The sequence below is a fragment of the Phodopus roborovskii genome, unplaced genomic scaffold, assembly GCF_943737965.1.
Source record: "Phodopus roborovskii unplaced genomic scaffold, PHOROB, whole genome shotgun sequence".
Taxonomy (NCBI): Eukaryota; Metazoa; Chordata; class Mammalia; order Rodentia; family Cricetidae; genus Phodopus; species Phodopus roborovskii.
Window position 1 is genome coordinate 2,913,989 of NW_026126638.1, and position 143,321 is coordinate 3,057,309.

General features: G+C 47.2%; 3 protein-coding genes across 3 annotated transcripts; 1 reads left to right on the forward strand and 2 right to left on the reverse strand.

The window, feature by feature from the left end:
- The first annotated feature begins 14,883 nt into the window (after positions 1-14,883).
- Fgf23 (fibroblast growth factor 23) lies at positions 14,884-22,687 on the forward strand. Its single transcript, XM_051173160.1, has 3 exons — positions 14,884-15,199; positions 20,353-20,456; positions 22,207-22,687. The coding sequence occupies exons 1-3, from the start codon at positions 14,989-14,991 to the stop codon at positions 22,645-22,647; spliced, it is 756 nt and encodes a 251-aa protein (XP_051029117.1). The 5' UTR covers positions 14,884-14,988; the 3' UTR covers positions 22,648-22,687.
- A 3,305-nt stretch (positions 22,688-25,992) lies between these two features.
- Tigar (TP53 induced glycolysis regulatory phosphatase) lies at positions 25,993-43,020 on the reverse strand. Its single transcript, XM_051173164.1, has 6 exons — positions 42,845-43,020; positions 36,622-36,659; positions 32,620-32,741; positions 31,036-31,113; positions 29,575-29,685; positions 25,993-29,090 (listed from the first exon to the last, which is right to left on the reverse strand). Exons 1-6 carry the CDS (start codon positions 42,874-42,876, stop codon positions 28,671-28,673), a joined length of 801 nt encoding a protein of 266 aa, XP_051029121.1. The 5' UTR covers positions 42,877-43,020; the 3' UTR covers positions 25,993-28,670.
- Positions 43,021-55,687: 12,667 nt separating this feature from the next.
- Positions 55,688-79,762, reverse strand: Ccnd2 (cyclin D2). Its single transcript, XM_051173250.1, has 5 exons — positions 79,429-79,762; positions 77,495-77,710; positions 74,766-74,925; positions 67,481-67,629; positions 55,688-60,844 (listed from the first exon to the last, which is right to left on the reverse strand). Exons 1-5 carry the CDS (start codon positions 79,618-79,620, stop codon positions 60,695-60,697), a joined length of 867 nt encoding a protein of 288 aa, XP_051029207.1. The 5' UTR covers positions 79,621-79,762; the 3' UTR covers positions 55,688-60,694.
- Between the last annotated feature and the right edge of the window lie 63,559 nt (positions 79,763-143,321).

Sequence of the window (143,321 nt, forward strand, 5' to 3'; positions counted from 1 at the left end):
TCCAGCTGGTCTTTGCAGTGCCCTGGAGTTGTGGCCACCTTTTTTAGAGTTCTGTAAGATCAAAGTGGTTTGCAGACAATTATTGCCTTTTCCTCTCCCAGGGGAGTTTTACAGAAACTGTGTGATGGGTGGACTATGGGCATGATGGGCAGCCACCTAACCCACTGAGTGTGAAGGCAGATGTGTGAGCCCAGGTGTCTTTTAGTTAAGTCAAACAATAAAGAGAGTGAAAAGCAATATCCATTTCCTTTATCACAAAGCTTGTTTATTTATTTTTTGCTTTTGTAAAAGTGTGTTCATAGGCTTGTAAATACTTAAATTAATAGTTTTAAGATTTTTCTCCAATTTAGAGACAAATACAGAAAAGATAATTGAATCCATATGTACACAAGTTCGTTGGTTCTAGGGATCTCCAGCAGTGTGAAGGGGTCCTGAGATTGCAAGGACCATTGCTCACATTAATAGTGTCCACCCACTGGGCTGGGGGCTACATCTCCTGCAGTGCTAAGGCTTCAAAGAATGTTTGATGAGGGTTCTGCTAGATCACAGAGGGAACAGAACATGGTGCTCGTCTTTCATTCCAGCACTCAAGAGGCAGAGGCAGGTAGATACTCTATGAATTTAAAGCCATCGTGGTCTACCCAGCAAGTTCCATGCCAGTCGGGCTGGAGACATAATGAGACCCTGTCTCCAATTAAAGAGGCAGGGGAATAATTGAGAATGTGAGGTCATCAATACCTGCCGCAGTGTGTAATGGTTTTTCTTTAACTTAACTGAGAAATGAGGTGATTCAGCAAGTTCCCACATAAATTTTTGTAGAGTCAGAGCTTAAAATCTAGCCCTCTAGTCCTCATCAACTGAATCAGGCTTCCAGTACTTTCTGCAAAGTTACATCACTTTCTTGTAAAAGAGCTGAGAGGAATTGAGAAATCCTGGGGAAGGTGGAGAAAGCCACAGAAGCTCATCAATGCTGGCCAAAGGACAGCTGCGACAATCCTTCCAGAAAGAACTTTGGCAGTATGAATCAGGAGCTTTGAAAATGCCATACCCTTTAGCACAGAAGTTCCATTTCTAGGAATCTACATGAAGGATGTACTCACACAAGTGAGGAGAGTCTGCGGAGGAGGATGTTCATCAAAACATTATTCTTAATAATGAAAAGAAAAGACTGGAAACAATCTAGGCATCCAATGACAGCAGCCTAGTTAAATAGTCTCAGACACAGTTCTGCCTCTTGACTGTGGCTTTCCTTTGAAAGGGGGATGTAGGGAATACTCATGTACCAAGCATGTGTATCTTACCACAAGAATGTATACCTCTGCTAATCAGAAAAATAAACAAGATAAACAATAATTATGACTGAAAATGATGATCCGTGTTCACTGTCAAGCTGAGTGAATTTCAAGTCACTTAGAAGAAGGTGAGGAGGAAAGACCCACCCTGAATGTGGATGCCATCATCTCATGGGCTGGGGCCCCAAATGGAATGGTGGGGAAGAAAGGCTGTGAGAAGACAGCCCACATTCTCTTCCTCTGCCCCCACCCAGGATGCAAATGGCTTCCCCATGCCTTCCCCACTATGATAGACCAGGTATGACTGCGTGCTCCTATAACTCCAGCACTGTGGGAGTAGGCAGGACCTGAGACAGGGCTGGGGAGTCACCAGTAGGTCACGGTACAGCCAGTCCAGCCCCAGTTTCAGTGAGAGACCTGAGGAGGTCAGAGCTGGAGAGATGGCTCAGTGGTTTTGAGCATTTGTAGAGGATCATGGTCCAATTCCCAGCACCCACATGGTGGCTCACAGCCATCCATAATTCCAGTTCCAGGGGATCCAATGCCTTCTCCTTCTCCTTCTCTTTCTCCTTCTCCTCCTCCTCCTTCTTCTCTTCTTCCTCCCTCTCCTCTTTTTCCTCCTCCTTCTTCCCCCCTTCTCAGGCCCCAAGCATACATGTGGCACACAGACATGCATTCTGGAAAAACACTCATGTATAAAATAATAAAATAAAATATAAATATATAAATAATAAGATGGAGAACAAAGGAGGGAGACACCAAATGTCAACCTCTAGCTACAAGCCTTACATGCACACACCATGGGTACAGTGCTCACCCATGAATACATCCACACACACAAAACCCTAAATACCAATACAGAATTAATGAGGCAACCCTCAATGAAATGGTCCTGGCAGCTTCCCCAGAGTCAAGTTTGTGGACCCTGCCCCTTAGCCTCGAGGCCAGGTCCTATTCCACATCTCACTTGAGACTGTCACATGGGAGCCTCAAAAGCTGGGACAATTCTATAGCCTTCCTCCCAGCTCCTGGATGGTCTCTGTGAAAGTGATGTCATCCTATGTTCCAACCACCATCTCCACAGCCATGTCCAAGGACGACTGATAGGAACATATTCTCTAGACTTCTTTCCATATTATGTAAAATATGGCTGAAACATTTTCCTTTTCTTTTCTTTTTTCTTTTTCCTTGCCATAGCCAAAGCAGTACTCTTGGCCCCAACCTCTAGATTCTGCAATTACAGGAACGAGCACCAGGATGGGCTTAGAGTTTTCTTAACAGATGACCTTAAAATATTAGACTTGTAGGATAAGTCCTTTCCTATGACCTTAACTTGTGACTAGCATGCCAGGGTAGAAACAGAAGTACACAAGGACACTCAAAACAGCTGTTGAAACAGCTCAGCAATTAGGAGCACTTATTGCTCTTGCGGAGGACCCAGGTTCAGTTGCCAATCATTGGCAGCCCCCGGCAGAGGTTACTACCTCCGCAATAAGGGATTAAAGGCACCTGGATAAGAGCGTGTCCACCAGCCTGGAGGATGACAAAGGTGCATTGAGGAGAGCAGTGGACCAAGCTCTTTGGGAAAGAAATTCATGGGGTAGTGCCCAAGAGAGCACAGTCCTCAAATCCTAGTCCTGGAGAAGAAAGGAAGCCAGCTCTGCACACAATGGAAGACTGTGCCTGCTGGCTGCTCAGTCATACCCTTCTTTCTACAGAGAGGATACGGCTGAGAAATTGACCATCCCTGTTTGGGTAGAAGGCTGGCAAACTAAGCTCCTGAAGACTCACTGTTACAGGGTCTAAATGGCCATTCTGAATCCCTAGGATACCACAGTGGGGCCATGAAATTCTCTCACAAAACCTGGACACCTCTGCCAATTCTCACCACAATGCTACTTTGTGTGTGTGTGTGTGTGTGTGTGTGTGTGTGTGTATCTGTCTGTCTGTCTCTCTCTCTCTCTCTCTCTGTGTGTGTGTGTATCTGTCTGTCTTTCTCTCTCTCTCTCTCTCTCTCTCTCTCTCTCTCTCTCTCTCTCTCTCTGTGTGTGTGTGTGTATCTGTCTGTCTGTCTCTCTCTCTCTCTCTCTCTCTCTCTCTGTGTGTGTGTGTGTGTGTGTGTTTGGGGGGTGTTAAGGGAAGCTTGTCTTGTTTCAGGGCTTAATTATATTTGTTGTTGTTTTGGGTTTTTTGTTTGTTTGTTTGTTTTATTTTTCGAGACAGGGTTTCTTTGTATTGCTTTGGAGCCTATGCTGGAACTTACTCTGTAGACCAGGCTGGCCTCAAACTCACAGAGATCTGCCTGCTTCTGCCTCCCAAGTGCTGGGATTAAATTATATTTGAATGCATTCTTTTCCATACCAGAAAGTGAACTCATACTGACAGTCTCATCAAATTGTTGTTCCATGTCTTTGGTTCTGTCCTCCATCCACACTGTGGAGGAAGGCCAGGAACTTCTCCTAGCTTGCTAAGCCAAGTACCCCCTCCAGATGCCTTTATTGGGAAAGCATGGGCAGGAAAAATTACAGCGGGTCTGGGTTCTCACGGAGCACTCTCAGGAAAGTGCCAGAAGATGGGGCTGTTAGAGGTCTTAATTAATTTGTCTCAACACCCATAGCCAGATGTCCTAGGTTCCATGGTCAGGACCATCACTGGTTTAGTTATTGCTATAAAAGACACTGAATACAGAATCAAACATACCTAAGCTTGAGTCCTTGCTCAGTACTTGCTGTATTTGGCCTTGGCTCATCTTCTGGCTAAGCACCAGCCAACATCACTATTAGCAAACATAGAACATGAGAGAGAGAGAGCTGCTGCTTGCCTTTCTTTCCCTAGCATTTACCCAGCCACAAATAACCTTGTGTCTGTTAAATGGCTGTGCAACAAAATAACCTCATAATGTGTTATGAGTAAGATTTTCCCCTGCCAGCCTGGGCCCACTACTGCACCAGCCCCAAATAACACACAGAGACACTGTATTAGATATGATTTTGTTGGCCAGTTATTAGTTTCTTATTGGCTAGCTCTGTCTTAAATATTAGCCCATTTCTATTAATCTAAGTACTTCCGTGTGGTCTTATCTTACTGGAGATTAAAGGCAGGTGCCACCATACCCCAGACAAATGAATCTTTTATTTTAAAAATTTCAGAAAATATATTTTGATCATATTCTTTCCTCTCCCCCAATCAAAATTCCATTCCCTCTTCCTATCATCTGGGTCCTCTCACCACCCCCCACTCTCCCTCCCCTGAGCTCTCACTCCCTCCCCTGAAACTCTTTATTCCCCCTCCTAAACAATGGTCCCTTTCTAGTTTCCTAGATCCTACAGGTACTCCAAGCCAAACACGCAATGTAAAGACTCAATATGTTGAGTCCATATGTTGGATTTGTGATGGCTAGTGCTGTTTGAGTAGGGGACCTCAACCGGATTGTCTCTATCATATCAGTCTGTGTGTGAGTGTATCTGCGGAGCATTTTCTTGATTGCTAGTTGATATAGAAGGGCCCAGCCCAGTGTGGGAGTCACCATCCCTAGGCAGGTGAACCTGCAGAACACCAGCCTGGGTGCAAGCAAGACCAGCATTCTTTCCATGGTCCCTGACCCTGCTACGGCTTGAGTTCGTGCCCTGATTTCCTTCACTGCTGAAATGTGGTCTGGAAGTGTAAGCCAAGTACTACCATCCTGCCTTTGAGAAGAGTGGTTTATCACACGACAGAAAGCAGATGGTTTTTAGGAAATATAAAGGACGGATAAAAAGAATGGATTGTTGGAGATACCTGACACGGGTGGCAGAGATGGTATTCTTATTTTATAGACACGTTGCCTCGTCTGAAATGACAAAGAAATTTGTCCTGACCAGGGAGAAGGCAAGTTGAGTTTGAAACCCTCAGAGGAATCAGATATGGAGCCAGAAACCCATAGCACATGATCTCATAGGAGAAACCAACTTACCCTTCTTCTCCTTCAGGGTTCCACTGCTGCAATGCACAAAACACTGGAGAGTTGGACACAGCTCATGAGGTCTTGATTCATCCAATAGCTTGTTTGAAGTCTCTGTGTCCTCATGAATTAAAAAATAGCAAAACAAGAGAGTGGGAACATGGCTCTTACACAGAGATGTTAGGAAGTCAGGTGCCATCAGGTGACTTTTATCTGAGCAATATCAAGACATGAAAGGCGGCCACACAGTTGCAGAGAAGTTATGGAGTACAGCTGCACTGTTTGGAAGTGGGGCATGGCGTTGGAGAAGAACCACTCACTACCTTGGCTGGGGGATGTGGGGAGAAGTTGACTAGGAGGCTAGGTCATGCCATTAGGAGAAGTCTCATTTCATTTGCTAAACTGGCTCAGTTTGGGGAAAACAGAGCCCTGTGGTTTTGGGGTAGAAAATGGGAGAAATAAGCCATGGCATGGCTAAGCCTCAACTCAGTGCTTGCTAAGAGCAAGGTGATGGGGAGAAATGGGAACCCCTGAAATAAAAAGACACTGGAGAGAAAGACAAAACAGCCTTCAAGTGTGCAGCTGCTCAGGTTCCAAGAAGTGTCCCTTCATCGTCATGAACCTGTGAAGAAGCTGGGCAGGGGACCCACCCTTACTTAACTGAACAGACACTGCCGTGCTATGATTGGAATGGGAAATGTTCCAGAAGCTCATTCGACTGAACACTTGATCCCCAGGTGATGGCACTCTTTACAAGAGGCTGTTTAAACTTTAGGAGGTGGGTTATAAGGAGGAACTTCTGGGGATGGGGATGGGTGCTGGAGTCTAGTCCCAGACCTCCCTCTGCTTCCTGATCCACTCAAATGTGAGCAGACTCCACACACCACACCCTTGGGCAGCTTCTGCAACGGTGAGTTGCTTCTCTTGGGTGTTTTACTGTGGCAACAAGAGATGCAGCTAGTCCACTGCAAGACATGAGACAAGCCCATTTGGTCACAACACAGCAGAGGCCAAGCAGCACAGCTGGGATGGGAGCCCAGGCTTGTTTATTGGTTTTCACTTAAATTCGGTGTTCTTTCTTCAGTCTCAAACCTTTTTACTTAGTGGATGCTTTTTTATCTTAAAGATTTTTATCTTTAGTTTTAATTGTGTGTATATATGTGTTTATGCACCTGAGTGCAGGGGAGGGCCTAAAAGAATCCCTGAACTGGAGTTACAGACAGTTGTGATCAGTCCAAAGGTGGATGCTAAGGACCCAAACGCTGCTTCATTTGGAAGAGCAGTTCCCAGTAAACTAGTACTGAAAGTAAGTTAAGATAACCACTGATCACTCATATCACTCTCCAGCCCTAAGTGGATACTTCAGTAACCTCAGTTGTCTAGTGTAGGAAGAATTTCATTTCAGACCAAGTCTGCCTGACCCCAGAGTCTGCCTTCAGCCACAAGGTAGTGTTAACTTTCTGCTCTGCTAAGGACAAATGATTCTTACCAGGGAAGGGACTGTCCCAGCAGTGAGGATTTTGGACTTTCCCATGCAATCCAACTTCTTCCAACCACATAGCAGGAGCGTCCTGTCCCCCACCCCCACATCTCAGTAGTCCTGACCTCTAGCAGGCTGAAGGGATGCCTGCCTCCGGAAGCCCCAACATCCTGCATTCTGCTGAACCCCGAAGCCATTCAGCTGCCTGTCCCAGCTGAAACACGGACAGCCTGAGCTGACAGCCTGGGGAGGAATTACCGGCCCCTGGGCTAGAAATAGCCCTCCGAGAAGTGTGCAGTGACTACGTGTCCACAGGGTGGAGAGGAGACTCTAGGACCCCAAGATAACATGAGTCCGGATATGGAGTGTCCTGAACGTGGGTAGGCTAGCTCAGGTCACTAGTTCCAAAGAGGTGAGTGGGAACCAGGATGTCTGCTCCCTACGTGGGATTCGTGACAAGCCCAGGCATCCTGAGGGGTGGGCTGGGTCCCACGGGTGGCCTCTGAGCATTAATCTGATGAGATAGCGCGCACGCGCACGCGCACACACACACACACACACACACACACACACACACACACACACACACACGGTTCCTCTGTGGTCCCAAGCTTCTTTTGCTGCCTCCCTGGTCTTGGAAATATGTATGTCTTCCCTGGTTTTTGGACAAAGGAAGAGAGGGGCAGCGGGAGGGGAATGCAACCTGGCCATGTCCTGAAGGACTGGCCGCCCAGCGCTTCAGCTCTGCCCCTTCCTACATCTGGAAAAGAGGCATCCAAAGTTCACCCAAAAAGACTTTGTCCCCAGTGCACTGAATCTCCCTGCCTCTCCTGTCATTGTCATCTGCCTGCCGTGAAGTGGCCCTGGTGGCTTCAGTACTGCAGATACATGAATAAACCCTTTGCTCTCCAAGTTGCCTTGGGTCGTGGTGTTTATTACAGTAGCGGAGAAGAAAGCTAGGAAGCAGATACTGCAAATAGATGAATGGGGGCAACAGAAGGGATAGAAGACCAGATAAATTCCCAGAGCACTGGAGTGGGTGTGGTCTTGGAAAGGGTCCCATCCATCATCCCCCTCCCATGCTGACCAATGGGGAAGCAGGTGGAGGACCAGAAGCAGGTAGAGGATTGCACTACATGTTCAAGGGAAATGAGGCCCAATACTGACATAGAAGCTAACAGGCATGACAGGGGTTGGTGAGTGATTTATTCATATTTTGCTTGAAAGTAATGAGAAGTACACAGTGAATATATGCTGTTGTAACTATTAAAAAGAAGATGCAGTTGGGCTTGGTGGTACATGCCTGGAATCCTAGCACTCAGTAGGCTGAGGCAAGAGGATTGTGCATTTGAAGACAGAGCTAGACATGGTGAGTTCAAAGCCAGGCTCTTACCACCATAGCAAGACTTTGGGGAAAAGAGGAAGAAAGAAAGAAAATGAGAAGGAGGAGGAGAAATTCCTACTGACCTGGAATGACAGTCAAAATACACCTTAGTGTGAACAAAGTGTGCTTGTGTCAAATAAAGTGTATATTTAATGTTGGCTTTTAAATGTATATGGATGTATATATATTTATTTATAATATAACACATAATATATATGTAATTATACATAGATCTATGTCATTGTCCTCTAGGTCCCCATTTTACTTTAATAACATCTTATCTCTAGAAACTATGGGAGAATTTTCACTTTCTTTTTCAGAGATTTTTTTTCCTTTATTTGCTTTTGAATAAATCCTGACTGAAAATAGTGCATTTTTTATTTCCTTTAGATCCCTATAATAGAGAATACATGTATCTGGACTCAGGAAGCACTTAGGAAAGTCCCCACGAACACTCGCCAGCCAAGCTCACAGAGCTGAACTGGGCACAAACAGATGTTTAATAACTAGGCATTATCATTAAGAAACACTGGAAACTGCAAAATATATTCCACCCGGTGAACTGCACACTCCTTGGTGGCCCAGACTGTGCCCTTCGTTGGTAGGCCTCTCTGAAAGTGCTGACTGATTCATTAAGAGTGAATTTGCTTGGATGGAAAGACCCATGTCTTAGGTGGGTTTAGTTGGTGAGTGTTTGTGGAATTGGAGACAAGACTACAGTTCTTGCTAGGCATGTACCCTGCCACCCAGCTGCCCCCTAGCCCCAGAAGCATGTAATTCACCATCAAGTGGACGGGACACGTGAATGGCCTCTTCAGGAAGGTTGTGGCATCTCCCCTGAGAACATCTAGGACCCAAAGAACAAGCATTTGTCCAGAATGGCTTAACTGTCCATCTGCCTGGATTCAGGGACTGTGTGCGCTGATCACCAGAGCAGTGAGACGCCATGATGCTTGTGATGGAAAAAAAGAACCACAAGGAAGTGACAGACAGGGAACTGTCCAGGTCTGTCCTCAGTAGATGGGGCCTCAAGAAGAGAGAAGGTTGGAAGTCACTGTGGGCCACCTCCTCTCTATCTCTCAGGAGTTACTTCATCTTCATTCTTCCAGCATCTTCCATCACAGACTATGGGCACTCAAACCAATGCTGTCCTCTTTGAAAGTGTTGTAAATACAAATTGTTATATATACGTTGAGAAAACATGACCCAGTCTGAGAAAAACAAGTTAACGAGAGTTCCATCACAGGGGATGTCTTAGTCAGGGGTTCTATTGCTTTGATGAAAAAACAAAAACAAAATCTATGACTTGGGGAGAAATGAACTGCTTTCCTCTCACACCGCCACATCACCGTCCATCCATCATCAAATGAGGTCAGGGCTGGGACTTGAGTAAGGAATCTGGAGGCAGGAACTGAAGCTGAAACCATGGAGAAGCCACCCTGCTCCTCGTGTTTTACTCAGCCTATTTCTTAAACAATTCATGACCACCTACCTGCCCAAGGGTGGTGTTCCCCTCCTGTTGGCTGGCCTCCCCCCACCCCATCAATCATTGTTTGAGAAAATGACTTGCCCACAGGCAATCTGATGGAGGCATTTTCCAAGTTGAGGTTCCTCTTCCCAAGTAACTTTCAACATGTGTCAAGTAAGCATCCCACTTACTTTGGGACTGTGACAATGATTTTTGTGTGTGATGGTTTCTGATCTGGCAGGAAAACTGAGATTTCTTCATTTAAATATGTTAAATTGTTTTGATAGGGTTTGATTTCTTCAGAACATACTTGCAACTCACCATTTGGATTGCCTGGGCTCATGTGGAGTTAGTTGGAGTCACACTGTATTAAATTACCATGGCAGCTTGATTGTGGCTGGCAGGTTTTTGCCATGCTTGGGGCTGTGACAGCTTTGGGGATATTTTTCTTACCATTTGTAGCTGAAATCTGTGTCATTAGAGCTGATGTTGCTAGAATACCAGGGGTGAGATGTTGGTTTGCTAATTTTTTTAATCTCATTAAAAATGTCTCACATCAGACTGGAGAGATGGCTGAGCAGTTAAGAATAAGCACTGCTCTTGCAGAGGACCCAGGTTCAGTTCCCAGGGTCCACAGTAGGCAGCTCACAGCTGCTGGTAACTTGAAATCCAGGGGAGATGACGATGTCTTTTGGCCTCCACAGACACTTGCACACACATGGTACACATACATACACCCAGGTGCTTACACCACATATACAATAAGAATAAGCCTTTTTCTTTTTCAAGAGTAATGTTAAGAATACTCCAAATAAGCACGGTTGATGAAAACAAAGAGAGCCTCATTGTCTCTCTCCACACTTGAAGCCTGGATCTGTGAGTATAATGGCAGGGACTGCACCAAAGACTTCTACACAGCTCCCAAGCAAATGCTCCTGAGGCCGGCTCCGGGGCTTCCATGGCAGGATAGAGATGGGACCAGCCCTCGAGCCACATCCAGTCATCCACCAGAAATCAACATGTGGCACATCCTTAAAGAATCCGACCCAGAGGTTCCTGCTCACATCTGGTGTCTGAGTTTCACTTTGGTGCCCTCTAGATGCAATGCCACAAAACCAACATGCCTGAAGGGCTGCTCCCAAGGCTCATCACCCTTTGGAGCCTGAGAGACCACCCTCCAGGCTCTAGGGAAAGGCTGTGTGCCTGCACACTGACACTCTCCAGCCAGATGCATCTGAATTTTCAGTTAAGTGAGGCATTCTAAAAGATAGGGGGACATGGACCAGGACTGTGCTTGAAGCCTTGGTTTCTATGTACTAAATCTAGTGCCCGCCAGCGCTCAGAGCCCACTTGTTGAAAAACACTTGAGTATCCAAATATTCTGAGTTCTTTTGAACAAAGCACATATAGTGGATGTCCCCATCCTGACCCCTTCTGGTTCAGCAGGGATAAAATGAGATCAATCCTAGGATGTTTGGGTTTTAAAGTTCTTCTGGGAATTCCACAGCTGGAAGTGAATCCAGGAGCTGGAAGTGTCGCCTCCACCCTGTCCCAATAGGCAAAACTTCATCTTCCTTCTCAAAATTTCCACACTGCAAAATGCAAAGAACTATCTGGAGAGCCTTGCATCTCATGTTACTCTTGTTAGGTGGGTAACGGAACATGTCTGCCACACCTTGATAAACAAGGCTGGCAACCTCGGATCCCCGTTGCTGGGTGTCTGGAGCCTCTCTTAGAAGGAAAGTCTGTGGACACCACTTCCTTGTAAGACATGTGGACAGATCCAGAGCTCTATTCCCGCTATCTCTCCAGGAACCCAGCCAGCGATGGTGGGTGACAACCTTTCCTGTCATTCCTGCAAAGCATATTCAACTCTCCCCTTCCCTCAAAGCTGGAGGCTGCATCATTCCTTGGATGGCCTTGCTTATGTGAATGCCTTTGGCATTTCTTTCACATAAGGCTAATTTGGCACTCCTACAGAGCCTGGGAGTGAGCAAAGCCTTTCTCAGTGGTATCGGAACCCTTGAGGAATATGTGTTCTGTTCTTTATTCCTAAAACTCCCTCCTCCTTGTCTCTCTTCTCAGAGAAGATTCTCAGTAGCCGTGAACTGAACCACAGGAACTTCCCAGATCTTTACTATTCTTAACCGGAAGAGGAAACATGAGGTTACCAAATCAGCAAATGTTTCTGAGAAATTGGCATTTCAGGTCTGAAAGCGAGTTATTCTTTCAATTAGCCAAGGAGTTCTGTTATACTTATGAACTGTTTTGTGGCTGCTACTATTATTGTTGGTGTTTTCTTTTTAATTTTTCTTTACTTTTGATAATTTGAAACATATATACGATGAGCTGTGATCATATCTATCCTCTCTCAACATGTGCCCTTCCAACGTAATATTGCATCTCTTCCTTTGATAACTCCTCAATTGCAGTTAGTGTTGCCCTTAGGGATATGGATGTAGAACCGGGACCATTAACTGCAGCATGAGAAACCTACCAGTTACCACATCCTCAAAACAAAACACGTCTTTCCCCAGCTACAATTTCCTACCAACAGCTCCTCAGTAAGGGGTGAGGCCTGGAAGTCTTCTGTCCCTTCTATGCTTGGGGTTTGGTTGGTTTGATCTTGGACAGGCAACCACAGTTGCTATGAGTTTTTGAGTAATAGCTGTGTCCGGTCTAGAAGACAGCATTCCGCAGCACCCCTCCCCATCCTCCAGCTCTTGGTCCTCTCCATCTTTTCCTCTGTACCTTCATGGGTGGGTCTAAATACAGATGTCCAGCTTAGGGCTGAGCACTCGGTGTCCCGTTCTCAGCACTGTGACCAGTTGTGAGCCTCTGCACTGGCTGCTGCCCACTGCAGAGTAACGCTTCCTACACAATACTGACAGCAGCCCAAGTCTGATAACACCAGGAGCTGGAGGCATTCATTGGGTTATGAGACAGGATCTCACATAGCCCAGGCTGCCCTCCAACTTCCTATGTAGCTGATAACGACCTTCAACTCCTGCTCCTCCTGCCTCTATTTCCAAAACACCAGGAACACAGATGTGTGCCACCACCCTCTCTTGTGGTCATCATTCAATAAGACTCAGACATAAACAATTAAACATCAGGGAACTTCTACCAACCTTGGAGAGACAAGTGCATATTCCCTAGAGACATAGTCTGGGAGAAAGCTTGATTACTAGGGAATCCTGTTCTTCTTCACATAACTCTGGCTCTGATGGGTCCTGGGAATTTAGGTGTCATTCAAAGGGCTTAGGAGAGCAGAGTCCCGCCTGCTGGCCACTGCTCCTTTTGTGCACTGGTCATCTGTGTTTGGGCAAGTTCCTTAGCCCCTTCTCATTGGTCTCCTTATGTGTGTAAAGTTAGTCACTGTCTCCTTACAGGGTTACTAAATGAGTTCACGCAAGGGAAGAATGAACAGGATGTTAAGTGGGCTAGTGATCTCTCAGTGAGTATTATCCTGGCTCTGATTCTTCCTGGAGCAGCATCCTGGGGCATTGGTAGACCTTGTTCCAGCTCTCCCAGGGATTACTTAGTAAATAGAAATACACATTCCAGCTCTTTGTTTCTTCGTGTATAACATTAAAATACTAAAGCTGGGAAGATAACTCCATTAGCAAATGCTTGACCCATAAGCATGAGGGCCTGCATTTGATGCCCAGGACCCACTGGGGGAGTAGAAGCAGGAGGACCCTGGGACCTTGCTGGCCAACCAGCTTATCCTAATTGGCAAATCCTAGGTCCCAGTCAGGGACCTCGTCTCAAAAGCTCAGGTGTGAAGACCCAAGGAGAAGCCCCAAGGGTAACTGCTGACCTTTACTTGAGTGCACATAAATACACACGTGAACACCCCACACATGGCAACCTACCCACTTACACAATTAAAAAAAAATATTAAGGCCAACTATGGTGAACACATCTTTAATCCCAGCAATCAGCAGACAGAAGCAGGCAGATCTCTGTGAGCTTGAGGCCAGTCAAGGCTACATAGTGAGACCCTGTCTTGGTAAATAATTAAATTAATAATAAATACAATTTAAAAAAATACTAATAGCCTGGTGTGCCCATCTTACAGAGTTGCAGTCAAGTTCAAAGAACTAGCAGATGAGGAAAGTCTCTGTAGACTACACACACCTGGAGCCCACTGGAGCTGGGGCTGGCATCTCCACTCACCTCAACCAGCACTTTACACGTGGCTATCCGTCTTTCCCTGCTTCCTCGGCTGCACTGGTCCCATCTTGCTGTTTCTCACATTAACTGTGATGCCCTGTGGTATACCTATCCATGGTAGGGACTCAGTGAACTGAGTGAGCAGCACTCTCCTTGTGGTCATGTCTTTCTGGTGTCTGTTGCAGCAGCCTGCCCTCCAATGGACTGTATGTGCTAGCTGGAGACCCCACCCTCGCCCCTTCTACCCCTACACCAGAAGCATCGCCATAGAAGGTGGGCAGAGAGCAGTTTCCTCAATGAGGCATCCACTCACACAACAAGGTCCCAGTGGGCAGACACTGGTGGTGGAGATGTCCCGTCCTGCAGCTCCTGGATGCTTCCTGCCCTCTGACCCCTCTGCTCAGCCGGCAGTGTCATTCCAGTCCTCCGAATGAGTCTCCTTCCTATTGGCAAAGCCATAATTGCCAGTTTAGTTCCCTGCATCATCCAAACGAGGGAAACTGAGAAGCCGGACCTTGCCATTTTTGCTGACCTCAAGACCTTGTTTTCTTCCTTCTTTGTCTTGAAGACTTTGTAAATGGGAATGAAGGGGTTTTGAGCACTTGCCCCTATCTAACACACCCTTCCTAGGGTGTGTATGGGGGTCTCATTTGTCTGATGGTATCACCTGCCTAATGCAGCAGCTAGGAGTAGCTCTGGGTACACACTTGGCAGTGGAGGTGAAAGGCCTGAGCAAACCAAAATGAGTACATTGAAGGGAGATGAGCTGCAGAGGAGGCGGGTGACTGATGTGTTGCTATTTTTTTTTTTTTTTTTAAAGACTGTTGGCTGCCTTCACATTTCCTGATGGAAGTGGGACAGGTCAACGGATGACCCACGGTCACAGATAACTTTTGCCCACGCATTATTCACTTTTGGGAGCACTGACTTGCAATTGAGGGGTGTGTGCGTGCGCGTATGTGTGTGCCTGGAACCGACGTGCCTTCCGCAAGCCTAAGAAGTCTGGGCTTCTTCTTCCAATGGATGATTACAACACAGAGGATGTGGCAGCGTTGTTTTTCCTGTTTGATGTCATACCATTACCCTTTAAAAGTCCCAGGGCAAAAAGGAGGGAATCCAGCCCAGGATCCCCACTCCAGTTTCTCAGTTTCTTCCTAGGAAGAGAGGAAGGTCAGCAAGATCCCACTGGCCTGGCTGGAAGTGTCAGATTTCAAACTGAGCCTTAGCCACTCAGAGAGCAGTGCGATGCTGGGGACCTGCCTCAGACTCCTGGTGGGTGCTCTGTGTAGTGTCTGCAGCCTGGGCACTGTTGGAGCCTATCCTGACACCTCCCCACTGCTGGGCTCTAACTGGGGCAGCCTGACCCACCTGTACACAGCTACAGCCAGGAACAGCTATCACCTACAGATCCACAAGGATGGCCATGTAGATGGCACACCCCATCAGACCATTTACAGTGAGTACTGGCTCCAGGTTGCCAAGAGGGGAACCTCCCTGTTGTTGACCTCCAGGGATGCTGGGGAAGCCTTGGGCTAGATAAGAGGGAGAACCTAATATTTTCTATTTTCTAGTTTCTTGTGTGCATGGCTCTCTCTCTCTCTCTCTTCCTCTCTCTCTCTCTCTCTCTCTCTCTCTCTGTGTGTGTGTGTGTGTGTATGTGTGTGTGTGTGTGTGTGTGTGTGTAAGAGAGCGAGAGAGACCTAAGAGGAAGTTTTTTTTCCTTCTCCTTGATTGGACTTACAGGTTTTTCTCAACCTAAATAATCATTGCCACCATAACTCACTCATTTCCAATAATAAGGGACAGTTTTCTTTCCTTCTGTCCGAGAATTGGAGGGGAAATGGATAGAAAGATGGATGACTCAAAGAAGACAATAACCCAGAGAGAACCACAGATGATGAAATGTAACTAGGGGAGAGAATGGGGGAGATTCCAGGATCCCAAAATTTAGAATAGGTGAAATAAGGGGGCTCTTTTCAACTCAAAATTTCTAGTATCCCGACTTTGTAAACATTCTCAAGAGCTGGGCACACACACACCTTTAATACAATACAAGGCTAACCTGGTATACATAGTGAGCTCCAGGCTATTCAAGGCAACATAGTAAGACTCTGTCTCAAAACAAAACCTTCTCAAAAGACATATGTTAAAAACAGACCACCCCGATGTGTGGTCTTGGCAAGTCTGACTAAATGCATATACCCAACAGCTGGGTGTTTCACAGGCTCCTGTATGAGTTGGTTCTCTGAGCTGAGCTGTTAGTCACTAACAGACTGAACTGGGTGTGAACTCCCTGGTGCTATGAAACACCTGGAATACTCTTAAAGATGAGTCTACAGAAAAGTGGATCATAAGCTATAACTGTATATCAACTAGATGTATTAAAATAATAGCTCCTTCCAGCATAAGGGATAATATATAGAAAATAGAGTGATGAGGAAGATGGGTGTTGGAAAACGCAGCTTCTATTTTATCAGGAATGTAAAAAGTATTCTAAGTAGGACTGGAGAGATGGCTCAGCAGCTAAAAGCACTTGCTGCTCTTGCAGAGAACCCAGGTTCAGTCCAGCACCAAGTAGTGGATTGCAGCAATCCATAACTCCCGTTCCAGGAGATCCAATGCCCTCTTCTGACCTCCTATGGCACTACACAAATGTTGTTCATAGACATACATGCAGGCAAGACAGCCCATACATGTGTAATAAAAACCAAAATCATAAAAGTTATTGTAAGAGTGTATGGAAGATGCAACTGGGTTCAGTGCCAGGTAGAGCATTCAGAATAGAAATGACTCGCATTTCACTAAAGAACTTTCTATAGGGATTATGATCTCCTCTTTGCTGTTGTAATAGTTTATGGATGTAGCCTCGAGGCATGCGTGACATTCTCTCTGCTATGGCCAATAGACCTTAAACCTAGCAGGCAGCTATAGGCACATGCCAAGCCAGCAGCTTACACCTGTCCAAAGGCTACACTGGCAGGAGATGTGAGGAGAAGAAATGCTCTCTCCAAATACCAAGCATCCTCCATAACTCAAGGGATAAAGTAGGATCCAGGAGTTCCCTCTTGGAAGTCTGAGCCTGATAGGGAGAATCTAGAATAAATCTGGGTACATTTCACAGGTCCCCAGCACTGCTTGTGCTCTGTGGAACAGTACTTACAAGGTGCCAGACACCACACAGTCCCCTGCCACTGGAAAAGTGATACAGTTCTTCATAGACCTCTTGTCTCCCAGTGCACTATCAAACTTTTGGGAAACACCATTGTATTCCTCCCCTGGTAGACTGCCGTGACTTCTGCTGCAAGACCACGTGCAATTTTCAAATGCTGGGTGGTGGATAAGGGTAAACTGTTTCAGCTTTGAAGACTGGAAACTTGCTTATAATTACAGAATGCGTATAGGATGTCCCTAGAATCATGCAGAGGCCAAGAAGTCAGTCTGAATGGCAGTCGGAATGGTGGGCCTTTTTCCTTGAGAACTGACCTGACTTTGGTTTCTGTGTGTGATTTTATCTTGTGTAATCTTTGTCTTGGGGATGGGAAGTAACACTGGACCTGAAGTACTACTCAGATATGTGCATTTCCATAAGAACATACTTGATTTTGTTCTTATCTTTACACATTAATAGTACAATCTTCCCCCTAATTAATTGTATTTTTACAGCAGAACTTGGTTTTATTATGATCTCACTTGTTTATTTTATTGCATAAGCATGATGGTCTTGTTTGCATGTTTGTCTGTGTACCGCATGTATTCAGTGCCACCGGAGGTTAGGATAGCTCATTACATCTTCAAGAAGATTAAGTGAGGCAAGAGTTTCTGTTTTCCTGTTTTAAAGTGTCGCTTTAGTAAGTTCTTGGTTAAGAGCTGAGTGCCCAACTCCTTTTCTAGTCATTGTTCTTTTACAAGATGGAATGATCTGCCCAAATGATACCCATGCTCCCCTGAACTCAGAAGGCTCTTGGGGCTTCTCCAGGGTTGGTAAGCTTTTTCTAATGGGAACAAGGCCAGCTTCCCACTTCCCATTGTGCTAACTTTTTGGAAATGGCAGAAAAGTGTTGCCTATCACCCTTGCTTAATAGCCCATTCTTTCCTTTTGGTGTGTGGCTTAGCGTGTACATGGCCAAGTGAACCTTCCTGCTGGCTTCTGTTGGTTTCATTCAAAACACCATTCAGAAGTGCTCCCTCTCCTCTGGTAGTCACTCACTTTCTCTAGGACTGGCCCTAGAGTGAGGGCATGTACCCTGTGCTCACTGCCTGCAGCGCCTCCAACCATCAGGTAGGCTGGCAAGGTGTCAGGGTGAGGAAGTGGCCAGCTGTCATTTTTGCAACCGGTATCCCATTTGATTGTGGGTAACCCCACAAAGCAGGGAAGGACTGCGGTGCTCTGGGTGCTATGCTAACTTCACAGACAGCTAAGGAGCTAACTTCACATGGCCGCCACAATGAAACTCCCAAGGCTACAAGGTTCTTAAGGAGCCAGATTGGGACCAGCATCCCTCCTGGGCACAGACCCTCCATGTCCTTGTGGCATTTTAGCACTTTTTCTGTTAGAGGCTACAGCTGCATGGCGGGAAGATGTCACTGACCTGAGTTTGAATTCTGCTTTGGCTCTTAAAGATGCTACAATAACCACTAAAGTGATTATGTTTATTTTTTTAACAATGTAACAGTTGTTTTGAGAATTTAAAGTACATAGAGAGCTTAAGAGGGCATCCACTCAAAAAGAAAGGAAGGAAGGAAAAGAAAAAAACACTAAATGTAGTCCTTCAACCCCCCCCAAACCCTGCCCCTGCCTTGATTGGACCAAAAAGCCCTCAGGACAGAAATTCTTCTGTGTTTCTTATGTCTGAGACATAGACATATATGGGAGAGCATGTGTGGCCCCTTTCCCCATTTGGCTGAAAGTTAACCTGCACTCAAACTTTGAAACATTTGAAACAAATGGATTTTCCTGGTCGGTCCTCTGCTGCTGTCACCTTCCTAGCTCATTCTGCCTTCGTTCCCTCTGTCCACGTCATGCCAGCTTTGGCATGTACCAGGTTCTGTAGTTAGAGGGTATCTGACCTTTGCCTGCTCCATTCCCTTGAAGGTCCTACCACACGCTAGGCCCAGACTCTTTTCTGCAGAGGGATTAGAAGTCGTGTCTGAGCAGCCTCCTTGAGGCCCTGAAGGGAAGCCCCACAGCAGGCAGTTGAAAGTGTCCTCAATGATCTCAGTGAATGACTTAACAGAGAATGTCAAGTCTTGCTGAATCACCATTCATTTTACAACACAATGTAGCTTAACTGTGCCTCTATTGCAGAATGCCCGTCTATAAATAGTGTTGACCATTTAAGGTGAAGATGACACAGGCATGCTTCAGGCCTTAGTCAAAGTCAAGTTTTTCTATCTTATTATCAGGAAGGGCATTTAAGGTAGCCTCTCCACTATTGCTTAGATTCTTAGTTGGGGTCATCCATGTAGGTCTCTGAACATTTCCCTAGTGCCAGAATTCTCTGTAACCTACAATGGCTCCCTCTATTATTATGGTATCTCTTTTCTTGCTCTCCTCTATTCTTCCGCCAACTCAATCTTCCTGCTGCCTCATGTTCTCCTGTCCCCTCCTCTTCTCCCCTCCTCTTTCTCCTAACTCCTCTCCCCTCCCACCTTGCTCCCAATTTACTCAGGAGATCTTGTCCCTTTCCCCTTCTGTGAGGAACTCCTCTTGGAAGGTCTCACCCTCCCTGGGGAGTGGATGATGGATGGTATAGGGGGGTTTATGGGGGGAAATGGGAGGATGGGAGAGAGAGGGAACTGGGATCGATATGTAAAATAAAAAAAAAAAATTAAAGAGAAAAAAGTCAAGTTTTTAAGTGAAGCTATCGAAAGTTGTCCAAGATCAGCATCTACAAAGAGCATCTCCAAGTAAGAAAAGCACGAAGGACTGGTCCAGGAAGTAAATGCTATCCATCCCTGGGGTCTATTACATGTCTGGAGTGGGGGGGAGCTCTGCTTCTCCAGGATTAGTTTTAGGCATGCAAATATGGTAGGGTGAGGTGAGGGGCAGCTGTCACAGCAGGAGTACCATGCTGAAGAGCAGTCACTTCTGATCAGAGAGGTAAGAAGGCACAGAGGTGACTACAGCTGACCTCGAAGTGCAAGCAACTTCAAAAGGCAGGGACAAGAGGTCAACTCTGAACACACAGGTAGGGACATGCAGCGAGGGAACACTGGGCTCTATATAAGCTGGGTTATTGAATGACGTTTCAACATAGAATTTAAAATCACAGACGCAGCCAGCTTAGGATACAGCCTCTGCTGCAACACTTAAGATACTAGCCATCCATACGGAGGGCAGTGTGTGTGTGTGTGTGTGTGTGTGTGTGTGTGTGTGTGTGTGTGTGTGTGTGATGACTGGGAAATCAAGGAGCCCCATGCATGAAGGACAATAAAGCAGGACAATAAAGTAAGTGTTGCTGTTGGAGTTGGGAGTCACAGGAAATGAGAGGAATAGCTAGACATGGAGAGTTGTGTGATGTCACAGAGAGGTGTTGTGGGGGTGTACTTTCAGTAAGTGTTTCAAGGGAGGGTTAGCTGCATGTTTTGACCTGAGAGTCTTTCTTGCAGGTGCCCTGATGATTAGATCGGAGGATGCTGGCTTCGTGATCATAACAGGAGCCGTGACTAGAAGGTTCCTTTGCATGGATCTCAGAGGCAACATTTTTGGATCGGTGAGTTTCTTTTTTGTATTGCTCACCACTTTATAATGACTTTATCTCTTTTTCTAAGATGCCGTTTTTTAAAATCCGATGTCTGTGTGGGGAAGCAGCATGCACAGGCTCTTAAACGCTGAGCCATCTCTCCGGCCCTTACTGTATGTCTCCTCAGGGCTTTGATATATCTGACTTCAGAGATTCCGTTTAGAGTGTCCCTTGGCTACTATGCACATCATGCAGTCTCAGTAAGAAACACTCAGGTTTACACAGCTGGGGTTTGGAACAAGGCTCTGGGCCTCTAGCCTGCACTGCCCCCTGGTACCCATTCTTGCATGGAACAGAGTCCCTGCTATGTTGTAGGTTCTAAAGCCATGTCAGTTCATGCTTGTAATGTATACACTCGATATGGTGATCGGCCCTTGGTGTCTTCGCAGTTCTGTTACCAACTGCGGCCTTGGGTGAGGGCTCTCAATCCTCCCAGTGACGGTCTCCTCCCTTAGAAGTGAAGTGCACCATGTGACCGGAAGCTCTCCCTCCTACTAATGACCCCAATTAATTTCCTGTGCCCCCAGGGAGATGGCTGGTCTTTCAGATTGTAAGTCAAGGCTTTTCAAAACCAAAGGCAAAAGCATAGTCCCAATAATTTCCAGGCAGAAATGAACAATTGATTGCTTCGGGAGTCCCCTAGCAATCAATGTCCACTGCACAGTTCCTGAAGTAGAGTTCTGTTTAGTTACGCCTGTGCACATCCCAGCACTGAAAATGGCATCTGTCCAGAGTGGATAGAGACCTGAGCCCACAGGAAGCCCTCACCTCTAGGATTCTTTGTGCAGTTTGGAAATATGTAAGGGTCCAGGTAGGCACTCAATAAAACTCGGTACAATTGAGAATGAGGTTCAAACGCAGAATATCTGTTAGCACGTTCATGTCCCTGACCTTAATCTACATTATGTCTTGGTGTCAGTACCCTCCCTTATATGTGGCCCTTCAAAGTCCATCCCAGCTCCAGTCTCTAGGCAAAGAGACAAGCCACAACCTCCTTCCAGACAGTAGAGCTTTAAAAGGTATACAACCCAGGCCCAGTGGCACAAGCCATCAATCAAAGCTGCTCGGTCGACCGAGGCAGGAGAATTGAAAGTTCAAGGTCTCCCTGGAGTACTCAGCAGAGTTCAAAGCCAGCTTGGGTAATTCAGTGAGACTCTGCCTCAAAATGAAAAGAAAAAAAGAAAAGAAAAGAAACAAAGAAAGAAAGGAAGGAAGGAAGGAAGGAAGGAAGGAAGGAAGAAAGAAAGAAAGAAAGAAAGAAAGAAAGAAAGAAAGAGAAAGAAAAAGGGCTGGGATTGTAGCTCAGATAAGGCACTTGACTACCCTGTATGAAAGCCCCCGGGGGGGGGGAGGATGGGGCAGAGGAGGAGGGGCTGGAGACCATCCATGAATGTTAGCCTAATCCCCGCTGCAGACAGTAGAAACAGAGACATAAACAGAGAGAATAGATGAATACAAATATGAAAGAGGATATGAAATGTTCTCCTCGCGGACCCTGAACAAGAGGAGTGTCATTGGCTCCATCAGGCTGACCTCCAGACCAAGGTCCTCCAGACAGTGCTCTCCAGTGTCCTTGCAGCGACCACTCCCCTGAAGCTGGAGCCAAGTTCTGCGCTTGGACATCCTTTCTTAAGAGGGAGGTGAGGGGCTGGGCTGAGCAGTACCTCTTAACGGAGCGGAGCGGGGGCCCTCACCTCCTCTTGCTCCCCTGCCCTTACAGCATCACTTCAGCCCTGAGAACTGCAGGTTCCGCCAGCGGACTCTGGAGAACGGCTATGACGTCTACCTGTCGCCCCAGCATCACTACCTGGTGAGCCTGGGCCGCGCCAAGCGCCCCTTTGAGCCTGGCACCAACCCGCCGCCCTTCTCGCAGTTCCTGGCGCGCAGGAACGAGGTGCCGCTGTTGCGCTTTCACACCGCGCGGCCACGGCGCCACACGCGCAGCGCCGAGGACCCTCCCGAGTGGGACCCGCTGAACGTGCTCAAGCCGCGGCCCCGTGCCACGCCCGTGCCTGTATCCTGCTCGCGGGAGCTTCCGAGCGCCGAGGAAGGCGGCCCAGCTGCCAGTGACCCACTAGGCGTCCTGCGCAGAGGCCGCGGGGATGCTCGCGGGGGCGCAGGAGGCATGGACCGGTGCCGCCCCTTTCCTAGGTTCGCTTAGGCCACCAGCCCAGGCGGTCTCAGCTTCCATCCTCCAGTCAGCTCAGCCCATGTGTAAGGTGGAAGGCTGGGTGCCTGCTTCTCTCTCTTCCCTTTGGACCTGCGAGGTCCCAGCCAAGCACCAACAGAGGAAGGCTGGAGAGATGGCTCAGAGGTATAGAGCCTGTGCTGCTCACAGAGGACAGTTCTCAGTACCCACAACTACCTGTAATTCTAGCTCCAGGGGAATCTGATGCGTCTAGCCTGCCTGGGCACCTGCACTCACATGCACATACCCCCATACACATGCACGTAATTTATAATGTTAACCTGTTTTAAAGACCCCATCAGGTAAACTACACCTGGCTTATTTTATTTTTTAACTAACAGGTAAACTAGACACTTGGCTTTATTAGCCTGTCTCTTGCCTAGCATTCTCACCGATCAACTAGCATTAAAAAACAGAGGTTCAGAGTACACACCTTGAACCCAGGGAAGAGGCTATCTCTACAGCTTTTTGTTACTGTTCTGGGACCCATATGGGTTTTTGAGTTTGAGCACCATAATGGCTTCACTGGGCAAGTTGAAGAAAACGCTTATTTCTACCCTGGCCCCTTTCTGGAAGAGCTTTCAAAAAAAGATCGGCAGGAGGCTGACAAGTAGATCCAAAGGCATGGTGAACTGAAACATATTCCACAAAGCTCAGCCTCCCTGCAGACTGAACACCCTTTGCCAGATTCGTAGAACGAATGCCAACCCTGCTCCCTTCGCAGCTTTGTTCCCAGCTCTGTGAGATAGAACGACCTTTTCTGCTGCCCTGGCTCAGGAAAGTCCATCTTGCTAGGGTGTTTTGCAAAGTGCAGATGCACAAACTCTCTCAAGAGGCATTTTAGTGAAAGCCTCCACCAGCTGGTTGAGTTGTGATGTACTCTAGGTGAATTGTGAAGATGTGCCAGGAAAGGAAGAGTCCTGGAACTGTGAGCTGCTCTGGGTGAGGTTTTCTGTGGACTGAAAAAAAAAAAAAAAAAAAAAAAAAACAAGAACCCACCCACCCCCCTACATGAAATGGGACCCAAGGTCTAGCTAGCGGAAGAGGTCTCTAGCAGGGGTTAACCCAGAAATGGGGGCTCTTAGGAACTCTTAGGGCATTAAATGAAGACACTTTTCAGTCATCCCGGAACTCCAGGGCTGTCCTGGGGTGTGAGCATAGCCTCACAGTGAACAGCCAGACGTGTTAGGCAGGCTTTTGAGTTCTCCTGAGTCTTAGCTGGTGATAGACCTCAATCGAAGGGCACCCCTTTCTACCTTTCTTTAAAAGGACACCTGAAGATAGAAATCGTGGAGGCCCATTCAGACAACTTCCTGTTTTCCACTGTCTTTGTGCACAGACTTAGAAACAGATCCACTGGTTTTTTGTTTGTTTGTTTGTTTTTCTTATCAGAGAAACATCAGGCAATGTGCAGGACCAGCTCCCACTCTGAAATACTAAAATCTTGCAGAGCAGTAGATGCCAGGCACTCCAAACCTTTTTCTCACTGGCTTTTAACTGGCTTTCATTTCCCATCATGGGTATCATTCTGTACAGTAGCCACCAGAGGCCCTCCCACTGCAACAACTATGGAAAAACCCAGAAAGGACTTGAGTAGCAAACTGGTTGTAAATGCACTAGCTCAATGCTCAACACCACCATGGGACTTTTTTTTTTTTTTTTTGGCAGAACCAAGGTAATCTTGTAATGTCTTAGGTCCCTTTGCATGTGGCAATATTTATTTATTTATTTGGAAGATTTTGCCTATCACTCTATATTTATAGTTATTTATAAGATGTAACACCACTTCTTTCTGTTTTAAATAAAAATAAAACTTCTCTCAGCTTGTTTCTTATCCCCAGTATGATTGCAATGACTGCATAGGTGTGTGTGTTGAGATGTGAGAATAAAAGGGAGGCACTCGGGAAAATCTGGGGAAAACAGAATGGGAGAAGGAAAAAGAACTTCCAGAGTCAAAATTTCTTCCTGTAAGCATATTCAACAATTTTAATCGATCAAAAATGATGAAATTACGTCAATATTAGATTTCTGATTATCCAAGTGATTCCTTGAAATAATTTTTAGTTGGAATAAGGCACACTAGCATAACCACACTGAAATCTCCATTTCCCCGTCACTACTAACAAAAAGATGGCATGATCAGTTTATGAAGATAAAAGGTTTGAGCCACACATTGGAAGTACTAGTCCACAACCCAGAGGACTGCCGCTTTTATGTCTATGGTAGATAAGTCAGCACATGGTGGGAGCCCATGGCAGAGCAAAAACCACATACTTCCCGGCTGGTAAGGGAAAAGAGGCCGGGGTCTGCACGTCCTAAATGACCTGAGGACATCTCATTATGCCCTGCCCCTTACATTATGCACAACCAACTAGGAACGGGATCTTCAATACATGGGGCAGGGAATGTTCAAGCTATACACCAGGAGCATGTGTCCTTAACACAGCATTACTGTCCTGTGAGGTGTGACAGCAGAACTGCTGGGTGGCACTCTTCCTGGGGACATGAACAAATGTCCACTCACTCCAGCCAGGGAAAGGGACCTGACAGCAGTTCAAAATACAAATACTAGTGAAGTCCAGCTTGGTGAGCCAGTGAGTTTATTGGGATACTTCCAGGAGCAGAAATGACTTAGACAGCTGTGTCGCCAAAGCCAGCGTGGGTGAGGACTCATGAAAGCTGGGAACCTGGAGCTCACTGCACAGCCTGCAGGGAGCTCATGGGTGTGGAGAATGAATGCCTCTTCCAAGCAGCTCAGTTGGATCTGTTTTATGAGCCTGGGGACTTATTTGTTACAATGGCCCACTTGGAGATCCCTCACAAGGACAAAGGACGTGGCATCTCATAAACAGTACTTTATCTAAGTGCCATCCTGACACTGATGGGGTATTTTTGTGCAATACCTGCACGAAACAGAAAAAGTTGTTGGGGTTTGCTATGGTTTTCAGGTGTCAGATTACAACTGAGGGAGACAGCATTGAGCACTGGCATAAGGGTGTAAATCAAGTGCACTGAACAGAGTGGGATGGTCTAGTAGCATGGGCTCCGGGTGCCATTTGGGTCAGACAGGATCTGGAAACACGAGAAACATAGGAATGATAGAGTGAGACCTTCTGGGTGGTGCGGAGGCATGCACCTCTAATTCCAGCATGGGGAGGAGGAGACAGAAGCATCATGTGTTTGAGGCCAACCTGATATACACAGTGAGACTGTCTCACCGCCCAACCCCCCCCCCCCCCCGCACCAAGACTTCCCTGTGACATTGAGCCTACAGAATACTGCACAGACCAAAACACCCGCGATAAACAAAAGGTGCTTTATTTTATTCAATGGAATAGTGGTTACAATTAAATAGATCTGTACATTCCCAAATAAATAGTGTCCCAAACAATATGGGTAAAATGAAGAATACAGACAGTAGGGTATTTATGTACCTTCTAAAGGTGTCAGAACAATACTCTTGCCTCATACACACAGGGAGAAGTGGAAAGAACCGCAGAACTTAATGCGGTGCCCTGTGCCTGGGCTGCACTGAAGAGCTGGCTACGGGGTCCCTACTCACTCACACTGGGTTCTCTTTGCTTTTTAAGGGCAGGGTCCCTCTCCCCTTTGTGCCCCCCCATGCTGAGGATGGAACATAGGGCCCACTAAGTAACATATGACACCTCAGGTTTTTACACTTTCCTCTAGCGCTCAATTTCATGCCAGGTCCCGGTAGAAAAAGGAGGGTCATGCTAAGCACACCCAAGAACGGCACGGATACTGGGATACTGAACTTTGTTTGCAGTGCAGATGTTGAAACACTGGCCTCCTGGGAAGGCAGCCTTCACTGGACACCCCACTTGTGCCGCGAGATCCACACAATCATCAAGATGGCCATTCAAGATGGGCATGCAGAACCCTTCATTTAGATATAGACTTCTTTTAAACACACTACCGTTAAGACTTTAGTGATAAACTGGAGGGAGGGTTGTAGGTGAACTTCCTATTTTTTTGCCCGATTTTTCCATGAACCTGAAACTGCTAAAAAGAATCTTTGTAACAAATCTATATAATTATGTCTGACTGGAGGTGGTGAGGAAGAAGCTCAGCAAATATGCAGATGTGTGCTATCTCTGGAAGCCCATGGAGGTGGGTCGGGGCTAAGAAGGATGACTGGTACCCCGTTTTCTGGCTAATAACTGAGAAGGCAAAGGTTCTCGGTTTCTTCTCACCTGATTTCAGATCAAAACACCTTGATACTGCTTTGTGGTAGTTTATCTATTATGCATTTTTCTCTGTCAAATTTTTATGTCTTTTTTTATTATTATTCCCTTTAGCATGTTCAAGATGTAACACATTAACTTCTAGTTTTAGGGATGGGAAAATACAGCCTGGTAATAAGAGGAGAAATCACTGTTGGGGGAGCATCAGAGACTCAGGTCAGATGTGTGTGAAACTGCAGATGAACCCAGCTCACCACACTTGCTGTCAGAAATGCTCTCTGGACCACATGCCTGACACTGGCGGCTGGAGGCCAAAACAAAAAAGAAAACAAAAACACCTCTCCAGGAATGGGAACAGAAGCAAAACCCACAGCCTTGGGCTTGACTGAAATCTCTTGTGGCAATTCTCGCCCCAAATGCTAACATGAATTCTGAACTGAAATTCTTTGTCACCAAAGGCAACTTTTCGACAGCCTCCTTAATTACTCTTCGAGTTTCTTGGAACAGGGTCACATTGAACTCGTGATGTTAGGTATGTTTTTATTCATGGCACATGTTTGGAGTCCCAAGTAAACCCTTAGTGTTAGGTTACCAGCATCCAAGTTTGAGCATCAGCTCCATAGTGTCCAGACAGGGCAAGGACCAAGCCTTGACTCGTGTGCTTTCCTTTGCAGATGAACTTCATTTTCCAAGTACCTAATTCCTCTCCCCTGATACACTGACTTCAGCCTCCAATTTTCAGCAGTGAAAGATTTTCTCAGATAAGGATTCTTGAGGGGCAATCAAACTCCCTTTCCTATAGCGCCATCTGGGGGAAAGGAGGCCACTCCATCTGTTCCATCTGAACACCATCTTTCAGCATCTCTTCTGATGCCAGTCTAGGTTTACTTCCTGTAGATCATCCCTCAACTGGAAAGTCTGCGCATACAGGGCAGATACAAAGAAGCAAGGGATAATTTATTTTTTGCTGGTTTGCCTGGAAAGCTGCTTTTGCCTTATGCCCAGAGGCTTCCTAATGAGTCTTGATCAAGTGGTGTGTTCTTTTATCGTCTTTACTTGTGTGTGTACTGGTGCCCGCAGAGGCCTGAAGGAGGCATTGGCTCCCTGGTGCTGGAGTTATAGGCAGTTGTGAGCTGCCCGAGATGGGTAGTGAGATCTGAACTGGAGTTCTCTGGGAGAACAGGAAGTACTCTTAACCACTGATCCACCCCTCCAGTCCTTCATCTATATTTTGAGGCCTTTAGAAAGAAAAAAAAAAAAAACCCAAGAGCTGAATTCTATGCCAGACACTTTAGTGTTTTGCCATTTTGCCATTTTACATTACATACAGTGATGACAGTAAGAAGTGCCAGTTAAAAGGACTTTGGACTCTGACACAACCATTGCAAACACAGTGGGTTATACAAACCATTCTTCCTTGCCAGCACTTGATAAACTAGTGAAAAAGCACACAATTATCTTCAACAGCCAGTGCCATCATCTAGACATCAAAATGGTCAATGAAGACTGTGCAGATTAATTCCCCTAAGTGCAACGCTGAATGTCCCCACAAGTTAATAAGAGACATAATGGAACAGAGTGGCAACATTACCGTAGAAAAATGGCGAGTGTTGGGAAAAACCAGGTTGATTTGGGGTGGATTTCCACTATCATCTCATACAGCAGGACCCCAGTGGGGGCTCTGTCATATGAATTCTTAACTGCTTCTACAACGGCAGGAGCAGAGGACACAAGTACAACAGGCCAAGGCACCACTCCCTTCAGAGGTTCCAAAGTGTAAGGGCTTTAAACTTAGTGCTTTTCCCTCACGCCGTTTAGATGCTCCTGGAAGTTCATACAAACACACTGAATTGCTGGTTCACGTCCCTCCTCACAGTCTACGATAAAGACACTAATCCCAGTATTGGGAGTGACTGACGAGAGTTCGAATTTTCCTAGTGTGGCCGGCAATGAGCATTTGAGGTCACTCAGAAGATAACCAAAGAGGCTTCTCATGTAAGCTCCATGGCTCACAACTAAGATGCTGGCTGCTAAACCAGGGATGCCACCATCAGGATGCAACTGCAAACAGTTTCTTACGGGGAATACCTCCGCCAAACAGCTTTCCAGAGAGCTGCCTGGAGCCCCGGGGAAGACGCCTTCTCTCTGGCCTGTCTCACCCACGATGAGTTGACAAATACAATCAAAGAAATCCTTTGCACGTGCTTTCACCTACAAGGAAAGAAGTAAAAGAGGAAATAATGTCCTTAAAATATAAGCCTGAAATACAACTGACCACTAAAACTCTAAGGTTTCTATGGGACCTCAAAAACATCACTAGTTGCTGAAGATGTTAAGAGGGAGAGGGAGGGGACCTGGAGAAACGCATCAGGGGCAAAGCGCTTGCCACACTGCATGGAGACCGGAACTGTGGAGGGGGGGGGGGGTGTCCAGAGACACAGCTTGATTCACTGGCTGCCCACACTGTTGGTGCCAACACTGCCTGTACCGCCACCTCATGGTTAGTTTTTCTTCTATCATCTAAGAGACTGCTTGTATCACCAGGGATGGCTGCTAACTCACAGCGGCTGACACAGACAGGGTAACCGAACAGGGAGGAAAGAAAAGCAGCTGTCCTCAAAACTTGCAAACTTGCAAACAGCTAGGGTACAGAATCAGTCAGAATTCAGTGACAACCTGGATGTGGGCTACATACCTGCTCCAGTGTCTCTCCTCCGGGTGGAGTGAACAACGGACAGTCTTCCCCAGCGGCTCTGGCCATGGCTCGCATCTCGCTTAACGGCTTGCCTTCTACGACCCCATACTTCTGCAATAGTCCAGTTAGATAAAGGTGCTCCTCAGGTATAACAGTAAAGACCTGTGAAAATCTGAAACTGTCCAGGAAGGAGCTCAGCTCCCTACACTTATTGTCCCGTCTCCTCCGAACTGCTAGTGGGAATGCACTCAGCGGAGGCCCACACCCTAGAACACACTTAGAATGCTCAGGTTGGGTGCTCCGTCCAAGTGGCTGTGGGGAGGAACTTCCTGAGGCTACCCCAGGCAGATGGTGGGGCTTTACCAGACAAACGAGGGATCGGCTCAGTTCTGAGGATGGGGAGAAATGCCTGCAGGGCAACAGGAGGCCCTGCCTATCAAGCAGCGTCAGGTCTGACAGAGGAGGAACTTCCTTCTGCCAGAATTTGGGATGTATCTTGAGCCACAGAGAATGCACACAAGCTGAGAGAGGTAGGTGTTTTAGAATGCTCTCTTCATTCTGTTCCGTTCCCAGCCAGGATCAGAAGGGACCTGAGCTGAGAGCAATGTTACTGAGCTTGGGGTCAGTATTGTGGGGGATAAAAATAAAATGTCAATGCTCCATGAGACCTGGGTTCGGATCTCAGACTGGAGATCTCCATGTGTCTTGCTTAGCTTTAAGAACTGGGTGAAAAAAAAAAAAAAAAACCTACCCACATTCACAATGAGGGTAGGAGATGGAGGGAGAAATGTTTTGCCCTTTCTTTAAACTTCCCCACAGTACAAGTTTTTAACCACTGTGATCTTCTATTACTCAGGACACTTACCTCACACAGTTAAATAAGGTGCTCTATGTAACATGTAGCATGACAGTTGAGTAGACTCTCCCTCCCCTCGGTCCCCCACCCTCTCCTTGATCCTCCCACTCTGTGCCGAGAATTAAACCCAGGGCCTTAGTCATTCTAGCTGAGTACTCTACCACTGAGCTATTATCTCTAGATCTTCATTTTTTTTTTGTTTTGTTTTTTTTTTTTTTTTGAGATAGGGTCTCTGTAGCTCAGGCTGGCCTCAAGTTAATAATCCTTCTGTCTCCACTTCCCAATTTAGTTGATTCTAAATTCCCAAGAAAGCGCTAGAGAGGTAGCTCAGAGGTAAAAAGCATTGGTTGCTCTTGCAGAGGACCCGGGTTCAATTCCTGACACCCACATGGCAGCTCACAACTGTCTGTAACTCCAGTCCCAGGAGATCCAACATATCCTTTTCTGGTCTCCTTGAAGACCAGGTATGCCTGTGGTATACAGATATATTTGCAGCTAAAACATCCATACATAAAAATATATTAATTAAAAATGAGTTTCCGGGAAGACCACATTAACCAAAGGATGGCTCAGTGAACTCTGTGGTAGAAAGTCAAACAGGTTACCCTTTCTCGGAGTCTGGGATCATACTTCACCGCCATGTCTTTGCAAAATTTACTTTTCTCCAAAATGCCACATATGGTCTGAAAAAAGCAAAAGACAAATGTTTCTTCTTTTCCTCTTTTTTCTTTTTAATAAGAATGGGTCATTAGCATGAAGCTTCAAAAGCATGTCATTTAGTTTTTATAAATTACTATAGCTTTCCTGTGCAAAAAAAAATTGTTTCTCTGGTTGAGGCTGCAGCTCAGTGACCAAGCACCTGGCCAGCACACATGGCACCTGGGGTTTGTGGCTTCTTTTCATGCCTCACTCTGGTATTTACTGCTATGTATATTTAGTCCACAGGGCCAATCCAGACTATCGCCTGCTTTTACAAATAAAGATTTATTAGAACATAGCCACATGACCACTCACTGATATACTCTACGCAAAACTACATTCATTCCATATCAGTATGAACAGAAAAACATCTGTCACAGCCACTGCAGAGATTGTCAAACATGGAGTACTTATTATCAGGCCCCTAACAGAAAAGACATGGTAGCCTTCATTGTGGCTGTGTGTGTGTGTGTGTGTGTGTGTGTGTGTGTGGTGCATGCATGTATGCACATTTGTGCTGTGTGCTCCTGGAGCACCTGAATGACCTGGAGTGTGCTCCTGGATCACTGTTCACTTTACTTACTGAGGCAGGTCTCTTGCTAACCCCAGCATTCACCAGTTCTGATTTATCTAGTCAGCCAGCTTGCTCTGGTGATGTCTCCATCTTCCAGTTTCTGAGATTGCTAGTAGCTGCTGCATATCCCCATCTTTTGTGTGGCAAGCACTTTTTTCTCAGAACTGTCTTCTCACTCCCTACTCCGGTTCTAACTCTCCATGTAGCTGTCTCTAAATGGCTACTGATTCTTTAAGCCTAAGTCTCCATCCATTGTCAGCTTTCCAGTTTGACTCAATTCCTGTTTGTTTCTGGTTCTCTGCTTAGTCTCTCAGTTCCTCTTTCACCAAGGCATCAGGGAGCATTTGAAGCTCTATGCCTGATGATGGATGTGGAAACCAGGCTGGATACCTGAGTACTTGGGAGGCGGAGGCAGGGGAATAGCAAGTTCAAGGCCAGCCTGGGCTACACAGCAGCAATATACTGTTTCAAAACATAAAAATGATAAAAATCTATATGTGCTAACTCCTGAGGCTGACGGTGCTGGGTTATTTTGCTTATTTTTGTTCACTTTCTTCTTTATGTCTAACTGGTTTTGATGGACATGGGGCACCAGGAATCATTTAAGACCTTCCCTGTCCCCACTCCATATGCCTTGTGGTTTTGGTTTTAGTATTTCATTTGGTCTGTGTGTGTGTGTGTGTGTGTGTGTGAGCATCTGAGCATTGTGGCATGCATGCAGAAGTCAGAGGAAAACTTGAAAGAGTAAATTTGTCCCTTCCATCATGTGGGCTCCAGGGACTGAACTTGAGTCATCAGGCTTGGTAACAGGCACCTTTACCCGCTGAGCTATCTCACTAGGCTTTGGAAGCAGGTTTTTCAAACTCACTGTTGTTAGCTTCTGACCTATCAACCTAGACACTTAGCCTGAACTCACCTGCTTAGTCCTCGTGAGATCACTGGAGAAAGCGTGTGTAAACTTCACGTTGTTCAGAAACCGACCAGCAGCCTCTACTTGCTTAAACCCAGTCTCTGAAAGGGGCTCGTCTACTCCTTGCCCTGTGGTGGGACAGAACCATCCAAAGATGTATCTAGGTGAAGTCACAGGAGAGGGGCAGATTCTACAGTGATTACCATGATGCTATGTCATGTCCTTGGGTACCAGACCACCTGGCTTCTTAGAAAGCTGCTTCTAAACATTATACCACAGAGCCGTAACTTGGCAAAGACTCGCCTACGCAGATGTAGATGAGACCTCGGCTGCTGGTCTCATGGGAATTTCATCACACTGGGCCACCTGGCTCCTTCCTCTTTGATGTCTGTCCATTTCTCCACTGCATTTCACCCACAGGCTGCGCTCCTGAAGGCTGCAGCAGGTGGCGGTGTCACACCCCACTGTCTATTTCATCAGGGGCAGAGGGAGGAGGTGTGCAGAACCAGACACGATGCCTCACACCTGCAACCTCAGCACTTGTAAGGCTGGGGCAGGAGGATTGCAATGAATAAGAGGCCTTCCTGGCCTACATAGTAAATTGTAGGCCGGGCTGCACTACAGCCTGCCTCAAAAAAAAAAAAAAAAAAGCTAAAATAAAATTTGAAGTATTTTTAAATTAAAATACTACAATGCCCAGGGAAAGCAAAGCAGATGGTAAAGGCACATCCTACAAGGAAAGAACTAAACTGCATGTATTGCTCATTGCTGGCCGCCAGGATGTGAAGCAAGCCTCTGAGCTAAACCTCAGAGGAGAAGATAGGGCATTATGTTATCAGCACATGCTGGCGGGCAGGGGAAGGGGCTGCTATGTGGAACAGAGGGCTGGAAAACCAAACGGACCCTGGGAGGAGGCTAAGGAGTCTCAGATCAGGAGGAAAAAAAAAAAAAAATCAAACACAAATCCCCTTCCGAGAAAATCACTCTCAATAAGGGGTGATAACTCTCATTTATAGCAAACAAAAGATTCAACATGCACTCCATGTGTGCATGTGCTTGTACACACACACACACACACACACACACACACACACACACACACACCTCATGAATGAAAGCCAGAAGGAACAACATCCAAGGGATTTAGAACCACTAAGACTTTAGATACTAAATCAGCAGTACAGAGTAGAGATAAAGGCAGATTCAGAACAATTGATGAACAAAACCTGTGAAAAATAATGTGGCAGTCTTCTGAATCTTTTTTTTTTTTTTTTTTTTTTTTTTTTTTTTTTTTAATGGAGGAACTGATTAGGAAAATCTGGCAGGGATGGGTGTGAGAGCCTCAAACAGAGCTGAAGACAAGATTCAAAGGGCAGCAAGGAACCCAAAGTGCATCTCCTAGTTTAAGCTACTGTAACAAAGCGCCTTGGGGAAAGACGGCTCATAAACCGAAGATATCTATCTCTCGTTGCTCTGGAGGCCAAAGTTCTGTGTGAAGATGCCAGCACACTGGGGTTCTTTCTGGCGAGGTCCTCTGCCAGGGTACACAGTGGGGGACAGTCCAAATTGCAGAAAGAACAGGAGAACTCTCCGGGGTGTCACCCTGAAGAGGGGTGACACCTCTCCTTTGTGAGAGATGTCCCATGTGACTTAATCACCTCCCAAAGACATGGGGAGGGGGGCGACAAAATTTCAACATAGGCATTTGGAGGGACACAAGCATTAGCCTACAACATACACCTCACTGGAATTCCAGAGGGGGCAAGCGTGACGAGACAGTGACAGACTGCTTTCTGAAACTGAGGGGAGGCGCAAATCTAGACATGAGGAAAACACCAGGTACATGAAGTAGGATGAATTAAAAAGGGAAACTCTGCTGGAGAGATTACTCAGCGGTTAGCAGTACTGGCTGGTGACCAAGAGCTGCCAGCTGCACAGGCGCTGACTCCTTCTGGGGCATTGAATGTGGTGTGCATACACACATACAGGCAAATCACATACATACAATTACAAACAAAATCTCTGAAAACTCCTTCTACATACACCGAGGGAAGGTGAAGGACACTACAATCAATGTGAAGATCTAAAGAGCAGCTATAGGCTCAGCTTGCCTTGCGTGGGATGTGATGTGCTGGCCACTCCCCTCAATGCTCTGACAAAATACCTGACCAAAGCAACTTAAGGAAGGGACAGTGGGGCCCTGGAGAGATGGCGAAGCAGTTTAGGGCACCAGCTGCTCTTCCAGGCCCAGTTCCAGAGGAACCAAGGCCCTCTCTTCTGATCTCCAAGGGCACTACACACACATGCAGGCAAACCACTCACACACATAAAACAATAAAGGGTGCTCAAAGTTCAAGAAGATAGTCCATAACAATAGGGGAGCCATGCAGAAGGATTGCAGAAGCAGCTGCTTACACTGTGCCCAGTGAGGATGCTCAGGGATGACTACTCCCCTCACTACAGGACATGGAATGGAGCTGCCCACTTTCGGAATGGGTCTTCCCAACCACATATCCCTTCCAAGCAACCTCCGGTTCCCTGATGGCCAGTTGGGACGATTCTATATCCTATCAAGATATAATCCATGATAACATTCACTGATGGAAAACCTCCTTTACCAACTGTGCTGTTGCTCTGGTACTGGGAATGAGGCCAGGGTTACAGCTGCCAACCCATGAGCCTTGCTCCCAGGCTGCAAGTTCAGTTCAGTGAGACAAATGTCAGGCCCCGAGTGTGCACTGCTGGGGATCATCTCTTCCATGGTCCACCTCCACACACTAAAGGACCTCATGGAGAATGTGCCTCACCGTGAAGGGCTCACATGCTAAAGGACCCAGCACCAAAGAAACTAAACACACATGTAACTGGAAACAAATAAATACAATAATGTAAAGCAAAAACAAACAAACAAAAAGAATTAAGGAGGACTAAGTAACCAGTTCACCCTAACTGGGATGTACTTTTGCAAGATGGAGATGTTTATATGCTACTTTAGTAGATGTTGCTAGAATGGATGTTTTTGTCACTTTAAAAGTCGTCTGTTGAAACCCTAACTCCCAAAGTGATGGTGGCAGGATCTTCTAGCCCCAGGTTACAGCCCGTCTCTGCCCAGCGGTGGCACTACCCATAGTGGGCGGGGCTTTGACAAGCACAGCAAATGAGCATCCAGGGTGGTAAGAGTCAGGTAGGTGAGGGACCCAGGCCTGCGGATAACTCAGGTGGGCCCACACTGCACTTAGAAGCAAAGATGTGTTTAGACACACAACCAGTCTGTCCCCAGAGAGGAAAACCAAGTTCTGCACAACCCGGAAGTTCCTGCCCCCAAACTAAAACCAGAAGATTTTAGATCAACCACGGCACAGGAACAGCATCTGCCTAGAAGTTCACCAGGCTGTTCCTAAAAAAGGTCAGACTTGCAGATCCTAGCACAGAATACAAGAGGCCAGCATGCAGTAAGAGGACAAGGACGGCCCCAGGACACAGTGAATTTCACTGTTAGTACAGAAATCAGTTTAGAAAAGTGTTAATGCTAGTCTGTGTCATACTTCCTAATGTGAAATCATTTTTATAACCTAATTCAGTCTTGAACTCCTTGTGTAGTCCACATACTGGCCTCAAGCTCACAGAGTTCGTCCTGTTTCAGGCACCTACCTGCTGGGATTACTGGCATGTGTCACCTGGCTTTAAACATGTTAAATCTCAACTGTGGTGTTTCAAGACCTTAAGAGCCCAACACGACTTTTCAATCAGTGGCTGGACCCCTCTGAGGGTCTGCAGAGACTGGTGGAGAAACCCTGCAGACCATGTCCACTTCAGAGACTTTTGTTCCTCCTGGTGAGCTACTGTTTTGGTCGCAGTCTATGGTTACCATGGTACCCTCATCCCCTAATCCAATCTAACCCTATTGCAGTGCCTCCCACCCAGCCCTCCACTACCAAGTCTGATTAGCCCACACCTCCCATTAACACTGAAACAGAATTATGTAGGTAACAATCTGGTGAGACTGACCTTGAATGATTTTCTCCTTATTAAATCTTGTTTCGCCACTAAAATAAAAAGAAAATACCATTACCAAATTATGTTTGAAAAGAGGAAAAAATAACAACAAATTTTGTAATGACACTCATAACAAATCTTAAACTTCCAAATTGAAGTATTTTCTTTCCAATCATTTATCTCAACTCATGAATTCCAAGTCAAATGTATATGGATCAGAAAAGCAACGGTTAGTGGGCGCTGGAGGAAAACACTATTTAAAAGGCAGATGTGTACACAGTAGTTTTAAGAGGTGGCCTTGTTAAAAATAAGCGTATTGATTGATCAAGACTACTTAAGACAGCAGGACTGCCACCAGGGTGGCAGGCTGGGGGTTGCTGCCCTGAAGGAGTACATGACTGGGTATGACTATGGGAAGAGAAAGAAATTCCAGGACCCTTGGTACCCACCCAGAACTGACAGATTCTCGAGCTGAGGCAGTCACACCATGAGACAGCTGTAGACACCTTATCTATTGACAGTGCCCTGGACTGAGGCATGGCAACACTTTTAGGAATCCCAATCTGAAACCAACCAGAAGACCAACAGGACTGGAACCATTTCCAGGAAACATGGGTGAACTGAGGCTGGTAGAGGGAGGTGAGAGGGAGCCACAAGGGCAGGCCTAGATGGCAAGGCTGGCTTGCAATAAAAGTCACCAAGTGAGGCTGGTAAAGCGAATACCACACACGCTTAAGGACTGAGTTGGGATCCTTGCATTGGAAAAAGCTGGACACAGTGCGCACATCTGGCCAAGTGGAGACAGATGGCTCCGTGGGGCTTGCTGGTCAGGGCAGTGAGAAACCCTGCCTCAAAAATGAAGGTAGAGAGGATAGTGGGCGACATCTACTGTCAATCTCTGGCCTCCATATCACGCAGTGACCTCGAACAAAGCTCATTTCTTAAAAACACAGAATATAGACTTCAAGAGGGACTAGAGATTGCATAGTGGCCAAAAGGAGTTGATGCTCTTGCAGAGGACCAAGGTTCCATCCCCAGTATCCACGTGGTGGCTCTCAACGCAGTCCCAAAGGATCCAATACCTTCTCTTCTGGCTTCAACACATATCAGGCACACATGTGATACATACATATATGCAGGCAAACCACTCATGTGCATAAAAACAAAACTCCACAAAATGTGTGTGGGAAGAGAACAACCTCCACAATAAAGGACTAAAGGGCAAGGTTGAAATAATATTAAAGTGCCAACACCCAGAAATGAGAGCAATGGAAAATACCTGGATTCACATAAAGAAACACTGAAAGGATACATTAAAAAAGCAGTAGGTCCATGTCTGGTGGCCCATGCCTTCAATCCCAGCACTTGGGAGACAGAGGCAAGTACAACTTTGTGAGTTCAAGGCCAGCCTGAACTATATAGTGAGTTCCAGCCAGAGCTACATGGTGAGTAGCTGTCTCAAAAATAAAGTTGTTTTGCTTTTTAAGCAAAAAAAGTAGAGCACTTGCTTACCATGCAAGGCCTCAGGTTCAATACCCTGAACTAACTAACTAAAATATAAATAAGAATCAGTGTGCTCTCCTATGGGTAGAGGAATAAGAATGAGAACTGTCTTGGTTCTTAAACATGTAGATTTAAAAAAAAAAAATGCATGATTGCCTAAAAGAAATTACTGTGTACAGAACTATTCAGGTCTTGGTTTGGCCACTATTGATGGACTACTATTAACTATTAATAGAGGAGTTCCTAGAGTCCAAATTCTTGCAGCATCTTAAGAAGTGGCCACAGAAATGGGCATTAACCTCTGACTTGTTGACATGTCAGCAGCACAAAGGCTGCTGTGGCCTGGGTTCACTTCCTCTCTGACTGCTCCTCGTGAGAGCAAGAAAAACCTCCTCCTAGTGATTCCTGCCTTTAATTCCAGCATTTAGGGGGGGTAGGCCGCTTGAGTTCAAGGCCCAGCCTGGGCTACATATTGAGTTCCAGGCTGTCACAGCTACAAAGCAAGACTGTCAAAGAATCTGGTGACACAAGCCTGTACTTGGAGGGTCAGGAGTTCGAGGTCATCCAAAATTACGCATCACCTCTTAGGCCAGCCTGGGCTACAGAAGACCTGTCCCAAAAAACTAAAGAGACAAAACAGAACTGCTGTTAAATAGAACTACTATCCTCCCGATTACTCCCAGCAAGAGTCAAAGATGCACCCTCACTGTGTGCAATTAAAAATAAGGATGGGGGGGGGCGGGTACGGGAGAAGGCTCAGACGATAAGTAACCAACTCCCATACAAACATGAGCACCTGAGGTTAAAAAAAAAAAAAACAAAAAAAACAAAAAAGCTGGGTGGACCCATGGGGATCTGGGGACTGGAGGGTCCCTGGGGCTCCCTGGCTGGCCAGGCTGGCACAGTCAGAAAGCTCCAGGATCCACAGAAACCCGTCTCAAAAATTTAGGTGGAGGGGCCAGAGATGAGGCTTGGCGGTTAAGAACACTGGCTGCTTTTCCAGAGGACCCACAGTGACTCATAAAGGTCTGTAACTCCAGTTCTAGGGGTACCGAGTTCTCCTGACCTCTGTGAGGACTGCACCCACATCCTGCACAGACATTCAGACAGGCAAACCACCCATACACAGAAAATAAAAATAAGTAAATCTTTGTCCCTTTTTAAAGGTGGAGATTAATACACACAGGAGGGGGAGGGAAAAGAGAGAGAGAGATTTGCTAACTTTGCCAAATTTTACAGGTGGCACCAAAAGTCTGAGACCTTTGTACAGCCAGTGGCAGTGGCCATTCTTTTGAACACTCACTGAAAAGAATTCCAGTGACTCAAGTTTTGCAAAGGCACTGCCTCTTATCTAGTGATTTTTTTTTTTTTTTTTAAGTAAAAGGGGAAAAAAAGATGAGATATAGTGAACCACTTCCTTTAGCTGTGGGCTGATCAAGATCTCTGCTGAGACTGGAGAGAGATGCTTGGTGGGTAAGAGCACTTGCTTTGTAAGCAGGAAGAACTGAGTTTAGACCCTGATACTCACTTAAATGGCACGGTTTGTGCCTGTAACCCAAGTGCTGGAGGTTGGGGCTTGCTGGCTGCTAGCTGAGCTCCAGGTTCAGTTACTGAAGTCTCTTCCAGTAACCCCACCTTCAAGTGTGCATATGCCCCGACACACACAAAAAGAACCAGTCCCTTTTAGCTTCTATCAGGCAGTTTTGCACTCAAGCCACTTAATAAATATTCAAAGACCAGGTATCTCAAAACAGAACTGTTTCCCCAAAACCTGTGTAAATATTTAGGAGTATAGCTTTTAACAGCTTGAAAGGGTTTCTATAAATCCTCCAGGCAGGTGTTTAAAGTTAGGTTAGGGGGTGGCCAAGGTTAGGCAAGCCCTTTGCTAGGGATCCACTTCCCCGAACCAGACTTTGGCTTGTGACAGGGAGAGAAGGCAGAGGCTTCAGAAAGGTCAGGGAGATGTATTTGGAAGGAGTCAAGGATACAACACTCATTTTCAAATTCTGCAGGGTGATCCAATTCCAGAACAGAACACCCAGCCCAACAGGAGTCTAGACACTTATGCCAAGAACTGTAGTCTCATGAGCAGCCATTTATAGGCTCTGTGGGTAGAAGGGGGAGGGTGTAGCACATGATGGGGGACACACAAGACAGCGGGCAGGCCCCACTCAGGCTGAACCACTTGCTCTTGTCAGAAAGGGAGTTCCTTAGCTCAGGTTTACATGCTTAATCCCTTGTTAGATCCTTATAAAGGATTCAGGGTCAACAGACAGCTGCCAGCTGGCCACACAGAGAAGCCAATTATCGTGGGAAACTAGCACAGCTTTGGGGGCTTTTGCAACACATGTACTCCTGCGTTTATGATAGATTACAGCCTTGCCTGATGCCGTCTAATGCTCAGTCATGAATGGATCCTAACTCCCTTTTATCAACTAATTCATTTGCAAATACAGATTTCAAAGACTAGCTTGAGAGGGAAAAAAATACAAAAAGTAGATTAAATTTAGTTTGTAAAAAAAAAAAAGAAGAAGAAAATTAAACATTGTAAGAGCTGGCTAAAAATAGTTTCGTACGTGACTGTAAACACTAACAATGCTGAACAGAATCAAGGAAGGCGTCTGAGGTTTTGTGTAGGAACTCTTGACAGCCTTTGTGTTTGGGCTACAACGCTGTAACTTTCAAGAGAAATTATAAGTCAATACCAAAGAGATTTGAAGTTTGGAACCCAGGCTGTTCCAGCCCCAAAATGACACACCTCTGTGTCAAAATATGAAGAAATAGGAAGCTGGAGAGATGACTCAGGGCCTAAGAGCACTGACTGCTTTTCTAGAGGACCCAGGTTCAATTCTCAGCACCCACATGGCAGGCTAACAGCTGTCTGTGTCTCCAACTCCAGGGAATCTGACGCCATTTTCTGGCCTCTGTGGGCACCAGGTGCACACATGCTACGTACAAGGCAAAACATCTATACACTTAAACAAAAATGTAAAAACAGTGAATTACGATAAACACGGAAGACTTCATGAAGATTTGGTTTGACACGAGGAAATTGCTTTACATTTCTCTTGCTTTATAATAATACAGTCCAATATAGTTATTCATAATACAGTCCAATATTGTTATTTATAATACAGTCCAATATAGTTATGTATAATACAATTAGACAACTGTATTATAATATAGTTAGGCAACTCTTTCATGAGTCACTACATTTAAGTAAGGTGACTACCAGTCAAATTTGACATCATGTCTGTTCTTGAACGTCGAGGCTTCTAGCTGTCTCAAATACACCAGAAAGAGGATGGCTGGGATAGTCATGACAGAAAAGCAGTTAATCACTGCCCTGTCTTTATTTGAACACATCCATCTTCCCCTATCTAAAGGAGAATAATTTTCTAACTCTGCCTCCTGACTGCTGGAATTATAGGCACATACCACCACGACTGTCAAATAAAACTCCTCTTGCAACCCCTTAAAGGATAAAGGGTAGCACAAAGCTGGCGATATTCAAGCGATGGTCAAACACTAGGCTTTAATGTAACTGAGAGGCAGAGAACAGTGAGTTAATTTGCTCTGGTTCAAATCTTGCCTAGCCAACTTGCCATGTGACTTTAATCAAATTACTCGGAGTCAGACTCCCCTTACTCACCTGTGAATCAGATTCACAAAATAAACTCCCTATTCACACAGATACTTCCCAGTAGAGTCTAAGTGGGGGTTGTTTCTCCAGCCCAGGTTCCCTGTAACTTCAAAGGGGTTTCCCAGCTGGGTCCGAATCATTCTCAGGTTGGAAAGCAGGCAATGAGAACTACTTAAGCTCCTCCAGGGCTCCCAATAAAGCTGTTTTACATTAAGAAAGTTAAGAACCCTCCTAGAACATTCCAGAACACACTGAGGGTGAAGCAGAAGAGATGGGTGAAGCAGATTTCTAATTTGGTCATTAAAATCCCTTACTCCTAAAAGCCCAGCTCACATGATGTCCAAGATTAGAAAGACTGCATTCACCAATCTGCTTATGCCGACACAGGTCAAAAAGATTAAATCTGCCCCCTGATGCCTACGCCATATGAGGCTGCTCCTAGCTAGAGCCTCAATTCCATCCAACATCTCTTCACCTTGAAAATTCCCTACTGTTATCCACCCCCGAATGTGCCTCCCATCTTCACGGGGCAAACACGTGTAGAGAAGGAAAACAATAGGTGATCTAAAGTCAGCTTCTGCTCCATGTAATCTGTAAAAAAAAATAAAACAAAATAAAAATGCTCATTCAGGGTCGACTGAGAAGACCTTGGGTCCTCTCTTCTTCTCAGAACGGTAACCTTTGAAGGGAAATAAATTTCAAAAGTATCCCCGCTGTGAGGAGAAACGGGTGGGGTGAGGGAGAAGGCGTCCAGCATCGGAAAGATGAGGCGTGGCGCAGCAATTCTGCAAACTTTGGGATCTGCTAGGAGGAGAAAGGTCATGCTGAGAAGTCGGTACACAGGGTCGTGTCTTCACTCGGCAGCTGGGAACCTTGCTCGTGTACTTCTCCACACTAGCTTCCTGGGGAAAACGCAGGGTTGCTGACATTTAAGACCAGCCTTCCTCACTCAGGGTGGTGCGGATGAAAGGAAGTAGACCGGAGTGGGCGCAAAAGAAAGTACATAGGAAGCCCACCCTACTGGGCTTGGTGCATGCAGGGACCAGAGGAGATCCAGGCCAGGAAGCTTCCGGAGATTGCGATACTCACTGGCGGATGACGGTCAGGGCGAAGCGCGGCATCTCGGCTGGGGCACCAAGGCGCAGGAGCCACGACCAGGATCTGCTGCACCGCTCAGCGCCGGCACTGCGGAGCCACCTTGCCTGTACTACTTCCGCCTGCCCTGCGGACCGGCTCCGTAGCCATTGGTCGAAGTGACCGCTAACGTCTTCACAAGGGTACCAATAGGAGAGGAGATTGGAACCCGAAGCGACCCCGCCCAGGCCTCTGCGCGCTTGCGCTCCTGCGCGCCGGCCTGTGATTGGCTCCTGGCAGGTGCGCGGGCCCCGCCCTAGGATAACGCCCTGCGAGTCCTGCCAGCTCTAGACCGCCGCCTGCGCCAGGGCCAGATAAGGACCGCTTTGATTTTTTTTTTTTTTTTTTTCCTACAACTGATTTGAGGAAGGCGTGTAAGTGTATGGGGTTTATAGCGTGCTAAGGCGATGACTCTCTCACAGTGTACAGAGCCAGGGTTTGCATCCTGTGAAATTTAGCTGTTACCCTTTACCTGGCAAGTAAGGTCAAGCTAGGTATGTAGATCTAGACCAACACAGCAACCCGGTTTTGCTCTCAACTTCTTAACCAAAAACTTTTAGAGAGGGCCCTTTCTTGCTTTCTGCTTTGTCGAGTCTAATCTTATCAAGCCAGTTAGTCTGCTAATGCTGCTACCATTCATAATTAAGTCACTCTTATATCTTGCCCTTCAGAAGTCTCCACTGTTATCTGTTGTAAGAAGCGTTGTCTTCAACCTCTGCTACCATAGTCTCTATTGTGTTGAACGTGGTCTCTGTCGCAATGACCTAGAATAAAGTACTTTCTTTACAAACAATGCAGCTGCATAGGCTCTGTGTAAAAGCCTTCAAGAGTGGCTGGAGATTATGACTCAGCGAGTTAGGGGCACTGGTTGCTAGTCTAGACAATTCAGGTTTGATTCTCAGTACCCACATGGAAACTATCAAGCATCTGCAGCTCCAGTTCTAAGGGATCTGGCGCCCTCTTCTGGTTCCCACTTCTGTTAACCTATACACATTAAAAAAAAAAAAAAAAAAAAAAAAAAAAAAAAAAAAGAGTCTTCAAAACCTTGAGCCTGAACCTATAGTACTCAGCCATGCGACAGGAAAATGGGGATAAAGATGCGACCCGAGTTGAGGGTTACAGTCTGTGCCACAAATAGCCAGGGTTGGCCACCTAGACTCCATACACGAAATGAAAGAGCCTCCCCCCCCAAAAAAAAATAGAAAAAGGAAATATTCAGTGCAGTCCCCTGAAAATGAAAGTTAAAATAAGCACAACCAAGCCATCTAGCTGAGACCAGTTGCCCCCAGAGGATTGTCTCAGCTCTACCTGTCTCTGACAGTAATTTTCCTCCTGGAGAAAGGTCCTCTGCCTTCGGAACTTTCTCCTCCTTTAGCAGGAGATTCCTGGGGAGATTTTAATTTCTTGGGATCTATCCTTTCAACAATTTCATAGCCAAAAAGAAGGGCACAGAATCTCTTTAGAATATATTCATTCTGGCCAAGTGTGGGCATACACCCTTAACCCCAGCACTCAGGAGGCAGAGGCAGGAAAATCTCCTGAGTTCGAGGCCAGCCTGGTCTACACAGGGAATTCCAGGCCAGCTGGGGCTACATAGTGAGCCCTTGCCTCAAAGTAATAATAATCAAAATAACAATAATGGATACTAATATAATGGCTAGTTTATATCAACTTCATAGAAGCTATTGCTATCTGAAAGGAGGGGACATCAATTAAGAAAATGCCTCCATGGGATCCAGTTTTATGGAATTTTCTCAGTTAGTGGTGGATGGGGGAGGGCCAGTCTGTTATGGGGATGGTGTTATCCTTGGGATGAGCATGTCGTGGTGAACAAGCCAGTAAGCAGCACCCCTCCATGGCCTCTGCATCAGCTCCTGCCTTCAGGTTCCTGCTCTGCTTGAGTTCCTGTCGTGGCTTCCTTCAATAATGCACTAAGATGTGGAAGTGTAAGCCGAATCAACCCTTTCCTCCCCAGCTTGCTTTAGTTGGTTGTGATGTTTCATCACAACAATAGAAACCCTAGCTGAGACAAATAATAAATAAAGAACAGTAATAACGATCTGCTTATTCTTGCCAGGCAGACTGTTTAACTATAGGCCCAAGCCTGTCACAGGTCAATGTTAATGTTGGAGTGTGCTGTCTTCTCAAATTCTTAGCTGAATCCTTGCATTTGATGGTCCATGTGTGGTGGCGATTCCCCCAACTATATTTTAGATAGAGACTGGTTCAAAGCCTCACCCCATGTGTCATTGCCTTCGACCTTGTGACAATTGGGAGGAAGACAGGACAGGTTGGCTTCTTGATCTTCAATCCAGAGATGAGACATGTGGCCTCACAAGGAGCTGAGGCAGTTTGTCTAGGCGCAAAAAGCTAGTCTGCACTGAACTAATCCAGACCCTCAAACTGCATTCCCAGTGGATCACCTAGAAGCCTCTTAAATGGCAGGCTGAGCTCCAGGCAAACTAAATCCGGCTGAACTAGTTAGTGCCCCACACACTAGTATGTTTGTAAAGCCTTCCCATTTTGGGTTCCAAGAGCTAGCTGTTTGAAAACCTTCTTTTTTCCCAACAGGTTCTTCTTTTAGTTTCATGCCCCTCCACTTTATTTATTTGCTTATTTTTTAGATTTTGTTTGTTTTGAGACAGGATTTCTCTGTGCAGCTGCCCTGGCTGTCCTAGAACTTGCTCTGTAGCCCAAGCTGGCCTTGAACTTACAGAGGCTCCACCAGCCTCAGGCTCCAGAGTGCTGGGATAAAGTGTATACCACCACTCCTGTCCCTCCACTTTATTTATTGAAACGGGGTTTCTCAGTGAACGTGAAGCTCCCTGGTTCATCTAGACAGGGTGGCTAACAAGCCCCATGCTCCTCCTGTCTCCATCCCCAGTCCAGCCCCAACACTAGGATTTGTTCCCCTCCCGCTGGCTTTCCACATGGGTGTTATGAACCAAACTCATGTCTGCGTGCAAGCACTTCACAGCTTTTAAAGGAAGTCACGTATGAATCTAAACTAGAACTTCAACTGAAGATTCACCGGAATATGTAGAATCTAAAGTAATCATGGATGCAGAGAAATACAAATCTCAGGCTCATTATCAAGATCTGTCATTACACAGTGAATATGGACAGCACTGTTAACCCATAAATATGTTCAGGTTTCTTTATGTTGCTGTTTGGTGGCGGGGATTGGGGGCGTTGTTTTTGTTTTAGAGATAGGGTTTCTCTGTGTAACAGCCCTGGCTGTTCTGGAACTCCATGTGTAGACCAGGCTGGCCTCGAACTCACAGAGATCCGCCTGCCTCTGCCTCCTGAGTGCTGGAATTAAAGGCGTGTGCCACCACGCTTGGCGTCATGTGCAGTTTTTATGTACCAATTATTAATCTGTTAAATTAAAGGACTCATCTGAGTACAAACAGGACTGTAAGTGTAAGACTAAATAAAAAAGACAAAGCTGGGCACGGTGGCAAACACCGATAACCCTGGCGCTTCAGAGTTTGTGGCAGAGAGATCGTAGATCGGAGACCAATGTGGGCCACCCACATGAGTTCAGAGTTCCAGGCCCGGGGTAGCTAGGAAGACACTCTCCAAAACAAACAGCAAAAAGAAGGAACACTTGACGTTCAGAACAGAGTGGGGTTTTCAGGAGCCAGAGAACTGTGGTCCTGCGATAGAGCGAGCAAGCATCTTCGACAAGTTACACTGCTAGATCTTTTCAGGGTTCTGAAGTCGGAGGTTGCCGCAGTTTGTGCCGGCATAGTAAAGAGGTGTGCTTGGCTTTACTGGCAGGAACCTTCTTGCACCATCACTGTCATAACTGATTGCATGCAGGACCCTGAGGGAAGAGTAGGACCCCGAAACCAACAGAAAATCAGGACTACACGGTAAACCATCTGTTTTATCCAACCATTGAGAAATAATAATACAACCAATGATCCAAGCAAGAGGGGCTGCCAGGCCCACTGTGCCCAGCTCTCCATCAGCTCGGTATCCAGGGGTAGAGGAAGATTGGTTTTGGCAGTCTGTCTGCCAACACCTGACATCTGTTAGCAGGAGCTCCCAGGGCTGCTCATAACGGCCAGCCTTTTCACCGACGGACACCCGAAGAGGCCTTCTCAGTCTGACGTGCTTCTGGGGACCTCACCATTATTTGAAGGCATGCAGCCACTAATCCCTTTTCATGCCTTGCCGCTTAGCCTGTCACTTCATGGGGGGGGGGGACTCTTTCCGAGGCCAAGGTCACTGCTGTATGGGAGACTGAGAATGGCAAGGGCATGAACGGATGTTAGAAAAGTCACAGTGCTGAGTGGGATGGCTAACATTATCAGTTGTTTCTGCTAAAGGGCCTCAGAGACCTCTTCTTCATTCCTCACCGGGCTCAGACCTTGTCCTGAAGTCTATGCTGGCCTGACAAGGAATGGAAATGCAGAGGTCCAGAGTTCACTTCTTTTATTCCCACCCACATTGCTGAGTGGTTGTAATACATTTGCCATCACCAGCCCTCAGGTGATGATAAAGAATAAAATTCTTTATTTTATTTTATGTACATGGATGTCTGCCTGTATGTATGTCTGTGTACCATGTTTGTACCTGGTACCTGAGGAGGACAGAAGAGAGTGTCAGACCCCCTGGAACTGGAGTTACAGATGGTTTTGAGCTGTCATATGGGTGCCGGGAATTGAACCTACATCTTCCAGAAGATCAGCCAGTGCTCTTAGCCACTGAGCCGTCTTTCCAGTCTCTTGTTTGTTTTTGAGATAGGGTTTGTCTCTGGCCTGGAGCTCACCGACTAGGCTGGCTGACCAGTGAGCTCTACAGGCCCACCCACCTGCCCCTGCCTCCTCAGCATGTGGGTTACAAGTGTGTACCACCATGCCCAACTTGTTTTTCTTTTTTCACGTGGTATCCAGGGGTCAAACACAGGTCCTTATGGTTGGGTGGCAAACACTTTACTAACTGAGGCATCTCTCCAGCTCAGAGATGTGAGGTTTTTTCTTTCTTTCTTTTTATAATTGATATTTTCTTTTTTGAGACAGACTCTCACATTGTAGCCCTGGCTGGCACGAAGCTCACAGAGATCTACCTGCCTTTGTCTCTGAGTGCTAAGCTTGAAGGTGTTTGCTATCATGCTTATTTTTCACGTGTTTATGTGAGTAGAGGTCAGAAGAGGACATTGGATTCCCTGGAGCTGGAGTTAGAAATGGGTGAGAACTGCCAGATGTGATATGAATGCTGGGAATTGAACTTGGGTCCTCTGAAAGAGCAGAACCACTGACCTATCTCTCTAACCCCAATATGTGGCATTTTAAAGGCAGTAAAATTTGGGTCTTTGGGAGTAAGGCAAAAGCCATGGCCTTTTCCCAGGCAGAGTCCTGGGAGTTGGGAAGATTCTAGAGATGTGTGATGTGCAAGCTTGGGGCTGGGGGCAGCAGCTGGATCCCAAGCCCTTCGGGAATGTTGGGAATGGTGAATGTTTCTTTTGCATTCAAGAGTAGCAACAAAGTCATGGAGAAAGCCATGGTCCCAAGGCCTGCAATTTTCTTCGTGGTATTTTTACATATTCAGCGTCAGTGTGCATATGATATAGACAAATTAGCATGCAGGTTCTTCAAGCAGTGAGTCTTGATCAGCTCTGGTTTTGGTGACAAAATACTATCAGCTATGCAGGTGGCTTCAACAATCCATATTTCTCACGGTTCAGGAGGGTGCATGTCTGAGATCAGGGATTCAGCACCCGTGGGATTCTAGGCAGGCCAGCTTCTGCCTATATTCTCACATGGATGGAAAGGGGTAGGACTGATGTAATAGTACTTTTGGGACTGCCAGACCCCAAATAATGACATGGAGACTTATTAGTTATAAAAGCCTTGGCTTAGCTTGCTCTAGTTCTTATAACTTAAGTTATTGTTTAATCTACATTCTCCCATGCGGCTCATTAGGTCATCTCTGTACTGCCCACCCTTCTTCCTCCTCGTCTGCCTGGCGCCTGGTGACGCTGCCTTTCTTCTTCCCAGAGTTCTCTCTGTCCGGAAGTCCCACTTAGCTTCCCTGCCTCGCTATTGGCCATTCAGCTTTTTATTACACCAACCGCAACAATACATCTTCACACAGTGTACAAATATCCCGTGACAGAAGGACTCCCTGGGGTCCCCCTGATTGAGGGCCCTGATCCCATTCATGACAGTGGCTACACTCTACCCAACTACCATTCAAAGGCCTCACAGTGAATGCAAAGATCTCAACATAAGAATCTTGGGAGAGGAATACAGCATAATCCAACAAGAGCACACAGTCTGGAAAGCCAGGCGTGATTGTAGTGTGTGCCTGCAATCCCACTTGAGAGTCTGAGGCAGGGCAATCATGAACTCAAGGCTAGCCTGGGCTACATAATTCCAGGCTAGCCTGGGCTGCACAGCAGTAGCCGATCTCAGAGCAGAACAACAAAGAAGGAAAGAACAAGAAGATGCACTGTCTCCAATAGTCACCCTATTCTCAACTGGAGGCTACAGTCCATACAGATGATGTCAGTTGTATCTTGGTCAGTAATTAGTGCTTCATTAACTGGTATCTTTGTTCTTTGGTTTTTGTTTTTTGAGACAATTTCTCTCTGTGTAGCCCTGGCTGTCTCAGAACTCACCTTGTGGACCAGGCTTGTAGTGAGATATTTACTCTCTCCATCTCAAGGATGCCTCTGCCCAGCAAGCGAGAGAGCACTCCAGGATCCCCTACCTCATTCTCCCAGTTCACATCAGCACCTGTTCCCACCCCCCAATGGGCGTGGTCAGTGCAGCAGGTGCGAACAGAGTAAATATCTCACTACACAGGCTGGCCTTGAACGCAGGTCTGCCTGCCTTTGTCTATTGAGGATAGTGATTGGTCTCACTGAAGGATGGGTAGCTTGTCTTACTGGGCAACTTTGGGCCAGTTCTCTCTTTTGAGTGACCAGAAGGAAGAAGGCAAGCAGACTGTGGCCCGTGTCAATTGGGCTGCAGGCTGCACCTTAGTCCTGCAGCTCTCTGTCCCAGTACACGGCCACGGGACCAGTGCCTAGATAATTGTTGCTTACTGTGACAGGAAGACAGTCTTACACTAGGGACATCCATCTCAAAGAGGGGAACTGCTTTGCAAGCTGGTCCTGGACAGAGAGCCCACAATGCCCAGGCTACCAAACAGAACATACAGGATATGTGGGCTCTGCAGTGTCTCCACAGGTATGCTGCAAACTTTAGTCTAAGGCTTGCTGTCTACGTGAGTAGATGCCAAAGTTGGAAGGGAGTGGCCAGATCCACACTTGTTAACATCTCTTGTATGCTTGGTTGGGAGCCCAGCCTTTAACAGATGAACTGTCTCTCCGGCCCACATGTTAACATCTCTAGTGGCTATAAGAATTTGCTTATGCCAATAAGGTATGTAAAAGTCTCTGATACCATAGAAATTCTGTAGGCACCAAGTGGAAGCCTAAGGCCTCCATTCTTTCCCACCCAGATTGGCAAAGCGGAGCAAGACTGAACTGTCAAGGGAGGGTAGAACTGAATGACCAGAGAAGCAGACTGAACTGTCAAGGGAGGGTAGAACTGAATGACCAGAGAAGCAGCTCTCCAGCCCAAAAGGTAATGTTTGGGGAAGAAATAGATTAACGCACATCTCATCCAAGTTAATGAATTTGGGAGCATGGTTGTAGGGTTTTTTTTGTTTTTGTTTTTGTTTTTGTTTTTTAACCTCTTTGGTTCTTTACTCTTTGGGGGGCCCACCACCCAGCTCCCAAATAAATCACACACTGAGGCTTATTCTTAGGAGTGTCCAGCCTTAGCTTGGCTGGTTTCTTGCCAGTTTTTCTTAAATTTTCCTGACTACCTTTTGCCTCCGGGCTCTTTCTTTTTCTTACTTCTGTATATCTGACTTTTCACTCTCACTCTGTGGCTGGGGAGGTGGCCGGCCCCTGAGGTCCTCCTCTTCTTGTTCAATCTTTCCTTCCTCCCTTCCCAGATTTCTCTTTCTATATCCTCTCTGCCTGCCAGCCCTGCCTACCCTTTCTCCTGCCTGCCTCGATATTGACCGTTCCGCTTTATTAGCAAAGATTCACAGCTTCGCAGAGTTAAACAAATGTAGCAGAAACAAAAGCAACACATCTTTACATCGTTAAACAAATGCTCCAGAGCATAAGCAAGTGTAACACACTTTAAAATAATATTCTACAATACATGGCAGTCACACATTTGTAAACCATATATCCTTGGAGAAACCTAAATAGAGCCACTGTGACCATTAATTAGGGTACAGGGCACATATATGGGGAAGGTTACCACTTCTTAAGCATCTCCTATGAAGGTGCTTTCAATTGGAATGTTCTTTCTTTGCTCTTAGGCTTCATCTTCATTAAAGGTGACATTCTATCTACTGGTGACTTCAGTGGCGGGGGGGGGGGGTGTATTACCCTATTCAATCCACTGTACCAAAATTCTCATTCTGGTCAATTATCAGGGAGAATCTAAGTCAAGTAGCCTATGTGGTGCAATGTGTGTGATATTTTAAGTCAACCACATTTTGCCGACTTAATTTCTTGCCTGGGTTCATCTCTCCAAGCAGAGACTGTTATAATTACATTTAAAATGGGGCCTGCATGTTCATGTGTCTGAAGACTGGGTCCCCAGCTGGTGATGCTGCTTTGGGAGGTTATGGAACCTTTGGGAAATGTGTCCTACCTAGCAGAAGGAGGCTGCCAGGCATGGGCTTTGAAGGAGTTCCCTGATTCACCAAGCTATATATAAAGCACCCACACTCTGCAGGCTCTTGCTGGCCCTCATAGTGCCCTCACCACAAGCCCTGATAAATACACACACACACACACACACACACACACACACACACACACTTCTGTCAGGCATTTTGTTGGTGTGACGAGGACAGTAACTAATAGAGACTCCATTATACCTAGGTGAGTGAGCAATGTGACTTGTAACGAGTAAGGTTTTCCCGCCCTCCGCTGGTCTTGTCCCGCCGCCGCGCCAGCCCCAAATAACACACTGAGTCTCTGTATTTGATATAATTCTGTTGGCCAGGTACTTGTTTCTTATCGGCTAGCTCTGTCTTAAGTATTAACCCATTTCTGTTAATCTACGTATTTCCTAGTGCTTTCATCTTACCGGGGAATGGGCTGGTGTTGTGCTCTCCCCAGTCTCTCCATCTTGACTCCTCCTTACTACTTCCTCTTTCCTCCTTGTCTCCTAGTCCCGCCTGTCTTGCTTTCCGATTGGCCAACAGTGCTTTATTCATTAACCAGTATGAGAAACATATTTACAGAATGACATCTCCCATCAGTGATTCTTAATTTACTTAGCTCCAAAATGAAGCCACCGTCACCAGAATAGCATGAAGACTGAACAGGGTAACTCCTCCTCCTTTGTGTCCGAGACAGAATTTCTCTGTGTCGCTCTGGCTGGGTCTGGACCTCACTATGTATACCAGACAGCCTCGAATTCACAGAGATCCTCCTGCCTCTGACTTCCAAGTCCTGGGATTAAAGGCACCACCATGCCGTCTCAAAGGCCAAATGGTATTTATTTATTTATAGCCAGGATTTCACTGTTCAGCCAGGGCTAGCCTGCAGCTTCCTATAGAGACCAGGTTGGCCTCTAGCTTACAGGGATCTGCCTGTTTTTGCCTACATAAACCACCACATCCAGAAGATTGACAGTTAAAACAAAACAAAATGAAACAAACAACAAAAACAAAAAGCAAACAAAAAAAAAAAAAAACCTAAAAGTCTTAACACATAAAAGAAAAATGACCCTCAAGGCGCTGGAGAGTTGGCTCAGAGGTTAAGTGCATTTATTGCTCTCACAGAGGACCTGAGTTAAATTCCCAGGACCAACTTGGTGGCTTACAACCATCTGTAACTTCAGTCCCAGGGGATCTGTTGGCCTCTTCTTGCCTCCTTGGCCACCAGGCACACATGTGGTACACACACATACATGTAGACAAAACACACATAAAATTTAAATGACCCTCCACCATCCTCCACCATCTAATAAAAGTGGGCAAAGCTCATGCTCCATGCACATTAGTTCGGCTCATCCTACTCACGACATGAAATCTGCAAAGAACTTTAAAAAAAAAAAAAAAATCTGCTTCCCCTGCCCCTGGGTTATCTGATGACTAGTCCAAGGACAGAAAAGAGACAACAAAAGCTTTATCTAGGTGCCTCTTGTCTTCTGGGGAGGAGAGTTCTTTAAGTGGGGAGGTACTAGAAGTAGATTCTAAGAAGCTTTCAGATCGCTTCATCAGACCTTGGACCTGTACTGCTGCACAGGATAAGGACAGAGACAAGGCTACAGAGAAATTGTTCCTCAGATTGGGGAGGGGGAAATGAGCAGACTCTCCACTGCAGCCCTTGGAGGCCTGTGGGCTCCAAGACCAAGATTTCCAATGAGAAGCTAAGACCTTGGCTTTTGTGCGAGAGATCTCTCATCTTATTTAGTGACTGCGGGAGTCAGTCTCTCTATGTGTGTTCAGGCTGGATTCGATCTGCCAGGTTGCCACCTCTGGGTTAGGCACTGAAGAACACGGCAAATCTGGGTCCCAGCTGATCCAAAAGGAGTGACTATGGCCTGTGAGGGGTCTGTGTGTGGGGCAAGCCTGATCTGGTGTTGGTCTCTGCAGGCTGCGCTCTCTTAGGTGCCAAAAACCTGGTCTCTAGACAGACCCATCTTGGTGGCTTTGTAAATCGGCTCTATCTGTGGCACTGGCACCCCCTTGTGGACAACACGGGAAGGGCCTCATACTTGAACACAGTTGACACCTACAAATCAGAGTCTCAGGAGCTGCAGTAACATGTCATTCCTATTGAAACAGAAGCAATGTCTTCAGCAAGCAAAGCCTTGGCGCGAAAATGAGGTAACAATGTCAAAGTAGAGGGGCAAGGAAAGTGAGCTGGGCTTTGTCATAACTCTTCCCTCTGGCATTCAGTTCTGGTTGCTCAAGCCTATCGCCTGGAGGCATCTGGCCTGTGGCCACCTCCAGAAGGGCTCCCAGAGCCCAAAGTGCATGAGCATGAGTCAGTTGTCTGGAAACTTCCAGCCCTGTGCCTTCAAGTCTCCTGAGAAATCAGGTAGGTGGCTTTTTTCCATCAGTGTTTGTGTTTGTGGCTGAGTTTAATCCCACTTTCCAGGGCCATGCTCATTTATGAGGTTTAAAGGCCACTGTGTCATATGTTCTGGAAGCTGCCTGTTTGAGTATCTCCCCACTTAGCTTAAAAAAAAATCACTTCTCATCCCTTTATTTTCGGGAAAAGTCAAGGTTCACTTTGACTGTTTCCAAAGTGTACACAGGCATTCTAACGTGTTCACATCACACACTTTGAGCAAACCCTCGGGTCTCAGTATGAGCCCTGCTCTTCGATCTCACAGTCTATAGTGTTTTCATGGTGCTCCCTGAAGTCCAGATGTAGGCCGTGTGTGCGTGCATGTGTGTGTGTGTGTGTGTGTGTGTGTAATTTTTTCCTTCTCTTTCTTTTGTTCTTTCTTCCTTCCTTCCTTCCTTCCTTCCTTCCTTCCTTCCTTCCTTCCTTCCTTTAGACAGGGTTTGTGTAGCCTGGAACTCACTCTAAAGATCAGGATGGCCTCAAACTCAGAGATCCACCTCTCCAGTGCTGGGATTAGAGGTGTGTACCACCAGTGCTTGGCCTATTTTTTAAACTTTTCTTTATTTATGCGCATGTATGTGCCTGTATGTATGTATGTATGTGTATGTACCATGTGTGCAGTACCTGTAGAGGCCAGAAGAGGGCATTGGATCCCCCAGGAAGAGTTGTAAGCCACCTGATTTGGGTGCAAGTGACGGAACCTGATCCTTCATAAGAGCTGCGAAGGTTCTTAACTGCTGAGCCATCTCTCCAGCCCTCTCAGCAGCATCTTTGCAGTCATCCATCCCACAGCCCCAGAATGAAAACTACATGGCCTAATATGAAGCTGTGGGATGCTCGATTCATGAAAAGATGCTAGGAACTTCACCACTGACCTGACTGCCACTCTTATTTCATTGCTACCCCTGTGCACTCACGAACGTTTCAGGTCTCTAAAAAGTATTTTGAAACACAAGTATTGTGAAGCCAGCTTGGTCTGCATTGTGAGTTCCAAGACAGTCAGGGCCAAATAATAAAGGCCCTGACTCAAGTAAACAAACAAACAAAAACCAAAAATAAATGCAAAGGGCTGAAGAGATGATTCAGAGCACTGGCTTAGAGACTGGTAAGGACCAGGACCTGACAATAGTCTGTGTTGTGATAATTGGCCATCTCATCTGCCAGGTCCTACCTCACCAGCCTTCACCAAGGCATTTGAAGACTAGGATTCACATGGTAGATGCAGAGAGGGCCAGGGGTTGTATGGGAACTTCTAGGAACATGAGGCAGATGCCACCTGGCTGAGACTGGACATCCTTGGAGACACCCCGGAATCTGGAGGTTTCTGGCACCCACACCATAAGGTACTCACTCACAGCCAAGAGAGTGAGTATTTGTCAAAAGCCAGGGGCTATCGTGAAAGGCCAGTCATAACATTATTGACTCAGCCAACTAATGAAAAGACTGGGCTATTTCTACTTGTATCTGGATATATTTGCAATTTAAGGAGGGTCAGGGGAGTCAATGATGCCTCAAACTGTGATGACATGGATGTCCCTTCAGTTCTGGCTTATGATTTGTATTTTACATGGTTACCAACCGTCACTAACAGAGTTCTGTCTCAGGACGGGTGTATTCAAATCTGAGGACCACCAGTCTAGAAATAAGTAAACAATGACCAAACATTTTAGGTCAAGGTGAGTTTATTGTCCAAATAGCATAACCTAATTGCATTCAAAACCACTTACAACTCCATCCTCAAATCCAACTTCGAACTAGTCAGAACATGTTATTCTTTTTAAGATCACATCAAAACTTAACAGCTGACTATGTGACATCACCATCATAGTCAATACAATGTGTTTCCCCAGATTTCCTAAAGACCTTTTTTTTTTTGTTCACACTGATCATGCTACTTTAGCATTTTCTAGTATCCCAACCATAAAAACCACCCACACCTGTTATAGAGTACACTGTGAGAGAATAACATTGATTTGATATGGCATCACACTCTTAAAGCAAATTAAGAGAAGAAAGAAAATAATAATCCAAGACAAAAGATCATAACTGATAGATCTGAGGTACATGGCAGAAGGATGATAAACATAATCGTGACAATTCAATGGCCTGGTGACTTGCTAGGGACATATAAGATGATCAGCATAAGAATGACAGCCAATGAAACTTAAGAGAACTTTTTAAGGTTTTTTTTTTTTTTCTTCTTCTTTTTTGTCAAAGTTAGGCACCTGTTGAAATCGAGTGGCTACTGTAATGGCTACTGTCAATAAGGCACTTCTCCCCCACAAGTGGGCTGCAAGCAGGTGATGGTCCTGCAGCTCCGTCAAGTGTATTTGTTGATGGCTTCTTAAAACTGGAGCCGAGAATGGTTCTGACGGCCCCAGCCAAGTTTAAAAGCAGAAAGGCACAGGTTCTGGCTCAAGCGCCTCTTCTGTTTAGACTCTAGAATCATCAAAGGCCACGTGGGGCAAGGAAGTCACACCACCTCCTGAATCTTCCTACCTGATTTTGTACAAATGGATGAACATGCTGCTGTAGCTGTTCACAACCACCCAGAGTCTGCACCGATAAAAGCTTGTGTGCAATGTGCACCGATGGAGGGGCTTGTCGACTTAAGGGGACTTCATTGACTCGTTATTCATTTCCCTTTTAAAGCTATTCCCAAGGTTTGACTGTCTAAGATAAGCAAAGAGGAATCCTTTGGGCTTAGAAGTCAACTGGCTTACTTAGACTTCTTATTGCTACCTCCAGTTTGCCACACCACCAGTATACCCTTCTTGAACTAGAAAATCAGTATTTACAGGACATAAGGTACAAGTGTGATCCTCCCAGTCCTGTCCCCACAGTCCACCCACGTAGAGAATGCTCATCAGCTCTCTCTGTGAAAGCCATTCAATTTTAGTCTGTTGGTCCTACAGCTCTCAAGGCACAGGTTGGTAGGTCCCCAAAGAGCTAGACCATAAGAAAGCTATTAAGCGCCTTCTGAGGGGTCACTTATCCTGCTAGCAACAGGAGGGGATCCAGGACAGCTACATATACCCCCAGCCTGTCTGGCTGCTACCAGTCTGTCTTGGTAAGCACACACCTCACGCTAGCTGCCTCCAAGATGTGCCCTGCTCTTCTGTGTCGTCCTGGGGACAGTTCAAACCAAAGCAACTTCTAAACGCTATCCCTTCTAGAAGGAGCTAGCTACTTAGCACAGGTGGATGGTCAGCCTTTGTCCTCTTGCAGGCTGCCTGGCTATTAAGGGACTGTTAGGAATCTCCTATGCTTAGGATATTATTTTTGGCATACTAGGGTTTCCTCCCCTCTAGGATTTGGTCAAAACAGGGAAGGACCAAAATTTGGCAGGCTTGGGGAACAACTTGGCCCCCACGGATGGAGAAAGAACAAACAACAATGATGACAAAGGAAAAAAAAAAACAAAACAAAAAACAAAAACCAAGAGCTCATTAACAAAGGCAGAAAAAGATCAGCGTCTGCAATCCCTTTTGTAGGATGTGAAGGAGATGGGGGAGGGGGCCAGCTGAAATCCACGGGGTGATTTATACCCCTCTGGGACAAAAATACTACCAAGGAGATCCAAATCTAAGCAGAGGGTATTGGTCACCAAAGATCCAGGCTCCCTTCCCTTGGTGTAAGCAAAGAGCAGGCAGAATAGCCATTCTTCAGGCCTCGCCACACAGGCTCCGAGGAGGCAGACAGAAGTGTCTTCTCTGTCCAGATGAGAGGACTGGAGGGAGACTGCTCCTCCCCTGCTGTGTCAGCTCCCTTCATTCTGTGTCCCTGCTAACCTCCAAGGCCTTGTGTAACTCTCCCCATTTGCCCAAGAACTAAAGAGACAGTGCCTGCCAGGTTCTTAAAGACCAGGGGAGTGGGCTGTGCGATGCGAGCTCTGGAGAAACACGGCTAGCTGTGGGCCAATCCCCTTCCCCTCTCCTACTTCCCGATTCATCACCCACTGTTATACCACAAACTCCCTAGAATTTTAGGGTCGTGCTACCTCACCAAGTCCTGATCCTTCCTAAATACTCTCGAGACCAGAGGGATGGCCTCTCATTCCCTTTCAACGTGCATCCCACACCCACTCAACCTGTGCTTCCTATCTGACCCACTCAATGGGATTGAAAACCTGAAGCCATTCAAGGCCCCCCACAGACACCCTGTCCCTTACAGAGCACTTGCCTGCCACGGTGGAGGACAGGAATGAGAAATGTATGCTATAGACTCAGTCTAGGAAGACTTCGAAGACCATCCCAAGTTGGGGTGTCAGCGTCCAGAAGGAAACTGGTCAACTTTCATGATGAAGGAGCCCTACGAAGAAGAAAGTCCTGTTTCTCGCGGTCTATAAGATGGGCGTGTGTGTCTCCTAATAGTCTGCCGGAATTCTTGATTGCTCATTCTGGTGAATGATGCAAATCAGGCTTAGCTAGCTCACTGCCTGGGTTTGTGGAGTGTCTGCCTTGCATGGAGGAGCTCTTCCTTCAGCGTGTTCTTTCACCATGAGAAGGGAGCCTGAGTCAAAGGGGAGCCTGGTGACCTTTGAGACTGGAAAGATCCCTGGGCCTGAGACCCTGGGGTCAGGTCCCTTCTGCCCTCTACCCAGGAGGATGCCCAGCTTCTGCCTTCTGCCTGCTCTCATCTCTGTGTCTCCTGGTAGCCGCCTTGCGAACAGAAACTGTGAGGGTATGAGGTATCATGAAAACAAAAACGTACATTGTTACCATTATTGATTTTGTCCAGTAAACCTGAGGTAAATAATACTCTCTTTGAAGAATGTGATGGGGGACAGAGGGGGGAGAGCCATGAAAGAAAAGGAACAAAACAAGATGAAATACAAGTCATCAATATGCTACCAGAAGAAAACGAACCAAGGAAAAGCGTTTCCAGTACAAAGAACTCATCTCAACCATCTACTTCGGGACTTGAAATTTAAGCAGTAAAATAATATATTATAACAATGTTTCTAAAATAGCAGCACACCGTGAAACATTACAGCTAGGTACTGTTAATGTGACTAGGGATGAATGATCTCAGCTTAGCAGCGAAAAATAATAATAAAAAACAGAATAAAAAAAAAAAAAAAAAGGGACCCTAGATGTTTCTCTGTCTTCAACCCTCACAATGACACAAGGCAGAACCTGTGTGTGAAATTACTTCTTCAAATCATTCCTGTTCCAATCTTTTCTCTTAAAAAAAAAAAAAAAAAAAAAAAAGGCAAATATTTTAACAAATAGCTTCATTGTCTGTCAATTAACAGCTGTGGCTCCAACTTCTGTTTACTGACTGCCTCAAAGAAGTGGGAGAGGAAAAATTCAAGTACAATGAATAAAACTTTGCAGTAAAATTAACAAACAAACAAATGGGGGGAGGGGGGAACGGAAAAGGGAGCAAAATGTCACACCCTGATGTTTCTTTACATGTCCAAAGGAGAAAAATACAGAATTCAATCCCTCTATGCCATCAGGATGGTTTAGACCTTTGTTTTTAGGCTAAGATGGGAATGTCAGCGGATGGATCTCTTAGTCCTGATAAGGACACCAGGGCTAGGTACCAGAACATCAGACTCTGGAAATGAATAGTGATGGGAGGGGACAGGAAGGGGAGGGGCAAAGCAGGAAGGAGTATTCAACATGACTGTATAAACCATCCCATCTATGTCCCCACCCCCCACCCTGGAACAATTTTTCAAAGTGCTTTTCTAATGGAATGGTTTATAGCAATGTTAAACTGTGGACCAGAAATGCCAATCAGCACCGAAAATTAAGTTGTTGTTGTTTCCTAATAAGGGATTCAAGATCATCTTGCCCTCTTCTGTTACATAAAAAAGCTTTGTTTCAGATTCCACTTACGGTCTCCATCTGCCACCATTTAGATGAGTTTGGTCAGGGCCCATAGCTAATTCCCTCCGTCAGATAACAGTAGGATACATCGACAATGAACCATGTTTGGAGGAAGAAGCACAAACTCACCAAATATGAGACTTAGAAGCCAATCACCTGTGTCCAACTGGCAAAAAAGAAAAAAAACATCCCTTAGATAGCAGCTACTGTAGACAGCGAGAATATGCAAGGCAGAGACGCCCGCCATGCTAGGTCTGGGTAACACATGGTAGGCATCAAGGTGCTTCTTACTTCCAAAATGGTTCAGTCATGTGGACAGGTGGTTCTGTGCAACCTTCCCAGCCTGTCCCTTCTTGCTCCTGATTCCTCCTTGGGTTCACTGCTTTGCAATCTAATCATGCCTTCCTGGTATCCACGGCTCCTTGCAAGTCTATTAAAAGGGGCATATGGACTAGTTCCCAAGCACAAAAGACAGTGTCCTCTAATTTGTTCCCATATTGCAGGTGTACATAATCTCGAGCTAGTCTGCGAGTTCTCTTGTAAGCATCTCACTATAACTTTTACATCGTCAAACAACAACTGTTCTCGTATACAAGGGATCCCCTCATGCTCTACTTTGAACAGGCACCACATGCTTTTCAATTATAGGGCCTTTTTCCTCTCACTTCTAAAAGATCTTTAAATATGATCTAGGTGGGGGCAGTTTTTTCTTTCTTTTTTTTTTTTTTTTTTAAGTTTCACTCTAAAACACAAAGAACAAAACATAATTAGAGAGAGAAGGAGCGAGCAGGTGATGAGTATGCCTCTCTCTTGCTGGCCCAAACGGCATCCTCACAGGTCAACATCCCGAACATCTGTAGGGGTGGTGGCTTGGTCCAGATCTTCCACAGACTTGGATCCATTATGCTGCTCTTGACGAAACTGCTGCAGGCTGTTGAGCAGCACAGCCTCAATTTGCTCCTGACAGGCTCTGAGACAATCCTAGAGGAGGGAGATCCAGACCGGAGCTATTAGCACATGCACTTGCATAAAGCATCTCCCAGAGAAGCTTTCCAACTCACATCACCCCACACGCATTGTCCTCTAGAAGTAAATGTGAAGGAAAGGAGAGATGTTCTCAGATGCCACAGAAACTCAGCGCATAAAGTGGGGTCCACAGACCGGCAGCATCAGCACCAGCTGGCAACTAGCTAGAAGCCCATCCCAGATGGAGCCAATAGGGACTGGCATTTCAGCTGAAGCCCAGGCATTTCCTATTCTAAAACATATTGACCAGAAGGTGATCCGGAAAAACAAACAAACAAAAATACCCTTGCCAGGACATCAAGGGGCCAACTGTAGGTTTTCTGTCTGGGAAAGATAGGAGGTGGCACAGAGGGATTTGGTTCCTAAAAGGCGCTACACTGTTAGCCAAGCCAGCAACCAATGAATAGGTAACAAGGGGGATGCTTAACTATTTAAAGGGTTCCGAAACTAAAACTCCCCATGTTTTCTGCTCATTTGCCAGCTTTGAACATTTTTTCCCCACAAAAATAAAAATAAAAAACACAATGCAGAATGTTTACAAACCTCAGGACACTCGAGCTTGTCCAATTTGGGAATAAGCAAGAATTTGCAGTGTTGCCTTTAATAGTCTATATTTGGTAGGGAAAATCCAGAGCCGAGCTGCCCCAAGCAAAAGTGTCTGTTAGCTGGGAGACATGGAATGCGAGGGCAAGTCACGCTGTCACTGGGATGGGACTATGGATCAGGCGAGAAGATTGGGGGTGGAGGCAAGCCAAGGAAACTGCTCTTAGTAGGGATTTCCCACCTTAGCCTCCTGGGTCTGCCTCCCTGTACTGTGCAGTGACCTATGCATACAGAACCTGTGCTAAACTGAATCCCACCCCCCCCCACCTGCCCACAGCTTAATACACATGCCCCTCTGTTTACTTCGCTGTGCAGATCTTACCACCTAGAAGTTGCTATTTTTCCAAGCACAAAGGCATTCTATTTATTTTCCAAAGACCTAAAATAAAGTTGGCATTAAGTACCAAGGAGCGAAGTTTCCATTCCCTCCCACCTCCATGTTTTCTTTCCTATCTCTCATCCATGTTTCAAACTATAGCTTGAAGATGAGGAGTGACAGCAGACCAAGGGCAAAGGGCAAAGGGGAAATGTTCCCCTGAATCCAAGAATGATGGGAAAAAGGAGGGTGGTGTTTGCTGCTCACTCCACACTGGCAGGGCATGGCTCTCCATTAGTCAACTCCAATCTGTTTCTCCATCTATAAAAATAAAGTGCTAAGTAGCAGATCAGTAAGTGATCATTGCTTATTATGTGTGTGTGTGTGTAGCAAAGGCTCTAACTGTCCTGGAATCTGAAAGAATGCTTTGGGCTTTAACCAAATGATCCTCCTACCTCAGTCTCCTGACTAGCTGGGATTGCAGGCACACAAAAATAACCCATCTTAGATTTCTTCAAAGGAAGGTATGGATTAGCAATTACTTAAGACAAGAATGGGTCACACGCCTAGTCCTTGAGACAGTGCAGACCCTGCTCCGGGGTCATCAAGCCGATTTCAACAATGCCAAATGAGGGACTCATATGCCAAGGATATAACGTCTCTCATCCTGATCTGTGGGCAACATCATCTGGGTTGGCACATCTACCCCATCGTCATGACCAATGTACATCTCCATGGTACCCGTGTATGAATCAGGCCAGATGGTCCTCCGAGGAGATCAGCCGGCAGAGAGCTTAAGGGCTAGGCTTTAGGATCTGCAGTGTCCCGGCTCTTCCTACTAGTAAGCCTTCCCTTCTAGCTGTCCGTGACTTTAAAGGGACAGTTCTGAGAAACCCTACAGAGAAAGGCAGGACATCTGGCAGTCATTTCTACCCAGCTTTCAGAGCCAAGGGCTCAAAATGATGCGAGCGTGATATGACACATGCTACAGCCAGGGCAGGCTCACAGGCTCTTCTAAGCAACAGAAGAAGAGTCAAAGATTTTTATAGAAAATGTACATTCTTCCTAGTGTTAATTGAAAGCCAAGTCATTACCGACTCTGGATGACCCCTGACCATTGATTGATCCCTTTCACTTGGAGAAGAGAACAAAAACTAATGTAATTAGCTGAGGAAAACTCTTCAGCTGCCACTCACACAGTACACTGCTAAGCCCGTCTGGGGTCTCTGCTTGCCTATGCATCAGTTTCCACTTCCCCACAAGTTGTCTGTTAGCAGTTCTACTTTTAACTCGCGCCCCTCAGTCCTGGCTCAAGCAGGTGGATATATCAAAGACTTGAGCCTGTCCTGCATGAACCGTGGAGAACATACCACTTCCTGCAGGTGGAGAAATCTGCACTGTACCCTTCCAACGTCAATCAATCCCAGTATAGTAACACCCTCCCTCAGCTTTGTAGAAGCCCTTCGTGGGCCCAACCGGGCAAATGAACGTCATACGAGCTGGCAGCAAGCAAAGAAGACACCATTGCCCGTGAGTTGTGAGCTACCTCAAGCAGAACATAATCTGCAGGGGTGAGGGTGGGTGGTAACTTAGAAGAGCTCTACCCACCTCCAGCCCAGCCACGCAGCTTGTGTGGAGTTCAGAGCAATTCCAAATGGAGGGACTCACAACTGATATCTTAATCAATGATCAGAGTATCAACAAATCTGCAGAAACCGAACTGGGAACTGGAGCTAGGGAATGGGAGTGGCTTGTCCCTGAATGACAGCAGAAAAATCCACACAAGTTAATAATTTGAGAACTTTCTCTTTCCAAGTTCTCTTCTTTCAGGATGTAAGGAAGGGCCTAATGGACAGAGATTCTCCATACAGGAAGAGCCAGGTCAAGTGTGTATGTGTGTGTATGAGTGTGCATGTCTGTGTGTATGTGTGTGTGTGTGTGTGTGTGTGTGTGTGTGTGTGTTCAGGGGTGATGACAACAGTGTCCCTTAGGAAAAGATGCTGCATCCCTGTGACAAGCGGGAACTCCTGGACCTCTGCTTTTCGGCAGCCTCCCAAAGCAGTAGGCATTGTGTTAAGATGCCCCAAATTAAGCTGATTAAAAGGGGAGCTATAATGCTAGTCTGTCAGCCGGACAGGTGGCACTCCACTGCGCTGGAGGTCGGGCACCCCTCCAAGTCCTCTGATGATGGCCCCCTCCCCACACTGTTCTGGCTCCTCATCCTCAGAGCCCTGACAGCAGCGGCTGTGATCTCCAGCTCGTTACTCGGCCCCCGACTTCCTCCACTTGCTGGCTCGAGCTCCCTGCCCTGCACCCTCCACCGCCTCCATGAATGGGCCCACGGAACTCCAACCATTAGCCCTCAGTGTGACTGCATCAATCCATTGTCACTACACACACGCACTGCACTCAACAGGGGGACAAAGGGCTGAATGAGCCCCAGACCCGCGGCCAACTCAGGCAGAGACAACTTAGGAAACTATCTTCATTCTTCCTTTCCTCACAGGCTGTTTGGCTCGTTTCCTTGCATACCAAATGAGGCTGACAAGAAATGAGGAGGGAGGGAGGCGGCCCCCGCTCTAGCCCACCTCCCCTGCCCCCAGACTGCCTTCCATGCTTCCCAGAATTCTTGACCCTATAAAGCCCACTGAAGATGACAAGGGTCACAGAGATGGCTTGAGAAAACAGCAAGTCTCAAGCCAAGTGGGGGACAGAAGAGATACTAGGGACCCCACAGAAAACTATTGGTTTTTATAATTACTCACTGACAAGCAGTATCATAAAATGCCCAGATGACCCTAAAGGAGGAAAATTCTAGAATCTACTCTGCGCAGTTCTTGAGAACATGGTGAGGAGTTCTGATGTAATCCAGTTAGAACCAGCTGTATGACCAGAGCCTGCACTGGTTCTATTAAATATCTTCTAGAAACTCCCTGGTATCTTTTGAGCATGGATGGAAGCCTCAATTCAATTCTTTTGTTCTTTCTGGAAATGTTGGAGATTGAACCCAGAGCCTTGCACTTGGTAGGCAAGATTTCTACCCCTGAGTCTCATACCTGCCCTAGAATTCTGTAACTGTGTGACTGAGAGTGAAGGTTAAGTGGCTTACACTAAAATAAATCTTCTAACATATAACTAATGTTTAATTACGGACATATAGACTGACAGGTAGATACAGATAGATGGCAAATCTTTCCCAAAGTCCTGAATGAACGAAAAGAGGCACACTTGAAACCCATCTGCCTGCCCTTTGTCCTTCACTCCTTTGTCTCCAGTCCAATGACAGCCAGAGGCTTGGGATAAAAAGCCAAATCTAGTTAGGTCTTATTCAAGAGGCCCTATATAGTCAGCTTAACAGTGAGGTAAATGCCAGAGCAAAGCATCTTAACATTGTGGAGGTGACCAAAAAGGAACCCGATTCTGCAGGGGCCTGGGATGGTCCATCCCTACCCTCAAACTCACCCTTGGCAACAGAAGCCTGGGTGGGTAGAAGTTCCCCGAGAGCCAGCCTGCCTTCCTGGCTGGTGTTTGTTTTTAGCAACTCTTGTGGCTGGAAGTAAAAAGTACCGAAAATACACCACCCTCTTAAACTTCGCTCCCTGTAACGCTGTCAATCTCCTCACTCAGATCTCTCTTTGGAATGGAGCCTTCTGGTTTATTTTGGCAACAAGATGGAAAAGCAAAGACACAATTTCTCAGAGCCACGTGGGTCCCTGCAAGCCCAGCTATCTGCTGCCAGTGAGCCATGGGATTGTAGTCCACTGGTGACAGATGAGTCAAAAGGACCTACTTTCAACCTTGATCTCAGACCATCGATGAGTTGTCACTCAAAGTAAGAGCAGTGAGACGGAACAGATTGTGAAGGACAAGGTGAGCTCAGGAGCTCTGGTCAGCTATACTGCAAGGTCTATTCTTGTGTCTGCTGTGAGAATCGAGCAGGGATCTGCACCCCAAATTAAGACAAAACACTGGCCCCTTGCAGAAATGAAGTGTTAAGGACAGTGAGATGGCTCTGTGGGGGAAGTTGCCTACCACCGAGCTTGATGACCCAAGTTCAATTCCCAGGACCCACACAGTGGAAGAGCCGTCCTTAGCACATTGTTCTAGGACCTCCACATGCAAATTGTGGCATGCATTACACACACACATACACACACACACTCTTCCCTCTTCCCTTGAAGAACTAGTGTGTTCTTCATAATGTGCTGGAGTTGGAGATGGGGAGCTATGTGATCTATATTTTGGAGCCCTTGCTGAGAAACAGACATTTTGACACCAACATTTAACATAGCCCATGGAAAATCTGGTTGAGAGATGAGCTTAGGCTTAGTTCTTTCTATCAAGCTCTTCAAGTCCTGCCACCTCCCTGAGCTAGTGGTCAAGGTCAAGGCCAAAAATACAGGTAAGTTGATGGATGGCCTTGAGCTCCCTGAGTTTGAATAGCCGCTGCACACAGGCCTGTGTATCACATGACATGACTCTTGAACCAGTAAATTCCTTCACAGGGCACTCTCATTCCCAAGCCTCTCCATGGTGAAGCACCAGGGACCCGAGAGCCAGCAATGCTTGGCCTTTCAATTAAATGCCTTTTGCAAATACCAAGTTCCCAGGAGCCACAGCGGTGAACTGTTTCCAGGCTGGAGCTCAGAGGCATGGGTCCCAGCTCCACCACTTCCTGTTTTGCCTCTAGGTTGCCTCCTTTACCCTCTCTGCTGCCTGGAAAAATGCAGCAAACTGTCTATCTGGGCTCTGTGAGCCATCCCAAACGGAACCCTCTCCAAACTGTTATGCCCTGGCCGGTGAAATCAGGACCTATGGAATCCTAGTCAGTCTCAAAACCTCTCTTGTTTAAGAGCTCTGAGTCCTGGCAGCCAGAAGCAGACTCGGGGCCATCCACACAGAATGGAAAAAGTCTAAAGCTAATAATAGTTTCTCGAATTTGTGTTGCGCTTGATCTTTGGGTGCCTTGTCATCCATCACAACTTTGATCAAACGGCAAACCTGAGACAGGATGGTGGAAACCCTGACACCACGCACACAAAGCCACCTCTTGAATCTGCTCCCTCCACTGCAGCCACTGCCCCAGCTTTAGCTGTCCCCTCTTTGAGCCCTGCCGCCTCAGAGGGGAGTAGCAGAACTGGAGGCTCTCCATGGCAGAGCGGAGAGGGCTGACAACGTGTACATAAATGGACATGAACCCCATACCACAGAGGGAAACCAGTCAACGGCCCTCCCCCTCCCATCAGCCTGCTGAGGTCTGTCTGTATTTTAAGACACACACAGGCTTTCAAACCCACAAGGGGAAGCAGGGGGTACTGGTGCACACCTGTAATCCTAGCTACCAGGGAGGCAGAGGCAGGAAGAGCACAAGTTCAAGGCCAGGCTGGGCAACTTTGTGAGATTGCCTTTCAATAAAATTTAGAGAAGAGATGATAATTTCACTCAGTGGTAGAGTGGATGCAGAGCCCAGTCCCCAGTAAGACGCACACCTTGACGGGGAGGTGTCACTATGCTGGAAGTTTTTACACCACCTTAAGAGCTGATCTTCAAAGACAAATACCAAAGGGGGGGGGGATAACAAAACCTCTGAGCCACCATCATAAACCAACCATCTTTCCCAGAAGGAAGCTGAGGAGAGACATCTGGTTTCAGCCAAAGTGGCGGGTACCTACCACATCAGTGTGGGTGATCTTGGCCAGCAGTTCCGTCAGTACGTCACACGTGAGTGCGTTCTCTTCGTCATCCTGCTGGAGCCCACAGATGGCTGCTCCCACACTTCCGGTTGCGATCATGGATGGTGGGTACATGGCAAACTTGAAGTCTGTAAAGAAAGAGAGGCTGAAAGTTAAGCACAGAAGCAAAATGGGTCCCAGAGCTTGCCAGCCTGCAGATGGTCAGAGAGCAGAAGGTACGGGACCACGCCCTGGGACCCCTGGCACCAGCGGCTCTCTCCCTCAACTACTTCCACAGGAAGTGCCAACTATGGGTATTCTCAATCTCGAAAGAGACATCGAGGAAAGAGAGGGAGGGCATTCGTCTGAGTGTACACAGCAAGTCACCAAGGGCTCCAAGTACTGAGTAGTCTGGACCTTACAATTATTCAATAAGTCAGTACATGCCAGGCACCATGTTCTTTGCCCTGGCAGGGCCAGTGAGGTGAATAGAATGTGGCATCTTCCATGGGTGATGGTGGAGGAGAGTCGAGGAGGCATGCAATTGTTCAGGTCAGGATTCTATCTACCCTGCAGGTGGGATGACTATGGCCTCTCAATGTTTGAAGCATGGGGGACAAAGTACAAGGTGATGAGAACTTTTCTGAAGAGTGATCTTCCCAATAGGATCTTTCCCTAGTCTCTGGCTATGTGTAAAGAAACACTAGGCAGGGGCTGGAGAGTTGACTCAGCTTATTGTGCTGAGGACCCAGGTTGGACTTCAGAGCCCACATGAACCATCTGTGGCTCCAGTCCCAAGGGATCTGATGTCCTTTCCTGAGCTCCAGAGGTACCAGGCATGTGCAGAATACCGTGTGTGTGTGTGTGTGTGTGTGTGTGTGTGTGTGTGTGTGTGTATGTTCACATGTATGCACATGCAAGCTAAATACAGAAGCAATAATGTAGGAGATGAGGTGAGTTGGCTTAAATTCACTGTATTCTCAACTCCTAACCCTATGTTAAGGCTCTTCCAAACATTAGGACAGAGGTCAAATACTGAAGACTAACATTTGCTTTCCAATCATATTCTTATTTTTCTAAGAGTAAAGACAGAGGACTTTTTATCTTAGGTAGTAAGGCCAACTTGGGACCCTAAACTTATTTCCCACTGAGTGATTCTCTAAGGGGCTTCAGGACTATGATCCAGTAACTGCTGAACCTGCCAACTGCTAACATGCATGCATTGACTGTGATGTCTGTCTAACATGTTCTATCCATGTTATGGATGGAAGTGTGGAGATACCTTGTTTGTACAAATGAAGCCTGTCTGAACATCAGAGGGTGGAGCTTGCCACTAGCTAACCATAGAGGCCAGGCAATGGTGGTACCCACTTTTGGTGGAGAGAGGACATGAGATGTCTGGGCAAAGAAAAAAACAGAAACTTGCTCTCTTTTCGGCTGGGAAGTTGAGTAGGGAAGGTGACTGATGTTTTGGTCCTTCGTCTCTCTGATCTCACAGCATTTTCCCTATTAAAACTCCTGTGGCGTGGAAGGAAACCTGGGAATTGTCAACTTGTTCTTGCCCTTGCCCCTGCCTTGGGCTCACAAACTAAAGAGGTGACGAGTGTCATCATTCTGTCTGGTGGCAGTTGTGAAATGGGGCCCACTTTCCAGTGTGTGACCTCTAGTTGTAGCCAGACACCAGCAAATCCAGGGGGGACAGAAGGCGGAGCATAAGAGACAGATGAGTCACACTTCAGATCACAATGAGACTGGGCTGGACACTCACGCTCAGAGCAACCTAGGCTCTTCCCTCTCGCAATGCGGGCCCTTTTGTAGCAGAGTGACACCGTGAAGCCTTACACAGTGCATCAGCATCGAATCTCTACTGTACTCAGGCACGCCACAGATGAGTGACCATGCAAGCTTCCCCTCCTCCCGGGCTCAGTCCCAGGAATACAGGGTAGGCCTGGCTGTCTGATGTCTCTCTCCTTGGCTCTTGTCCCTTCACTACTCACCATTTTCACTTTGAGGGCCGTATATTATGGGGTTTCACCCAACTCCTGCTGGCTGCCAACCCCTGCCTGTCTGCTCTCCCCGACTAACTAATGTGACGAAGCCAACCTCCTTGCCCCTTGCTCTGCTGTAGGTCTCTCCCATATGGGCCACAGGAGACTGTTTCTCTGTCCAATAACCTTGTTAGCTCCCCTCTGTGACATTCATGGCACAGAAGAGGCAGCCAGCCCATGGCCCTGGGCCCACAGAGGTCCTGGGTGAGAGGCAGTGACAGGGCAGGGGACTATCCCGTGTCCCTTTTCTTGTGTGCAGGCTCCAGACCAGGAGGCATGCGTATCATCCCCGTAGAACTTGGCAGTCACACTGCTAATAAAACCAACTCGAGGTTATCGTGTGGAGCCAGAATATGTGGCTTGACCTGGAGTGCAGGTACAAGACCTTTATGGGGGGGGGGGGAGATCAACCTTTTCCCTTTCCCTAAGAAAGTTCTGAGAGGAGTCCTCCTTGGGCAGAGTCTGACTGACTCTTTATTCTGTGCTCCAACACACACGACTACCACACACACACACACACACACACACACACACACACACACACACTCACACCAGTGAAAAAACAGGTGCTCCCAAGAAGTAGCAGTAGCTTATGGCGGGGTAGCTAATTTATTACTCAGCAGTACACCCTGCATGCTGTATTATGCTTGGCTTCATATACACTACAAAGGTATCTTCAGAAGAAGCTTTTCTAACCTAAAGAGAGGTACTAAATTGCTGGGCAGTGGTAGCAGGAACCTTTAATCCCAGCACTTGGAAAAAACAGGTTCAAGGCCAGCCTGATCTACAGAACAAGTTCCACGACAGCCAGGACTACACAGAGAAACTCTTGTCTTAAAAAAAAAAAAAAAGTTTAAGTATTAATTTACCTTCTTCACAGTGCTATCGTGAGAATTAACTGTAGCAGCCTATGCTGCTAGCCAGACATAGAACCTGGCTCAGGGTGAACCGCAACTGACAGGGGCCAGTCCTCCCCTCTCCTAACCCTCCCCTCCACTGGGGCTGCCTATGCGACTGTTAAGTCAGTAGTTATCTTTCCGTGCGGTCCACATTTATTTGACATGATTCGGAGCTCAGAAGCCACACCCATGTGGGGAGTCCCAGACCTCTCCTTCCCCACTCCTGGTGGGAGGGAGCAGGCAAAGGACACATTCCAGGTGAATGGAAATCTTGAGGTGTCAGGTGATTTAAAACACTAAAGGACTCTTGCTTAGAAGCCCAGCTACATGGGCCATAGACCTGTCCACCCCCTCTGCAGTATCAGTTGGGGACTGCGGTACCAAATCCCATGGTTGCCATAGAAGCAGCTGGGTGCCTGGAGTGGCTCCCGAATCTGGGCAAGGGTCAGAAGAAACACTCCATATCCAGCAATTTGGAATATGCACTTTTTGATGAGATTTCACTGGCCAAACTGTTCTCCGCTAATGGAGTCTAAATCTGGGATGCTGTGTGTGGTCCTGCTCCAAGTGAGTAAAAGGCGCTGAGTAGTGCTGGCTAACAAAGCCTCCCAGGGGCTGCTTTACTTTTTATCACCACTAGGGGGAGAGGAGTTTGTTTTGAGGCTGAGGGAATCAGAAAATGCATCTGTTTTCTCTGCTTCTTCCTCTTCCTCAACCTGTAGTGAAGGACTAGACCCAGGGTGCTCACTGGCCAGCAAATGAAACCCATGATGTCATTCGGCACACACTCAACTGCCACCCCCAGACAGGACTCAGCCCAACCTGTCCTTATGGTGCAAGGACAACAACCACTCCTGAGCAGTGAATCTGGGTGGGCAGAGAGGGCTACTGTGGCTGGAGAAAAGCACCCATTCATCTCATGGCCAGATGGGATGTGTGACAGCCAGAGTCACTCACAGAACTCCGGTTCAGGGCCACTTCCTCCTCTCAGCCCCATGACTGCCCTCTGGGGGGCAGTTCAGAGGCCCCCCGGGTGGAAATGTGGGTTTCATTCTTCCTTCCTGGCTACCAGAGAGGCTTGGATTGCATTCTAGAACAAGAGTCAAATCCCCAGGCTTTTCATCGCCACCACAGTCTCGCTACAACTTGGGCTGAGAGAAGACTGGGTGAAGCCGAGGATTCCGCCTTGGGGTGGGGTAACAAAGGTAATGGGTACAGTAGATGCCCAGTGCAAAAAGAAGCCTCTGTGGGGGTATCTGGGGTTACCTATACCAAGTTTAAACCCAGCACCACTGTAGACACATGCTAAGCATAAGGTCACTGATCCCCAAGTGAGATCGTGGTCATTTCAGGGGGGCTTCTTGTCTTTTGCTGACCTGGAGACTCAGGCACGGGGAAACTGAGCCCACTTCTGCCTTCACCTGGAGCCCCAAGTTCTGGGCAGTAGCTGGAGTCTCAACCCACTCAGACTCCTCCACCACCAAGACCAACTGGGAGAGCCAGGCTAGGCAGTCACAGGCCACCTCTCTCGCAGAAGCCACTGCAAGCTGAACAGGGAAGGAAGGTGCTTCTGTGCCCTGCGACCAGCCTTAACCCAGAGTCCCATAAAGGCAGACTGCTGGTCAGCCACTTTTCCCTCCCTCGGCCCCTGGCCTCCCCACGGTCTCTTCCCCTTTCACACACACATACGCTCAGCACACCCCCTCAGAACCTCTGCCAATGGCTCTTTCACAACTGACTTTTCCCATGAACTAGCCACATCGCCCTGGGGCTGGCTACCTACCATCTCTTCAGGGACGGCCCCCTTCCTTGCCATTGTGAACCCCCAAGGCCCTGGCTGCAAGCCTTCCTCTGCTTCAGGATGGAGTACCCAGGGCTGGGGTTAGAGTGAGTGGGTGGGACTGTGAGGTGCTGGGGTACCAGGAGCCCCAGGTGTGGCTGAAGGGCCAGGCTCCCCGTCTTTGGTCCTTCAGTGGCTCTGAGCCTGCTATTTCAAGGTCTTGCCATTCTTGGATCCACTAGACTTGCCCCCCACCCAAAAAAAAAAAACCCATGTCCCCAAGAAGACTCACTCAAGAGCAGCAGACCTTGCTGTTTAGCTGTCCAGCCTACTGCCTGCCTGCTTGCCACCCCGCCCCGCCCCATCCCCAGCAGGGTCCCAAAGCTTATTCACTTGCAGGGGAGAGATGAGGTCCCTATGGTCAGGCTTACCCTTTCCACACCCAGGAGGCCTGAGGCTCTCTTCTCCACTTCCACCAGGACCACGCCTCAGGCTTAGTGCTTGGCACATGGCTCTGACCTGACTGGAGGTACAGTCTCCCCTATACTTCCCACTCCTTGGCTAAAGCCAGGCCGAGGCCCCCAAAAGGCACCCCTCCTGATTGCCTCCAACCCAGTGGACCTCTGTCCTCAGTCCCTGGATCCCAGGCTCCCCGTTTTGGCCCCAAAATTGGCAGCTGCCCCAAAGATCTGGACAGGATAGCCAAGAATGGGGGATGGGGGTCCCCAAGAATAGAGAATGGGCCTTCGGTCTACAGAGGATTGGGGGACGCTATCCGAGCCTCCTTACCCCAGTGCAAGATCAGGGAGAAAGGAGTGGCGAACAGACCCCCGCCCTCCAAAGACCTCTTAGTCAAAAGACAAGGTCCAAGCAGGCCTCTGGCCTTTGGCAGCTGGGTGATGGGGGCCAGCTCTGTCCTAGGGCCAGAGATAAAACTCTTACCCCAACCCCCTCACTGAATCTTGGCAAGAGAGGGAAGGACAGAGTTCCTGGGAGACAAAAGAGCAGGTCAGTGTAGGACTGACATCTAGAGCCCAGGCCAACCAGCAGAAGGACAGGAGCAGAGGAGGCCTGCTGTCTAAAAGGCAGCCAAGACTGGGGCTTCTGTGGGCACACCCCAAATCCCCGACGGCTGTTGGAAGGGCAGGTAATTCCACATAGGAGCTGGGACATGTGTGCCTCAAGGGCTGAACTAAATCAGGAACAGGAAACCTGCACACACACCACCCCTAAAATTGGGAGATGGAATCCCACAAACAAGCCAGTAAGAGCCTATATCCTGTACCAGAAAAAAAAAACTGTGTCTACCTTAAGTGGAGATGTTCGAGCCTCAGACTGGGGCTCCCCATCCAGTCCTTTCACAATTAGTATGGCGCATGCGCCTCATAACAAAATCACAGGGCATGTTTTGCTGTGGGTTTTACTTTTCCTAGGCGGTCTGCAATGGCTAGAGAAATGATGTATCCAAAGGTTTGTTTTGCAGATGGAGTTGAACTTCTGAGGGGTGAAAGGGCTGTGCAAGGTCACTCAGTGATAGTGATAAGTAGCAAAGTCGTCTGACCTTTTACCTTCGGACAAAGCACTGACCCTATTGTTGATTACACAATCAGTAACGCAAGCACAGATTAACATGTTACAAGGAATAAAATGTTACATTCCACCCTGACCCCCCCCCATCACACCTGCACATTCTACAACCCCTGGTGGCTTGAGCTGCACCCCACTCCTGGTTAATTAATGCTTTACCTTCTGACCCTGAGGAGATGAACTCCTGACTCCCAAGCTTCTAGGGCAGGGGTTCTCAACCTTCTTAATGCTACAACCCTTTAATACAGCTCCTCACCTTGTGGTGACTCTCAGCCATACAATTATTTTGTGGTTGCTCCAGAAATGTAGTTTTGCTACTGTTATGAATTGCAATGTGAATATCTAGTGTGTATCTGATATGTAACCCCTGTGCGGGTCAAGACCCACAGATTGAGAAACACAGTTCTAGGGTCTTCTACCTGGGTGTGGGCCAGTAACACTATGAACCAAAATATTTCCCAGAGCTTAGGAAACAAATCTTTGCTCAAAGAGTTACTCCCTCACAGCGGGGGGAGCAGGCAACAGGTAATAAACGAGCTATGGTGAAAAGGAATTCTTTCTCACTTACCAGGGTGGGCTGCATATTTGTCATTGTGCCTTTAACCTATATTTGCCCCCACCTTTCCTTAAATTCCCTCTTGGGCTTATCTCCAAGCTGTGCTTTTCCTCAAAAGATTAAAGATTTGAACACAACCAGTGAGCAGTAGATATAATCTTCAAAGCACTTTAGACATCGTAAACAATATTTTAGCAGGCACTAATTTCTTTTCCCTTACCACACCTGTCCCCATAAAGCATTTATGAGTGAAGCAGAGAAAGAAAATACTCTAGTTCCGATAAAGAGCAGCGAACAAGCCAGAAACGAAACCCCAGACTGGCTTACTCAGGCCCACTTGCCTGGGACACCCAGTGACAGAGGAGTTGGTTGCATTTCCTCTGGCCCCTAGTGTAAGCCCATAGCCCCCTCTCACCGGTAGCACACAGAGCGATGAAGGTCTGCGCATGCTTGCGGATCAGGGATAGCTTCTCCTTCTGCTGGGGCAGCTTGCGCAGGATGTGCTCAATGAAGTCGTGAGGGGTGACTGCAGCCAGGTTCCACTTCAGTTTGCCCAGAACCACCAGCTCCCACTCCTGTAAAGGACGGGAGGAAGAGGACAGAGCACTCAAAACCCTAGGCTGACTCCAGGGCTGGGCTGGGGACTGGGTCTAGCTTTAATGACACTCATTAACGCTCAGCTGTCAGATCATGACCATAAGGAGGGGGCTCATTTGTCACCATGCCCCTCACTCTTTGAAGTGGCTGACAGCTATTCTTGTGCCAAAAATATCAGGATAATGAGAGGCCAGGTAACCATTGCCAAGATCTGACTTTCTTCTACTTCCTGTCTCCACCCAGAGGACTCCAATGTCCACAAAACGCTGTTGCCTGCCCACCCAGAAAGTTGGACCTATAGCAAGATCTAGGCAAGGTCATTGTGGCACTTTGGCAATACTTTACTGGATACATCTCTATCATAGGACTGACTAATGGTCTCTTTTCTCCTCGTGAGAAAAAAAAAATGATGCTTGGAGATTCAGAACAAAATAAGCTTCCTTGGCTCAACTCATTGGCAACCAATTAGCTGGCCTTTACTTGTGGGAGAAAGTATCATTTTTCCTCCTCTGTTGCTGACACTTTTCCCTTTGACACACCATGCAGAAATCTTGGGGAAATGACACTTAGCCCTTTCACCTAAATCTTCCCCGGCCTTTGCCTTCGGGTTGCAGATAGAGGGCTTTGAGGTCAGGTGGAGGTGCTTAAACGGGGTCCTGAAACCCTTTCAGAGCAAGTGCTGGGACACCGCAGCCTTCTCTTGTATGGGCTCACAGCAGTCCCATACTAAACAACCCATGTCTGTCCTTTTGTGAAATAAATATGCAAACGTATTCTCAGATGAACTGGGCTAAACAAAACAAAACCGAAGGAATATGTGCACCTGAGTACATACCTGGGGTTCCTTCCACCTCTCCAAGGAAGAAGGAAAGTTCCAGGCAAGTTCGGATTATGTAGGACCTTGTTTGTTTTTGTTTTGCCTTCCCCCCCCCATCACGGACGGGGTGCTTTCAGAAGGAAGCTGTCCCCGAGAACCAGTGCTTGGAAGCACAAGAGGCAGATACTGCCTGGCTGGCCATGACTTGACTCTTGAGCTCTCCCCCCCCCCCCCCCCCCCCCGTTCCAACTGCTAAGCTCAGGGACAGGCTAGAAAGCACTAACCAGCTATGGTGTGTTCTGGAAGGAGCTCTTTCCATCCATAAAACAAGAGGGCTCTTCCAGACCCCATTACTTCTGGATAGGAGGTGGAAAGCTGGCGTGCTTTATTCGGACAGAATTAAGTTAGCTTTGCTGGTCCTGGAAAACTTGGGGTGTGTAAAAAATACCACAAATTCTCTAGCACATCAGCCACATGGAAGATTCTTTTTCATGTGTTTTGGGAGATAAACAAGTAGGTCTCTAACTCTAATCCGTGTTTTTCTGTTTATTTGGTTGTTTTGATTTTTTTTCTAATTCATAAGCTTTCAAGTCAGCCCTGGCTTTTTGCAGAAAGTTGGGATAAAAATCTGCTTGATTACCAAAAAACCAGAGGTGGCTTGAATCCCAGCCCTTCCTTCTTCTAGGGCAATGTGAGCGCAAACTCGTCCTCTGGTATCATTATTGGGAGAAGCAGATCTTCCAGGACAAAGCACCTTTAGGGGCCTCTTAGACCAAACCAGAGGCAGCTGCAATCTGGCAGCGCTTCAAAGGTGAAGTCATTCAGGCCCCTCTCTGCATTCGCCGCAATTCCTCCCCCAACCTTGCATATGTCTGCCACGAGGTGGCAGCACAAGCCCAGGAAGGAGGGCTCCTCACAAAGGGCTCAGTTCAAGAAGCCAGTCTTAACCTTGGAGACTTTGTGCAGGCCTAGGCTGTGCCAGCGAGTGGGAGGGAGTGGGCAGAGAGGGTGGTCCTCTTCTACCAGTACAAGAGAAAGGTGTGCAAACCACTGAAGGTGGGCCCCAGAAGCTGCAAAAGAGCTAAAGGTTTTTGGTGTGTGGCTGTAATATGAAGGGGCACTGCAGGGGGGGTGGGGGAGTGGAGAAGCCTTTCTAGCAGAAAACCTGGGGCCAAGACAGGACCCCCTGGTAACTGTATCCAGGTCACAGTCCCTTCTGGAGTTAAGAACTCATACTTTCCCACCAATAGAAGGCCAAATGTTGACTTCCATAAAAGTTGGTATGTCGATACTTAGTGATCACCTACTATATGTATGTTGATATTATGAGACTTTATTGATCTGTAAGGCATTACCTGAGACACCTCCAGGCTCTTAGGAGACACAACACAGCTAGCATGTGAGAAATCAGACTGTGTTCTCAGGGTTCAGTGGAAATCCAGACCTTAATTAAAAATCATTCACTAAAATGTTCTATACCCCCCCACACACACACACACACACACTCACTCACTCACTTGAACTCTCTTCAACTGGATTTCACCCTCACAAACTTCCACAAGGGATTGAGAGTCTTGTCACTAGCCATCTCCTACTAAAAGAGACACCTGCTTGGTGTGAAGGCTGCAGTGGTTCTGGGCAATTCTGAACCCTAAAATCACCCTGGGGCTGCTGGTAGAATTCACCATGATGGGGGAGGGCAGAGTCAGGAGCAGGGAGGGCAGCATTACCAGCAGCTCCTGGGGCTTCACGGAGTTGTCGGTGTAAATGCACAGCTTCTCGGCAGTCAGCGGGATGGTCTCTTTGAGCTTAGAGGCTAGGAACATGCACACTGCACCCAGGAGCTGAAGGTGGGTCTTAGGAGTCGGGACTCCAGCCAAGAAACGGTCCAGATAATTCATGGCCAAAGGGAAGACTTCCTCTTCACACTTCTGTTCCTCGCAGACCTACAACCAGAGTGGGATAGGGTCCGAGAAGACAGTGAAAAAATAGCATGAGAAATAGGGAAGAGAATGAAAAAGTACAATACAACCCGTGGAGACAAAAAATTATTATTATTATTATTGTTTTTTGTAGAGAGGGGGAGGGGAACAGAAAGGGCAATAAGAACAGAGGTGAGAACACTGGGCTAAATCGGAAAAGCCCTCGGGGCTCGAATATCTCCCCAGGGCTGGAAAGGGTGTTTAACTAAAGCCCCATCCCCCCCCCCCAACCCTAAGGCAAAGCCCGGAGCAGCAGCTGCCTGCCGCTCCCTCTGGCTCCTCACTTCTCCGCACTCTAACTCACTCTCTTTTTTGGATTTCGTCATCTTTTCAAAAAATCAATAAAAATATTCTGGAAGCTCCAAGGGGCTACTTCTTGGTCTCATTCGGATCCCCAGACCCTATTCTATCATTCCCGACAATTGAAAAAAATGCCCAGGGTGGTCTCGGCCGCCTAGGGGCCGCTGTTGGGGGGTGGGTGGAGAAGAGAGGGGGAGGGAGGAGGAAGAGCGCCGCAGCCGCCCGCCGCAGCTGGAGCCGGAGCAGAGGGGACCGCTTCAAAAAAAAATTATTAAAAATCGAGGGAAAAGCCTAGAAACGTCCTTTGAGCCTGAAAACCCCAGAGAGGCTCCAGGCTCTCCGGAATAGAGGTTTTGGGTGTCGTTAAGGTCGGCATCTCCTCCCCAGGGGCTCTGGATCCCGATGGGGAAACTTGCGGAGTGTCCGGCTGCGGCCCACAAGGGCAGTAGCTAAGAAGGCTGTACCCAGCTGGGAGCTGAGGGAGACCGAATCAGGGAACCCCTCTCAGGGAGGCACGCGGAACTCTGATCTCTCATTTGGGGGTGTCCCTAGCTCGCTCTACACACACCTCCTCCCTCGCTTCCTACCCCACCCAAATCTGCGCGCTGAAGGAGTTAGTCAAACTGTAAGTAACCTTGGTGGATTGGGGGCTGGGAGAGAGGGCAGGATCAGAAAGAGGGTGGCCACGATCATGGGGTACTTGGGGGAGCCGGCGAATGTTCCCCGTCCTAGCAATTGGAGTTTAAAAAGCAACATGGCGAAACCACGGCAGGTCCAGAGCTGTGCAGACGTGGGCACCCTGCTCTCTCCGCAAAGATTGCAAGCCAGACTAAATTAGCAGCGGTTCTTTCCGATTCCCTAAAACGCACGTTTTTTTTTTTTTCCAGTGTGACTTCCGGGGCTCTCCTGAATTCCCTGTTTCCTTCCCCCCCATATCCCCCCACCAAAGTGCCAACGCGGAGTCCCGATCACACGCAGGACCCGAGGCCAGGGTGGCTTTGCCCCAGCCTTGGGGGGGGGGGCATCTGTCTTTCACTGTTGGCGTGGACTTTCGGGTTCCCACATCCTCGGAAACCTCACTGAAGACAGCGGTTCCACAAAACAGGTCAGGATGGAGATAGGAGGACGAGGAAGCCACAGGCAGACACACGCGCGCGGGATGCCAACCCGACCCCCCCCCCACCACATCGTTGCCTTACCCACGTTTTCCTCCCCCAGTTAATCTAGCAAGGGACAGAATTGCGTCTCGTCCAAGGGTGCGGGAGCCCAGGTAGGCCAACGCAGAGGTAGTCCTCTCGCAGTTTTAGGGTCCCTGTGTGTTGGGGGGGGGGCGTAAAGCAGATAGGGCTGCCTCTCCTAGAGAGTGTCGCCAGCGCACCCACCTCTAGCATCCAGGTGGCCACCATCCTGCGCATGTAAGGTTGAATGTCCTTCTGCACGCACTTGAAATAGGAGCACTGCGGGAGGTAGCGCTCCTCGATGGTCAACAGGTTCTGCAGGACGCGGTCTTCCAGCAGGTTGCGGTCTGGCACAGCCCTGCGGACCGGGTCCGCCTCGCAGCACAGCAGCTCCATGGCCAGTCTGCGACCACTTGGTCCCGACTGGGAAAGTTTTGTTAGTTTTTTGGAGGGGGGGGCGCTCCCCTTACCTCCTTCCTTTGGCTAAATAGGCGATTTGAGAGAGAGAGAGAGAGAGAGAGAGAGAGAGAGAGAGAGAGAGAGAGAGAGAGAGAGAGAGAGAGAGATTGTGAGAAGGAGGACGAGAGGAAGGTGGGCGAGCAGAGCCTCAAGGGCTGCCTGACTCGCACCGGCCCTTCCCTCGGAACTGCCTAGCTCTCCCCAGCTCGCTCTCCGCACTCTGAGGCAGTGACGCAAGCTGGCAGGGCAGTTAGATCTCCTCCCACTCTCCGCTTCCTCCTCCCCTTTCCTCCTCTCCCCTGGCGTCCCTCCCCTCCTTTCAATCTCTCCCTCCCTCTTTCCCTCCCCCCCTTGTTATTAAGGAGCACAGCAGCTGGCCCAACCAAACTTCAAACACGATCCCCCGCCCTCCCCCCCACCCCAGTTCTCCAAGGCCCTCTCCCTCTATCCAGGCCCGCATGCTAGGGGCCCCGGATAGGGGAACCCACAGCACCCACGGATTCCTATTGATTCTCTATCCTTTCTTACATTCTGTAGCCATACCATGGGGAGGGGTTTTGCCCTCTGACTTGGGCGGCTTACAATGTGATCGGAATACTGCCCACTATTCACGACCCAGCGGTAGAAGGTGTATTGATTGAACTTGTGGATGAGCTCAGACAACTTAGAAGTAGATCCCCTAACTGAGGAATGAGGGAAGGCTTGCTTGAGAAAATTGCAACCTTGCATACCTAGGGATAAAGGTTATAACGCCCCTGAGGCTTAGGCTCCTGATAACTTTCAAGCTGTTTCCCGGCCCGGAACCGCGTCTGTGGAGAGGAAGAGGAGGAAGGGGTGGATGCTGGAAGGAGGGGGCTGCTTCTCGGGCCTGGTAGAATATGACACTCGTGCAGAAATCTTCGTGTTCTTGGGGGCGCCATTGGGCGGCGCGGCCAGACGCCTGGGGCCGCTGCAGGCCGGGGACAGGACTAGCAGCTGGTCCTCCGCGGCCCTCGGCCACGCAGGAAAAAACCCGCTTCCTCGCCCCTGCATCTGCTGACAAGCCGCCCTAGGTGCCTGAGCCGAGCGTGGCCACATTGATACAGCTTTCTAGGAAATGGCTCGGGAGGGGCGGGGGGGGGGGTTAGATTTGGCTCTCCCAGCGCCAGCGAGGCCACCCTTCCTTTCCCCGGAGGTTCCTGGGTCCTGCAACCCTCAATCTCAGACCGCACCTCACTCGTCAGCCAGGACTTTGGGTTGGCCCTGACATGTGCTCTAGCGCATCCTGTGGTCAAGGCTGTTTGTAGAAGGGACACGGTGGCGCTTCCTCACCTCCTTCCTCTTCCCACCAAGCTTTTCAGCATATTCCATTTGGGGAGGAAGGGGTAAGGACTCAGGGCCCCCGGCAGGGTGGCCACGCTGGCACGTGCAGATAGCACGGCGTGGGTTGCGGCTCTCCGGGCACACCGAGGGCCAGTGAATCCCTCCTTCCCTGAGAGCGGAGGCCGGAGCTGGGGCGCCTACAGCTAGCGGAGGCTGGAGGGGGGGGGGTGACGCGCTGGGGGAGCTGCACCCGTGTGCTCCCAGAAAGGCCGGGGAGAGGGGCAATAAAGTAGAGGTGCGAGCGATTAACTCCGGGCTGGCCAGCCCCTTTAAACGAGGGTGGGGCGGAAGGGGTGGGCGGGAGGAGGGGGATATCACTTTAAAAGGGTGAGTAAGAGTTTGGGGCGCCGTCTCCCCTCCCTCTATTTGCATAGCCAATAGCTCTGGGGCTCCTGCTACTGCGCGCTGATTGTTACCGGGCAGATTACTTTTTTTTTTTTTTTTTTTTTTTTTTTTTAGTAGGACGCCTTCTCCGCTACATCAAAAGGAAGCCCGGGGAGGGCGGAGGAAGAGCAGGGACCCGGGCGGGCTGGGGCTGCGGAGGGGCCCGGGGTGCCTCGTACCTTATCAATGGCAGCGAGAATTAGTATCCAATCTTCTGCATGTAAAGAAAGGGGAGGGAAAGGGCGGGCGAGGAAAATGTCTAATTGCAGTGGAAGCCATTAGCTTTCGGGAAGGAAGAAAAAAAAAATCATTGAAAAAGCCAAGTTGCAAACTCAAAATGAAACAGTCCGGCGCCCAAGAAGACACTGTCCATCACCTGTAGATTTAATCACAGGATTCCCAAATATAAGATTTTTGGTGTCACCCTGGACTGATACGTGAATTTACGTTTTAAGACCTCAGAAAGCAATGACTAAAAATTTGCCCAGGCCACCTCGCAGGAAGGGATCTGACAGAGCTCCTGGACAGGGGAGCAAAGTAAGGGGCGACATAGCTGTTTGGAGGAATCACCCACCCCGACGGAGGACTTGGAGGATATCCACTCTCGCCACACTACTCGAAGGCTAGCCCTGCATGGTCTGTTCTGCACCTCCGATGAAGACAGCATCGGGGGCGGAGAAGAGGCGGGTGGTCGTCGTCGGGGCTCGCCCACCCGGAGGACAAAGTCTGGGTGGCAGGTCCTCCCTTCTCCAGAGCCTGCGGAGGGCCCCTCGCCTCTTCCCTCCCCCACTCTTGGCTTTGCAGTGAAATTCCAGCGGGGAGGGGATCCTGAGGGTGGGAGAGGTGGCCTGCGGCGGGGAGGGCGGCGGAGGAGGGGAGGAGAGGGTCTCCGGTTGGAGTCCCCACGTCTGGAGACTGGAAAATTAGAGTGCTTCCCGCCTGAGAGGTTCTCCTTCAGCTCCGCATCTACCTCCCCCTCCGACTACCGAGGGTTCCCGAAGGTGAACCTCGCACCGAATCCGTCCCCAGCACGTGGGGTGCGGCGTGAGAGGGCGCGGAGGTTGGCAGCGTGTCTCTGAGAGGTTGGGAATGGAAAGTGCGTTCTCTCTTTCGGTGGCCACTCAGACCGCGTGCTAAAAAGAAAACTTAATTTCTTGTTTTTTGGTTTTATGTTTTATAAAAAGCACCCCAGCTAGCACGCGGGAAAGGCCATGCTGCCGTAGGGGCAAATGTACTTATTTTTTTTCTTGAATGTGGACTTGGGTGTGCAGTGTGCTCTGCTGGGAGGGGCTGCAATAAGAGATCCCCGCCCCCTTCTTAACCCCTGAAGGTGGAGAGAGCCTTTACTGGGTAGGATCCTTGGTAAACCTGAGTCAAACGCGAGTTTTACTGGACTTTTAGTCCCTCCAGGACGTGCCCCCCCCACCCCTCCCTTTTGCATCTAGCAGTTTCGGTTGGAAAGTGTACAAAGCCAGTAGGTGTAAGGTACAGCAGGGTGTTGGGTGTTTATAGGCATATTTCTGCAGGAACCTGCCACCTAGGCACACATTCTAATAAGATCACCTGGCGGACGCCAGCCAGCCAGGTGATCCTGCGGTCGGCTGCAAGCCGGAGAGTCCTTGGTTCGAGTCCTGTCACCTCAATGTTCTGGGGGTCATCGCCTCCTCTCTGACTCGCCCAAAGAGTAGAGCCCTGTTTGTGTTACTCCACCGACAAATGGGTGGTCAGCCAATCAAAACTCAATGGTTACGAGAAAAGGCTCAGTAGCAGGAGTGGGGGGAGAAAAAAAAAGGTTTAAAATGTGAGAAGGGGGAGAAGGGGGATGGGGAAGAGTTGAGACGTGGAGATCCCGGGAAAGAGGGTGCAAGGTCCCAGGACTGGAGGGTCCCATACCAAGACCAAGCAGCTCCAGGTGTGAGACCATATCCAGGACCCTCTCCGAGAGCAGACCGGATGAGCGCAGTCACCAGCCCTGTGCACTCCAGCGACCCTCGGGTGGGTTTCAGCGTGGACCTGGATAGTGTCCTTGAGGCGTTACTGGGGTGGGTTCAGAAGCCAGGGCCTGAAGTTGGCTCACCAACCTCGTACCTCTCCTTTGGAAGAAAAAAATAAAAAAATAAAGACCCAAACTTCCCCGTCTTCCTGTCTGATTCAGCTTCAGGACACGCCTCACCCGGCCGAAAATAGCCCTGGAAATGCATTTGCTTTTTGAAAGTGAATTTGCTAGTAAGATCTAGGGTGGGGTGGGGTGGGGGCTTCGGGCCGGCGGCGTCGGGGGTCCTGGTCCCTCCCTGGGGCGCCCCCGGGAGAGGACTACGGGGCGAAGGAACCACGCCTCTGCTTGGGGAGCCACCACGCGGCTTTTTCGCGGAATTTTGACGTCACCCACATGTGGGGGAAGGGGATGGTAGAGCGAGAGGAAACGGCGGGGGAGGGGGACTGCGCAGCCGAATCGGTAGCCCGGTGGCCGCCCAGAGGCTGACAGGGTCCCAGGTCCCTCAGCACCCGCGGGTGCTGTGGTCAGAGTTGAACCCCGGCCGCAAAGTTCGGCTCCCTGCTCCCAACCGTCCTCCACTTCCAAACACTTCCCCCACCAACGTCCACACTTTTTATTTATTTATTTATTTATTTATTTATTTATTTATTTATTTTACTTTGAAATCGAGACCCGCCCTTTGCTCCAGAAAAAGCTGGTTTCTTTGGTTTGTGGTCCAGTTCTTCTGGTCCCTAACATCCGACCGAGTATCGCGCGATTGCTGGTGGCTACGGCTATCCCGGCGCTTCTTAAGTCTCTCTCCACCCGGGAAGATGAACTTGTGTCTTTCTGGTGCTTGGGAACAGAGTTTTGTGTTTACCTTCACACGCGGGATTTTTCCACGCGCGACTTAGTCCTCGCTGTCTCACTCCACATTCCATTTAAAACATCCTCTAACTTGGTTACTATGATGGTGACACACGGAAATTCCTGGGGATGTATGGGAACATTCACCCACGGATTTTGCTGTACCCACAGCTAACCTGTCTATAAACACTCCCGTGAGAAGCACAGAGAGATGAGCGAAAGTGCAGGGCCACTTCCGCCCACTCACGGAAGACCCACTTGGCATCCGTACTGTGGAGCATCTTCTAGGGAGACTGCAGGGGTTGAAAGTGTGGCAGGGTGAGCCCACGCACCTTCATTTCCCTTGAATTTGAGCAAAATCTTTTTAATCTTTCAGTTTAGAGGCACGAGAGCTAAAATGTGTCATTATCTTTTGAGCCCATGACAATTAGGATGAATTGATCTTCACACTCAAGGAGCTGCAGTGTGGGGGGGGGGGGGATTAGGAAGAAAAATACCACCTGGCTCTGACTCCCCCCCCCCAACCTTATTGAGGTAAAGGGGCTTGTAGGAGGAGCCAGGGGCCTCTTTGAAATGAACTTGATGTGGAATTATTTGTTTCACACGTAGGGGAGTTTTCAGTTTGAATCAGAGGCGAAGCTTGGAAAAGTTTCTATTTTGAAGACGACAGAGACGTTATGAGAAATGCTTTCTTGCTTCGTTTGAACACATTCTCTCTATTTTTAACTTACTATTTAGTTCTTTTTCGTTTAGTGTTGGCTAGTCTGAGCCAAGCAGCTCTGTTTTGCTTCTTCTAGGGGAGGGGGTGGAATTATAATTAATAAAAATGCCAATAATTGCTTTGGAGGCTCAGTGTGAGAGACCTTTATTAAAGAATGGCTGCTTTTAAGGGACTGGTGTGATGAACATTTGCTTTGTGTGTATAAGGTGGGTAAACAGAATAAATGATTAAACATTAAAAATAAGAAAACAGCCAAAGGAAGTGTTTTGAGAGCCTAAAAGACAAATGTCCTTTAAATTTTACTCACCTTCATTTCACACTTTAAATCGTGGCCAGTCTCTGTAGAACTTTTAACACTGCACCTACCAGAGTTTTTTAAAAAAGCAAAAGTCAATTTTGGTTCCTGAACACTTTACTTTTGTTTAAATTCAAACATTTTCCCCCTTTCTTAGTGTGGGTGAACACTTTTGATTTCATTGCATTATTGAAACATGTATCAGCCAAGTTGCAGCCTTATAAAAACACTCTCATCAATAGTCTCTATTTTCTATCATATTATTTTAGTCACTAAACATAAGTACCATCAGCATTTGTTAGCACAATTGCACAGCATGCCAGATTCACTCTCCAAATTTTCCACAATTAATTCATTTTTTAAAATAAAGAAATGATTTTTTCCCCTTTGGTTCTTCATGTTTTCTTCCTTTTTTCCTAGAGGCAGGATGAAATTTATTTCTAAAGTTATTTTTTTGCTGTAGTTTTGCTGCCAAAAAAAGGAAGGAAGGAAGAAAGAAAGAAAGAAAGGAAGGAAGGAAGGAAGGAAGGAAGGAAAGAGTCTGGCATTGTGAAGCTAGTTGTTTTCCAAGTTTCACATTCTTCTTCAAAATGTGCATTTTAGAGGGGACACTGTGCTGTAGAACTGTCCTAGAGGAGTTCAGTTTGTGTCAGGGTGCTAAACAGCCCACACTAGCTTGGACCCCTATGAGGAATGTATGTCCTCTTTGCTCAGCATTAAGTTGGGGCATCCGCTTTTGCATGACCTTGACACAGTGAATGTCTGTGTCTGTACAAACAAGTCTGGAGCAGAGGAGTTTATATGGAGGATGCAACTACAGGAAAAAAAAAAAAATCCAAAGATGTTTCTGCTCTCAACTGTCTCCAATCACACTTTTTATCATAGTCCTGTCAGCTACAAATCAAATGACACTTTGTAAGATGTTGAGATATTCCTCCAAGCCCCAGTGTGTGTGGTAGTCATGTTAGTCACAGTGATGAGGGACAATTGTGAGTCTCAGGATTGCACTGAGTGCACACAGGAGCCTTCAATTTCTTCTTTTTCTCAAAATTATTGTCAGATGCTTAGGTTTTTGTTTGGGGACATAACACCAAAAACATTCAGTTCTGACATTTTTTGAAACTAAGTCACCCACTACCACCACCTAGATGCAAGGTAAAAAAGAAAGAAAACAAAAATACAGCATTTAAAGTAAATAAGAAATTTCTTTGCCTTAGTTCCAGACCCTCTTTCCTTCATCATGCCTGTATATGTTTCCATTGACTTGAGAGCAGCCTGTCAGTACAATGAGGAAATGCCAACATCAGGACCCAAGCCCTACCCTGGTGTCAAAAAGGATGTTATGAAGCAAAGGGTTTGAGTTGATTTATAGAGGGCTTCATGTGAAATGTTTTACACTTAGCATCCCATGACCACCAATTGTTTCAGGATCCTGAAACCTCATTGCTTTTAAAAAACAAACAACAGAATCCAAACAAACCAAAACCGATGTTTTTTGAGGACAGAGGCTTCCATGATGACTCGAATCTGCAGGCCACTGTGTGTGGAGTTCTCACTGACATCATTTAATTGAGGACCGTTAGTTGTTTTGGGTGTAGCACATAATCCCTGATGACTGGTGGCAAAAGGATGAAGAGCTGGCTTTTCTATCCCCTCCTGCCTTCTGAAAAAAACAAAACAAAACAAACAAACAAACAAAAAAAAACCATTATTCTCTTTTCTTTCAAGAATAAACTAGTATGTTTAATTTAAAATTTCCTTAGCAGGGTATTGAACAAGGCTCCAATTTATTTGCTTCGGTAAAGAGACATTCACATAATTACTCTTTGTAGTGTAATTTTATGTCATCTAGCAAATGGTATAAGTGAGTCGGGAATGGAACGCTCGTGAAATTTGCTACAGTTGAAATGAAAACCATACCTTGAGAAGCCAGAATCAAACCTCCCCTCCGGTCACTAAAGACTGCAGACTGTCAAGCATTGTTCTAGACCATAGATTAGATGAGGTCTTGCTTAGGGCTGGACCTCCTGGGGTTTGGGGCAGTCATCAAGTTTGCCTTCGTGTTCAGGAGTTTGTTGTGGAAACTCTCTATAGCATCATCAGGGTTATCCGTGCTGAAAGAGTGCATATACACTGGACTGAGAGCATCGAAGGTCTTTGTGCAGATACAGCAGGGTATGTCCGTGGCATGATTTGGACTTGTGAGGTAGAACCTGAGTGGTCTTAATGGATGAGTTGACTGTGCTGACATTTGCATGCATCTGGCTTTTGCACTGCGTTTATTTGCTTATGATTGTGCCCTTCCAAAGGCTGATGGATAGAATGGACATATAGCTGCTAGACACTCCATAAATGTGTTGGGGACATGAAGGAGAAAGAATTGATTCCTAAGCCCCTGACCTCAAGAAGCACACTCTCTAGTGATTAAGTGTGGTAAAGAATTAACATACCAGATAAATGGGTGGGTTTCTAAACTAATAAAATCTGGGTGGGGGAGTAGCTCTGTTTCCTAGAGTGTTTTTCTGACATGCAAGAACCCTGGGTTCAGTCTCCAGTGCCCAGTAGAATTAGGCACAAGGGTACATACATGCCTGTAATCCTAGCACTCGGGGGGTATAGGAAGGAGGAGCCGGAGTTCATGGTTATTCCTGGCTACATAGGGAGTTCCAAGCCAGTGTGGGATACATGAGACCCTAAATAAATATAAATAAATAATAATAAAAGTGTAGGTGGAAGGGCTTAGAATGAGATACTGTGCTGACCTGAGTAACTCATAGCAGGGAGATGTAGTGTCTCTTCTTCGGACTGAGTCTAGTAACTGTTCCCTGGGTTGCACAGTGTTTTAAAAATTCCATTCTGAAACCCTGTTCTTAGCTATACTCTTCATTTGTGATCTATTAGGGGCACAGCAGGGACCAGAATTGGAGACCTCAAACACTGCAAACTAGTTGGTTGTCTATCTGAGTTCTTTGAAACTAGTTAAAGATAGACCTGTGTTCTTGCCCCTCAATCTGTGAATGCCTGCTTCTGTGAGTGGCTGTGCATTTCAGAGTATCTACTTCTCCTGGCAGCAGACAGGGCAGGGATCAGTGTGTCATTTCTTTGGTGGGGGGGGGGTGATTTGAGATTAAAGTAGCTTATCCTGATACAGCCAAGTAAATATAACATAGTAGACAGTCTTTTAATTTATTTTATTTCATGAGCATTGGTATTTTGCCTACATGCATGTCTGTATAAGATTGTCAGATCCCTGAAACAGGAGTTACAAGCAGTTGTAAACTGTGCTGTGGGCGTAGGGAATGGAACCTAGGTTCTTTGGAAGAGTAGCCGGTGCCCTTAACCACCGAGCAATCTCCCCAGCCCTGTAGATAGTCTTAGTAGCTTCCCTTCTACCTGAATGTGCTCCTTGTCATTGGCAGCATGCAAGTGAATCAGCGCTAGCCTGGAAGGCAGAGGTCTCCTATGCTTGCCCCTGGTATACCCTCGGCTAGTGCTGTGGCCAGGGTTGGCATCTGTGATCCAGAAAGACTGAGTCTGATCATCCACAGAACCAGTGGACCATAATAAGCGATGCTTAAGTTCCTCATTTCTGCATCTCTGGCTGTGCCCTGGGCTTTCCTATTATCACTGTCAAAACAGGGTTCCAATCCACACAGCATCTTTTGTATATCCTGTCTTTTATGTAAAGGTTTTAAAGGGTATATAAGTCCTCACTCCCTTTCTAAACAGAAGACCTTTACCTCATTTGACATCTGGGCTATCTTAATTAATTTTCACTGGTTGTCAGATGATGAACAATGGACAGTGGCACCCATCTTGTCTGCAGTCACTAGAATAATACCAAAGCTTAAAGGCATATGTAGGAGGACATATGGACTATACTGTTACTCTAGGATGTTTAAAGGAACCCTCACTAATTCAGACGGAACCTTGCAGAGCACATACACCTGGTTTAGAGTGGGATCTGAATTACAGATCCTCTTCCAGGTGACTAAGTGGTGGGCAGTTCGTAACCCTTTCAAGCCTCTTTAAATGAGGTTTATTTTGAGCTGCATGAAACACACATAGATTCAGGTCCATTAGCTGCAAAAAATGGCACAGATCCCCCAAGTCGCAATATTTAGACAGGATCCTTGTTGCTTTCTGGCAAGCCTTAGTACCTAGTAGCGTGCAGTGGGAACTCTGCTGGCTCCCGTCTTTTCTCATTCACTTTGAATCTTTGATTATATCAGAAACTCCATTTGTTTGGGTTCTCTGCACTGTAGTGAAAGCCAGTAAGATAACGGTCCATAGAATTACAAAAGTATATGCTGCAATATCCCATTTCCAGTATGGCTATTAAAAATGAGAGACGTGTGGCAGGTAGATAAAATATTGCGCTTGGTATAGTTTCTAGATAGTTCTCCATGAAATTGCTTTGTGGAGCCATGGAGAAAGAGTTGGCCCGGGGTTCCAGAGAGGTGTGCTAATTCCCCTCTGCAGTTAATTAGGTCTCCATCACTGTAACAAAATGCTAGAGGCAGTTTGGTTTGTAAGTAAAGGGGTAGTTTGGCTATGGTTTTGGACCTTCGGAGTCCCAGATTAGGTAGCCCTTTTCCTTCTGCCTTTGCTAGTGGCAGCATGGTGTCAGAAGCCTACTGTGTCAGAGGAGGGGAGAGAACATGGAAATATGAATATGGATCTCACAATCTCTCTTGAGGATGTGCTCCTTGTAAACTAAGAACTTCCTTCTGGTCTGAATCCTCCCAATAACACCCACATAGGGACAAAGGCTTTAATTATAATGGAGCCTTGGGGACACTCAGATCTCACCCAAGCTACAACTCTGTGCAACCTGGAACCAACTTGGTTGGATAGCCTGTTGGGGGTAGTACCCATTCAAGCTCCAAGTTGCATACAGCAACCTGGTGCTGCAACCTTGGTGCCCTGGGCATGATCATGTGGGCAGTGTCACAGCCCCATGCTCTCCACGGAGCAGGATGAGCAGGGTGATTGTTCCACTACAGGCCTAGTGGTGGCACTGGCCTAATGACTCAAGTTTCTCAGTGACACTCCCTACAAAGCAAGAGTCAGAATGTGAGTATTCATCTGCTTACAGTGTGATGAGCCCTGAGCCCTTGCTTTGTGTCATCCTCCCAAGAACCGAGTAACGTTCTGAGGCAGGGGAATGACTCACTAAAGGTCACACAGCTATCCAGAGATAGAAACTCCAACTTCCTGACAATTGAAAAAAATGTTACAGTTGCACTTACTTATTTTTAGTTTTGTTGTTGTTGTTTTTGTTTGTTTGTTTGTTTTGAGACAGGGTTTTTCTGTGTAGCCCTGGCCCTAGAACTCACTCTGTAGACCAGGTTGGCCTTGAACTCCCAGACATTCGCCTGCCTCTGCTTTCCAGAAATCTACCTCCCAAGTGCTGGGATTAAAGGCACACCACCACACTTTATCTGTCTGACTATCTATTTATTTTGTGTGTGCATGGGAACATGTATGTCTGCCTGCACTTGTTCTAGCACATGAGTGGAGATTCAAGGACAACTTGTGTGCATGGGCTCTTTCCTTCCACCATGTGAGTCCTGGGGATTGAGCACAGGTCATCAAGCTTGGCAGCAGGCATCTTCACTCATGGTGTCTTGGTGTCATCCCACAGGCTCTTCCTGAGGGTACTTATCCACAAGTGCTGCCTTTTGTTATAAAAGCATGGCAGAACAAGACATTCCCCTAGCTTAGACTTCAAATTGCCCAGATACCTGCAGTGCAGCTCCTCCAATCCCTCTTCTTTTCCTTATGTGGACCTCAGCCCCTTGCCCTCAGGTTGCGCACCTCAGCGGTGTACCCCTCCCAATGTGTAGCGAGTGAAAACGGAGCACCTGGAACAGTGCTGGGAATCCACAGACCATGAAGACAATGGCAGGAAAACATGGGCTTCCATTATTGCCTCCCTGGCTGTGGGGACCTGGAGCAACCCAGCCTCCAGCACTACTGAATACGCTGCTATAAAGAGACGAATGGTTCTGCCTTTTTGTCCAGGCTGGTTTAATAAAGGAAACCTAAGATCGCACCTACGTGTTCATTATAAACGGGCTAAACTATGCGTCATCTTCCCTCATCTGTGTTCAACAGTCCCAGGAACAGAACTAGGGTCTCATTAAGAGTCACTTCTGATGGAGGCTTAGCAGGGAGTGATGGAGGATGAGCAGTGGGCCGCAGTGCTCCAGGACAACTGTAAAAAGGCAGGTCTTATAGGAAGATACTTTGGGAAAGTGGGTCTGTGGAATGGGGTGGGGGGAGGGGAGATGGTCAGCATGCTCAGCAGAGAGGAGCTGAATTAGGAAGACAGAGCATGGCTACAGCCATGGGAGTGCCACTGTGGCTGACAGAGGAGCATGCCATCCATAAGTAGGGCCAGCTCCTGGTCTGGCAGGAGGCTTGGGTCATCATGGTGCCCACCTCGGTCGCTGCCTGCTGGGCCAGTAATGGCCCTGAGCCTGCAGTGGAGCCAAGGCTGCCATTGTCACTCGCTCTGCTCACCCTGCCTGGGGGAGGAGGGACCACAGTAATGCCTAAGCTGAGAGCCGTGTGGTCAGAACCTGTGTACCGCCAGGTGAAGCTTGAGCAGGTCCTGCCCCTAAACAGGGTGCCCCACAGCAGGGTTACCCCGACTCTGAGACACAAGAAGACACCCGAGATAAAGAATGGTTCGTTTTCTGCACTAAGTCTCCTGGAAAGACTTCTGGGGTCTGTGCTGTGGCCGGAGGCCATGTTGGTGTCCAGTGTCCATGCTGATGTCTGTGATCCATCCCTGTTGATGTCCATGTTCCAGGCTGCCACGGGAACCATGTTAAAGCCTAGGATCTGTGCTGCCTTCGGAAACCATGATGAAGCCTGTGATCAGTGCTGCCACTGACTGCTGTGGGCAATGAAGCTTCTGACAAGGACTGCAGACATAACTGAGCATCAGAGACATTGAAGGTTTCTGTAAGCGCCACCCCCACCCCAAAAAGCAGTTCAGACAGGAAGCCACTAAAGAGAGTCCTTAAAAGCTGTGATAAAAATGCTTTTTCCAGTCGAGGTCTTCTGGTGGGGGTGGGACTGGGGAGGGACTCAGGAACTCAGTTTTCTTTAAAGGGCTGGCCACTGGAAGTTTGACCACGCTCCAGTGACTATATGGGCAATACAAATTGGACTTTTTTCTGGGGGGGGGGGGAGGCACAAGGGTGGAGGGGTGGACCTGGGAGGAATGGGAAGCAAGTGAGATAGGGGTGCATTGTGTGAAATTCCCAAATAAATAAAAATATTATATTGGGGCAAAATAGATGCATTTCCTTTAAAGCTTAAAAAAAAAAAAAAAAAAAGTCACCCTTCTGCTAGGCAGTGCTGACACATGCCTTTAATCCCAGCATTCGGGAGGCAGAGGCAGGCAGATCTCTGAGTTTGAGGTCAGCCTGGTCTGTGAAGGAAGTTCCAGAACAAACAAATAAATAAATAAAAGTCATAATCCTGAAACTTTAATGAGAAAAACTCATCCTAACATGGAGAGTTGTCTGCATGAACCAGGAAAAAGGACCTGCAGTAACTCATTTGGATCTAATGGATTGATGAGGCTTTGATTTGTGGAGGGCTTCGGCATCCCCCACTGCAAAATGGGGTAATACCTTCCGGGAACAGTTATAGGGAGTAACGGCAAATAGGCTGTGTTCACCATCACCATGGCCGGTGACTCAGTGGCCACAGTCCACTTCATTTTAAGCCAGTGCATTCTAGAGTCTTGAGTACACACTCTGTACTGACAGGTACCAAGAGGTGTTCCCTATCTTCAACAGAAGGGATGAGATAACCCACCTACACCACCATAGACAGATAGAGAACCTTACACATCCACTCCAGTGTGCTCTGAAGCCAGGGGAGTAGTTGGGACATGATGTTTATTTTAATGAAATTAGGGAAGGGGGGTAACGTTAAACTAGAGATTTCACAGATACCATGGTATTTGATGACTCCATCGCATTTCCCTAGCATTTCTATGGCTTTGACGTTTTCAGAGAGGGACCTGTTCTACAGCATGTAAGGCGAAGAAGCAATGTGTTTTTTAAGGATGCCACAAGTAGTATGCAAACCATTCAAACCCAGGAAGCACTAAGCCTTTAGGAAGTCATTGCCAGCAGGTGTCTGGCCCTGCAGGGGCCGAGCAGGCGGGGAAGCCCGCCTCCATTTCTTCCTGCATCTGTTCTATCAATGACTCACCCTCCTGCTTGACCTGGGCCACTTCTCATTGCTCACTTCTGCTTTCCTGGTGTCTCCCCTGCGGCCCATGACTTTCGCCTCTTAGTGTGGTTTTCCCTTTGTCCTATCCCCTCTCCAAAGCCACCACCTCTATCTGGCAGCTCCCGGAAGAACTCCAGTCTAGAGGCTTTCATTATTTCGTCTCACTCAGCTCCTGTTCTCTGCAAACAGTCCTGAACCAGTGCATTTGTCTAAAATAGCCATTGGCTGATAACTAACATTTCAACGGCCCAGGTGACATCAGTTAGGACTGATAGGAAGGAGAACTTTTTTTTTAATTAAATAGGAAATCCATGGGATGAGCTACTGTAGTTTAGATTAAATTTTTTATTTTATTATTATTGTTTTGTTTTGTTTTGTTTTTTGTTTTTGTTTTGGTTTTTCTGTTTTGTTTTTGTTTTTCTTTTTTCTGTTTTGTTTTTGTTTTTTGAGACAGAGTTTCTCTGTATTGCTTTGGAGTCTGTCCTGGAACTAGCTTTGTAGACCAGGCTTGCCTCAAACTCATAGAGATCCACCTGCTTCTGACTCCCAAGTGTTGGGATTAAAGGCCTGTGATACCATTGCCCGGCCTATTTTATGTATTTTTACATACTATTATTACATAGTATTTTACATTTATTGTGTGCATGTGTTGGGGGAGTTCATGCCAAAGTATTTGTGTGTAAATCAGAGGAAACTTGCGGGAGGGAGTTGGTTCTCAGCTTCCATCATGTGGGTCCTGGGGTCGAACTCAGGTCATCAGACTACCTTGCTGGCCCCATGTAGTCTGAGTCCTGATGATGAAATAAAGGCTTGGTCCCAGCCAGTGGTGCAAATGGAGCATGGTGAAACTTAGGGAAAGGAAGTTAGTTCACTGAAGGAGACCCTTGAAGGACATATTAGGATGCCAGTTGTCTAGCTCCTCCTCCTGCCAGTTACCTAGCCCCTCCTCTTTCCTGGCCACCTTGAATACTAAGACACATGGTACCCAAAAAGGAACAAGGGATCACAGAGCAAGCCCTCAGAAATGGTGAACCAAGATACAGCTTCTTCCTTTAAGTTGAAAGAGCTTAGATATCTGTCACAGTGCCGGAAGTCTGACTGGTGTGCGTGTGTGTGTGTGTGTGTGTGTGTGTGTGTGTGTGTGTGTGTGCACTGTCCATATGGAGCTCTGTGGAGCCATGATGCACTTCTTTTTTAAAGATTCCTTATTTGCTTTATGTGTACAAGGGTTTTTGCTTGCATGCATATGCACCACAGGTATGCCTGGTGCACTGAGAGGTTAGGAGAGGGAACTGTAGCAACTCAGAGTTAAAGATGGTCTTGAGCTAGCAGTCAGGTGATGGGAACTGAATCTGGGTCCTCTGTAAGAACGGTCAGTACATTTAACCACTGAACCTGAGGTATTTCTAAGGATCTGGAAGTCCACAGGCACGTTTCCATATGGGCTGTGGAAAAGCTTGAAAAGGCATTCACCTTTTCAGCTGAGGACACAAACTGACAGTTACACCAGGACCTTAAACAGCTAACCAGATTGCAAAAGGTGTGCTGTGACAGACACAGAGTCCCTCTGCAAAAGCTGGGAGACATATTGGCTCAGACTGTTTAAAGAATTGCCCATCTGAGCATTACCTGATTACTAAGAAAGCAAACAGACTCTTTGGGGTAGAGTAGATGTGGATTTTGTAGATGATCAAGAACAGACTTCACACAATCATTAGAAGAAAGTCAATTAAGGAAGTGCACCGCACAACAGTGTCTTGGTGGCAAGGAGAGGTAAGGTGGGTGGGCAGATGGGCAGGGGTACTAAGTGAGAGACCATACCTCACCATAGAAGGTGGGGGAGATCAAGGAAGACACCTGACACCATCTTCTGGTCTCCACCCACATACACATGAACATAGATTTGCACAGACAATTGTGCCCACAAGTGCATGAACTCACATACCACACACAAACACACATACAAATAAAAAGTAAAAGGGACAGTAAGGTATTTTCAGATAAACAAGGACTGACAGTTTTTTATTGTTAGTAGATTTCCTTATATAAAATGTTGACTGTAAGCTAGATGCATGGATCAATGATAGTGTACATAGTTGGCACACAAGGGGTTGCTGTGTCAAATGTCTAGCACAGGCAGGTGGGAAGGGGGAGAATATTGAGAGCTCCTGCAGTTTTAGTGAGAGGACACTAGACAGTAGCTCAAATCCACACAAGTAAGTAAAGGCACCAAGATGTAATTACGTAGGCATTAAAAAGTAAAGCACATATATAGATTTTTCATTTACATAACATTTTCTTATGATTTAAAATGAATATTTACTAAATGTTGATGGTATAATTTATAAAGATGTCACTTATATAATAGCAGCACAGAGGAGTCAGGAACAGTGTTGTACTGGTGTCAAGTTTTTGAATGCTGATATTAAGTGGGGATCACTTCGTGCAATACTATATTAGGATCTTAACCGTAATACCAAGAATGTTCAGTTATAAAACAACTAGAAATATATATCTACAAAATTAAACAATAAAAGAATTCAAATGCCATATAATATCAGTTAAACAAAATAAAACACTGGTGGGGGAAAATCTCAATTTTTTAACAATGATAGGACAAAAGGCAAGTATAAATCCTGCCTTAGCAATAATTGCATTAACTGTAAATGGACTAAATGCTAGAATCAAAAGAAAACAGGTAAGTAAAGAAAACATGCTCCAAATATGATGTACTTTATATGCAAGGAAAAGTAAGTTTAAAATAAAAAGTTGGAGACTGGATATGTAGCTAGGCAGTGCTTAAATATATTTATGAGGCTATGGGCTCGATTCCTAGCATTATAAAAAAAAAAAAAAAGGTTAAAAGATGGAAAAACACACCATACAAACAGAGAAGAGCTAGAGTGGCTATATTCATGCCAGACAAAATAGACTTTCCTATAGGAAAGAACATCTTATAATTATGGGAAGGTAAATTCTCCTGGAAGACTTACTAGTTGTAAACATATATGCACAGAAACAAAAAGCTGCAAACAGATGGAAAAACATTTTTTGGGTGTTGCAAAAGCGTGCCTGTTACTTTTATTCCGTGGTTTTATTCTGTTCTTCGGGACTTACAGAACATAAATCTAACTACTATATGAGTAGACGGGTTTCAAATGCTTGAGGCCTACTCTCATATCTTTTCTTACTTTCAATTTTCATGTCACACTGGCCCTATGAACATTTTCCCAAGATACAATTACATTTCTGTGAAGAGAGCTACTCTGGCATTACTTAGAAGAGGAGACACATCCACAGAACCCCAGGATTAGACAAAATTGAGATGATCTTGTTCAAATCTCTGTCTGCTTTTGTAGATGAGCAGGCTGGGTCCCACACTCACCTTGGTGAACTTAGCTGGGTCACTTACCTGCTTATCCAAAGACCATTATCTTTGTCCAGTCTTTATCCTTGATAGGGTTACTGGAGGAGAGAGAGAGAGACAGAGACAGACAGAGAGAGACCCCTAATTTTAGTAGCTCAGATGTTATTTAGGATTTTTTAACATTTTTAATTTATGAGTGTGGAAGTAGGTAGTACATGCCACATGTGTTCATGTGCACAAGGATCTAGGAGAAAATGTCAGAGCCCCCAGAGTTGGAGTTACAGACAGTTGAAAACTGCCATGTGGGTGCTGGGAACTGAGCTCGGGTCCTCTGGAAAAGGAGCAGATGCTTTTAACTGCGGAGCCATCTCTCCAGCTCTAGCTTAGAATGCTTTATCTCAAATTTTCTGCAGAAAAAAAAAAAGCCAAGAGTAGTGGAAGTGGAAGAGTTGTATTGAACCTTGAAAGCTTGGATCATCATTTGGGACCAGTAATCAACTTCTTGGATAAGTCACTTCAAAGGGATAGTTCTTGTGGATGTTGTTTAGTGGTTGAGTGGTCTAGCATATGAAAGTCCCCAGGTTCACCCCCCCATTACCAAATAATAGTAGCAATAACAGTAAGAAGGATTACCCAAGGTACCATATAGGATCTATTGAGCACCTATAGTCTAGGGGCATTGCACTACATATGTTACCTATGAACCTCTCTATGCAAGTGTAGTTTGAGTACGACATTTCCCAACAGTTTCATGGGTTTGGGGATTTGATTGCTTGTTGGTGGTCTTTTGGATAATGATCCTAGAGGCTCTGACCTCAACAATGGACCAATTCTATCAGAGATCCCTAAAATGATGGCATTGTTGGGAAGTGATGAGGTGTAGGAAGCAAGGCTTAGTTGAGGAAGTGGGTCATCTTTCCCTGACCCTTTCCTTGAGAATCCCTTTCATCTCCAATTCCCCATCACTATGATGGAGTCTGCTTTGCTCTACCTAGCACGATGAGCAGACACCTCTGAAATCAGAAGCCAAAATCAGTCCCTCTGCCATTAAGTTATTAGCTTAGATTTTGGTAATAAGCTAAAAACTAACTCCCAAAGTATCTGGAGCTTCATTCCTTTCCCTGCAAAGTCTCCATGGCAGCCGGGATGCATGTACATCCGTACATCCTCCAAAAAACTAGAGGGCCTTCAGGACCCTCATCACTGCTTAGTACAAGTCTAGTGAGGTTCCAGTCTGCATGATCCTCAACACCCCACTTACACCTTGGCCAAACCAACTTTACCCTGTTTTTCCACAAATTCCCTGTTCCAGCATTCAAGGGTGATGGTGGTTTCTGTGTGTTTAAGAGTGATGCCATTGCCTATTGTGTGAATGGAATGAGGAGCTATAGGCACAGCTCCCTTGAGGTTGTGGGTGAGCTTTGTTGATAGTGACACAGTTCTCTGGTGTTTCCCATCTTGGGCATCATGGACCACAACAAACAGGCTACTAACAATGAGAAGAAGGAAGTGGAGGGAATTCTGGGGTAACTGGATAGATGTTTACCTGATGACAAGGACTCATTTGGTAGACAAATGATGACACTGTCTGACTCCATGCCATTTCCGCCCTGTTACAGCTCTATAAACAAGCCTTAGACCCTTCGTAATTTTAAATTTTATTTTTGTTCTTTTATTATGTGTGTGTGCCTGGGTATGTCCATGTAAATGTGTGTGCCCCCTGAAATCCAGAAGGAGGCATTCAGTCCCCTGAAGCTGGAGTTATATATGGTTGTGAACTGGATGATGGAGGTGCTGGGAATCAACTCAGGTTCTCAACAAAAGCAGCCAACACTCTTAGCCACTGAGCCATCTCTCCAGCCCCCTTGAGATCTTTCCACGAGGGTTTCCAAACTTCTGGTCCCTCATTTATCTTAACCAGGTCCAGTGTAGAGCTGTTTTGGAGGAAGGAAAACAGTGAGAAAACGCCATGAGGTTTGCAGTTGATGCTAAGAAGTTTGCAGCAAGCCTGTCTGAAAAGGGTATCCCACTAGATGGAAGAGCAGGAACCCCAGGCTGGGCAGAAAGACAAGAAAGGGGCAGATGTGCCAGCCTCCATGGAGGAGATGGATGAATGTGAGCTGGCACTGGCTGCTGAGCCTAAAAGCAGGACGCCTTCTTTACTTTATGTTAGATGAGGTTGAGCATAAGTGTTCCTGTGGGGATGTCATCTGTCTTAGTTAGGATGTCCTTGCTGTGAAGAGACGCCATGAACATGGTAACTTTTATAAAGTTATAAAGTTAATTAGATCTGGCTTATAGTTCATGTTTGGTCCATTACCATCATGGTGGGAAGCATGGCAGTATGAAGGCAGACATGGTGCTGGAGAAGGAGTAGAGAGTTCTACATCTTGAGCCTCAGGCAGCAGAAGTGAATGCTACACTAGGCCTAATTTGAGCATAGACCACCTCAAAGCCTACAGTGGCATACTTCCTTCCACAAGGCCACACCAACCCCAACAAGGCCACACCTCCTAATAGTGTCACTCCCTGTAGGCTGAGCATTGAAATACATGAGTCTATGGAGGCCTACTCAAACCACCTACTCAAACCACTCATACCTACTCAAACCACCACAGCATCTCTGCGGACACTGCACATTTGGAGATCACTTTGATAAGGATGGCTGCTCCCTGCTGTACCACTTTGCTGAGAAACTCACCCAGACCTTCATGAGTGGTACCCTCATCACAGGCAAGAAGAGGGAGGCTAGGCCTGGAAGGGGGAAGAGATCAAGTGGGTGACTCCCATCAAGAAACTAAATGTGTTCCCTTTGTCTCTCTCTTCCCAGGAATGTTCTAGCAATTGGGGAAGAATAACCTTGCCAGTGTCCATTTTGGAACCAATGACAGCAGCTTCATTTTGGGAGTCTGGATCTTCTGAAGCCAGGGGTTTGCCTCTCTGGTAAGAAAGATCTCGGCTAACTGGGGAGATAACTGGTCTCCTGAGGGTGGGACAAGGAAGGTAATCGGGGTGTTAGGGTGGACCAGTGGACATGGGGCCAAGCTCTGGACTGTGCAGAGGAAGTTCTTTCACAGCTGTGAGTCCTGATGCCATTTGTCTGAGCTGGAAGTGGCGGAGGTGTGAAGCAATTGCCAGGTTCTGACCACGCACCTCCTTGCCAGCTTTTCATCCCTAGCTGAGTCCAGACTGAGTGGTAGATGAGTATGTAGGACCTGGGTCCTGGCAGCAAGGAGTCCCAGACCTGAGTTCTAGAGCATGTCTCTTGAGAAAACACCTTCTAGCATATGGCAAAGTCTTCAGTAAAGGCAAGGTCTTCAAATGAACATGTCTGCCATCACCTATTTGTATGCACACACCCATTAGGATGATGGAAGTCATTAAAGGGAATGAACATGGGCTCAGGGTATGGGGGAGTCAGTAATACAGAAGGAGTTCATATGGTCCCACCATCTCGTCCAGCTGGAGACAGTAAAGAGCTGTCTCTATTGTTATGTTCTTAGAAACCCATTAGCAGCCCTCTTTCATTTCTGGAACTGTCAATGGGAAAGGGGCCAAGGATGCTTCCTAGATGTGTCATCTTAGAATTCCATGGCTCTGTCTTCTTTGGGCTTCCTATTTCTCTGGGATCTGGTTTGACTTTTTTTGCTCCTCGGTGTCCAATTCTCACCCCATTTTGCTCTTTTGTTTCTTGCGTGGGCCTTTGATTCAGTTCACTGATGTCTTAATCCACCTGCAGACTTAGTGGCAACAAATGGATGGAATAGCTTAAAAGCGGAAGCTTTATTTTGGCTCATGGTTGGCCAGGAGACCATTATGGGGATGGGAGCCAGAAAGTGAAGGGCGACCATACCTCCCAGGGACCTCCTCAGGTTTCTAGAACCTTCTAAATAGCACCATCAGCTGGTGACCAAGCCTTTGGGGGTAAGGCCTCACCTTCATAACAGCCATATGTAGAAAACTTAGTCTACACCCAGTATTGTCATTTCTACTGTACCATGACCCCCTCCAGGGAACCCCACTGGTCTCATGCTTCCCTTGCTCAGGGACCAGGTCAAGTCCCTCAGAGTCTACTGCCATGTCAGGACCTTCCCTGGGACTGATGCCTTGGTTGGTTCTAGATAAGTGGTATAAATCCAGGTTAGTAAATTGCTTAACCTCTTTGGGTCATAGTTTCCTCCATTATAAACCAAAGACACCAGCAGCAGCCCTCTCCTTTTGGTGATCAATGTGATACTCTACATAAAGCACAAATTGGGTGGTGGTGCCACACATCCTTAATCTCAGCACTTAGGCAGAGGCTGGAGGACCTCTGTGAGCTCCAGGGCAGCCAGGGCTACACAGAGAAACCCTGTCTGGAAAACCAAACCAAACAAACAAAAAGGAGAGGTGGCACAGAGCCCCGGGAGGTAGGGCTCCAGGGATGAAGGAACTAGTCGGCATTGGCCGAAGCTGGTCAACGGAATCCCTTCTGTCTTGCCATGGAGGTCGAGTCAGAGTCGAGTATGTGAAGCTGACTCTTTCAAAGAGACTGGAAAGGCTGCGATGGTGTAATGCCCATGGGAAGCTGGAATTTCCCAAACCACTTTCCTTTTTAACTAGAGCAAAGCCAGTATGAAATCAAAGCAGGCCTACCCACTGCAGTGAAGCAAAGCTGTGAAAGGCAAAAGCCCTGGAACCCAAGACTCACTGAAGCATCTCCTATGGTCCCCACACATAGAATTTCAATTGCTTGAGACACTGAAATATTAGGTGGCATCAGCTACTCTGTTAGAATGAAAAAGTACATTGCAACTGAAGATTGACATTCTGTATGTGTCATCATCACCATTTCTGTTAATACTTTCCCATGCAATGGCAAACTTTTGTCTTTGGCTTACAAGACCTTTTGGAGCAGAAACTAACCAGCTAAGCTGTGACGATCCGCCACTGACTACAAACACACTGCACAACATTTTCTTGTGTTGGCAGGTGTGCTGGCAAGGGCCCTTTCTGCCTGGAACCTGTGGAGCTGGGGCATGTTGGGGGAAGAAAGGGGAGGGTGCCCCATTCTGGTGGCTCGCCACTGCTGCTTCATCTTCCCTCTGTCCTGTGGCGACAAAGTAAAATCAATAGTAGATCAGCCTTACGACACATCGCACATCACACGTGCACACCATCTTTCCCCTCTCAGTTACCTATAGGTACCACATGCCTGTAGATCTTCACCACACACACAGTAGATCTTCACCACACACACAAGCACACGTACATGTACACACACACATACACATATACCACACAGCACACCACCCACACGCACATACACTATATACACACCACCACCCCACATCACATTTTTGGGCCAGGGATTTGAACCCAAAGCCTTCCACACGCCAAGTATGTGCTGTCCCATTAAGAAACGCCCCTGGCCCCTCTAATCCTCTGAGTGTTGTTGCTATGCCCATGTCTAAGATTAGAAATCAGTGTTGTTATGCTTTCAGGCTCAAATGCTCCCCCTCCAGACATGTTTTGAATACTTGATCCCCAGCTTGTGTCACTGGTGGGTTATGGAGCCGTTGATGCTGGTTGCTAGGACTGACAGAAGTGGGTCGCTAGGGCTCTGGTCCCACCCTGAACATACTATTTCCTGGTTTGCACTATGTGCACAGCCTCTGCCACAGAAAGAACCACTTTACCCTGGGTTCCCAACTGAGATAGTCTGAAATCTGAATGCTGGGGGTAAAGGCATGTGCCACCATGCCCAACCCCTTGGGCAATTTCTGTTGGGTGTTTTGGTCACAGGGAGGAAAACTGTCACTAAGACAGGTATGGGAAGGTGTTATTAAACATAGGCAGATTATGCAGCTTTCACGTGTTGTAATATAAGATCCAGTCATGATAGCACACATGACTGGAAAGGTCAAGAGTTTAAGGCCATCTTTGGCTTCATAATGAGTTTGAGGCCAGCCTGGATTATAAGGGTAAAAAATTGCTATCTCCATGTGTAAGTAATTCTGCTTTAAAGAAAATTAAACTAAAACTCCTACACAATGCCCCATGAGTGTGGCTTACACATGAAAGATAATCCTGGGCTCTAATCAACCGACCCAGACTTAAAAATAGGCTTTTGGCTTGACATCAAGAAGTTGGTAACTAAATGTACATTAACTTCAAATAAAATGCTTAAGGTATGTGTGATTCACTCTTGATGATATCTTACTCTCCCAACATTTTCAGATAACCTGCTGCTTTCTCAATCACATCAGAGGGATCTTTTTGAGTGTAAGAGTGTAAGTGTAAAGGAGCTCTTGCCAAATGCATCCTGCAAATTGACATTTTGCAGGGAGCAGTCGCTCTGGACATCTTTTTGTATTGTGTTCATTCCATGTGGGCCGTTTCTCAATATCGAGAAAGTATCATAGCAACCTCTAGGACTTGGGGAACATTGGGGGCCTCCCATACAGCATCTGCTTGGATTTTGTGGTTATTTGAGTGTCCTCCCACATCAAAACATCTTGGGTTTTTTGGACACTTGAGGGCCTCCCTCAAGTAATCTTTTTGGTTTTATAAATAAAGTCCCATCAAGCCTTGGGGCACTTGCTTCTTTGTGCATTTCAGTGTCTGTGGGTAGACAAAGAACTCATGGTGCTTACTCAACTTACTAATTGGTCCAAGAAAGAGAACGAACACCGTGAGGTCGTGTATTACTTTTGTCTTCACATAGACAAAGAGCCCGGCTAAAGCATCAGAGGGTTGATTTGTGCTCAGTTTCCATCCTGGCTGGAAGAACACGGTGGCAGCAGGATGCGGCTGCTTATTTACTTCTTGAAGGATCAGGAAGCAGAGTCAGGAATGCTAGCACTCAGCCCACTTTCTGCTTTATCCTTTCATTTGGTCTAGGACCACAGCCCATGAGATGGTACACCACAGTCAGGGACGGTCCCTTCACAGTTAAACCTTCCTGGGTGTGTTTCCTAGGTGATTTAAAAGCCAGTCAAGTTGGCCATGATTGGCCGTTACTGCCTATCTCCAAAGCTTTACAGCCCGCAGGGAAATAAAGATAGCAAATACATGATTGTGACTTTAGTATCATGTAGAGGGACAGAGAAGATGATTGGATATCTCACTTGGGGTTTCTGTTGCTGCAACAAAACACCAAGTTGGGAAGGAAAGGATTTATTTGGCTTACCTTTTCATATCACTGTTCATCATCAATGAAGTCAGAACAGGAGCTCAAAGAGGACAGGAAGCTGGAGGCAGTTGATGCAGAGGCCATGAAGGGATGCTGTTTACTGGCTTATACCACATGGCTTGCTCAGCCTGCTTTCTTATGGAACCCAGGACCACCAGCCCAGGTATGGCACCACCCACAATGGGGATCCTCTCCTATCAATCACTAATTAAGGAATGTCCTATAGGCCTGCCTTTAACCCGATCTTATGGAGGTATTTTCCTGATTGAGGTTCTCTCCTCTCATGACTTTAGCTTGTGACAAGTTGACACAAAACTGACCAGCACACTAGATGTTGTAGGGAAGAAGGAGACTGAAGGGTCAAGGTGAGTGAATGACCAAGAAGCCTACATGAGGAGGTGTCATCTGAGCCTGAACTCCAAGGAGCGGGTTGTCTGCCTGCCTGCCTGCCTGCCTGCCTGCCTGATTGCCTGACTCCCTGCCTGTCTGTCTGTCAGTGTACTGGTACTGCACTTGACTCAGTGGGACCATTTGGCTAGCTGAAGGGAGAAATGGAAGATACTTTGAGGAAAGTTGAGCAAGCAAGACCAGGAACAAAAGTGGAAAAGCATACAGTGTGCTCAGGCAACCAAGAACTTAGGATCTCATCAGCACCAGCCACTTTGATGGGACATGGAAATAGAGGAATGTGGGAAGGCTGAACTTTAAAAGCACCCTAGAGAGACTTAGGTGTATCTGAAAAAGAAGCACCCCATGAGATGTGCGGTGAAGGTGGGGTAGAGAATTTAAGGATGCTATGGGCTCCATGAGTGAGCCCATGTTCTTCTTAGGCTTCCCAGCAGCCCCAAGTTTTGCTGAAGCTGTTACCATGACAGCATCCAGGCTTCTTTTAGGGGTACTATTTCTGGTTTGGATTCTGGTTGGAAAAGAAACACAAGGTTTTGCAGGAGTGGGAAGGACCCATATACTTTGATTAGCTACTTTATCCATGTCTATAAACATCTCACTGACGAACAGACTTCCACATTCTGTTGATCTCATCAATTCCACAAAGCATCAGATGCACCTTTAATAGCTTGACCCCAGGAAGGTGACATGCAGCCATCAAGCATTCGGCACTGTCCCAAATAACCTTCCTCTGGAGCCAGCCTTCTACAGGGCCATGTGGGTGTCAGACATGCACTGGCTGAGTCAGCTGACATAGCTGGGATGCCTGGATTGTGCTGGAATCTCGGGGTGCCAATCACAGGCCAAGGAGAAGTCAATGGCTGGGAGCAACAAGGGCTAAGGGTTCGCTGTCCATGCAAAGGGAGGGCGGTGATAGTAAGGGGGACATGACCTGCAAGCTGGGGCTACAGAGACCCTCCACAAGCAGGACAGCACCTGTCAGCGATGATGGCCAATGCACAGAAGTATTCCAGGATGCAGACCACGACCTCACTGTCCTCCTGACCCCTAACTGAAAGAGTTACTCTCAGACCCCTCACTCCTGAGTAAACACCCAGCTGTACATCAGGGCTTGGAGACCCAAGGTTGATGCTAATGATCAGAATGTATTGACCCTACATACAGCAAGTAGCTCACATTAACCTTTTCATTCTCCCATAGCTCTGTGTGGAGGCTTTGTTTTTTTTTTTTTTTTTTTTTTTTAACCACAACTTCCATTTTATGACTAAAGAAACTGAAGGTAGCTGGGTGTGGTGGCACGTGCCTGTGACCTCATACCGGGGAGGTCGAGGCAGAAGGGTCTCCCAGGCTAAGACTTCTGTGCCATAGAGTTAGTTCCTGTCTGCCTTACTTTTGCTGAGACTAGGAAGGGATAGGCACTTACTCAAAAGGCTGGGATGTGACTCAGTTGGCAATGTGCTTACCTGATTTGCACAAAGCCCTGGGCTGGGCTCCTAGCGCTGAATAAAGCAGGCATGGTGAATGGGAGCATACACATGTAATCCCAGTAGTTTGAGAGGTGGTAGAGGCAGGAGAGGCAAGAGTTCAAGGTCATTCCCAGCTACATAGCAAGTTCAAGGCCAGTCAGAGTTACTTGAGACCCTGTGTCAAATAATACGCAGAGAAACATACACACACACACTCACTCACACACACATTGTGTGTGTGTGAATAATATATATAATATATATTACAGTTAGTAATGAGGTGAACCACACACTCACTCACTCACACATTGTGTGTGTGTGAATAATATATATAATATATATTACAGTTAGTAATGAGGTGAACCACAGTCTCATCAAAGCCAAAACGGTGACTATTCACTACTCTGCCACACAGCCAGGGTGTCAGTGCATGTGATCTAAGCCGTTCACACCGAAGCTACCCTAGAAGGTGAACTTGGTGTGTTGCATGTAGAGTAAATTCTCCTGGGGGGTGTGGGGAGGCATGTTGAAATGTCTTGATCAGCCCCTGCCTTTGCTTCAGTGACTGCTTGCAAGTCCAGCAAATGTATGTGGAGGGTGACCCTGGAGCTGTGGCAGCCATGCTGGAGGAGTCTGTGGGCTTGAGGCAAAGTGCAGACAGCTATATTTGGAGATTTCTTCCACATATTAGATATATGAAGAGTTCTGTGGAGCTCCCAACCCCCTTGTCTTTCCTCCCTTCCTCATTTCATTGACTCCATATGTTGACATAATTTATGCTGCCACACCACAGAGCATCGAAGGGGCCAAGGAGCAAGCTGGGATGGGCATCGTGCTAACCCTCAAGTGTCAGAGTCTGGGAGTGTACCTCCGATTTGTGTCTCAAAAAGAATACCGCAGTTCCTTGGATCTCCCATAACTTCTCACGGGGGTGTCTGGATGAGGTGGCTGCTCAATGAAAAGCTGGTTTACTGATGATTCAAAGACTATTTCTAGACTGTTTCTGGTGGTCAGCAGGATGGATGCTTTTAAGACAATAAGATCATGTGGGGTCAGCGATGGAGAAACCAGATGTGCTGGGGAGAAATGGGAGATATGTAATTCTGTAGTTCTCACCCTCTCGTGTGTGTGTGTGTGTGTGTGTGTGTGTGTGTGTGTGTGTGTGTGTGTGTACCTGTACAGCCAGAAGTCAAGGTCAGGCATCATTTTTTTTTTTTTTCTTTTTTTTTTTTTTTCTTTCTTTCTTTTTGTTTTTTTATTTATTTTTTTTATTTTTTGGTTTTATAAGACAGGGTTTTTCTGTGGCTTTGGAGGCTTTCCTGGAACTCCCTCTGTAGACCAAGCTGGTCTCAAGCTCACAGAGATCCACCTGCCTCTGCCTCCTGAGTGCTGGGATTAAAGGGGTACACCATCGACACCCTGCTAGGCATCATATTTTATCACTCCTCACCTTATTTTTTGAGACAGGGTCTCTTACTGGACCTGGAACTCAGCATTTTGCACTGCCTAACTACCTAGAGAGCCTATGGCATCTACAAGTCTCCTCCCCAGTTCTGTGTGCCCCTATGCCTGGGTTTTACCCTGGGTGCTGGGTATTCAAACTCAGGTCCTCATGCTTGCACAATAGACTCTTTACCCAGTAAACAATGTGACAACTTCCCAGCTGTCCTTTTTCTGATACAGAGCCTAAGTGTGTTGTCCAGGCTAGTTTTGCACTCCCAGGTTCAAGTGATCCTCCGGCCACCTATTCATGAAAGCTGGGACTATGGCTAAACGCCATCATCCCCAGCCTGAAGACTTGACAGCAGTTGGGAGTGTGGGACACTGAGAGACAATCCATTTCAATGAAATTGTCACTTATTCATGGAGCCCCCTAACATGGAACTCCTCTTTATGCTGTTCTCCAACATATAGGACAATGCACTCATGGATGTTGAGATTGCATTGCTGGAAAGTTCCAAAGCACCAGTGTTCAACTTGATTTCACCCACTGTGTCCATACCTCCAGTCCCAATGGCAAGAGCTAGTGCTTTGGTGACCTCAGATCTGCAGTACCCTCAGGAAGGCTGCCAACTTACTCTGGTTTAAAGAGACTCCAACTTCAAGAGAAATCCCATGCCCTGGCTAAAAGAAACATGATGGATTGGTTACGCTCCCCATAAATCCACTTAGTGCTCACAAGAATAGAGTATAGGAGAAATTTCCAGCCTCTGAATGTGTTTACCTTGATTGGTCTTTTACTATGAAGAATAAATCTGAGGTTCCATGTGAATGGCAGGAGGAAAGACACGGCTCAGACAGACGTTTTGCTTAGCGTGAGGCTTCTCTCCAACTGGTTCCGTAACAACAGCGAACTTCTGGTACATTGGAATGAGTTCATCCCTTGGAAGTGATAATCTCTCCAGAAAGTCTGTCAAGACACCCTTGGCCCCTGGAAATCACAAGTCACAACATGTAAATGTCAAATGGCACTCGAGTCTCACTTTCTTGAGATAAGGATGGAGATGCCGTGGGCTGAAGAATGGAGTCAGTTTGTCTGTAACCCCCAGCCCAGTTTCCATGTTCTCTGCACCCTCAGATCTCCTAGGTCCTTGGTGCCCACTCCCATTTTGTGTGTGTGTGTGTTTTTTAATTAAAAATTTAGATTTGTTATTGAGAGAGAGAGAGAGAGAGAGAGAGAGAGAATATGCCTGAGTGCAGGGTGCTCAGGGAGGCTAGAGTCACACGTACCTGTGAACCAGAGCATGAGTACTCAGGTCTTCTGTAAGAACAGTCAGTGTCAGTGCTTGCTCTCGGCACCGGAGTTGTCTTGCTTTTTTGTTTTTGTTTGTTGCATTTACCATAGTGTGTGTGACTGTGGGCGTGCTTATGCCAGTGTGTGGCTGTCAGAAGACAGCTTTTGTGGGGCGGACTCTCCCCACCTTTGCATGGTGTCTGGGGATTTAACTTAGGTCATCCGGCTTGCAGGGCAAGTTCTTTTACCTGCTGGGTTATTTCTTTGACCCATAGTTGTTCTTTGTTTGTTTGTTTGTTTGTTGTTTTGTTTTTTTAAGACAGTGTCTTACTGTATAGCCCTGACTGGCCTGGAACTCACTATGTAGACCAGGCTGGCCTGAAATTCATGAAGATCTGCATGTCTCCCTTGTCCTGGAATTAAAGGATGCACTACCATAGCTGGCCTTCTGTTCATTTTTTACTTATTTGTTTATTTTACTGGACTGACAAAACGGTTCAGTGTATAAAGACACTACTAACCCTAATATTTTGAGTTTGATCTCCAAGACACACATGTGTGTCATGGCATATGCACAAGAATATACACAAAATAAATGTAGAAAAGTTTTATTTAATTTGTATGAGTGTGTGTATGTGAGAGTACATGTGTATGTGTGAGTGTGTGTGTGTGAGTGTATGTGTGTGTGTGTGTGCGAGTTTCTATGTGAAAGTATATGTGTGTGTATGTATGAGTATGTGTGTGCTTGTGTGTGTGAGTATATGTGTGTATGTATGAGTGTATGTGTGTATGTGTGTGTGAGTGTATGTGTGTGTGTGTGTGTGCGAATGTCTATGTGAAAGTATATGTGTGTGTATGTATGAGTATGTGTGTGTTTGTGTGTGTGAGTACATGTGTGTATGTATGAGTGTATGTGTGTATGTGTGTGTGCGAGTGTGTATGTGAAAGTGTATATGTGTGTATGTATGAGTATGTGTGTGTGTGTGTGTTCAGGTGCACAGGAAGAGGCCAGAAGAGAGCATGTTAACCCTTGGAGATGGAGAACTACCATTTTTGAGGTGCCCATCTTGCCATGTGGGCTCTGGGATTTCAGTCAGCAAGCACTCTAACCACTGAACCAATTTGCCGGTCCCATTTTTTTGTTTGTCTGTTTTCTGTCTTGGTTGTATAGGGTTCTTTGCTTTTGTTTTGGGTTTTTTTTTTTTTTTTTTTTTTTTTTTTTTGTCTGTTTGTAGATATATCTTACTTTTGTAGCCCAGGCTGGCCTCATACTTATAGCTGTCCTTCTGCCTTGGCCTCCCAAGTACTGGGGTGGGATTACAGGAATGAGTTACCACACCCATGCTCCCTCACTTGGCCCCTACGGTCATCTCTTTTGAATCCTGGTTCCACTCTGGCCTAGATGACTTTAAAGTCGACCCAAACCCTGCTGTTTGTCTCCACCTGCTCCTCATGGGGACGATGGCTACAATAAGAAAAGTAATACTTCTTCACTCTCGTTGCATGGCCCTGATGGAGCCTCCCCACAGCTCTCGCTGTCTCCCTCTCCTCTCCACTCTGTCTCTCTGCACATACAGCTTATCACGTAGGACCAGTAGCTGGCATTCAAAGTCCAAGCTGTTGGTATCAGAGTGCCTGTTGAGTTCAGGGAGCTGCAAATCAAGGATATTCGGCAGTGTTTGGGGATTGCATTTGGAAATGCCTTCGCTGCTGTTGATTTTGAGACAGGGTTTCACCCTGTAGCCCAGGCTGGCCTCTAGCTTGAGACCATCCTCTTGACTTAGCCTCTGATCTCTGGGATTGCAGGTGGGCATGTACGCATGAGTCACTTACATGCCCAGCTTCTATGTGGCTTTGTACTTCCACAGCCTAGAATGTGCATGTCTCAAACTGGGACAAGTGTCGTTTACTTCCAACAGAGGACACTGAGGTGGTGTTACAAGACCCAGTCATGGCCAAGTTTCCTGACTTGGCTCCTCTCTGGCTATGAAATTTCATTTCAGACCTCACCTTTTAAAATTATAGCTTCTAATAATCTGGGCTGGTTGAGCTCCAACCCTTTCCTGAATGCTTCACCAATCACGGCTCACACAGCCTTCACAGCACTGCTATGAAGGGCCTGCCTTTTTTCTCATCACACTGATGAGACGTCCTTGGCACAGCGAGGCCGAAACAGTTTCTGAAGGTCACACAGCCCTTGTATTACCCGCAAGTAATTCTCACTATTTCTGTAAAATAGAAGTGCCGCTCACGAGGCATTGTGATGCTTGAGGTTGTCTTTAAGTGCGAGACAAAATGGCATTTAAAACATTTTCTACTTTGGACACTTCATAAACACAGATGTGTTGTCCTATATCTGTGCCTGTGAACTCCTACAGGTCTAACCTAGCTTGAGAGGACAGGCTAGACTCTGTATCAGTCTGCCCTCATCTCACACAGCCAGTGGCCTGTACCACATGGTCCGCATGTTGGTCTGGCCCTGCCAACTGTCTTGTGTTTTCACAGCAATCAAAGCCCTCTTTAGAGAAGGCTTCCTGGTCTCCTGTGCCCTGGGATGGACAAAGTTTTCCACATGACCCCACCCTGGACTCCCCCCCCCACCTCCCAGCTCCCCTCACTCTCCTGCACTTCCCACCACACCAGCTCTTCACAAGAGCTCCTTAAGGCGTCACACCTACTTCAGACATTTTTAGGGACTTGGCAGGGCCAGGGGTGCTGCTGCCAGGAACCCCACAGTCGGGAGGAGGCCAGCTCTCAGGCTCTGCCTGGGCTGTGCCTTTGCAGGCCTGGCAGAGACCTTGCTGTCAGACAGCTGATTCTTTTTCTCACACTCCCACCAGCACAGTCTTGCAAGGCAGCTGGAGCCTGTGAGGCCTTCAGCCGTGCCTGCCACATCCCCAGGCTGTGTCCTTGTGTTATATCCCCTCTTCCCCCCTTTTAAAGGATTTCCCCCCAAGTCCTTCGGTCACCGAACAGCTGGGCTCAGATATTAGATAGACCCTTTTCTGTGTTCCACACAAGCTTGTGAACAAAAGGGTTTTAAGAACCCTGGTAAATGAACAAGGTCTTGGGAAGATGAAATGGTAGGAAGATTTCAAACAATCGAAATCCTTGTGAATCATGAAGGCTGTGCCCTTTCTGAGCCGGGCCTGCTGGGGACCCTGTCTTGGAGTCTAGGAGACTCTGCTCTCTTTTTAGTCTCCCTGTTGGCCTGGCCTGGGAAAGTTGGTCTGAAGATGGCCCTGCACGTCCCCACCTAGTTTCCATCTGCTGTCTGTCCTGGTTGGAAGGCGCAGGGTGCCACTGAGGCAGGCTGGCTTCCTGCTTCCTGATTCATCTTTCAGAGTGAACCTAGGGCACAGGCTGGTGCCTCCCCTCCTCCTGTGCAACACAGTCCTGTGAAGTCTGTGTCACTACCCGAGCTTTTCAAGTGGGGAGACAGCCGGAGACAGTGTGGGGCTCGCCCAAAGTGGCTTCCCAAGCCTGAGTGCAAGGTGACTGCCGCTTGCTGGCTGCTAGAGGAGCCAGAATGCAAATCTCCATTATCTGGGACTTCCCTGGCTTCTCCGGTAAAATGGAGCCTCTGACCATGTGGCAAGGGGGGATCTGCACAGAGGATTCCTGGCTCTCCTGCCCTCCCAGTCTCCTCACAGGAGCTCCTAAGCCAATGGAGCTTGTCTTGTGTTTTCCTTTACTTATATTTTGAATTTTAAAAATTAACTTTTTAAGTGCATGTGCACACATGCATGCCCATGTTTGTGTGTGTTCATGTGCTCATGTGTGTGCGTTCCTGTGCTCATGTGTCTGGGGTCAGCTTTCTTTCCTTCTCTCTTGAAGGTTCAGAGAGATAAACTCAGGTTGTCAGACTTGGAGCCAGTCACCTTTACCTGCTAAGCTACCTTACTGTCCCAACCCTAACCTACTGTTCCCTAACCTGGAACATGGTTTGTAGACCAGGCTAGCCCTGAACTTGTGGCAATCCTTTGCCTCTACCTCCCGAGAGCTGGGATTCAAGGCATGGATCACCATGTCTGACTTTTTGCTGAAGACAGTGTTTCATATTTTGATCCCAGGCTAGCCTAGAACTTATAGCAATCCTCCTGCCTCAGGTGCTGTATTACAGGTGTGAGCTGCCACATCCAGCTCATGGGGAGGCTTCATTTACATTTAAAAGCCTCCTCATTACCATCTAGCCTACTGTGAAATCCTGATGCAAACATGTTTTTTTTCCTGAATGTGTCAATTTCATGCCATCTGAGTCTGAGGCTACTTGCTAAGGTTTACTGGCAACTCCGTCCTCCCTCCTGTGGGAACAGAAAGGTCAAAGCTTAGAGTAAAGTGACAGATGGAAAGAAAATGTTCCCCCAAGCCCTCAGAGCTCCGTGAAATCCTTCCTTATGGGATTTGCCTTGTGGGGACCTCAAGGAGAAGCCTGGAAGCTCACAGAAGAAGTCAACAGCACAGACTCATTGCTGTGAATGCATCTGACTCAAAATCTCAAGGGGGGGGGCATCGGAGAGAGGAGGGGGAGGGGCAGAGGAGAGGGAAGACAGCGAAATGACAGGCTTGGGGGGGGGTCATTTCCTGCTAATTGGCACCATGCCTGCACTCCTTCGCCTATAACCGAAGAAGAGGCCTTTGAACAATTCCCAAAGGAGAAGCAACCCGATTCCAGAGAGGGGAGAGATGCTCCAGGTACCAGCCACCCTGGAGATTTGCAGATGATCACCCAGACAGGTCCCATCTGGAGGAATTTATGGATACAGCTGCATGGAGGCAGGGGCATTTCCACGGTTTGGACCCTGTGCACTCAGGGTGGGTGGCCATGGGCTCTCTGGGAGGATTTTCTCATTGCAAGCAGACTAGAGTAGGATCACTCGGTCTATACAAGGACCATGAAGGTCTATAGAGCAAAAGCTGGAGACTCCCACACCACCCACACATCTATCACACTCCCCGCTCCTTTTGAAGGTCTTCATCCTCTTTAAAATTGTTCCTATTATGTTAGTACGTGTGTGTGTGCACGCGTGCGCGCATGCATGTGTGCAGCGTATGTGAAGGTCAGCAGATGATACTGTGGGTTAGTTCTCCCCTTCCATCTTTACGTGGTTTACATTGCTTCTGGAGACTGAACTCTGACACTAGGCTTTCAGAGGGGTAAGCACCTTTAATCACTGAGCCATTATTGCCAGCTGTCCCTCATCATGTTTATTGTTTGTTTGTTTGAGGCAAGGCCTCATATAGCCGAGTCTAGCCTGGAGCTCAACATACAGCTGTGTATGACTTTGAACCCCAGATCTTCACATCTCTGCCTCCCAGTACTGGGGTAACAGATACCTTGCCATGCTTGACTGCCCTTCGCCTTAGGTTTGAAGCTTCTTGTTGCCTCTGTGGAAAAAGAAATCACAGACAAACATCTTTCTTTGTGAGGTTTTCCTGTTGATAATGAAGTTTTTTTTCCATATTGTTTTGTTGTTTTAAAGAATTTCTGCTATTACAGTTTTTGGTTATTTCCTTAAATTTTGCGGTGCTGGGGATGGACCCGAGGACTTGGTATGCGGTGGGTGATTTCCCTACCACAGAGCTGCATCTTTGGCCTCTTGAAGACATCTCTGCATGTCTTTGGACACATGCTGGGGTTTCCTGAGCAGGGTAGGAATTACGTGGTGGTGGCAAGTGTGGCTAGGGGAAGCTTCTGAAGTGTCCATCATAGCTAAGTAACCACAGGACACCACATCCCTTCTTGGCTCTCCCTGTGGCTCTCTTGATGAGGGAGGAGGGTCCTTACGCCTGTTAGGCAAGCACATTACCATTGACCTATACCTTGGCCCCCCAAACTTTAATCGTAACTAGTCTGCCTGCTTCATAAAGAACCAAATGAGATAAAGTTTGGAAAGTTGTTTGCAAGGATAAAAGGACACGTAGCTGTGACTGCTGCCAGGCTTTGCCTCTGCGGTTGTCAGGACAGTGCCCTGCCAGAAGGCGTGGGAGGAGAGGGGCTTCCGAAGCCAGCAGCAGTTGGAACTCTGAATGGAACATGGCCGCTGAGCCTTCGGCCCACACAAACCGCCCACCACCCTCTTGGCGGACAGGCACCAAGCCCCAGGAAGGGCAGAGTTTCTGTGGAAACTAGAGCCAGCCATGCCTGCTGAACCAGGCTGGCTAGGGGTGGGGGCAGCCCTGTGCCACATGGTGTGGGCCACATGGGCATGGAGGGGGAGCGACAGCTGGAGGGTAGGGAACTGGAGGTGGCCAGAGCCTTGCTCTAGCCAGCCTGTGTCGGGCCTAGGGGCAGCCGCCTGCTCCGGGCTTAGACAATTCGTGGGGGGCTGGATGCGGCCTGGAAAGCCTGTGGGTGCGATGCCAGCGAGATCTGGGGCCATCAGGCAGGGCAGAAGGTACACACCCTCCACCCAAACCAGAAGGGAGTGGGTTGGGCCTGGCAGGCCCTAGCTGCCTCCTCTTCTGTGGAAGAGGCCCCTTACCCCGCAAGCATTCTATGACAAGACTGTGGGTCACCCAGTGTTTCTGGTGTACAGGGTTAACCCTCGCCACAGCCTCTGTTTTCTTATCCCCACAGCCCCTTTCCCTCTAACCCCCTAGGTGCGCACATTGCTCTCTTCCAGACACTTTGCCAGTCCCCTCCAGTGAGCACCTATTATGACCCATTCCCTCAGGCCTCCCTTGGCCTGGCCACCTGGATCAGAAGTGTCACACCCAGGGATGAGGCCACAGAGAAGTCTTTAGAGGTGACTGTGGCCACTTTAGCACTCCTGGTTAGCTCTCAGGAAGGCTTTATTCTCCTAGGCACCGTCCTTCTCTGGTCTGGCTTCCAACATCGACTGTCCGTTTATAAAGCGGCCTGTGTCACCATCTGTGGTACACACTTTACATCCATTTCAAACCACACAGTGTAGTTTTAAAACTCGGTGTCTATGCACAGCTATTGGACTAGCATCCGTGGCTTCCTTTCCCCATGGAATACGTGGTGCCTGTTTCTTTTGTTGTTGCTTTGAGACAAGGTCTTGCCATGGAGTCCAGATTGGCCCCAAACTTGCAATCCTCCTGCCTCAGCATGCCTAACTCCATCATTTGCTTCACCCTCGCTCCCATGTCCATGGCTTTGGAGCTGGGGTTTAGTCTCTTGGTTTCTTTCGTTGTTTTCTAGCCCACTCCCTCCTTCCTTTGACAAGACCTCACTTTGTACAACCGCAGATGACCTCAAAGTCATGGCTCTCCTCTTGCCTTGGCCTCCCAAGTACTGAGATTACAGGCAGGAACTTCCAAGCCTGGCTCATCATCTGTTTTCTGGGGCTATAACTGAAAGCCACAGATTGGGTACCTTGTAGAGGATGGAGGTTTCTTTCTAGAGCCAGCGGCCTAGTTCAGGCCAAAGGGATGACCCTCAGGACCTCCCATCCCCTCTGCAAGACCTCACCCCCAAATGTGCTGGGGCTAAATCTCCAACACATGAGTGTGAGGGGATCACAGTCAAGCCACCCCAGAGCCTCAGCTTCCTCGCCCTGACAGAGAAGAGAAATGAGATTTCTTCCCGATGGAAAACCCAGTATTAACCAGAGTATAGACTGTAGACTTCCGCCATGTACTTAAGTATTTATGCTCCTTTTCTTTTAACTCTCACCCAAAAGTCCTGTGTAATTCTAATTCTATGAGGCAAAGGCTCCACTCTCCTTCCCTGCACTACCCTTCACCCAGCTGAAACTTAGCCCCCAGGCTTAGGAGCCTGGACCCGAGCCCCTTTCCTTTACTTGGTATTCCTGCTGTTTCCAAGTGAAGCCAGGCCTCTCGGCATTGTTTTCCTGGGTTGTTGCTCCAGGATGCTCTTTCCCATGACAAGCTCCCTGCACATCGTCCTTAGGGAGGTCGAGGGACTCGTTGGAGCAGTTGGTCAGGAACCCAGATGAGAAGCCAAGCTTTGCTCGCCCTAGAGCTCACTGCCTTTCTGGATCTTGCAAACTCACTGCCTATTGCTCTCTGCTCTCCTGTCTCAGCTACTCACACATAGTCCAAAGGCTGCATCCCTTCCCCTGGCCCCACTGCCGAGTAACCCTTCCAGCAGTGATTCTCACATGCCCGCTTAGGAGTCGGTCCTCCTTACACCCTCACGCTCTGCCTGCTTGTCCAGGCTTCTCTCTGAAACTGTCCTGCGTACCCTGAAACAGTGCGTGACCATTGCCCATCTTTCCCTCCTCTGTCCCAGTGAACTCTCTGTCCTCTGCCTCATCTGTCCTCTCTTCAGTTACACCAGACAGTCCTCATGTGACGTCCTCTCCCTCTTCTGTGGATCTGTGAGCGTCCGCAGGATAGTGACCAAGTTATCCGTTATCATCTCCATTTACAGAGCTGGATGCTAATCTATGTGCCAACTAGTTTTTCAGAGGGTGGGGGCTTCAAATGGACACCTTATTAACTTCATTAACAATGAGTTATTATTGGCTCATTTTCCAACTAAGGATGTTCTCCTTGGGGGGGGGGGAGGGCAGTGGCTGCTCTTGGCTTCATTCGGCAGGTACAGGCAATGGGTTCCAAGCTGGTTTCTGGAATCAAGGAGACTTTTGCCAAGAAGCTGAGATTTGCTGTGTCTTGTTTCTAGTTTACATATGGGATATTTGGGGGGCTCATTGTAGATAAGCACACAAAGACACTCTCTTGGCAAGCCGCTTCTAGGTCCCACTTCTGCAGGGGAGGTAGGTCACACAGCCTGAGAGAGTCAGGGCTCGACCCCCAGGTTGGAGACATCATCTGAACTAATCACCATGGGGCATTCATCACAGGTTGGTTAGTACAACTCACTAGTGAGTCATTAATGTGGAGTTTATGAGCAGGAATGTAAGGGCCCCATTTCTTCTAGCTTTTATGTCAATGAGGGAAACAAGTCATTAAAATAATGATACATTCAGAGATGACACACTGAGTTTGTGCATCACAGAAGCACTTGGGAGGCACCCTTACATGGATTTTCAGAGCAGCCGAGGGGTCTGGAAGGTCCCTTCCAACAGGTGTGTGTGTGTGTGTGTGTGTGTGTGTGTCTTGGGCTCATGACTCTTCTGCCTCCTCTCCTTCATCCTCATCCTCATACGCTGGGGTTGGAGGGGCGTGCCGCGCCACCTGGATGAAATGCGTTTCCCTTCCTTTCTGCAGTAGTTCTTGTGGAGTACCATTTTCCCTCCATCACTGCCTGGGATAGATGGAGTTTAATATTCATTAAATCCAGTCGCAGGATAATTTAAAAGCAAAGCCACACGTCTCTTAAAGACAAACAAAAGTGGGTTGGGACACTTTCCGAGTTTGTATTTTGAGGACCAATTCTTCCTTGTGATATCAGAGGTCAGAGAGGGTGGGTGAGCAGACATCAGAAGCACAGTGGTTACATCTTCTCAGGGAAGCCACAGTGCCAACTCAGGTTAGCCTGCCCTTTTTGCCCAGAGTTTGCAGTAAAGCCATACACAGGAATGGGAGCGGGAATGAGAGGCCCAGACACTTCCCAGAAGCCCATGCACCGCCCCTTTGGATAATAAGAGAGACTGGTTTCAAACCCAAAGGTCATGACTGCATAGGGCAAAGGTTGCCAGTGCTCAGAGTCAGGGGATGAGGGGCTGCCTGGGAAAACCGTGAAGCTGCCAAGCGCCTTCCATCCAAGGATCCCAGTGGTATTCTGAGGAAATGGGGGGTGGGTGGGTACCATGGAGTACAGTGAAAGAGGCTGTCGATGGGAATGAGCCCTGTTGAAGTTCTAGAATTTTCTCTAGGGTGGTGAGGGGGCAAGGAAACATTTCTAGAGACTGTTCCAAGGGAGGAGGGATAGACAGGTGAGGGATACTGACCCTGGACTGAGACCCTGACTGTGACAAGAGTTCTCACAACCCACTGCTGCCAGGAGAGTTTGCCGTGGGGGAAGCAGTTGCAGACACCCAGCGTTCTGTCAGAGATGCCTTACCAAGTGTCGTGGCTTTGCATGCTTTATTCCCACCTGGGTTAAAGATGAAGTTCTGTGTGGTAGACTTGCGCTCTGTCTTTAATGGATTTCAAAGACTCCACAAAAGACGGGTGTGATGCCCATGGAGTCCCCTGTGCTCTGCCACTGCTGTCACAGCTACCCATCCTTCGTGAGTCAGGAGAAAGCAGGGTGGTGCCATATGGAATGGGGGACAGAGGGAAGAGGCTGATGACTTGGCAATCTCTCTCTCTCTCTCTCTCTCTCTCTCTCTCTCTCTCTCTCTCTCTCTCTCCAGCGTCTGTCAAGCCACCTGTGAGATCTTACTCTGTCTCTGGGACGTCTGCCTATTTCACCCAGACTGATGTTTAAGCGGTCCCTCCCCTCCCCTTCTGCTCGGTCTAAAAGCTTCCACACACGTATAAACTAATCCTTGTGGTCTCTGCTTAATCTCCTGGCTTCCACCACCCAACATCACTTCCCTATGTGTCAATGGTCTCATCAAATTAGAAGAAAGGTGTTCTTTTAGAACTGTTCTCATTCCAAAAATGAACTGCCATACACAGCCACTCTTCGAACCCGGACAGGATGCTGCTCACCATCCTTCCCTATTACAACAGGTTTCGTGGGGATCAGATGTGGCAGGTGAATCGTGGCTGAAGGAGAGGGGAAATTCAGAGCTCAGCATCCATGGTGCCCTCACAAGTCAAGGTCTCCCAGGGCATACAAAATCATACAAAGCAAACAATGATGCTGAGTCAATCATGGGAATATATAGGGATCATCATCACCTCCCAGTGTGTGGAGAGGAAGTCAATAAAGATTGTAGGAGGTGAGACTTGATTCCAAACTTGGGGGGCATGAGGATTCCGACCAGGAGAGGAAGGAGAGTGGCACTGTTATGCATAGGAAGATTTGAGCAGAGTGGAAATTAGAAGTGCTGTGTCCAAGAGTATCAAGTACTGGATGAGAGCAGACCATGGCTGTTGGGGGTGAGGTGTGTGCTTAGGGCGAGGATTCCAGAGATGCTGGAAAGGCGATGTTAGAGATGCAGCCCACTTACAGAGGACTCACTCAGCCACAGGCATCCCCTCCCAGGGGCCGTAGGAACTCCCAGGGTTGCTCTTTGCCAGGAATCAGGATGTGAACCGAAGCTAACAGTAAGGGGCGGTTAAGGTCTGGATACTCCCAAGAGCTCTGATTGCACGGCCTGGCCTGGCAAGACAAGATTTCTTGTGAGCTTTCTCCACCATGATGGCTGTCCTCCAGATCCACAGGCTCCCAGGCATCAAGGAAAACCCCACACAGACTCCCGCAGGGCAGACAGAATGCTGGGCTTTGAGAACACAGAAGGGTCTCTGACACAAGGAAAGTACCCAGGCCTCAGGGCAGATGTTGAGGGCCCGTCACCCTGCCCCTGAGCCTTATTCCACACTGCTTCTCAGCCCGTTGGAGTCATGTCTTGCTACACCCACCTCTTGCCTTCATTGTTTCCTGGCATCCTCAATTAGGTCCACCTCAGACAAGCCAGACAGGCTCGCACCAGCTGCCTCTTAGCAATACTTGCCTTCCCCAGCAGCCCTTCCAAGCAGCTTTCTGTGCCCTTTCCTGGTGACACCAGTCACTCCATCCCCCTGAATTAAATACTTTAGACAGATATGTGGAAGTTCACCTTCCTTTCACCTCATGCCCCTCACCAGCACCTCATTCTTGTACTGTGTGGCCCTAAGTAGACCATTAAGCCTTGGTACAGGGTTTGATCATCAAAGCCATCATCTCCAAATGTGCTGTGGAGGGTGATCAACATGCATGGAAGCTGAAGGGGAAAGGCAAACTTCTGTTGATTATTTATTGATTGATTTTTGAGACAAGTTTCACTGTAACCCGGCCTCAGCCTCCCAAATTCTGGGATTTCAAGGACGAGCTATCGCATCCAGTTATTTATTTAAAGAATACAGCCATAAGGCAAGAGCTTTAGTTATGAGCAATGTACCACAGTTACACAAGGAATTAACAGGGAAAACTGGATTCAGGGCATGTGGGAATCCCCTAGACTACCTTGAAAACCTTGCCGACAACTCATTGCAAAACAAAAATGTCACAAAATACTCTTCTTTGTTTAAAAAAAAAATTATCTCTCATGTGTATGTGTGTGTGGTGTATGAACATATGCATGTTCACATGTGTGAGTGGGTGATCATGCACATGTTTGTACTTGTGTGGCATATACATGCACATGTATGTCTGTGTTATAGAAGCCCAAGGTTGACATGGGGAATCTTTTCTTGATGATCTTTGCTTCATTCATTGAGGTTAGGCCTCTCAATGCAGCACAGACCTCACCAGAATCATCTTGTCCCGGGGATCCCATTTACACCTTCTAGGCACTGGGGTCACAGGTGGGCTGTCATGCCCACCCAACCGGTAGGTGGGTTCAGGGGGGTCTGAACTGAATCAAGTGTTTTAGCCATTAAGCCACTCCACAGCTGCCTCCTGCATAGCCAGTTTTCCCATGTGTTCTGCGCTCCAGGGGCGTGAGAGTGGGACCCGAGTCAGACAGAAGTGTCCAGAGGCCTGTGATAGGCTGCTATGAAGTCTTTGCTCCATCAATCACCCAGGGACTCAAGTCCCGCCCCCACCCCTGTTGTTAGCTTTGGTCTCATCTACAGAGTCCGTGGTGGCTTTTTCACCATGCACACGCTCCTGAAGCAGCCTGGAGGAAGACAGCTAGAAGGACAGGTTCCAACATTCACATCCTATTTCTGCTCAAACCCCAATGTCATCATTCCGATGGCCTGTGGTGGAGGGTGTGGAGCATGTGTTCATTGTGTGTGACATTTGGAGGTAATTATGAAGCAAAGGAGGGAATTGGGGCATTGGGTGGCAGCTAGCACACGGCCACAATGATGGTTTTATAAATATGTAGCTAGCTATGCATATATTGATATGGTTCAGTCTTTCTGTTTGGTTTTGGTTTGTTCGTTTGAGACAGGGTCTCACCGCATAGCCCCAACTGGCCTGGAACTCCTTATATAGTCCAGACTGGCTTTGAACTTGTGATGAATCTTCCTTCTCTGAGTGATGGGATTACAGATGTGACACACCATGCTCAGCTTAGTCATTTTCTTTAACTGATAAGATTGCATGGTCAAAGCATTGAAGCCACCAGTTTAACACCACAGCCGGAGTTTCTTGGATCCTAATGAATGTTCCCTTCAAGTTCTAGCCCAGCCTGCAGCCCGGATGTGGGTCCTCTACGGAGCAGGGCCCTCTCCAGCCTTGTCTACTCTGGGTATATTTGGGAGTCCCACCTCTCCCCAGCTGTGGGAAAGCCTCTGTTTTCTTGGCAGGCTCTTCACTTTAGTCAAGGAGACTGGGAGTGTGGAAGAGAGGCAGAAAGGACAAGGACAACATCTGAGCAAGCCAGGCAGACAGAGAAAGAAACAGTGGCAGATAGAGGAGGAGAGAGAGAGATAAGACGGAGTGGCCAGACACTGGGCCCGGAGCCCAGGACACAGGCCAGGAAGAGGGACAGTGACAGAGTGAGGCTGGTAGGGGGGATCTGTGAGGTCACCCATCCTAGGAGGCGGGGAGGCGGTAGAACACACAGCTTGACCTGGGAAGGCAGGGCACAGACAGTGTCTGGGACTTACCCAGCTGTCCTTGTCAAGGTTGGTGGCTCTGGAACCGTCAGAAAGGGAAGAGTAGCTGAGCTGGGGAGAGGAGAGGTCCCCTCAGCCCCCTTCCTACCTCTGCAGTCTCTCGCAGATGCTGCAGCTCTGGGCTTATTACTGGGTCTATGGATTTATCTTCCTGGACCATACTCTAATACTCCCTTCTCAGTGCTCACACCAACCGCTGTTCAAGTCAAGCAGATGGGACGCAAAGGGCTAGCAATAGTTTCTACCTGGCAGGCTGTGGAGGGCTTCATGGAAGAGGTGTCCCTCTCTGCGTGCAGGAAGAGATGGCGCAGGAGGAAGGGGGAACCTTGTGCTCTAGGGTGAGGATGCTCAGAGTAAATGGTACAGTAGAGCAGCCAGGAGCAAGGAAGGGACGATGGCAGTGAAGGAAGCTGGGGCTGCGCCCGGTGTTGGGAGCAAGAGGAGCACAATAAAGTGATTTTCTCTAAGTGATAAAGGAGCTGTCTCGTGCACTGTCTGCAGAAGATAGGGGCAGAACCAGGTGTCTGGAGCTGGCTCCAACAATGGGCCACCTTCTGCGCACTCCGCAGCCCCACAAGCACCGAGCATGCGCTCTCAGGTCATCCTTATGACCACCGAGTGTCCACAAGGGGCTGGGGAATGAACGCTGTCAAACCACAGGTGTCCCCACACCACTCAGTTGAAGCAGAATCCACTCAGGGTTATTTTTACCACAGCTTCATTCCGCTCGCCATGTCTTTGTTGATGACCCGCTCACTCCCTCCCTTTGCCTGACACAGCCAGTCCTTATTCTCTCCCAGGCCCCCCAGCCTTCCTCCTTTGCTCTTTCCGTTTCCTTCTCTCCCTCCACGCTGTTAGGCTTCACTGTCTGCTTATTTCCTCAATTGGTGCATTCTGCCACAATCTACACACTTCTGCTGCATGGCTATTAGTCGCCATTGCTCGTTAGATTTTGTCTTCTTGACACACGTGAGAGTCACCTGGGAAGAGGGAACCTTGACTGAAGACTGGCTCGTGGGTGAGTCCTAGGGGGCCGTCTTCTTCATTAATAATTGATGTGGGGGGATCCCCAGTGTGGACTGTCACACTCTTGAAAGCTTAAGAAAGGATGTGAGGCTGGAGAGCAAGTCAGTAAGCAGTGTTCCTCAACAACAATAACCTGTAAGCCAATAACCCCCCAAGTTGCTTTTAGCCAGTGTTGTATCACAGCACTGAAGTAACTAATACAATGGCAACTGGAGTAGAATGTTCGTAGCAGCAGTTAAGATGGCTTAAGCAATATCAATTGGCGGCTTGGTGGTATCTCTGGAGACGTGGTTTCCACCATGCCTTCCTGCCATCTTTAGCAGCTTGGGCTTCATTCATTTGGGGGTTTGTTGTGTCATGGTCACCAGATGTCTGCAACAGCTTCAGGTTGTGCCTCCTCACAGAGCCATGAGTGGAAGTGGACACAAGAAAGAGGCTCCTTTTAAAAGTACAGACATCTTTTGCTTTTAGAATGCCCCTTCTAGTTTCTCCTGCTGTGTCACTGTCTAGTGTTTAAACACTGGCAGAAAGTGATCACCTGTGGCTATCCTGGGGTAATCAAGATTTACACATTACTGAGGGGGTCTGAGGCTGGGCAGATACAACTCCGGTAGATGTAGGCAGCAGTGCTTGATCCCAGTGACACGGGAAGCGTCTGGTCCAGTTACATTCGCAGTCAGGAAGCAGAGACAATGATGGTCGTCAACCCCCTTTCTCCTTTCTGTTGAGCCCCAGACTTCAGCAGGTGCTGCCTGTGTTCAGGGTGGCTCTTCCCTCCTCAGCTAACCACCCCCACAAACCCATCACAGACACATTCAGAGTGTCTCCTGGTGCCTGTAAATCCTGTCAAATGACTATAAAGTTCACTATCACAATCAGGTGTAATGACACATGACTTTAATCCCAGCACTTGGGAAATAGAGACAGGTGAGTTCAAGGCCAACCTGGTTTTACAAAGTAGGTTCGAAGACAGCCAGGACTATTACAGAGAGAAACTCTGTCTCAAAGAAAAGAAAACAAAACAAGCAACAAACAAAAATTAACCATCAGAGCACCCAACACAATGTTTCTCCCAAGTCCAGATTCATACTTCCATGTCCTTCTGGATGTTTCCACTTGGTTAGCACAAAGGTCCCCCTAATCTAATACGCTCATAGTTGAACACATTCTTTTGTCTCTGAGGAGAAGCTCCTACCCTTCAAACTAAGTGGCCTTGAAATGAATGAAAAGTTTTCCCTCATCTGAAGCCACTGAGATTTTGAGTTTTGATGCCTATCGTATAGTGCTTCCATGCTTCAGGGGAACCAAACTGTCATAGGGAAGAGAGTTTCCTAGGATGGCTTTCACAGCAGAGGCTGGGCTGTCCCATGATGGCTGTCTGCAGGCTCCAAAACAAGAAAACCAGCTGTTCTGTATGAGAAGCTGGGATCCTGAGAACAAAGGGACCCAGGATGCCACCCTAGACTAAGACTGAAGGCTTGAGAGCTCTCTGGAGAGTCACTGGTACAAGACCACACTCAAAGGTTGATGAAGCTGGAGTGTGATGGCCACGAGTGAAGGCAGGTGCAAAGACATCTGCTCCAGGGGAGTGAAGTTTGGAGTGCAGGTGGGCATCCCTTTCCTCTCCTGCTGGTGCCATTCATCTTTAGCTTGAGACTTGCCCCACTGAACCCACATCCTATGGACCAGTCATCTCGGGAAACAAACCAACGAATACAGAAGCATGCCCTTGGGATTGTCAAGGTGTCTCTCAATCCAGCCAAGTAGACAACCAAAATTAAGCATCATAACCAGTATCACTTCCCGTCTTTTACACAAAAGAGCTGAGGGCAAGAGCTATAAAGGGACCGCCCCATCCTAGAAACATAAAATAAGTTAAAGAGGTTAGGCTAAACCCCGTGTTTTTTGCCTTCTACCTCCGGCCTTCCTTTGAAACCCAGTGTGGGAAGTCTCCCCCAAGGCAGAGGCAGAGGCAGAGGCAGAGGCAGAGGCAGAGGCAGAGGCAGAGGCAGAGGCAGAGGCAGAGGCAGAGGCAGAGGCAGAGGCAGAGGCAGAGGCAGAGGCAGAGGCAGAGGCAGAGGCAGAGGCAGAGGCAGAGGCAGAGGCAGAGGAGAGGCAGAGGAGAGGCAGAGGAGAGGCAGAGGCAGGCGAGAGGGGCAGAGGCAGGCGAGAGGGGCAATTCAGCCATAAGAAAGAAGTAACCCGAGGCTGTTGCCAGCCTGACAGTCTGTGCTCATCTCACAGAGGACTGAACTCTGCAACATAGCCTAGTTTTTTTTTTTGTTTGTTTGTTTTTTGTTTTTTGGGTTTTTTTCCCCTTCAGTCCACACCAGGCCTTTCTCAAAAAACAAAATAGTTTTCCAGCCATGACTGGAAACTGGTAGAGGGCCCAGGGCTGGAGAAAGATCTCTCACACTTCTTAATTCAGGATAAAGCCAAAGGGCTCCCCCCCATTCCCCATTCCCTCACCCTTGCATCCCCTCTCCCACCCACCCTCACCCCTGCCTCTCAGCACTGATTCTCCACTAACCCCGGGGTAGATGAGGACATTAAATACTGTCCATCCCTGAAGGGTTCCCCAGAGCCCTTGTCAGCTCCTCTTGCTCGTCTTTCTATGATCTGCCCTTAGCAAGGATCTCTGGCCTCAGCTGACCATTCCCATGTTTCATGTCAAGCTTCATCCCATGGAGAATTAAAAGAAAATAAGATCATCAAAGATGGTTGGGAGTAAGCTGCCCCAGCATGCTAGCTCCTGAGATCAAGAACCTTGTCGGTTTCCCAGTGTTGGGTTCCCAGCACCAGGCACATAGTAGGTCTCTATATTCTCTGAGTGAATAAATGAATGACGTTAAGCTGTTATAGGTAGAGCCGTGTGTGGCTGAATTTGTTTCTGGGTGTGATGTCACCAAACTGGGAAGTACAGAGGACCAGTCAAGCTCTTCTTCCCATCACCTGTGTTCTGTTCTTCATCCCTGCTCTCAGCTACAGAGCTGTATGTTTTACATACAATTACACACACACACACACACACACACTCAGAGTCTTAATGTAAATATCACTTGATGACAGTTTGGCTAAGTCCTGGCTTATCTAGATGACTTTGTATGCTTAACCAAGTGATGTCACCTTCTGGGCTTTTAGATAGAATAACTCTCAAGCTTCCTACAAGTCCTAATAGCCCAAGGGTTATCCCAAGGAAAAGACCTAGCATTAGTCATTCACTTGTTATTGTGAATTTTTAGCCCAAATTTCTTTCAAAATGGATTTTAAGTTTCATTTCTGATGGGAAAGTGGAAAGAAAATCCTATGTCTGCTAAAACAAAAAAATTCATTCTTGGGACTGGGAACATGACAAAGATATCCACTTTATAATGTTGGAAATTCTACCCAGAAGAGGAAAAAAATATTAAATTATCACTTGTATATGGTCCACAAGAAAATGTTACAGTCAACAAACAAACTCAGCCAACTTGTAAGACACAAAATCAATTCACAAAACAGTTCTGTTCCATAAAATTAACAATCTTTAAAGATAATTCATCAATCCACAGTTGTTGAAATGTAAGGATAAATTCACTTAAGAATCTAAATGATCTGTATATGGAGAACTAGAAAACACCTCTGACAAATCTTAAAGAAGTTATAAGTAAATGAAAGGCATTCCACGTTCATGGATTGGGAGATAATACTGTTAATATGAAGACATTGCCCAAATCAAACCAGAGAGTAAGGTGAGCCCTATTAGGGTCATAACAATTTAAAGTAGGAAAACTCTCCTAACATTCCTATGGCTTCACAAGGACCCAGGCAACTAAAACGTAAAAGTGAAGAATACAAAATATTTTTAGAGAAAACATCAAAGGACATTCTGTGCCATCAGTGTTAACAGAGATTTCTGGCCCTGAAAGCATAATTTTTAAAAAAATAAATGATTATATAAAAAAATTTGTATATCAAAACACATATTTAAGAGGATGAAAATACAAAACAAAACCACACACAGGGCTGGAGAGATGTCTCACTGGCCCATTTGTGTCTTTGCAGAGGACCTAAGTTGGTTCCCAGCATCCACATTAGGCAGCTTACAACTACCTGCAACTCTAACTCCAGGGGCTCTGACGCCCTCTTCTGGCCTCCATAGACACCTGCACACCGTCACATCCACAAGCACATAATTAAAAATCTTCCTTAGAAATTTAAAAAGCACACAGAGTTGGAGAAAGCTAGCAAATGTTATATCTGATAAAGACTTACTATCTAAATTTTATAAGGAACGCCTCCAACTCAACATCAAACAATCAAACAAATCCTTAAAAGACTTAGCAATGGGCCAATAAGATGGCTCAGAGTCTGGGAGCACTTGCCACACAACCCTGACTATCTGAGTTCAATCCCCAGAGCCCACATAAAGGTGGAAGGAGAGCTCTGAGTTCACAAAGTTGTCCTCCGACTTCCAGAAGTGTGCCATGCACATGCGCCACCCCAGCATCATATACACAGCAGTAAAAGATAAAATAACATGTAGCACTTAGCCAAGGATTCAAAGCATATACACAGATGGTCAGTAAACACTTGTAAAGGGGCTCAAATGGCACTAGTGCTTGAGCTTCTTTGCCCCTGTAACAGCTGTTGTTGAGTACAACAACCCCAAACTGGAAACAGCTGATGTTGTAGGTGGTGAAGTTCTGGGAGGCTTGGGCCCTGCTCTAGACTTGTTTGGGACTGTCACTATGGAAAGCAGTTTAGTGGTTCCCACAAAAGCTGAGTACAGAGGGAGTACAGTGCTGTTTTTCTACTGTTTGACCAAATAGCTAGCATAGACAACTTAAGAGAGGCACGATTTCTTATGGTTCAGGCCACTGCAGTGGGGAAGACACAGGAGCAGGGCAGTTCTGCCATGGCAGGCCAGGACAGGGAGGTAGGGACCCAGGAAGTGGCTGGAGATGCCATATCCTTGACAGCCCACCACCTTTCGAATTTCCAGAACCTCTCCAAATAGTATTATCAGCCTAGGATCACATACTGGAAGCACATACTAGGATCACATACTGGAAGTTTGGATTGGAAGGGAATTGCATTTTACATCCAAACAATAACAATTTTTATGGACCTGTTAATTATACTTCTAATTGAAAGCAGGGACTTAGATACTTGTACTAATGTTTATTATAGTAAAGCACATAACAGCAGAAAGATGGAAACAAACAAAAATCTCCATCAACCAGGCCAAGGTGAACACACCTTTAATCCCAGCACACAGGGAGGCAGAGGCAGACAATCTCTGTGAGTTCCAGGCCAGCCTGGTCTACAGAGTGAGTTCCAGGACAGCCAGAGCTATCCAGAGAAACCCTGTCTCGGAAAATAAACTAACAAACAAACAATCTCCATCAAAATGGGGCATATTTATTCAACGGAATTCTATTAGGCTAGAAGAGAAACTACAGGCTCACGTTTCAAACATGGTGTTATGCTAATTAAGTCAAAGTAGACAACTGTCTTAGGGTTTCATTTGGTGTGAAGAGGCATCACGGCCATGGTAACTCTTACAAAGGAAAGCATTTTACTGAGGCTGGCTTACAGTTCAGAGGTTCAGAGGTTTCATCCATTATTGTCATGGTGGGAAGCATGTTGGTTTGCAGGCAGACAAAGATGCTACTGAGAGCTCTGCACTGGATGAGCAGACATCAGGAAGAGAAACTGAGATGGACACACTGGCCAGGCTTGAGCATCTGAGACCTCAAAACCCACCCCCAGTGACACAGTTCCTCTCACCAAGCCATACCTACCCCAACAAAGTCATACCTCCTAATAGTGCCACTACCTGTGAGCCTGCGGGCCATTTCCTTTCAAGCCACCACAACAAATGAACAGTCACTCTTTTTGAACTACCTCATAGTTGTAGAAAGAGAAAGCAGATTAGATCAGAAGTCACCAGGGGCTGGAGAAGTGGGAAAGGAGAAATCAGTACTTAGTGAGTACAGAATTTCTCTTTGAAGTGACGAAAAAACTTTGGAAATAGATAGCGGAGATTGTTGTGTAGCCCTGTGAATGTGACTAATGGTAGAAACCAGATACCCAGGAAGCAGGTCTGCGAAGGTGACTCTCAGTAGAGTACTTACTGTGCAAGTGTGAGTGCCTGAGTTCAGATCCCCAGCACCGGTGTTAAAAGCTGGACACCGTGGTGCATGCAGGCTTGTAATCCTGGCACTGAGGAGGCAGAGACAGGAAGCTCCCTGGGGTTTTACCAGCCAGCTAGTCTGGCTGACTCACAGAGCTCCAGGTTCAATAAAACCCTGTCTTAAAACCTAAACTGGAGAGCAATCAAGGAAGAGTCCCAAAGGAAGACTCCAGCCAACACGGACAAACAGGCATATGTGCATAAGCACACCCCCTCCTGTGAGCATATGTACACACACAACAAATGCACATTTGTAAGAATGGTTAAAGTGCATGTATCGCTACAATTAAAAAAAAATTGCTGAGGGTAATAACCAGAAGAGATGAGCTTTTGTGTGCTGAGTTTCTGGTGCCACACACAGGCTGGCTCCTTGTTCTCTATCCGTTTGTCAGTGCAGGCTCAACTTGGCTTGACAGCTGCTCTAAGGTGACCCTAGCTGTGGGCCATGGGGAAGACTAGAGAGAGGTAGAAGGAAAGGCCTTAGCTTGCCTCTGCTGGCAGCTGTTCTCTGCTTCAGAGAAGGGCCGGAAGCTGGGGTTCTAAGGACTGTGGACCACCCATCAATCCGTCAATCCATTCATCCTGTAGCCTTTAGCACGGCCAAGTCAGCTGCCTCTGCTTCTCTCGAATAGCAGTTGCGACCTGGGGTGGGGGTGGAGCGCTCAGACCAGACTCAAGGAGGCATTATTGACACTCGTGGCCACCTCATCCATGGCATCTCCTCTTGGTGCCACCCTCTGGTCTTCTCTTGTCACCCTCATAGTCAAATGACCCAGGCCAAACATCATCCTAGCATCAAGCCCAAAGTGTATGTGTGGAGGCCTGTTGGCACTTCCCAGGAATCTGCCAGGGCTCTCTATTCTCAAGGCCGCATTTGTCCCCTACGTTTTACCCTTACAGAGGTCTTGATTCTCACATCTTACTCCGCTCCCCACCCCACAAGTGCCCCGAAGCAGCTGTTTCTCCTCATCATTCTCTCCTCTGGAGTTCAGAGCTGCCCCCCTCACCCCCCAGCATCACTAACACAAGGCCATTGTGCTCACCAGACTTTCCCAAGGGTTGGAATAACTGGCTGGTGGCACAGGGAAGAAAACACACACACACACACACACACACACACACACAGTGAAGGTCAGAGACCACTGTTTCTAGAAACTCCTTGCCTCTTCCATGACCTAGAATGGTTTTCAATGGTTACTCCCACCCTGCCCTGAGTGCCACAACCCTCCAGGCAACTGGGGACCCCTATCTGAAGACTGTTGTCCCATGCCCTCTTTTTATGAATCCCAACCAAGGTTAAGGAACCTTGGTTTCTGAAGAAGCCATTCTACTTTTAACTTGGCATCACGGAGAGATCTCTTTCCCACGTATGTGTACAAATCCCTTTGAGGAGTGTTCCTTCAGCCCAAACATTGTGAGTGTGTGTACAAAGAACCAAGCACAGTTCTGAAAGTGTGGGTAGTTCTGGTGGGTTCTATAGCTCTAGCCGGTTTGGATAGGAAGGCATCCACAAGGCGGGGCTGCCCGAAGGCTGCGTTTTCCCTATTTCTGTTGCAATGTGTCATTGGGTTGTAATGAGACCATAGAAGGAGACATTGACAGCATTCAAAGGCAGTGGGAGTCATTGGTTACAGTGCCAGGTAGCAGGAACACGAGCATGACTTCCTGGACCCCAATCACTGGAAAGTAAGCCAGGCTAGATGAATGCCACCTGATGAGATCAAGTTCATGGTCTGCCAACTCCTCTGTGAGCAGACTGAGGGTGACCAGCAACAGAACGTGGCCAGGCAAGGAAATGCACACCTGTCATCCCGGCACAGGGAAGGCAAAGGCAGCAGAATGGAGAGTTCATGGCCTGGCGCTGGAGAGATGGCTCAGTGCCTAAGAGTACTTGTTGTTTTTGCAGAGTACCTAGATTCCATTCTAAGTCCCTGCATAGTAGTTCACAACCATCCAAAACTCAAATTCTAGGAGATCAATGCACTCTTTTGACCTCCATGGCTACCAGATTTGCCCGCGGTATGCACACACACACACACACACACACACACACACACACACGCACGCACGCACGCACGTGCGCACATGTAGGCAACCATTCATAACACATGAATTGATAAAAATAATGATAGTTTAAGTCTAGTTTTGAATATATAATCTGAGGCCAGCATGGGCTGTATGAGACTCTCTGGAGAAACAGACAGATCTACAGACAGGCAAGCATGAGACCCTAAATTGGGTAGGTTGAGGAGAAAGGAAACCTATCATAAACATATAAGGTTTGAGAGCAGAACTGTGTCCTTGCTGCATTGAAGTAGAGGCTGGAAAGACCATTGTCATACCCACTGAGAAATCCAGACAGCATGGCAGCGTCATCACATGAATACATGGACAAACCCCGAAACAGATCTGTAACTTGGGTGAGTGAAGAGATGGTATGACTGACAGGGAGAGGGCTTTTTTTTTTTTCTTTTTAAGCTCAAGTGTTAAAAAGAACACCAGAGGCTGGGGGATGGCTCGTCTGAGAAAGTGCTTTCCACACAAGCATGAAAATGTGAGTTCCATCCACAGAAATGACATTCACAGCTGGGTTTATAATCCCAGCACTGAGGATGAGGAGACTAGTGGATTCCTGGGGCTCAACAGCCAGCCAGCTGAGCCCTAGTGGGTGAGTTCCAGGCTAGGAATGTGACTCTGAAATGGCAAGGTAGATGGCATTTTAGGAGAAATGCCTGAAGTTGACCTCTGGCCTCTGTGGGCATATACACAGATTACATGCATCTTTACACACATGAGCATGCACACACACACACACACACACACACACACACACACACACACACACACACACACAAAGAAAACCCCAAATTTGCGGAGGAAATATTTCTTAAAATCACTGGCTTATCTTCCAGAGGACCCAGGTTCAATTCCCAGCACCTATATGGTGGCTCATAACCATCTATAATTCTAGTTTCAAGGTGTCTGACACCATCTGCAGGCCCCAGGAATGTATATAATGCAGATATCTACATGTAGGCAAAACACATACACATAAATAATAATTTACAATACCTCACCAAATCTCGAAGAATGTAGGACCACACATCTCTTGCTTAGGGTGTATAAATGGTTACAACCACCCATTTTGAACATGTTCAAACATCCATCTGTGTTCTGTTCCTGCAGGACATCCCTGAGGCAGGATCTGTATAAAGAAAAAAATACTTTGTTCAATTCATAGCCTCAGAAGCTAAATGTTCAGACAATGTGGTACAGGTATCTCCTTGATGCTGGTGAAGCCCCTTGGGTGAATCAAACAACGGCAGTGGAATCGTTGTGGGGACACTCCTAAGAGGGAAAGTTGGCATGGTGTTATGTGAAGCCAGAGTCAGACCTGGGCCATCCCCTGCCTCCTCTGATTCTTACCAAGCTAAACTAATGTGTCTAAGATTCCTGTGACAGTGTCTGGGCCAGAGTTCTAGGGTTGTCCTGTTTGCTGGGCTTGGTGGCGGGCATCATGAGAGAGAGCCTGGGGATTAAAACCTGGCCTTCTTCCTTCAGATGAATAGCTATTATTGGAAAAAATGAACCATGTGCTTGGAGAATTTAGTAAGACCTTGCAAGTGACTGTTGGAAGAGCTGAACTGTTGGAAGAGAAGGGCTGTTGGACTTGGAGGAGGTAATCCTCTAAGGGACTGCGAGAAGTGACTCATTTTGGGTCAAAAAAGACTGAGGTTTTTGAGTCTCCTAGAGCAGGGTAGAAAACGTGAGTCACTGAGTTACTACTTGCGTTGGCTCCAAGCTATCACGCGATGGAATACCACTGGATGTAAGGAGACTCAGAGATGGTTAGTTGATTTGACCATAAAGGATTCACAGGGCCTTCCAGATGTGGACATAGAAGCAAGAAGACAGTTGAGTGACCTGGAAGGCCCCGAATGTGTCCATCCAGAGGCCAGGGAATGAATCTAAGGACATGCAAAAGCTTTCTAGCTTCAAGAAGCTAAACCTCTCCAGGCCTAAGCTACAGGACCTGAAGATGTTTAAGATATTTCACAGAGGGCAGAAAAGTCTTATAGAGGGCAGCTGGGTGGTGATGGCACACGCCTTTAATCCCAGCATTTGGGAGGCAGAAGGGGGTGAATCTCTGAGTTTGAGACAAGCCTGATCTCCAGAGTGATTTCCACGACAGTCAGAACTACACAGAGAAATCCTTTCTTGGAGGAAAAAAATAAAGTGTGGAGGCAAAAGAGAATGTGGCTAAGAGTAGAATGGGCAAGAGATGAGCCAGAATTAGCCAGAGTTCTTAGGTCTTCTGGGGTCAAACAAGTGAGTCTCAGGAAGCCTAAACTGATGCCTGGCTGTGAAGCTACGGATGGTGTGGTCCATTGGGTCAGTTGGTCAGAAACAAGGCCTTCAGCATCCTTGCTATGTGATGGTGATTGCCTCTTAAGTGAGCATTGCTGAATGTGAGCAAAGGGGCGGGTATTCCCCAGGCACCTGCTCCCACCTGTGTCAAAGGAAGCTCAAAGTGCATTTATGTCTAGGGCCCTGGAATTCAGAACCGTAGTCTCTATAGGGTATACAGTTTGCACCTAGCCTACCCTAAACAGAAGGCTTTTTTGTTCTTGCTGCGATTCCTAGTTTAGAAGTAGTATCACTATATTGATTCAACAGTTGTGTGTGTGTGTGTGTGTGTGTGTGTGTCTCGGAATTCAAGGACCTGAGAGTGGGACTTGGGACTTGGGTATGAGGAGAGGCTTGAGTGCTGCCATTTCAGAAGACCAAGTGATATTCGATATTCTTTAAAAAAAAAAAAAAAAAAAAAAAAAAAAAAAAACCAGCTCTCTGAGTTGAATTAAAATGCAAGGGGGGAGATTTCACGTGACTGCCTTCTAGACTTTTCTTGTACTCAGGATGATCCCATGTCAAGCCAAATACAGGATAAATCCTGAATGTTTAGTCTCCAAGATCCCAGCCTCCCCTTTCCTCTCTGTAAAATGGGAATTGCTCTGACAGCCTTGTCTCAGCTCAAAGGGGCCTGAGACTTCAAGGAGATAGGGAGGTGTGAGCCTTTGAGTGCCTCTGCATCTGTTATCAAAGCATCTTTTGCCCCAGGCTCTTGAAACCTCTTTAAAGAACCATCATATTTTCATCAACCAAAAATTGCCCAAGAGAGACTTTGTCATTACGCGCCCTCGGTGGGAAGCTGGCATGCATCCTCACATTCCTCTATGATCACAGAGTCTTGTTGGTCCAAAGAGACCACAAAGGGTATCATTCTTCTCCCTATCTGCAACAGTGTCTAGTGGAAAGGGAAGGCATCTGAGGGGCCTCCTCCCTCTGCTCTGGCCCAGGCAGGCTTCCTAAGTGTTACCATCAACACTCTACATCCTTCAGCTAGCTTCTTCTAGTTGCCAAGCTGACTTTTGTCTAGTCCTGCTATCCACTGCAGACCCACTGAGAGGACTTTGCTCACTGTCCATATCCATCTGGCTGGTGAGTTGCATGGATAGGGCATGTTCAAAGTTCCCTTGGAACAGGGGAGACAGGAGGAGACCTGTGGAGGCAGATAGGGACCTCCTCACTTCCAGCTGACGCACACAACTCAAGTTGAGAGCAGGTGCAGGCCGTGTTTCCCCCACTGGAGCGGGGTCCTGATCTTTGTCTCTAAGATGGAGTTTGAAGGGAAAAGGACTGGATCTGGCCCTGCCCCCGACTGACTACCCTGACTTGACCTTGGGCAAATGACCTAACCACCAAGATCCTCAGTTCCCTCAGCTATCAATTAGAGATAATGACGCCCACTCTGCGAGGCTGTTGTGAGCATCAGTGATGCATGAGGGCCGACTGGATCATAACAGGCACCCAATAAATAATCATCGTCAGGACCATTAAATTTTCTTCATAAATTCCACAAGCAGCAATTGAATAGGCACGCTTTAGTCATTCATTTGTTCAGACATCTATTCATCCATTAAACCCAGCATCAGGTTGGGCTCAGTGGGGGTTCTGTCACAAAATAGAAAGCTAAGTTCCCAGGCTGGGGGTGTTCCTCAGTGGAAGAGTGCCTGCCTGGCATAGACAGGGTCTTGGGTTCCATCCCCAAGACTGAAGGAAGTACAGGTTCAACTACACACATTCAGCAGGGAGGATTTGAAATATACAGTGGACACATGACTCCATAACCCTAACCCTCAAGAGTCAAGGGAGCCGAGCCTGTGGAATGAAAACTTCACTTCCAGCCCAAATGTACTTACTGAGGGGTGACCAGACTAGGCTTGGAGTCTTCATATGCATAGAGATGGAGTCACAGCTTCATCCTTTCTGCTGTGAAGGTGTGAAACCAAAGGACTTTCACTCATGGGCTTTCCCCAAAGCCCCCACTTAACTGTGTTCTTTCTGTATATGATCTCCCAACTGCGTAAGCTTCAGGGCTCATAAACCTTGGATTATCCTTGGTGGGTGATGCAGTTTTAAAGTCAGGTGATAAAATAGAAACCTATAACCTTGCGTCTCAGACCTTCAGAGTGTCAAGACTATACAGGTAAAGTTGAAGACCAAAGACACCTTGAGGCCTAAAAGGAAGGGGTTAACTGAGGAAGGAGCAACTGTGAGCAAGACTCTGAGCACCAGAAACATTAGGGACAGCGAGTGAAGGATGTGGGGCTGGAGAGAGGAGACTTGGAGCAAAACACTCATGCAATCTTTATATGTTAAGGAAATCTACCGATAGAGCAGCATTTGGAAGCTGGGCATTGTGGCTCATGCCTATAGTACCAGTGCTTTGGAGGCCGTAGCAAGAGAACTATCTTAAGTTTGATTCAATCCTGGACTACATAACAACTTTTAGGTCTGTATTCAGACTTTCCTTTGTGCCGCCAGCTCACAAATAACGACATGGAGATTTATTATTCATTATAAAAGCTCAACCTTAACTTAGGCTTGTTTCACTAGCTCTTATAACTTAACCCATATTTTCATTAATCTGTGTTCTACCATGTGGCTTTTACCTCTCTCCCATTTTGCACCATCTGTTTCCTCTCCACATCTAGCTGGTAACTCTGCCTTTCTTTTTCCAGGAGTCATCTCTGTCTCCAAAAGTTCCGCCTAACCTCTTCCTGCCTTAGCTATCGGCCATTCAGCTCTTTAAACCAATCACAGTGACACATCTTCATACAGTGTACAAATATCCCAAAATGCAGGTCAGCCTGGGCTACAGTATCAACACAATAATAGCAACAACGGTATTATGTGGGTGCCACACCGACCTGAGCTCTAACATAATATCGTCATGCATTAATCAATGTTCTTGTTTTCATGCCTGTAAAGGTTAGAGGAGGCTGTTGAATCTCCTGGAACTAGAAGTAAGTATAGTTGTGAGTAAAATGTAGTTTTTTAATTTTTAAAAATTAGAAAAGTATATCTGTAAGTTCATACATGGGTGCTAGGAATGGAACCTAGGCTCTCTGCAAGAGCAACCAGCAACTGCTGAGCCAACTCTCCAGCCCCTCAGCTAGCTTTCTTATATAGCTCAGACTGACCTGTCTAGGTATGGTGCTTCCCATAATGGCCTGGGCCCTCCTTTGTCAATTATCAATCAAAGCAATGCTCCAGAGCTGAAACAGAATGTCAATCTAATTGAAGCAATTCTTCACTTAAAGTGCCCTTTTCCAAGGTGACTTTAGGTAGTGCCAAATTGACAATAAAAATTAAGCCAGGTAGTGGTGGTACACGCCTTTAATCCCAGCACTTAGGAGGCTGAGGCAGGCATATGAGTTCCAGGCCAGCCTGGTCTACAGAACTAGTTCCAGGACAGCTAGGGCTACACAGAGAAAGCCTATCTCAAAAACAAAACAAAACAGCGACAACAAACAAACAACAACTAACTAAGCCATAGAGAGAAAAGAGAGATTTGGGTCATGGTTTCAGAGGTTTCGTGACTGGTGAGGCAGCACATACAGTGGGTATGTGTGAGGGAATAAACCTTCCCACCATGTCCAGAGTCAAGGAATGAAAGACAGGAGGGGCTTGAAGGTCCCTCAGTCCTCCAAGGACAATCCCCAGTGACCTAAAATCCTTCTACCGGACTTCACCTCTTACAGGTTCCCCATCTTCCAACAGTGCCTCCCTGGGGAACCAAGTCTCTACCACATGGGAGCTACCAAGATCCCAACTGTAGAACGCCATGACCTTGGGAAGGTCATGGAGCTTTGCAAAATGTCAGTTTCCTCTGGGACAAATCAATGACAGTGGCAACATTATTCAGTGATGCAGATGGTAACACAATGTGTGTGTGTGTGGGGGGGGTTATAAGTGCTTTATAAACCGTAGAAAGCATCAGTGTTGTGCCAAGCCATAAGGTTCACACTGCAGAGAGAGTTGCGTTGTTCAGCAACAGGATAGTAATGAGCAGTGTTCTTGGAGGTGCCCATCCAGGACAACCTGGTAAGAGCTTTGGCTTCTTGTGTGGTTTTAAGCAATCATGCAACCTCTCTGGGTCTCTGTTTCACCACCTAATGGGAATAATTATACTTATTTTCTGTGCCATTACTAGACACCAGTGAAATTATATTTTAGGTCAGACCAATCTTTAAATTCCTTGGAAGGAAATAAACAAGAATACTCCAATGCACTTTTATCTATCTATCTATCTATCTATCTATCTATCTATCTATCTATCTATCTATTTAAGACAGGGCTGCTCTGTGTAGCCCTGGCTGGCCTAGAACTTGCTGCAGTGACCAGGGTAATTTTAAGATCAGCTTGCTTGTGCCACTGGAGTTCTGGGACTAAAGACGTGCATCACTGCATGAACTGGCTATTTGGAGCCCATTTCCTGTGGTGGAACACCTTGTTTAGCCTTGATACATTGGGGAGGGGCTTTGTTGATGCCCCAAGAAAGGACTTATCCCCTCTGAGGGGTGGGTGGTGGGAGAAGGGGTGGATGAGGAACTGGGGTTGATATGTAAAATGAAAAATAAATACACCTGGCCCCAATACACTCATATTCTACTGTTAGTAGAATACAGAAAGCAGACTTTCTCAGGAGTAAGGGTATTGAGAGGCTCAGTGCCTCCCAACAGTAATAAGAAACACAGTGGCTGCTGGTGTGGTCTGGTGTGGCATCTGCAGCTGAATTCGTGGTCTATGTTAGTTAGCAGTTTAACACAAAACTCTGCACTAACCTGTCTTCACCCGACCGTTTGCTTGATATCAATGTGCACACACCTACGGCTGAGGCAAGGGTGACCCACAGGTCCCACCCCTACTACCAGCATGAGTTGCAAAACCAGGACAAGGATAGAGTCTACTTTTCTCCAACCCAGGTGAGTGTTGAACCACTTGTGTTTGGGGTTGGGGATTTAGCTTAGGCCCTGGGTTCGGTCCTCAGCTCCGGAAAAAAAAAAAAAAAAAAAAAAAAACAAGGTAACTGGACCACTTTTGTTCAAGACAAGGACATTTGCACAGATGTCCTATGAGAGAAACAAAGAGATGTGCGTCAGGGGAGGAGATGTGTGTCAGGTGAGAAGGTTGGCTGTCCACTCTTGGCTACTGTAGGATCATTCACTCAGTCAGTGGTTTGAGACTGGAGCCCAGAGCCTTGTACAATGCTATTCTAGTGCTCTACCACCAAGCTTCTTCCCCAGCCCTAGTTACAGTCTCAAAATCAGAAAGCTCAAACCTGTACTCCTACAGAGAGGCCACCAACTTCCAACTTTCAGGGGCCTCACTGCCCTTGCCTCTCTCTATGACAATGTCCGAAATAAGAAATTTGTCTTCTCTGTTGTGGCTGGGTCTGTCAACTGGTCTTTTCAAAACTTAGTGATAAAGCCATCATGGAGCCTATGTGGCACAAAAAAGAGGCTGTCTGGGAACTTGGTAACACCAGGGGAAGTTTGGCAGCTGGTGGTGGCCTGTGCGGGAGCAGGCACGATCCATCTATGTCTTCTGGCCCCACAGCACAGGGGAGCCCAGAAGACTATGCTGCGGAGGCATGCCATCCATGCCGACGGGACCTGCCGCCAGCCCACTCTCTGTTCAGGAGGCACTGTTCCCGTCCACCCTGTGCCTCCGCCAGTTAGTTCGCTGGTCTCTACCATTAGATGAGTCACCAACAGTAGGGTAAAAACTAACCCCTCTGGCCAATCCCAGGGCAAAAGCAACATGTTCAAACATCCTGTCATTATCACCACCAATGATAATAAGAGGAATAATGAGCAGGAATTACTTTTATTAAATAAATCAGGCAAGTGCACCTTATTACACGTTCTGGAGCCGTGAGGAGGCCCTGTAAGTGCTGGGATGGTGTTGGAGCCTGTGCTGGCCTCTATTAGGAGCCGGTTTCTTTACAATTACTCATTCGTCTCTGCCCAGCAGGTCAGGGCTCATCTTCTAAGTGTATAATAACATAAATGGATTTTCTGTTTATCAACTATGACTTTATAAGTGTGTGTTTCCTCCCAGTCAAGTCCTCGTTTTAATAGATGCGTTTTGGAAACAGCATTAACTTTGTAGCCCGTTAAAAAAGACAGTTAGCCTTCATCTTCGGCCGCTTTGCTCAGTCTGAGAGAATTAGAACAGTCTGCACTTAGCCCTACCTAGGCCAGTGCAGCAATCCGCTGTGCCAGAACGCACCGGGGTGCTGCAGGGGACTTTTGAGAGATGGAGTGGCAAGAAACATTATTGTATAAGACGGGTCCATCACCTTGCCTCTTCATGGGGATGAAATAGTTTTGTAAAAATGCAATAGTGATATGGGTGGGTCTGTTGGTTACTTTGCTTGTTGATATGGAAAATGCCTTACCAGAGCAACTTGGGAAAGCACAGGCTTGCCTTGGCATCTGGCTTCACCATCATGACGGGGAAGGCGTGGGAACAACAGTGTGGGGCCACTGGTCACGTTGCATCCACAGTCCAGCAGCAGAGAGAGGACAGGAAGTGGGGCCAGGCCAGAAAACCTCAAGGCTGACCTCCCCAGAGATCCACTTCCTCCAGTGAGGGTCCACTACCTAAACATCACACATCCTTCCGAAACGGCACAACCGCCTAGAAGCCTACTAGTCAAACACATGAACCTATGGGGGACATTTCGTGTTCGAACCAGAGGACAGGACATAGAGTGAATTAGATCTGCCATTGTGGGGCTGGGGTTTACCACTGGGGGGTTAGGACTTGGCTCAGTGGAAGAATGCTCACATTGCACATGCCTGAGGCCCTGGGTTCCATACCCTCAGCACTGAAACACTAAGGTTTAAAAGAAGTCCTTGCAATTCTCTCCTCTCTCCTTATTATTGAGCTGTAATTCCCACTCCAATATTCCAACAAAACATTTCACTTGATTAAACATCACATTCTGCCTTCAGTATCTCAGTGTATTCGATCTGTACACTCATTCATATTTTTCCATTTCCTTCTATATCTCAATAGTATGCCCCTTAATTATTACCTAACATTAATTTTCTCGATCTATCCTTTAGTTTTGAAATAACCATTTGACAGAGATAAGCACCATTAGCAAACACACTCTCCCAATTCCCCCCAGAACCTAAGTGACTTCTACTTCTCTGTTCTGCTTCTGGGGCTCAGCTTTCCACAGATCAAAAGCTCTGGAGCTCAGGGAGGGTGGCAGAATGGAAGTCACTGCCAGCTCCCTTCTCTCTTCCTTTGCCTGTACACTGTTTTTCTCATAGAAATGGCAGAGTAGATAACCCAGCGTGTAAGGACCGGATTATGTCAGGAGGAAAATTCTAGCCATCCAAAGAGGGACCCTCAGACACAAACCATGGAGCTTGGTGGGAGAAGCCAGCTGTGGTTGCTGGGGGGTTGCTCTCTATTTATCCCCATCTTTGGGGATAGGATGAATGGCTAGACATAGAGTTACATCCCAGAAGGGTCTAAGTCAACTGCCATGCTGGATGTAATTCTACTGATGGTAAGCAATGAAAAAGCAATTATAGATCCAATTAAAACTCAAAAAGAGAAATATAATTAAATTAATGAAGAGCAATCAGCAAATTTGGAATAAACAAATTCAGCCTTGGCGAGGGATCTGTTCTATCATTGACCTTTTTAGTGACACAGGCCCAGGACAATAATTAGAGGCAGACTGAGTCAGGCCACTAATGTTTAAACTGTCTGCAGGAGGTGGCCACACCCTGCCCCTTGAGTATCTCCCAGCAAGCAGGTGATTCCTGGGAAACCCCCTGCAGGAAGAGCCAGGAGGGCAAGCGTGATCTAGTTACAGGCTTAGTCACCAGAGGGAGAGCTGCACTCCCAAGTCCTTGGCCTGGCACGCTGGCCACATGGGTCCTTCCTCACTGAGGCCTGAGATAGTGAGAATAGAAGGGATGTTGATGCAATATCCCTGAGGTTGAGGGTCCTCACAGACAAAGCATCTTGCAAAGAGAAGAGCGGGTGTTTTGGCCCTTTGGTATAGGATGTCATGCGACAGGGGACCTGTGGGGTGAGTGATGAGCCCCAGGTGCCACAGCCTACAAAAGCAAAAGAGCACAGTGGTGACCCAAGGGAAACACTAGGATTATCAACTGGAGTCACTCTGATAATAGCAAGTCAGTTATTCTGATGTGTGTGTGTGTGTGTGTGTGTGTGTGTGTGTGTGTGTATGAGTGCATGGGTGAGTGTATGTGTGTGTGTGAGAGAGAGTTCATGTGTGTGTGAGTGCATTGTGAGAGTGCATGTGTGTGAGTATGTGTGTGTGAGAGAGTTAATGTGTGTGTGAGTGCATGGGTGAGTGTGTGTATGTGTGAGAGAGTTCATGTGTGTGAGTGTGTGTGTGTATGAGTGCATGGGTGAGTGTATATGTGTGTGTGAGAGAGAGAGTTCATGTGTGTGTGAGTGCATTGTGAGAGTGCATGTGTGTGAATGTGTGTGTTTTGTGAGAGAGGTCTTGTGTGTGTGTGAGTGCATGGGTGAGTGTGTGTATGTGTGAGAGAGTTCATGTGTGTGTGAGTGCATGGGTGAGTGTGTGTATGTGTGAGAGAGTTCATGTGTGTGTGAGTGCATGTGTGTGAGTGTGTGTGTGTGTGAGAGAGAGGTATTGTGTGTGTGTGAGTGCATGGGTGAGTGTGTGTGTGAGAGAAAGAGTTCATGTGTGTGTGAGTGTGTGTGTGTGAGTGTGTGTGAGAGAGAGTTAATGTGTGTGTGTGAGTGCATGGGTGAGTGTGTGTATGTGTGTGTGAGAGAGAGTTCATGTGTGTGTGAATGTGTGTGTGTGTGTGTGTGTGTGTGCGCGCGCGCATGCGCGCGCGCGCACGCATCTGTAGGAGGCAGGAAAACCAAGAGTTTAAGGAGCTCTGAGTTCAAGCCAGCCTGGGCTACTTGAGACCCTGTCTCAAAAATAAACAAACAGGCTGAAAACTAAGGCAAACAGGGGTGGCATGTCTCTGGTGGGGCTTTTGGGAAACAAATAGAGAGTGCCAGTGAACTTCCTGATTTCCTACAAGAGCATGCGCACATGCATTTGAGAAATACACTGAATAGATGTTAAAAATATCAACCAACAGCAGTAACAACCCCCCCCCCCAGCCGAGCTTTGGTGCATACATGCCTGCCTCTTTCACACACACTAGCTCCCCCACCCACCCTGGCAGTGCTGAGGTTCTAGGAAACTTCTGACCCTGACTTTAGCTCACATGCCAATTTTAAGTTTTTAAGTTCGTTCCTCTTTTTTCAGCATTGAAAATATCAGACAACCCGACAAATACTTTTTTACAAGGCAGATTTATCTTTGTAATTACACAACAAGACAGCGCCTTACCCAAGATCCTTTGTCTTTGTCT

What these genes read in the sequence shown, in the direction of transcription:
- Fgf23 (XM_051173160.1), top strand. Translation starts at nt 14,989, where the DNA reads ATGCTGGGGACCTGCCTCAGACTCCTGGTGGGTGCTCTGTGTAGTGTC. An exon ending in ACCCCATCAGACCATTTACA is followed by an intron (nt 15,200 to 20,352) that starts GTGAGTACTGGC and finishes TCTTTCTTGCAG; the next exon opens with GTGCCCTGATGATTAGATCG. An exon ending in GAGGCAACATTTTTGGATCG is followed by an intron (nt 20,457 to 22,206) that starts GTGAGTTTCTTT and finishes CTGCCCTTACAG; the next exon opens with CATCACTTCAGCCCTGAGAA.
- Tigar (XM_051173164.1), bottom strand. Translation starts at nt 42,876, where the DNA reads ATGCCGCGCTTCGCCCTGACCGTCATCCGCCA. An exon ending in ATCCCAGACTCCGAGAAAGG is followed by an intron (nt 29,686 to 31,035) that starts GTAACCTGTTTG and finishes GGACTATTGCAG; the next exon opens with AAGTATGGGGTCGTAGAAGG. An exon ending in GAGGAGAGACACTGGAGCAG is followed by an intron (nt 29,091 to 29,574) that starts GTATGTAGCCCA and finishes CTTTCCTTGTAG; the next exon opens with GTGAAAGCACGTGCAAAGGA.
- Ccnd2 (XM_051173250.1), bottom strand. Translation starts at nt 79,620, where the DNA reads ATGGAGCTGCTGTGCTGCGAGGCGGACCCGGTCCGCAGGGCTGTGCCA. An exon ending in TGGCCACCTGGATGCTAGAG is followed by an intron (nt 77,711 to 79,428) that starts GTGGGTGCGCTG and finishes CTCTGGTTGTAG; the next exon opens with GTCTGCGAGGAACAGAAGTG. An exon ending in AGATCACCCACACTGATGTG is followed by an intron (nt 60,845 to 67,480) that starts GTAGGTACCCGC and finishes TCCCTCCTCTAG; the next exon opens with GATTGTCTCAGAGCCTGTCA.